The sequence below is a fragment of the Myxine glutinosa genome, chromosome 3 (assembly GCF_964187855.1).
Source record: "Myxine glutinosa chromosome 3, kmMyxGlut1.1, whole genome shotgun sequence".
NCBI classification, from domain to species: Eukaryota; Metazoa; Chordata; class Myxini; order Myxiniformes; family Myxinidae; genus Myxine; species Myxine glutinosa.
Window position 1 is genome coordinate 93,996,813 of NC_136263.1, and position 144,179 is coordinate 94,140,991.

At 45.5% G+C, this 144,179-nt stretch overlaps 2 protein-coding genes across 10 annotated transcripts; one reads left to right on the forward strand and one right to left on the reverse strand.

The window, feature by feature from the left end:
• Window positions 1-1,552: 1,552 nt before the first annotated feature.
• Window positions 1,553-86,642, reverse strand: LOC137423373 (phosphomannomutase 2). Of its 8 annotated transcripts, none has more exons than XM_078774293.1 (9): window positions 85,410-85,598; window positions 84,592-84,710; window positions 60,298-60,409; window positions 53,445-53,521; window positions 41,560-41,651; window positions 36,351-36,450; window positions 25,685-25,760; window positions 20,192-20,307; window positions 1,553-1,929 (listed from the first exon to the last, which is right to left on the reverse strand). In XM_078774293.1, exons 1-9 carry the CDS (start codon window positions 85,549-85,551, stop codon window positions 1,825-1,827), a joined length of 939 nt encoding a protein of 312 aa, XP_078630419.1. In that variant the 5' UTR covers window positions 85,552-85,598; the 3' UTR covers window positions 1,553-1,824. The 8 variants fall into 8 exon arrangements, with proteins under 8 accessions (XP_078630419.1, XP_067966559.1, XP_067966560.1 ...); XM_068110458.2 differs by lacking the exon at window positions 85,410-85,598 and adding an exon at window positions 85,208-85,347; XM_068110459.2 differs by lacking the exon at window positions 85,410-85,598 and adding an exon at window positions 85,183-85,311.
• TMEM186 (transmembrane protein 186) lies at window positions 85,399-99,168 on the forward strand. 2 transcript variants are annotated; one of them, XM_068110465.2, is made up of 7 exons: window positions 85,399-85,537; window positions 86,967-87,065; window positions 87,231-87,332; window positions 96,518-96,946; window positions 97,160-97,282; window positions 98,169-98,264; window positions 98,369-99,168. In XM_068110465.2, exons 6-7 carry the CDS (start codon window positions 98,215-98,217, stop codon window positions 99,033-99,035), a joined length of 717 nt encoding a protein of 238 aa, XP_067966566.1. In that variant the 5' UTR covers window positions 85,399-85,537; window positions 86,967-87,065; window positions 87,231-87,332; window positions 96,518-96,946; window positions 97,160-97,282; window positions 98,169-98,214; the 3' UTR covers window positions 99,036-99,168. The 2 variants fall into 2 exon arrangements, with proteins under 2 accessions (XP_067966566.1, XP_067966563.1); XM_068110462.2 differs by lacking the exons at window positions 96,518-96,946; window positions 97,160-97,282.
• Window positions 99,169-144,179: the final 45,011 nt, after the last annotated feature.

The following is a 144,179-nucleotide window of genomic DNA, read 5'->3' on the forward strand; positions in this document are numbered from 1 at the left end:
TATACATATACAAGCATATACATATACACATACATATATATATATACATACATATACATATAAACATACATATATATAGATATACACATACATACATATATATACATATACACACACATATACATATTGTTACGGTTTTTAGAACCTTCACTGTGTAAATTTTAGTAAATGTTCCCTTATAAATGATCCCCTGTAAATATCCCCATTATTTGGCTTTATTAAAGATCGCACCCTAGTTAGTCCATGTACAACACGTAGAGCACCAAAGGACCTCTCTGTAGTTATCTCATTATTATGTGTTTCAGTTAAGGATCTGTTCCCAATAGTTGAATCTGCGTTGCATCAATCAAATAAGATAGGCCCTTTCAATTATCCCCAATCGTCTCCCGCTCTTCAAAGTGCAGTAGTGGTAGGGCGGCATTTGCTGCCGTTTGCCTTGGGGGAAACGTTACGCACGCGGTCTCAAGCCGAGGAAAAAGGGGGCGGGACACCAGAACAAGGTGTGGCACGTCAACTCACCATCAGAGGTGGAGCCAGCGAGCCCTTGCCGGCCAACCAGCGCCGAGGTGAGCCGACCGGTAGGCGTGTCATCGGAGCTGGCGGCTTGATACGACAACAGACAATAAAAGCGGTTGCGAGGGACTGCTTCGGGAGATGAGTGAGAGAGATGAGGTGAGAAGGAGATCAGAGGAGAGGAGAGATAAGTGCGAAGGATCGTGAGGCAGAAGAGTGGGTCCGCTGACATTACGCCATCTATTCACGTTGTCAGCCCGCGTGAACATATACGTGCAGCTGCCGCTGGGTTTTTCACCTCAAGCCCGGAGCGTGGACCGGAGCGTGGACTGGAGCCAACCTCAACGCTGTGCATTTGCCCGGACCTTCCTGCCCTGCCAGCCTGCCTGGGCCTTCTCCTCCTTCCAGCCATTCCTTCCTGCCAACCCCTATTTGTGTGAGTCTGTTTGTTCTGTTGGGGTTATAATATAAGACTGTTTTAAGGCTTGCCCTGTGTCCTTTTCCTCTTCTTCTTCTGTATATTCTTTGCCTTTCGTTTCCTCTTCATTTCGTGTAAATAATTAATAAATACCTGTTATTCCTTTACTTTGGTTTCTTCTTCCCCCGAACGCTTTTGTCCTTTCCCGATTGAGTACCTGTGGCGTGATTTGGCCAACCGCTATAGTCGGGTTTAGTCCTTTTGTTAACGGCCTGAGTCGCGGCTCGCTTCGCTCTGCGTGTCCATCACAGCCGCGGGTCGGGCGGGGCTCATTTCCTCGCTTACCGGAAGGCGCTGGTAATTAGGTCGTAGGAATAATTGGCCTACTACCCTATTCAGCGCCGACCGGAAGTGACGTCATAGCTCCAGGACTCGGACGGCCACTGTGAAATACGAGGGGATTAAACCCCCCTCGGTAAGGGGAGTGCCGAAACCGAGATCCGCAACAATATATATATATATATATATATATATATATATATATATATATATATATATATATATATATATATATATATATATATATAACATAACATATATATCACTTGATTTAGGTTCACATATATCACAAAAAACAAAAGTACTTCATTAGTGCTTGACCAATCATCACTAATCAAAATCAATCTCGCATACACAACATTTAACTCGAGTGGCCATAAGAAACAATGAATGCCACGGTAAAGTCTCCTCATACCATAAAACATTATTATATAACTTCAAGCATGATTATTTCACCAACCCATTACATTTTCAAGCATATTTCCCTCTCCCACAATCCACACCACTCGTTTTCAAATAAAGAAGAAATGGGTTTTAAGTACATGAGTTAGTTTTCAACTCAAGAACAACTTTTTCAGCTGCCTCCTGGTGTCTTCTGGTGAAGTCACCGTATGGCCAGTTGTACGCTCATCTTCAAATATCTCGTAATCATTTCCTCCCTAGATACACACACAGACCGAAGAAAATGAGATGTCTGGTGCAAACTACAGACCTTCTTCAGTATATTTTATTCTTAAGCTTCATTATTTACAATGACCAATATTCTTGCAATCTCATGAAAATTTTTAAAAGCAAAGAGTGTTTTTTCCCCCTTTAGAAATATCTTTTTATCGTCACTTCTATTTAAACCCTGCTTTGATGTCACCTGGAAAGCAAAGCCATACATTGATAATCTCATGAATTTGTGTACAGCACGTGATTGCTGGTTTGCATCATCGCTGGGAGTGTGGCTAAGTTGCTGATGCACAAAAAAGCTCGGTTGGAGTTGGGATTTTAAAAATCTTTTTCAGAATACCGGCGATAACTCACCTGCACTCTCTGCAAAATACACCGTGAGATCTTTAACATCCACCATCTAATGCTGGCAAATGGGACATGCATTTTAACGTCCATCGGAGGAATGTCACACACATTTATGCCTCGCTCTGCCTGGGAATCATGAGATTGACAGTGTATAGCTAGGCCAAGATTTGAACCCAGGCTAGACAGAGACGAATGGCCATACCTTTCGGCTGTCATTGACTCTCACATATATACTGGTAAAAGTCCTCCCACTCCTGACTCCCATGGCTGCATGCAATGGCTTATGATCAATTACTGTGACCTTGTCACAGTCTGCACTTGGTGACATTCTCCCCAAAAACTTTTACAAATGGCAGTTTAGCAGCTTAAGTGAAGGCTTGAGGGAAATCTTCATGGATTTTGGGAGGATTAAAGGCTCCACAGAAAGATGCTGCAGGGACAGTAATCGATTAGCATCATGAATAAAAAAACTCCCTGCAGAGAGAAACAGAACCAGGAATCTTACAGAGAACAAAAAGGTGGCCCATGAGGAAATGTCAATTTAAGAAACGCAGCAATGGAATCTGCCCCCAATGTGATGACGAAATACGTACTTTTTATCCCCGAATACAACATAATTCATAATGTGTGATAAATGTTGGTAAAACCTAGGTACACACAAGGGTCATCCCAAACAATCTGTCATCCCACCTACATAAGTGACATAATACCATTGACAAACGTTATTCATGTCACATTATTCTACGCATCCTCGATCCTCTTCAATGCACTTGATGCAGAGCAGTCAGCCAAAGTTTTGATCCCAGCAGGAGCACGTGTCTGTGTCTGTGTCTGTGTTAACCCCTTAATCAGATGCAAAACATATTGTCCTAAGCTCAATTTTAATTTTGAAGAAGTGTAATAAAAATCCCCCCCCCCCTCCCCATGCCTCCTCCCCCCAAGCCCTCTCCCTCCCACAGATCTCCCGATGTCCCTGCTCTCCATCTTGTCTCCCGCTCCCTTTATCATATGTTTTTATGTTGTATGTGTCAGTTTGTCTTGTTGTGATCAATGTAAGCTTTTTCACGAGGCTCGATCTTGTATACAATAAAAAAAAAAAGAAAAAAAAAAAGGTACTAAAAATGGACTTAAATCCCTGAGTTTGTGGGTGAGGCAAAACTTACCACAGCCAGAACTCTTTGACTTGTTCACAATCACTCAGAAGAGGAATCAAAAGGGCAAAAGAGCACAGTGGATGCAAATTAACTGTTTAAATTATTGTTGTTACGTTGGAGGGGGTACGTATTAGATACAGTAGATGATAATTAGGTAGATCGTGTGCTTGAGTAGCATTGAAAATTCTTCTGTAACAGGGACCTGTCAGAAGAAGTTGCCTTGTTATTACGTCTGTTGTGAGAGGGGCAGTGTTGAAATATGCATTATGTAGAAAAGCGTAATTTGTTTTGTCTTCTCTGTAAACCAGGCGAGGAGCCAGGTGAGGAAAGAAGAACAAGCGTTACGCCTAGGTCCCCCGTCGGTGAAGTGATGTGAGTTGACAAAGTGGAAGACGCAAGGCGGCCATCTTGAATTTTGACATGGCGACCCAATTTTCAATAGCGTTCTTCCTTATGCCTAGATACACCCACACACCAAATTAAAAGTTGGTACCTCGCTTATTTTTCAAGATATTTCGCTCACAAGGTTCAGATATATATATGGTGGCGGCCATCTTGGATTTTGACATGGTGACCCAATTTTCAATAGCGTTCTTCCTTATGCCTAGATACACCCACACACCAAATTAAAAGTTGGTACCTCACTTATTTTTCAAGATATTTCGCTCACAAGGTTCAGACATACATGGTGGCGGCCATCTTGGATTTTGACGTAGCGACCCAATTTTCAATAGCGTTCTTCCTTATGCGTAGATACACCCACACACCAGATTAGAAGTTAGTAGTTCGTTTATTTTTCAAGATATTTCGCTCACAAGGTTCAGACATATATATTTTTATATATATATATATATATATATATATATATGGTGGCGGCCATCTTGGATTTTGACGTGGCGACCTAATTTTCAATAGGGTTCTTCCATATAAGTGAAGTCACGAAAAATGGAACACTTATGTAAAAATCAGCAGTGGAAAATTTTCTACCTTTAAACAGTTTGTCTGTTGCTTTATTTTAGAGTATGAGGGTCCACGTGTACAAAAATAATGATTAGAGGATAACGGCTTGCCTTGCTTTTAAAATGGAGGCTTGTGAATTAGACAATTCAATATCTTATGTCACGTCCATCACACTGATAAGATCATGTGCCTCGCAATGTTTACCTCTAATTAATTTTTCCTCTGGCAAATTGTAGGGGTCATGAGTACAAAGTACTCTCAAAATCTATTGTATGCCTCATGTCTTTATACGATATACCCCTCTTAGTTCACCAAGTACAGTGTATTTTAACATTAAAGGCAATATCACCTCAGTGTGATGGACGTGACATAAGCGACAATGTATGGAAATCATAAGATACTTGTTACTTTTCCATAATAAATGATAGTTTGCCATGACAGAAATTCTTTACATGATACCAGTCTTTCTAAAATCGATGAAAGCTGAGAACAAATAACAGAAACACATCAAACATGTCAGTTGTAAACTGTGACAACCTGACAACATGAAATTACATCAAGGTAAGTGAAAATCTAATTTTGACACTCAACAAGGATCGTGTATCAACAATAAATGGCTATTTACCACATTACTTGCATTATGCACCACCATGTCAAGCCAATTACAGGCCTATGTATCAAAGACATGAAAGATAAGTGAGCATGACCAGGAGGAATAATTTGCAACTTTCTGCTGAAAACTCAACAGACAGTGTGATCAACTCCTGATTTGGAGCAAGTCTGTTAGATGGTAGGCACAATCCTGTAGCAGTTCATTTCATCTTTCCAAATTCAGTTTTGATCCTGTTGAGGGCTGGGACTTCCAGTGGGTCAACTCCAGTGAGGTCTAGCGGGCCACAGAAAATTGCAAATGGGTGGACACAATCGATGTCATAATTTCTTGGCCACTGGAAGACTGTATTCTCATTTCTGGTGAGCTGAAATGAAAAGTGAAAATGCTAAACAAAGTGAGACATACATACTAATAGTATGACTAAATTGAATTTAGTGTGACGGATGTGACACCTCAGGGGACGGAATCATTATTTTCCCCTTCTACAAATTAACATGAAGGCACAAATTAATCATTTGATGTTTGAGAATAGCTAATGGTTGAAGCTGCCTCAGGCATATTTTTTCATATTTTTGTAACTCTTACTTTTTGAATAAATTAGGGTGTGACGGACGTGACATAAGGGGACGGAAATTTTTTGATGATTTTCTCATACAAAAATTTTATGATGTGATATGTTTATTGAATTTTACTTATAGACTTTTATAGACTTCAACAGAGAATGGTATCTACAACAGAAAAATGCAAAAGATATAGTTATTCTGTTACCATTTGTAAAGGAGTAGAGTGATAATTAGTACCACTCAAATTGAGCTCACTTTGAAAATAGCGCCATCTTCCCATCTCAATTACTCCGCAATGAAGAGGGGTAGAACGATAATTTTTTCACTGAAATAAACAATAGCATTTAAATGTTACATAAAAAAATAAGGAGACACCTCAAAACCTTTCTGCTAATAATAGTTGATCAAAGAAATGTCATAGTCTAACTACTTTACATTTTAATGCCAAAAATACCCCCTTTTTTGGCCTTTAACCTGTCACGCAAAAACCAAAAATTGTTATATTGCACTGAAGTTGTCTCTGCAGGTAGGGGAGACCCCATTACACATCATACAAGTGTAAAATAGTGGATATTTTATTTGTAATAAGAAAATATCAAGCCCTGTATTGAGAAAAATGAAAGTGTTCCATTTTTCGTGACTTCACTCATATACCTAGTTGCACCCACACACCAAATTAGAATTCGGTCCTTTGCTTACGCACGCACGTCCGCACGCACGGACGCACACACGGACTGAGGGGAAAACCATAGTCCCCCTTTCGCTCCGCGGTGCGACGGGGGACAATAAGGAGTGAATTCATAGTCGACAGACATTTGTGTTGGTGCTGATAAACCACAGTACGTGGTCTGAGCTCTTGGTAATAGGTATTTGACGCAGCACCGGTATTACAAGAGGGCATGTCACCAAGAGCAAATTGGAAGGTATCACATGAATGGCACGGGCAGCGCTGGTGACGACACCTCCGTATGCGTGGCGTCACCATGTAGGCAGTGCCGTGCTCCCTCACTGGAAGAAGCTGGGATGTTACTAAAGAATGTTGAAGAGGCGCAGGGCATGGCCACAGGGAGAGGGGGGGGGGGGGGGGGGGGAAATAAAAGATCCTGTATCCAGGCTGCTCATTCTCTTGCATCTGTCGGTTTCCACATAATTTGGGCTCAGTGTTCTCCCCTCACTACTTACGGCATACAAGATCTCCCCGTCCACCCCAACTTGAGTTCCTCGTGTGATTGGTCCCATTCTGTGAGAGCTTAATTATAAACCTACTGCCAAAGGGTCAGCATAAGAAGACCCATAGACAATATTATTATTATTTTATTATTATTATTACTTATTTTATTATTATTATTATTATTATTATTATTACCTCCAACACAGGTGGGCGGAGGTTATGTTTTCAATCCTGTCTGTTTGTGAACAGGATATTTCAAAACGTTGTGGACGGATTTGGACCAAATTTGGTGGAGAGGTTGGGTATTCGACAAAGAAGAATTGATTCAATTTTGTTGGAGATTCGGATCCGGATCAGAGAATTTTAAAAGCGATTCTTCACCATTGAATAATATGGATAAAACGACATCTCAAGGTTTTGGATGGATTCGGACGAAACTTGATTGACTTGTTGTGTTTGTGACAAGGACTAATAAATTTGATTTTGATGAAAATCCGAATATGGATCCAGATTTGAAAGTTTTTAAAAACTATTCTTCACGATTGAGTTATATGGCCAAAAACGATATATAGCATGATCGATCTTTCAAAAAGAAAGCACAAATTATGACAAAACAGATGAGTTATGACAAAACAGGTGGATGAGTTTGGGTAGGTGACAAGAACAAGCCGATTAGATTTTGGTTCAGGTCCGAATCCAGATCCAGCCTATCAGTGGGATACAAAACGTAAAATGTTGAACCTGGTGGAGGTATGCGCTCTACCGAGTGCAGTTCGTCGCCGGAGGCATTACGTTTTCAGGTTGTCCGTCCGGTTGTCCGTCTGTCCGGCTGTCCGTCCGTCCGTCTGTCTGTGATAGGTTTTCGCTACCGCGATAACTTGAGAACGGCTTAAGGGATCTCAGACAAACTTGGTGCAGGTATGTAAAATGAGGTAAAGATGAACTGATTAGATTTTCGTGTCATGAGGTCAAAGGCTAAAGGTCAGAGGTCATGTTAGGTAAAAATCCTGTTACCACGATAACTTGTGAACCAGTGATGGGATTCTGACCAAATTTGGTACACTTATGTAGAATGATGTAAAGATGAACTGATTACATTTTAGGGTCAAGCGGTCAAATTCTGTAATATGTCTATAACTTGAGAACGGCTGAAGTGATCTAATTGAAACTTGGTACAGGTATATATAATGATGTAAAGATGAACTGATTATATTTTGGGGCCAAGAGGTCAAAGGTCAAAGTCTGTTATCTATATATATAAAACACAGTTTGTGTGTGTGTGTGTGTGTGTGTGTGTGTGTGTGTGTGTGTGTGTGTGTAATGTTACCGATAGACTCCTAAACGGAGAGGCTCACGTACTTGATATTTGGCACAAACATGGCCATTGAGCCTGGGAAGAACATGGCCGACCTAAAAATTTATTTAATAATATTTGTTTACCATATTTTTACCTCAGCGCATTTCAGCGAGGAATATTATGACCGGAATGGCAGAGCAGCGCGCTGATTCGCTCAGAGCGATCACGTGATGTTCCTTGCCGCCATTAACTCAGTTACGCGTTCGCACGTATTTCAGAGCGAAAAGCGATTGCGTGTTTTCACATTTGAGCGAGGAACATTGCCATTCACACCACATAGGTTTTTTTTTCTTTCATCTTGAGATCCATATTTTTTGCCATAACGTAGCGCATTATGGCTCTCTCGAGCTCGAGTTAGCCAATCACCTGGGAGCATGAGGCCACGTTGGCCACGCCCACGACACGACGCAGAGTTGCAATCGATCGCTCAGAGTGATCACGTGATGTTCCTTGCCGCGCGATTGCGTTTTTTCACATTTCAGCGAGGAACATTGCCATTCACACCACATAGGTTTTTTTTTCTTTCATCTTTAGATCCAGATTTTTTTTCAGCGAGGAATATTATACATGGAATCTGAATCGGTGGGGAGTGGGACCGGCATTTGCCCCCTCCCCTCCCCCTCCCCCCCCCCCCTCTCCTCTCCCATCCCTCCCCCCTCTCCCCTTCCCCCCCTCTCCTCCCCCCTCCCTCTCCCTTCCCCACTCTCCCTCCCCTCCTCCCCCTCCTCCCCTCCCCCCTCCCCCCCCTCTCCTCCCCTCCCCCCTCCCCCCCCTCGCCCTCCCCTCCCCCTCCCCCCTCTCCTCCTACTCCCCCTCTTCTCCCTCACGTTTATACACGGAATGCCGGGTACTTCCCCCCCCTCTTCTCCCCTCCCCCCCCGTTCCCCTCCCCTCCTCTATCCCCTCCCCTCCCCCACCCGGCAATGCTGGGTACTTCCCCCCCCCCCTCTTCTCCCCTCCACCCCCTCCCCGTTTCCCCTCCCCTCCTCTTCCCCCTCCCCCCCCCCATCACCCTCCCCCTCCCCCTCTCCCCATAACCCTCCCCCATACCCCTCCCCCTCCCCCTCTCCCCCACCACCCTCCCCCCCCTCTTCTCCCCCTCCCCCCCCCTCTTCTCCCCTCCCTCCCCCCCACCTCCCCTCCCCCACCCGTTCCCCTCCCCTCTCCTTCCCCCCTCCCCTACCCTCCCCCGCCCGGCAATGCCGGGTACTTCTGCTAGTAGGTCTATAACTTGAGAACGACTGAAGTGGTCTGAATGAAACTTGGTACAGGTATGGATAATGATGTAAAGGTTAACAGATTATAATTTGGAGTCAAGAGGTTAAAGGTCAAAGCTAGTAATAGGTCTATAACTTGAGAACAGCTAAAGGGATATAATTCAAACTTGGTACAGATATGTATAATGATGGAAAGATTAACTGATTAAATGTTTGGGTCAAGAGGTCAAAGGTCAGAGGTCATGTCAGGTAAAGATGTGACAACTTGAGAACAGCTGAATATATTTAAAGCAAACTTGGTACAAGTATTGTTATGAATTAGGGGTAGAGGAATATCTAGATCCAGGTAGATCTGCATAGGTAGGTGCTCGACTGTCGTGATAGGGAATCTAGATGTAATAGGTTCTGCAGCCCGAATGTCGGATTAAGATTGTATCTTTGTCCCTTGCCACGAGGGGGGTGGGGCATGCTAATTAGTACAGGGATTATGGGTAAAATTCCCTTGTGTATCGTTCCGAGGAGAGCATCCCAGTGTCCCTTATGGCAATACATCCTATAGATATAAGATAGGCCCATTATAGTCAGGTTCACTTTGTCAATAAATTATATCTCGTTCAAAATCATGGTAGATTAGCAAACCTATACATTTTTGGAAAGGTTATAGCATAAGGAAACTAAAAATCAATGTTTACATTTGGAGAGATACCTGTATGGCGGCCATTTTGGATTTTCAAAATGGCCACTGTAAAATACATATTTTGTTCTATTTCTGCCTCTAATTACCCTAAAAACCTTAAAATATATACTAAACCTATATTTTCAGGGACAAGGAATCCAATGAAAGTATCAAATTAGTGCTATGGGGAATGGTAAGACACGAATCAAAGGTTTTGAATTGCAAAATACTGTCTTTATATTCGCGATAAGTTGCATAATCAAATACATGTTATCATTTTGTACAGGCAGTTAATAACATCAAAATGTGTCACAATAATTAATATCACCAAACATACACAGGCAGTCAGCAAAATCATATATACACATGCAGTCAGTATAACTTCACATCTACACAGGCAGTCAATGACAAAATATACACAGGCAGTCAATGGCATCAAACATACACGATTACAGAATATGCCATTTAGAGTTCGTCATCACTGTCCTGTGTGTCGTATCCGACAATATAGTCCGCATCGTTTTCACAGTCCGTTCCACACAAGCAAAGGTCGGTCAAATTGATTGGCAAATCGAATTGGTTGAATGGTCGATCGAATCGAATTCGATGGATCGAATCGAATCGAATCGATCGAATTGGTCGAATGGAATTGGTCGTTTGGTCGAATCGAATTGGTCGGAATTGGCAAATGTAAATGTTGATTTTCAGATTTTCCATGAAATAACGTTTCCAAAAATGTATAGGTTGCTAATCTACCATGATTTTGAACGAAAAAACATAGTGAACCTGACTATTAGTGCACCACACATTAAATAATTTCCCCGCCACCACAATGACTTTGGAAGAACCAACAAGCAATAGCCACGCCCAGGAGAACGTGTGATTGGTTGGGGGTAAGAAGCAGGTTGCTGATTGGAGGCCAAGCGCCAGTGACGTCAGAAGGCGCGAAAGACCACAAAGAAACAAGGCACTGGTTGGGAGAGAGGAGGGCTGACGTCACACCGCGAGTGACAAAACTCGCTCGCCGGCATTTTGTCTCTTCGGTCGCGCTCTTCGCTGTCTCTTCGCTGGGTTATTCGCTCTCTCTTCCCTCGCTTCTCTTCCCTTGGCCTCTTGCTCCTGACTGTCCCTTCGCGCTGGGCATTCCCTTGCTTCGGATCTGGTGGAGGAACGAGCAGTTCGAAAGACGGTGGAGAGAAGGAACGCCGTCGATTCTCTGCCTTGCCTTGGTGTGTGAACAACGAACGACGAGCAGGGCCTGGGTTGGAGCGCTGACGAGTGGGCGCGCCGAGGGCCGCTCCGCGCCAAGGACCGGGCAGTTCGCGCCAACCGGAGCTGCGTTGGACGACGCGCTGGAACATCGACCCGACCCTACACTGCCAGACACAGATAAGCTCGCATTCACAAATACACGACAGGACATTAATTTTATTCATTCTCTCTTTGTCTCGTATTTGAAATCTGTGTGGGGACGTCCCAATTTAGAATTAGTTCTTCCGTCGCGTTTCTTTGTATCGGGTTCGGTAAAATAAACCTGTTTATTTTTGTACATTTTACCCCCATGTTCGTTTGAGTTCATTCCCTACAGGATCATAGCTGCCGGTGAGATCGCTACAGGTAAGAGCTTTCGTGCTTCTTCCTCTTCCTCCCATGCTGCCTAGTCAAATCCGTCATTGAATAAATGCCTCCATTAAAGTTCGTTTGGCCATCCGCGATCCCACGGTATTAACCGAGGGAATTCACGCGACAAGTGTTGTCAAGGAGTGGGATTTGAACCTTATTATAAACTGGTCTCAAGGAGTGTGTAGAATTTGGAGTAAAATTTTTCGCAGTTGGAGGCGATTAAAATTGTATCGTCGATTGGTGTGCGAGACGCGAACGGCGCGTCATTAAATTTAAATCGGTTCCTGAGGTAAAATCCGCGTGGGAAAGCGACCTTCTCTCGACCGAGGAGGGGGTGAGCGATATGCAAGAAAGAATGGAAGGTGCAGAGAGCCCTGGAAGCAAGCCAGAGATAGTTGGGGGGGTGGGGGGGGGACATAGTAATGGAGCTTCTTCCGCCGTAGGGACGGCCGCGATACCCGACCATGCCTTAATTAAATTTATGAGGGAATTAATAAACGATACGAGTGAGCAAATCAGAAGCAAGATAGAGGGAATTAAGGATGACATGAATGCTCAGAATGAGCGATTGAATAACAGCATTAAAGCTCAGAGTAAAGAATCGAAGGACGAAATGAGGGGAATGAAAAGGGAATTGAAGGGAGACATGAAGTGAATGATTAACAAAATGGATGCCCGGACGAATGAAGAATTGAAGGAAGAACGAAAGAATGGTGCCAATGGGGCAGAGGAGAAGCCAAGGGTGGCAGAAATTCAATCTGAACTGGGGGAGATAACTGGGACAATGGAAGAGTGTGCGGCCCATGCTGATGTGCATGGGGCTCAGGAGCCGGGAATGGCAATGGAGGTAAATGGGGAGTGCCAAGAGGTAAATGGGGAATGTTTGATACATGGTGGTGTGTGGGGTTTTAGGGGCCGGGTGGATGCCACAACACCCCAACCGGGGGATGGATTTGAATCCTTGCTGTGCCAGGGCGGTGGTTCAAAGCAAGAGGGGGTAACAATAGGGGGGGGGGGGGGGGGGGGTCCGAGTAATGGATTGGGGAAGGCCTGTCGGGGCCAGAACTGATTGGTGATGGGGATGAGCATGATGTGACCCAGCAGTTGGAGACCTGGGACAATACCAGCGAGGTAAAGGTTGACCAGTCCCAAATGAGTTTGGGGGATGAGGTGAGTCGGTTCGAGGAGGCGGTTGAGGTGACCGAAGGGACCCTCACTGTGCACAATGATTGGGTAATGGAGGCTCCGAAATTGAATACCCAGCAGGGGGAGTGCGTTGGCTATGATCTGGATTTGGACCTGGGAGAATCGGGACATCGAGCCTCAGACGATTTGGTCCCCGTAGGGAATTTGGAACAGCTGCAGGGAGGGGCAGAACAACCTGAGGGAGGAGTTGTTACCTGCAGCTGCGGTTTGGCAAGAAAGATAAAAATTGTTAAAAGAACATTTAAAATTAAATTGAAATGGGAATTGGATTTGGAACAGCCTTGGAGAGAGTTGGTCCCCGGGCTGTGGAATTTGGACCAGGAGAGGTTATTGGGGATGGCCTCTGGGAAAAGTTGCCCCTTTCGAAATTTGGTGATGCCAGCCAGCTGGGGGGCTATGCTGGTGAGATTTGGACGTGGGGTCCAGCCATGGGTGTCGTGGTGCGACCTGAGCCCCACGGGGGGTCTGGTGGAGTGAGGCGTCTTGTCCAGCGGTGCGCCGCCTGAGCTTGTGGCTCGGGCCGGCGGGGTCACCGGACCCTGGTGGGGGTTAAGACCTCCAGGGGGTCCGAGGTGGTTCCTCAGGTGCCTGGGATGGCATATATGAGGACCACTAGGGGGAGGTGTTGTGGGTCGCGCTTTGGTGGTGGCATCGCGGATGGCCAACATGGGCCTGATGTGGTGACCGCCTGGGCATGCGGCCTGACACCCTCACCCTGAGACTCTGGGACAGCCAGCATGTGGTGACCTGCCGTGCTGTGCTGGTCTATGTACGCGGGTCGAACCGAATGGACAGGGATGGACATAGCCTACTGGACAACCATGAGAACATCTGTGGAACTTGATGGTGTGAGGGTGATCTTCCACAGATGTCCCGTTACGATTTATGGACTCTCGGTTTGGGAAGAGAGCCATGGGAGTGTTGATTGGAATTGGTAACGTGACGAGCATATGGGCCATGCTCGGCTGGCATGTGTATGGAAAAGCATCCTTCGTCGGTGAAATTAGAAAGTTGTGAAAAATATTTGGCATGTGTAATCTGAGGGTTAGATGCAAATTTAAGGGTGAATTTTGTGTTGGAATGGTGGTCACTGACAGCAGTGACACCATTATTGATCCAGGGGTGTAAGACCAAAGTGTTGGAGGCTGTGATAACAATTGACAGGTTAGCAGGACACAGCTTTCAACTGGTTGCGGGGGCGACTGTGCCGATATTTGGGACGCGGGGTTATGGGGATATAGTCGGGTAGTTGCGGGTCAACGTGGTGCTATGGGTGTCCAAGGTGTGTGGACCATGTCTTCTGGGTGGGTCTCCTGGTGGAGCATGGCTGTCGACTGGACCTTGGTGTGGTCAAGTGTGGGTGGGCACTGGGGGCTGCAGTTGTGTGGACTGGGGGACGAGGTCGGCATAGGTGACGTGAGGGGAATGCCACGCACTGCGACCGTCTCCCCCAGGGCCGAGGTTGTGAGTGCAGTAGTGTTTGTTGGCAGCAGGTGCTCACCACATTGGCCAGCTGGGGCTGGTGCAGGCATGTTCCTTGCAGGGGGGCCAAAAGATGGATTGTGGGTTGCACCCTTATGGACGCTCATGGGCCTTGTTGGTGTTTCGACTGCTCAGCTTGTCCCGATGACCCTTGCACGGTGGAGGTGCGGAGCTGTCGTAGTCACATGTAGTTGTTTAGTACAGTTCACCGTTGGAGGCGGATCCACATACCTGCCAGTATAGTGGGGAGAAAAGTGAAATTTTGAGAAATTTGATTGGTCCAATGATAAATTTTGGGATTTTGAGAGTGGATGGCACTTTGGACCTGACCAACCAGCAATTACCTGCTCATCAAGGTAGAGGTAAGGCCTTGATGTTTACTGTCTCAGGCTTCAGGACTTGCTATGTAAATTGGGGACATGTAATTTGGAGTTGGGGGTGGGTGTGAGTGATGACCTGGCCGGTGAGGGGGATGGAATGTGTGCCACAGAGTCTTGTGGGTGGCGTTTGTTTTTGTGTTGTGGTTATGTGTTTTTATGTGGTCGTGGAGAATGGAAACTGAGAATGAATGATCGTTTTAAGGCCATTTTTCCCCGCTAGAGTGGGGGTTGGCCTTGCAGGCCCCATGACCTCATGGGGCCCTGTTTGAGGCAATGTTTTTATGGCCGGATGCCCTTCCTGACGCCAACCCTTAGTCGCCTCTTACGATGCGCAGGGATACGGTGTACCTATTCTAAATCGGGGTACACACCGGATCATTCACCCCAGCAAGCTGGTACTCAATTTTGCCGACCTCGGAAGGATGACAGGCTGAGTCAACCACCCTGGTGTTAATTCAGCGATCGACCGGGATTCGAACTCAGGATCCTAGGATCCCAAGCTAGCGCCCTAACCGCTAAGCCAACACCAGGCTTTTTTTTTTTTTTTTTTTGTATACAAGATCGAGGCTCGTGAAAGAGCTAACATTAATCACACAAAAAGTCAAACCGACACACAAAACACAAAAAATAAGGGGAGCGGCAGACAAGATGGGGAGAGAGGGAGAGAGGAGAGAGGGGAGAGAGGAGAGGGGGGAGGACACAAACACAACATTTGAGAGCAGGGACAACGGGAGAAATGTGGGAGGGGGAGGGCTTTGGGGGAGGTATAAAACATATGAACACTGCAAGGACTTCCAGGAAAGAGGTTGAAAAAAAAGAAAAAGAAAAAAAAAAGTATCTGGGGTTAATTAGCGGGGGTAGAAAAGATCAAGGTTTTGGATGGGGGAAGATAAGAGATGGTGGTGAACAGCTGTTTTAAAGACCTGGAGAGAGAGGAGTGGGATTGAAGGGAGTGGGGGAGTTTGTTCCAGAGGCGGGAGTAAAGGGGAATGAAGGAGTGAAGGTGAGCAGAGAGCCTAGATTTTGGCAGTTTAACCATAAGAGGGTTGCAGGCAGATCTTGTGCGACCTGAAGGAATATTGGGGGGGACAGAGCACAGAGAGAGCTGGGGGAGCAAGGCCGGAGAGGAGTCGGTAGAAGACAGAAAAACCACCAACCTGCCTGCGGTGAGTGAGTGAAAGGCCCTCGGAGTTAACTTCATCGCAGGAGATTCCAATGATTCTGAAAGCTTTGGTTTCAACAGCGTGAAGCCAAGCTAGGTGTGAGGCAGGAGCACCAGCCCAGAGGGGGGGGGGGGAACAGTATTCCATTGAACTGCGGATGAAAGCCTTGTATGTGGTGAGGAGCTCAGGTGTGCCAAGAAAGGACTTTGCACGACGGAGGATGCCCAGTCGGCGACTGGCTTTGGAGGCCAGCTTGGAAATGTGGTTTTCCCAAGAAAGATCATCATGGCAGATAGTGAGACCCAAAAGCTTGAGCGACAGAACTTCTTGAAGAGGATTTTTGAGAATGTAGATGGGAGGGTTTTCCAGTCCGTCCTTTCAGAGAGTCAAAGTTCCAACTCAATCCATCGATTAGAATGGAAACTGAGAATGAGTGGTGATTATTGTGTTGGAAATGGAAATATGTGTTGGTTAAATGTGAATGGGATTTCACATGAGGCAGGCCATGGCAACTCTTTGTAACATCTTCTCTGGAAATGTGTTGGAAAATTGAATGGCAGCAGGGGAGGAAATGTGTTTTGGGGATTTTGTGGGTGGGGAAGGTGTGTGTGTCCGCAGGTACAGATCAAGCTCTGAGGAGCGATGCCTGCGGCCCCCCCTGGCAGCCAGTGGTATCTGGAAATTGGAGCTCATCGGTGGAGGGTCTGTTTGGGTGCCCTGGGGTGGAAGACTCCCGGCGACCCGTGTAGCTGTGCTGAAGCAGGTGGAGACCCCCACCGGCAGGGTAATGGTGGAAAGGGCTGCTTGACTGTCACGGGGCCAAGAGGTAAAGGGGGGCGGGGGGGGCAACAAACTTGTGAGTTAAGTGACTTATTTTTGGGACTATGGGCCTGAAGCGCCCCCACCATCTTACTAGTGTGGTACCTCCCCGCTGTCCAGTAGAGAAACACACACATGATATGACATCAATGTCATGGTCCTGCAGGGGGGGTGAAATAAGTATGTGTATCGATTTTTGTGCCTAATGTGTTGTGGACTGTGTATGTGTGGTTATGGGTTTGTGTTGCATGAATGTGGGTGAAATCCACTGAGCCATGTCACTCACCTGTAACACCAGGACAGGGCCCACGGAAATTTATGGGTGCATTGGGATGGCCCCACAGGTAAGGTTGCATCCGCCGGGGGGACGCGGTCTGTAGGAAGGGGTTGTACAAATGTTTTATTAGAAGTTTTGAGTTTTTGCAAGTTAAGGCTAAGTTTGTGGTGAAGTTAGGAGTTTTGCGTGTTGTCTGCTTCCCTTCCTCCGCAGGAGCGACCAGTTATAATCGTTGTAAATATTTGACTGCATTACTGTTTAAAGGGATTAGCATGTTAAGGAGAACAGGTAGGTAGCTCCGGCTCACTTCCCACAGCCCTCCTGCTTTATTTCATAGGCTAATTAAGTGTGAGACAGTAAGTATTAAGGCTGGAATGGTAGCACCTGCAGTGAACCTTGCAGGGGCTACGGTTCCGGGGGGGGGGGGGGGGAGGGGGCTGTGTTATGAATTAGGGGTAGAGGAATATCTAGATCAAGGTAGATCTGCATAGGTAGGTGCTCGACTGTCGTCATAGGGAATCTAGATGTAATAAGTTCTGTAGCCCAAATGTCGGATTAAGCTTGTATCTTTGCCCCCGCCACGAGGGGGTAGGGCATGCTAATTAGTACAGGGATTATGGGTAAAATTCCCTTGTGTATCGTTCCCTTGGTGAGCATCCCAGTGTCCCTTATGGCAATACATCCCGTAGATATTAGATGGGCCCATTAGCGCACCACACATTAAATAATTTCCCCACCGCCACAATGACTTTGGAAGAACCAACAAGCAATAGCCACACCCAGGAGAACGTGTGATTGGTTGGGGTAAGAAGCAGGTCGCTGATTGGAGGACAAGCGTCGGTGACTTCAGAAGGTGCAAAAGATCACAAAGAAACGAGACACTGGTTAGGAGAGAGGAGGGCTGACGTCACAGCGCAAGTGACAAAACTCGCTCGCTTGCCGGCATTTTGTCTCTTCGGTCGCGCTCTTCGCTGTCTCTTCGCTGGGTTCTTCGCTGTCTCTTCCCTCGCTTCTCTTCCCTTGGCCTCTTGCTCCTGAGTGTCCCTTCGCGCTGGGCTTTCCCTTGCTTCGGACCTGGTGGAGGAACGAGCAGTTCGAAAGACGGTGGAGAGAAGGAACGCCGTCGATTCTCTGCTTTGCGTTGGTGTGTGAACGACGAATGACGAGCGGGGCCTGCGCTGGAGCGCTGACGAGCGGGCGCGCCGAGGGCCGCTCCGCGCCAAGGACCGGGCAGTTCGCGCCAACCGGAACTGCATCGGCTGACGCACTAGAACATCGACCCGACGCTACACTGCCAGACAGATAAGCTCGCATTCACAAATACACGATGGGACATTTATTTTATTCATTCTTCCTTTGTCTCGTATTTGAAATCTGTGTGGGGACGTCCCAATTTAGAATTAGTTCTTCTGTCGCATTTCTTTGTATCGGGTTCCGTAAAATAAACCTGTTTATTTTTGTACATTTTACCCCTGTGTTCGTTTGAGTTCATTCCCGACAGGATCGGAGCTGCTGGTGAGATCGCTACAGGTAAGAGGTTTCACGCTTCTTCCTCTTCCTCCCGTGCTGCCTAGTCAAATCCGTCATTGAATAAAAGCCTCCATTAAAGTTCGTTTAGCCATCCGCGATCCCATGGTATTAACTGAGGGAATTCGCGCGACAGTATGATAATGATGTAATAATGTGGCTGAGGCATATTGGTCGACGTAGTGACATCGAAGAATGTCGTTCTAATTATATGCAACAATATACATTGGTTAGTGACTCCATAACTACAAGCCAAAACCATAGTCATTAGCAGTTTACTGCTATTAACCTGGTGCTAGAGTTATTTAGCATACATAATTTTGCAGATATTGTGCATAGTGCCAAGGATAACGTAGTATATTTTGCAGTTTGGATAGTCTAATAGTGTCAGCGATGTTATTAACTCCTTTCTGTAGGTTCTTCTTCACCAAACATATTGCACCGATAACCAATGCTATAATGACAGGATGTTACACATCCTTATACTGGGACAGCCGTTTAGTGCCTTTCGCTGTAACATTGTTTCGCTCTGATGGGACAGACACATCAATCACACAGCACTGTTTATTCTTCCTTTCCTTAATAATGACGATAGTGTTGTCGGGCTTGATTGTTTTGTATATGGATCATCATGCCGTGCAAGATTGATGCTTCTTCATCGAATTACCTTTCATGGTTGATGTTGGCATCATCTTTCATCATCGTTCTAATACAGCAATGTTATAATCCTTACAAATGTGCCAATGTATATGCTGCACAACTCTATTATGTCAATTAATGTACTTGATTGCCACAGAGCTATACACACTGCCATAATGTGATCAATATGACAATCATGCTCGTGGAAAGCCCCATAGGTACTGTTGCCACACATTTTTAGGATATTCCCCAGGATGGGTTTAGAGCTTCACGTCCGATCTTACAAATCACAAATTTTCAACCATCAGAATGACGCTGATTGGTCTATGAAAGCATGCTGTGAGTTCCATCGGAATTACCCGTGAAATGTTTCCTTCTTCCTACGAGGCTCTACAGTTCTTTGTGGTCTTCCTTCTCATTGCCATTTTGTTCCTCTTCACTTCTTCTACTACTGATCCGTCATAAGTATGTACCTGCTCTCGTCCCACTTTCATTGTGCAATGGTTGACCAGTCATAGGAAAGAATAGGCAAATGGTCTTACTAATCTTTTTGAATTGGACGCATCAAATTTACCAACTTCTTTCCTGGAAGTCCTTGCAGTGTCCTTGTGTTTTATACTTCTCCACACCCCCCCTCCCCCCCTTCCCACGCCTCCTCCCCCCAAGCCCTCTCCCTCCCACAGATCTCCCGATGTCCTGCTTCCCCATCTCTCTCCATCTTGTCGACCGCTCCCCTTATTATATGTTTATGTGTCATTTTGATTTTTTGTATGATCAATGTTAGCTCTTTCACGAGCCTCGATCTTGTATCCCAAAAAAAAAAGGATCTTGCAAACATTGCAGATATGTGGCTAGGCCACTATCAAAATGTTGTTTTCATTATTTTTATTATTAACAATTAAACAATTAAAATTATTAATACAGGTATTCACAAACTACAGCATTTGAAACTTCTGTATTTAATTTGCTCAAACTAGATTTCAGAAGTTGCTACAGTTATCTGTAAAGAGTCATTTTTAAAAGCAGGAAAAAGGTTAAAATCTAAACCACAGACAGAATTGATGTTCCTACCGGAGATGTTCTGTCGCCAAAGAAGTGGATGCAGGTAAGGCCCTCCTTGGCTAGAATGTCCAAGCAAAAGCGCTTGTCCCAGCCATCCGGGAACACATCAAAACTAATCTGCCCCCCTGGAAAAACCAACAAGAACATGCAACTCACTTTCACCATAGTCAAAAGTTCAGTTTGCATATTTCAGCCCGATTTTAAATTAACTAACCTCCAAATATGGTCTAAATCTAGACAACTTATGGCAGACTTCATCCATCACCAGCAAGAAAACAGCACAACACAAACGCCCGACCTGGCGCCCAGTGGTAAAAAGCGTGACTTTTATAAGAATTGCTGGTGAGACCTTGAAAGTGCATCAAGAAGTGTAAAGAGTCATCAATGATGGCAAGATCACTCAGTTGGTAACCTGTTCACCATATCGTTGTTTAATAAGGATTCAAACCCCAATGGGTCAGATGAACCAAAAACATCCATTATGAACTGTGGGACCTTAGCATAGAACCTGAATAAGCAGTTGCTTATGAGCATACTACTTACTCTCCTGTAAACTTGGATTTTTATCTTATACTTCAGTCTTCATCTATACTATAAGAGAGCTCTGTGTGTGTGTGTGTGTGTGTGTGTGCATGTGTGTGTGTGTGTGTGTGTGTGTGTACGCGCATATCACCATTTTTCTCGGAGATGGCCGAACAGATCTTTGGCAAATTTTCAGAGGTTCAACAGTGATTGCAGAGGAGTGTTTCAAGCAAACAAAGTTTTGAAATTTTGGAAAAAAAAAAAAGTTGGATTTTTAAATTAATTAATTCATTGTTAACCCTTTGCGTATGGATGACGTCCAGTGCCGCAACCCGCAAAAAAGTTTTGTGTACGGATGACGTTACTACACGTCATCGACTATACCTATAAATAAATCGTCAGTACGTGGTTGCATTCCCGTAATGCCAAATTAATCCCGTACCGGGGGTATTTTTATCAAAAAAAATTCCCGTACTCAAAGGGTTAAATCACTCTATAGTGTTTAAACTTTTGTAGCTATGTCAAAGCTATGTATGCTATATATTTTTTTTCTTCCAAATGCCAACAGAATTAGAACAGCACCAGGCAATTATTATAATATTCTGCTGGTACCCCTGCTACAACAAACAACAACAACATGCATTTTAAAGGCCATTTTCCCTACTAGAGCGGGGGTTAGCCTTGCGGTCCCCATGACAATTTTCTCCATTTTGCCCTATTTTCTAGTTATCTATAATTATTATATTTACTCTCGCTAGAGGAGAGGGTATTGCATTTGGGTCCGTTTATTTGTTTGTCTGTCTGTTTGTCCGCACAGAATAAATATGCTTTTCTCTGCAACCGTTGGTCCGATTGACAGGAAATTTTCACCATCGGCGTGCCTCCTCCTGTAGAATTTTGTATTGATAATTATGATGTCATAGGTCACATGGTACAAGCACCCTCTTGGAAAAACCGAAAAACTTTGCACCTCTATATCTTCCAAAGCGCTGCATAGAAAAAACTGAGACATGGCTCAATGTAAAGAACTCTCCATGGGGAATAACATTTGTTAGTGATGATGTCATCGGTGCCTTCATTATGACGTCATAATTGGACGAATTGAATGGTTGATCCGATCAGTTTGAAATTTATTGAGCATTATCTACACAAAAATGATATGGGAGAACTAAATTGACAACGTCATTGGTCGGGTGTTTTGGCAGCCATATTGGGTTGAACATAAATCGACATCATCAATGAACCGCAAAAACACAGCAGCTAATAAACACCCCACAAAATACACCACACAAACATGTCCTGGTGAGGGTTTGCAATGTATGATTGCTCTTTCATGTCTTAATTGTTTATTCTATAAATATTGTTGCGCAACTCCGATTAACACCAGAGTTGCGGATGCCGATCACGAAGGCTTTAACTCCCGAGGCGAAAACTCAATGGCGGATTCCAAAACCAAAAGCCCCAAGCGCGCAGGATGGAGGGGAACGACGAGAGCCCTGCAGCCTTAACTGTGAAAATCAACCACCCGGAAAACTGCATTCAGGAATATGTACAGCAAATAATATAAGGGTTTATTGGGAAAAGCAAGGACAGGAAAAAGCACGCGCCGGTAATAAAATATCCTACTTCGGGATCCCGCACACCAGATATCAAATACAAACAGGGGATGAATTAACAAAAAGAACACGTCATGTATCGTGTAACCGCGGAGCTCGGTCTTATCTGCTCTCGTTGTCTTGTCCGTCCAACGCGGTTCCAAACTCTGGCGTGGAGGAATCCTCCGTCCGCCTCGCACGCCCCGCTTGGCCCAGGCCAACGCCCTCGCCGCTGCACACGAGGTCCGTGCACCAAGCTCCAAAGCACCACGAGGTCCCACAGCAGGACAGAGAGCTCCACTCGGGCTACACCTCAGCCCAACTCGGGTTGGGATCTCTGAACTGCGCTGCCAGGAATCCAACTGCGATCGACCATGGATCAACCGCGCTGAACTGCGAAACCAACTCGGGCTCTGAACTGCACCGCACTGCTCAACTCCTGCGCACCTCAAACGACCTCGGGATCAGATCTCTCTCTCGAACTCCGCACTGCCCACTCGTGCACACAAACTCTTAACTCTCCTCTCTCCACTCAACTGAACTTCCTTCCGTTCCACGCGCTCTTGTTTTTAGCCTCGGCCGGTGACGTCAGCCCTGGCGCGCTGCCAACCAATCAGAGCCTCTACCGACTCGCCCAGGCACACGCCCACTGCGTCACTTCCACTCCCGCCCCTGCTCCTTGTGTTATAGCACATGCTATGCGAGGTGGATAGGCCTCTCGGAGGTGTAAATGGTGGCGGCCATTATCGGCAGTGTCCTGGCCTGATTTCTTCCTAAGTCCTGTCAGGGGGGAGGGCGTTATTAATGTTGTACTAAGGGATCCTCACTAAGTGTTTAAGTGGTGTGCAGTGCCAAAATGGACAGAGGTTTGGCTAACCAGGTGAGGACACACAGGGGCTTATTCTTAATCCCTACACTACCTATCACCCGAATCTCCTGGTAGATTCACAATTATACACCTTAACCGACAAAACGCCTATACATGAACTTATTACAGGTATTTGTCCTTACCGCGACATCTCGAAGCATGGTACCTACTCAGATCTATTCTGCTCTATGTATCACTACCCAAATTCATAACAATATCATCACTTATAGCACATCTTAACTGACGTTTCCAATAATAAAGATAATAAAGTGTCTTGAAGAGGTTTCATGGACAAATCATTTAGCTAATAGTTCACAGTTGCTTGCAAAAGGAGTGCTAAGTTAAGGTAAGAATTTGACATTTAGCCAGGGTGTTGGAAATAACTTGCCTATGCTTAATCAAAAGACATCATTGGATTAAACTGATGTTGAGGTCCATCTGAGGGACAGCACACTTCATAATCTAACACTCTGTCTGCAAAGCACAAATCTGAGGTTTATTGGAGGGTCGAGAATCAAACCCAGATTAGGCAGCTCAAAGGTGAGGACAATACCTCTGTACTACTCAGTTAAACTCCATAAATATGTTGTTTATTCTTTTTAAATTTTCTATTTAATATTTTGGATATTACATTTAAATTTGAACATTTTATCACATTATTAAGACCTAAACCAAATTAAGGGTCGGACTCTTAATGCCATGAGGGATGCCACCAAGTCTTGGAAGGTGTTTTTCTAGAAGTTAATCAATACAATAAATCATGTAATTTGGCAGTTGAAGATAATAATCAACGTTACATCATTACAATTTATCCAAAAAATGCTCATTTGTATCAAATGCATCAAGATTTAACTTATGTAGATATGGATGATGTGTGAAATTTATCGTGTTCCTACGAGCTCTTTTGGCAGAAAAGTGGCAAGGTAGATGGATGCACTACCATTTTGAAACCAGACATAACTATCAGAATATAAATGCAACATTGTTAGGAGATTCACCCTTAATGATTCAGACAAAATAGGTTATTTAGGTTGTGATATCACAACCAAAATAGGTTGTGATAGCATACACTGCAGCCACAGATTACCAGTGAGACAGGGAAACATGTTCAAGTCTTAATAAACGATGGCTGTGGCCCAATTGTGCATCAAATTTGGGAAGCATACAACATCTCATCATATTTTTAAAATCTTCTTAACTATCTTTCAAAGCAAGGGACTTGATTGTTTTCAAAGGGACAATCCTACAATGACTGAAAGCAAAGGTGACAATATCATATAACCACAGGACATAGCAGCAGGAATTCCTCAAAGCAGTGTCCTTGGCCCAGCATCTTCAGTTATTTAATTAGCACAAACTTAATTAGTTTTATTAATAACCTTCCCGCCATAATAAGATCTAGTGGCTTTCTCACATTATGTTGAGAATATGGTGGCGGGCCTTCTCTTTAAACTGCTCAAGTACCTGTGGGATTGGTTTGCCTGTGATAGTACATCCTGGGGTTTTTTCACACCTATGATGAAGTGGTGATATATGTCCAAATCAGAATGTTATATGACTTTAAGTAAAGTGGAAGTTGGAAGGTTGTTCCAATCATGATGCCTCTCTTGTTGTTCCTGATAATATAGGTTGTGATAGCATACACTGCAGCCACAGATTACCAGTGAGACAGGGAAGCCAACAAAGTAAGCACAGCTCTGTCCTAGATGGAGCTGAATTTCCTACATGTTGTTTCAGATGATCCCACCCCCAAAGAAAGCAGTGTGCGTTCCTTCACACTCCTGATCTGGCTCTTATATGATGGAGAGGTGTTGAGGAGGTCAGGAGATGAGTCACACATTGCAGAGTGCCCAGCCTCTGTCCTACTGTTGGGATTATGGTGTTTATGTGGCTGGCCTAGTGAGTTTCTGGCAATTTCATGACTTACATGATGTTGACATTGGAGAATTCTGGGATGGTGGTGCCCTGAAAGTCTGGGATGTCGGGCTAAGGTCTTTCCTGTTATTACGTGTCAAGGTGTTGTTGCAGGCTGCCATGTACTGCTTCACTATCAGAGGAATTACGAATGACGATGACCACTGTGAGATACATATTAGCAAACAGGGCCCATCACTTGATCTTGCTCGAAAGAAGTGCTGCCTACATCCAATACAAGAATAGTGGCAATAAATGCGAAAGAGATACCATCAGAGATGGTAAAGTCCTCAAAGCAGGAGTAGTTACAAGGTTGTAACCCATCAGAGATGGTTTACAAATCATAAAGATAAATTAAATGAATACACAAGAGGTGACACATAGACCACCAGATGAAAACCAAACTACAGATATCATTATTTAGCAATGTCAAATTGAGTGTGGACGGAAGATCACTGCAAAAACAAAGGCACCCTAAAGGAGGAAATAATGCAAGTCCAGAGAAAGACTTGCTGCAATGGTTGCTGTAAGACAATGGTGCTGGCTAGTTTTGCCTGCCATCTAGTGATCAGTGAGGGTTGATGAATACAGGTGAGGACATACCGATGCTGAACTGCAGGCCTTTACCAGCGAACTCCCTCTGCAGATCCTCCACAAATTGTTTCCGAATGCCCTCTTTCTGTGGATAATGAAGGAAGAAAGGAAATACATACTGTACATGTGATAACACAGCTCTCCAATCTTTTTTTTTTTTTTCTTTTTTTTTACCTTCGCCACTGAAGGTGGACAGAGGTTGTGTTTTCACCCCTGTTTGTTTGACTGTCGGTGAGCAGGATATATCAAAAAGTTATGAACGAACTCGGACGAAATTCGGTGAACAGGTTGGGCGTGTGACAAAGACGAATTGGGTCGATTTTGAAGATCCAAAATCGGATACGAGAATTTTTTAAAGTGATTCTTCACCACTGAGAGATCAGGCCAAAAAAGATATCTAAGCACGATATTTCCAAAAGTTATGGACGGATTATGAAAAAAAACTTGGTGGCTGAGTTGGTTAGTTGACAAGAACAAGCCGATTCGATTTTGGTTCAAGTCTGAATCCAGATCCTGCCTATCAGTGGGATACAAAACGTAAACTGCTCAGCCTGGCAGAGGTATGCTCTCTACCGAGTGTCGTTCTAGTTTTCACCACTCAGCCCAAATTGGACTAAGGGGTATTGTCGTCACAGGCGTTGTCCGGGCGTCCGTCAAGTTTTGGTTTCCGTCAATTTCAAGGAGAACGGCTTGTCCGATTAAATCCATTTTTGCAGTGTGTGTTGGGGTTGAGTAGAGGAAGGTTCCTTTCGAAAATGGGTGTGCTGCGATTTTCAATATGGCCGCCACGGTAGCCATCTTGAAATTGGTTTCCGTCAATTTCGAGCAGAATGGCTTGTCCGATTAAATCCATTTTTGCAGTGTGTGTTGGGGTTGAGTAGAGGAAGGTTCCTTTCGAAAATGGGTGTGCTGCGATTTTCAATATGGCCGCCACGGTAGCCATCTTGAAATTGGTTTCCGTCAATTTCGAGCAGAACGGCTTGTCCGATTAAATCCATTTTTGCAGTGTGTGTTGGGGTTGAGTAGAGGAAGGTTCCTTTCGAAAATGGGTGTGCTGCGATTTTCAATATGGCCGCCACGGTAGCCATCTTGAAATTGGTTTCCGTCAATTTCGAGCAGAATGGCTTGTCCGATTAAATCCATGTTTGCAGTGTGTATTGGGGCTGAGTAGAGGAAGGTGCCTTTCGAAAATGGGTGCGCTGCGATTTTCAATATAGACGCCACGGCAGCCATCTTGAAATTGGTTTCCGTCAATTTCGAGCAGAACGGCTTGTCTGATTAAATCCATTTTTTCAGTGTGTGTTGGGGTTGAGTAGAGGAAGGTGCCTTTCGAAAATGGGTGTGCTGCGATTTTCAATATGGCCGCCACGGTAGCCATCTTGAAATTGGTTTCCGTCAATTTCGAGCAGAACGGCTTGTCCGATTAAATCTATTTTTGCAGTGTGTGTTGGGGTTGAGTAGAGGAAGGTTCATGGGCGCGCTGCAATTTTCAATATGGCCACCATGGCAGCCATCTTGAAATTGGTTTCCATCAATTTCAAGGAGAACGGCTTGTCCAATTAAATCAATTTTTGCAGTGTGTGTTGGGGTTGAGTAGTGGAAGGTTCCTTTCGAAAATGGGTGCGCTGCGATTTTCAATATGGCCGCCATGGCAGCCATCCGGGCATCCATCAACTTTTGGTTTCCATCAATCTCGAGGAGAACGGCTTGTCCGATTAAATCTATTTTTGCAGTGTGTGTTGGGGTTGAGTAGAGGAAGGTTCCTTTCGAAAATGGGTGTGCTGCGATTTTCAATATGGCCGCCACGGCAGCCATCTTGAAATTGGTTTCCCTCAATTTCGAGCAGAATGGCTTGTCCGATTAAATTCATTTTTGCAGTGTGTGTTGGGGTTGGGTAGAGGAAGGTTCCTTTCTAAAATGGGCACGCTGTGATTTTCAATATGGCCGCCACGGTAGCCATCCTGCACGATGCATGCTGCAATAGATATATTAAATGGTTCATTGACATTAATTCAAAGTTAAAGGTATCCTTTTCTATGGTCTTCTTTGGCCACTCACTATAAATTTATACCCACTCCTATATTCAATCATGCTGTTATATGCTCCCACATGCAGCTGCTATATCTTTTTGAATCGTTCTATTCAATAATTATATCCACACATCGCCATTATCATGAAATTTCTTTACTGCAAAATCCTACTCGGTATACAACTTCGCTTCAAATAACAAATTATCATCAATGCTTCCTTTCACCATGCATGGGCTGAGGGGTTATGCCCGCTTTGCGGTGCTATTTATTCTATGTTGTGTACAAAACGTTTTGGCAATCTGAGCAAAAATGTGCACCTCTATTTAAATGCAAGCATTAAAAAAGGCAATGCAAAGGTTTAAATTTCACTGCATGGAACATGAGGAAGTTATAAACAATGTCATCTGATGCCCTTGCGGAAACACAATTTAAATGGATGCATTGAGCAATCAACAATTGCATTATTAAAGACTAGGAGCACTCAGCACACAGCCCTTTTTAAGGCCATTTTTCCCTGCTAGAGCGGGGGTTAGCCTTGCGGGCCCCATGACAATCATCATGGTTCCCTTTTTACTCCCGCCAGGGAGTCATGCATTCGATCGTGTCCGTGTGTGCGTGTGTGTGTGCGTGTGTGTTCGGGTGTTTGTGAACAAGATATCTGGAAAAATTCTGAACGGATTTGGATGAAAGTTGGTGGGTGGATTGCCCTTCGGATAAGGAAGAATTGATTAGTTTTTGGTGAAGCTCAGGATATTATTCTGGATCCAGGAATTTTTTGAAGGATTGTTTACCATTGGAAGATAGGGCTCATTTTTTTTTAACATTATCTTCTATATATTCTATATTTAACATTGTGATATGAAAATAGTTTTCATATTTGTTGTAAATGTAGTTTAAACTCGTGGTTATGCGTTAGAGCGGTGTATTTTGTTAGCAGCGTCGTCTTCAAGGTTTTTTTTTTTTTCTAATTAGACAACTCTTGTATGGTGCTGTTCTCTATTGCGTTCTCATCTTGTGTAATACTGCGCATTGTTATTTGCATATTCTGTATCTATTATCTTATTCTAATATCTACCATCGCTTTCTTTGTCTTGCAGATTGATTGTTCATCGTTGTTGCTAATAAACCTGCATTCAATTGATACATTCTTGTTTATGAACAATCAATCTCTTTCTTTATGCCTAGACTCTACGGTTTCCAGATTCACCCGACAGCTCACGAGTTGCAGCTCCAGGCAGCTGCCAATTCCAAGAGTCCAGTTTAAACCTCTGTGCTAGGCCGCACGAACCAAAACAGGTTATCTGCTGTCTCTCCTGGACAGAGCGTGTCCTGCACTTCCCCAGTGACAAACTTCTTCCTCATAATAGAATAACATAGGTCGCCAAAGCAGCAAAGGATGAGGAAAACAACGCCCAGAGAAAGGGCCATATGCTGAGATCCCGAAAATACTGCGGGAAAGCTCCACCAGCGGGACATTGACTGCCGTCTCTGAGGCAGTGCACACCAAAAGCGGTGCACACCCCAGTGCCTGTCCCCTTACACTGGCAGGCAGAAGTCAAGGCTGGTATCGATCGCGACATCAAGTTAGGGGTTCTGGAACCGGTGCCAATTGGTGAACCAGTGACATGGTGCAGCAGAATGGTCGTCTGTCCAAAGAAGGATGGGACCCCACGGAGGACAGTTGATCTGCAACCACTGAATGCGCACTGCACACGTGAGACCCACCACACCCAGTCACCCTTCCATCAAGCAATGGCGGTGCCACATAACACCAAAAAGACGGTAACAGACGCCTGGAATGGCTATCACAGCGTTCCAATCAGAGAATGTGACCGCCATCTGACAACGTTCATCACACCATGGGGCCGATACCGTTACTCCACCACTCCCCAAGGTTACATCGCTTCAGGTGATGGATACTCCAGACGATTTGACGAAATTGTATCGGACTTCAAAAACAAGTCCAAATGTATTGATGATACCATCATGTGGAGCGACACATTGGAAGAGAGCTTTTTTCAGACATGCAACTGGCTCGACCTGTGCGGCCGTAATGGGATTACGCAAAACCCGACGAAATTCCATTTTGGTCAGGACACGGTCGAATTCGCTGGATTCGAGATCACCATGGACAGTGTACGACCATGCCAAAGGTATCTCCAAGCGATACAGGACTTCCCCACACCAAAAACAATTACTGACATCCGCTCCTGGTTTGGGCTAGTCAATCAGGTAACATACTGCTTCAGCATGACCGAGAAGATGCGACCTTTTCGGGACCTCCTAAAACCATCCACCCCCTTCTACTGGGATGCAACACTACAATCCCTATTCGAAGAATCAAAACGACTCATCATATCTGAAGTCGCAAATGGGGTCCGGATCTTTGACAAGGAACGGACAACATGTCTCGCAACTGACTGGTCGAAGGATGGGATTGGCTTCTGGCTCCTCCAAAAACACTGCAGATGCCCTGGTGAAACCCCACAGTGCTGCCCCGATGGCTGGAAAATCACCCTTGCTGGAGGCCGCTTCACCCATGCAGCGGAGTCGCGCTATACTCTGATAGAGGGTGAAGCTCTAGCAGTGGCGGACAGCCTGGAAAAAGTAAAGTATTTTGTGTTGGGATGCAAGAACCTGATTATTGCCGTCGATCACAAGCCCTTAATCAAGCTTCTTGGCGACAGACAATTAGAGGACATCCATAACACGCGGCTTGCCAACTTGAAAGAAAGTACTCTAGCATATCGTTTCCGAATTATCCACATCCCGGGAAAACGACACTGCGTACCAGATGCGATTTCACGACATCCGTCGGGTGCCAGACCATCGGAACGACTGCCACTGGTGGATGACATTTCCTCCATTATGGATGTGGCCACATCGACTACACTACGACAGCACACCTTGACTGGGCTGTGGACCACAGATGACGACACTGGCATGGAAATGGCTATTTCTATGGCAGCCATCAAGACGCTCGATTCTGTGCGGTCCGTCATTTGGGACGATGTTCGGGACGAAACAGCAAGTGACACTCAGATGCTGCAGTTACTCAATTCTATTGAGCAGGGTCTACCTGTCAGTCGGGACGATTTCCCCGTGTCCATTTTGGAATACTTTCCCTTCCGTGAACACCTCTACACTATTGATGGCATAGTGGTCTACAAGGGGAGGATTATCATCCCACCGAAGCTACGGAAGCTTGTCCTTGAGAATCTTCATGCTGCTCACCAAGAAGTCACGGCTATGACCACCCGGGCCAGCAGCTCGATCTTTTGGCCTGGAATCACTCCCCAGATTCATGAGATGCGCAATCGCTGCTCACACTGCAATCGGATGGCCCCATCGCAACCAAGCGCTCCACCTACAGCCTCAGCTGAAGCTGCCTACCCTTTCCAGTACGTTTGTTCAGATTACTTTCATCACAAGGGTCGGAGTTATTTGGTCACCGTTGATCGTTACTCTAATTGGCCAATCATTCAGCTAACAACTGGCGGGGCACAAGGCCTAGTGAAATGTCTGCGGTCGAACTTCGCCACTTATGGTATCCCCGACGAATTGGCATCTGACGGTGGGCCAGAATTCACGGCACATGACACCCAAGACTTCTTGCGTCGGTGGGGCGTTAACCATCGATTGTCATCCACTGCCTTCCCACACAGCAACTGTCGTGCCGAGATCGCAGTCAAAACATCGAAAAGAATGATCACCGATAACACTGGTTCCAATGGTGAACTAGACACTGATCGGTTCCAACGTGCAATACTCCAGTACCGGAATGCACCGGATCAGGACACTAGGTTGTCTCCAGCCATGATCATCTTCAAGAGGCCAGTCAAGGACTTCATACCCATCATCCCAGGCAGATACTTGCCATCGGACACCTGGCTGGAAACACGCAACAATCGTGAGGAAGCTTTGCGCATTCGGCATGCCAGGGAGATCGAAAGACTCTCTGAACACACGACAAAACTACCTCCACTGGCCGTTGGGGACCATGTCCGGATCCAGAACCAGACCGGCCTGGAACCACGAAAATGGGACCGGCCCGGAACCGTGATTGAGGTAAAACAATTCGATCAATACGTTGTCAAGGTGGATGGCTCCGGAAGAATCACTCTCCGGAATCGTAAGTTCCTGCGACGTTTTACGCCTTTCAGCATGACAACTCCCACTATGACTGGCAAAAGTGGCATGTTGCCAAGCGTTATGCCAATCGTACCGAAATACTTAATGTCTGGTACCCAACCCATCGCCGCTCCAAGAGTCTGTCTCAATCCTATTACCACTCCCCAGAAGGGTGAACCCCAACATGTCATTGCGCCGGGCTTACCATCACAGACATTCCGCTCCACTACCGCGATGACACCACCCGCGAGAGTCGCTAACCAACCACATGTGCAGACCACCGCCACACCTCCACAGTCACTGCCTATTTCTGCCCCCTTGACGGTTCGGGTGATGATGGACCAGCTGGAGGGGACTCCGGCGTCGGACAGGGCGATAGTGAACCACCCACCGGAGACTCCCACAATGGACCAGGAAATTACGAACTGCCCTCAGAGGACTCCGCCGATTGATCGGGTGGTGACGGGCCGCCCGAAGCGAATTATCAAACCACCAGCCCGATTCAATTCAGAAGAGTATAAATTATAAACTCATGTGATCCTTTTTCTTGGTCTCCAGTTTTCGTTCTATTCTGTGTCACAATTGAACATTTTTGGGAAAGGGAGATAGACAACTCTTGTATGGTGCTGTTCTCTATTGCGTTCTCATCTTGTGTAATACTGCGCATTGTTATTTGCATATTCTGTATCTATTATCTTATTCTAATATCTACCATCGCTTTCTTTGTCTTGCAGATTGATTGTTCATCGTTGTTGCTAATAAATCTGCATTCAATTGATACATTCTTGTTTACTAATAAAGACGTATTCTGTCATTTTAAAACCACCAAAGTGTGTATTAGGTTTCCCCATTTCATAAAATGTATCGTTTGATATGTATAATGCTTTCAAACTGTTTTTTTGTTTTTGTTTTTTTTTTACCTCAGAAGAGATATCAATATTTACCTCAGCGAATGTCAATCGCGGTGTCAGTATTTGATGAACTTATAAAGACTTAGGCGACTTATAAGTGTGACCAGCATATGCATGGGATTCTTCCCAGAAGAATGAGTGGTCGCATTAGCTTGTACGACTTAAAATGAGCGAGTTTTGTTTTGACGTTTGGGCCAGTTTTACATGTTGTATCCCTCAAACTTCTGTGAAATCGTACTATTCCAACTTGACCCACGGCGGGAGTATGCGCTCTACTGAGTGGCGTTCTAGTTGAGGCAATGTTTTTTTATGGCCGGATGCCCTTCCTGATGCCAACCCTTTAGTCGCCTCTTACAGCATGCAGGGATATGGTGCACCTATTCTAAACCGGGCACACACCAGCATATTAAAGACCAGGAGCAGACAATGAAATAAATACCAGAATATTTTTGTCAGTAAATGCAGAAAGTGCATCAAATCGATTTGAGAAAGTACATCTTCAGATATGATGCCTGGTGTTGGCTTAGCGCTTAGGGTGCCGGCTTGGGATCCCAGGATCCTGGTTTCGAATCCGGGTAGATCGCTGAATTAACGCCAGGGGGGGTTGACTCAGCCTGTCATCCTTCCGAGGTCGGCAAATTGAGTACCAGTTCACTGTTAATTCCCTGTGTGTCGCAAGAGGCGACTAACAGGGTTGGCGGCAGGAAGGGCATCCGGCCGTAAAACATTGCTTCAAAAAGGGGACCACAGTTCCCAAAAAAGGCCAACCCCTGCTCTACGGGGGAAAATGGCCTCTAAAGGTGGTTCAGTAAATGCAGAAAGTAACTCTGCAATTCACATAGGAATAATAAGAGGAATAATTTTGCTTACAATTAGAAATCAAGCTTTATGACCTGCAGATGATAGGATTTTATTATTAACCATTCTTCTGAATAGGAATGGTACTGGCTGTCTTTCAAAGAGCCAGAAGGCAGCTGAAGGTGAAGGACAGGTTGAATAAAGCACACAGAAGAGAAGCAAAAGCACCAGAGCAGGATTTGAAAACACAGATATTGATGGTATCTGGGCCCATTGTGATGCAGGGTCAAGACTAAGATACTTTCCCTACCTTCTAGGATGCTAAAGACACGAGTTCAGTAGGGTTGAATATATGAGAAGTAAAGCCAACACTGATTGTCACACTTTGTCTTGCCTTGTGAGTAGTCTGTGGTGAGGCTATTTGAAGTGTTGGAGGGGAAGGAGAGGAAGCATACACCAGAGACAAACTTGACAAGGCACCACCAGGACTTTGAGGAAAGAGACTGATTGGAGAGTACAGCCTTGACATTAGTAAGATGGTGTCTTCTGCTTCCCTAAGGATGGGCACACACTAGTTATGAGCTTTGTGCAGTAACAAAGTCGTCTTCAGTCAGGTTGGCCTTCCATTTTGAGAAAATCAAGATGCTTGACCACAGCTGCATTGCTACAGGATTCAGTGTATCATGACCAAGATGATGGATTGGACAGCTGCAGACGAGAGTGATGATGAGAGATGAGCATGAGAGACTTTTGTGAATGTATTCCCTTGTGGAATGAATATAAGATGCGATGGAGATGGAAGCCCAATCCTTTTATGAGGGAAAATTACATCGCCTGCCAGGTGGCCTGTACAAATAGCCAGCTTCTGCAGTTTTGAGCTTGCTCTCCAACAATACCTAGAGATACTTGCGCTTTGACAAGAATATGGTCAGAAGTGGCAAGAGGGGCAGAGGAGGAATTGGAGTGGTGGCCTGGAAGATTAATCATTTACAGGTCTGGAAGGATATACTATTACCAGAAATTCAGGTTGGAAAATTCAGATTGGGTTTGACCCATAGAATTGATAAAGGCCATTGTAGCAATGTAGCGGCTGTTGATGCATTAACAATTCCAAGCCAACCGATATGGTGGCAGTTGAATTCCCAACATATGAGCAAGAGTCTGTTAGGATAGTTGGTTACTAATGGATCCATGTTAGAAAAAATATGGCACAATAGCAAAAATATGGTAGAATATAGTCGTCATTATTTGGTGTAGGGTGCACCCTTGGCCAGATGTAGGGTGCACATATTTGGTGTAGGGTGCACATAGGCCAGCTAGGCCTGGGCCCAGGTCCCAAACTTCAGTGGGCCCCCAAAATTATGGGGAAAAAAATTCTAGATATATATTGAATTTTTTTTTTACATTTCATTACATATTTGCACACTTACACACAAACTAAATATATGTTTATCAATCGGGGAATATTAACAGTCAGATATCCCTACATCTGCCCATGAGATGTTGAAGAAGATGAGGGATCTCAGCTTGTCGAATTCGTTCCCCAACATTAACATTTGTCTGAGAATGTACCTGTACATCCCTGTGTCGAACTGCTCGGGGGAAAGATCTTTTTCAGTTCTGAAACGGGTGAATAATCTTCTGCGATCAACAATGTGCCAGAAAAGACTGAATGGCATTAGTTTACTCACAATAGAGAACACATTCATGACATCCCTATCATTTGATGACATTGTCGAGGAATTCTCCATCAACAAGAAACGACGGAGGCTTCTGTGATCTATAGTATACCGTCAAGCAGGTAAGAAATGATTATTAATTACCGACAATTAATTATGTACTGATTACTTATTTATGTATTATAATTATTTAAACAGTTTATAGTCACTCTATGTGTGCTCCGTCCCGCTAGCCGTCTGGGTTGTATAGCGTTTAGAATAGGAATGATAGGTTTCTTATCTGTGCATGTGTGCGCGTGGTGTATGCGGTAGTTAGGTGGAGGGGGCCTGAAAGGATTGTGGGCCGATATCCCATGGACTGTTTCATCCGGCCCTGGGTACACCATACAGATAGACATTAGGTTGTTGCAGAAAGGAATGCACCACCAGAAGTATTCTAGTGGGCTTGGAGAAGTTAGTATGTCAATGTATAGTGAAGAATGGAGTTCTCAACAAAGCAAAACAACCACTATGATGGTGCAAGGTCTTATCAAAATAGAACAGAGAATAGTTCAGCAAAAAGAAAGGAGCATTCTCGCAGACATCCTGTACGAAGAACGTTTGTGCTGAACAAACAATATCCAGAGCTGCAGTGTAAGCTACATGGAGATCAGTGACATTAGAATGCAGATCTCAAATATTTCAGGACAATACGGTTGAGGAGGGGGATGGGGTGGGGGGGGAGGTACGTATGAGCTGAGGGGGCGAGAGGATGAGTTTTTGGTGAAGATCTGGATTCGCAAGTGGATACTACAATTTTTTAAAAGTGATTCTTCACCATTGAGAGATGGGGCCAAAAACGATATATATTATGACATTTCAAAAAGTTGTGGACAGTTTATGACAAAACTCGGTGCATGAGTTGGTTCGGTGACAAGAACAAGCCAATTAGATTTTGGTTCAGGTCCGAATCCAGATCCGGCCTATTGGTGGGATATAAAATGGAAACTGTTGAGCCTGGTGGAGGTACAGCACAATATCTGAAAAGGTTTTTATAATAAATAAATAAATATATATATATATTTGCACCTTCGATATGCAGATCAAACATTGCAAAGAAGAAGAAATATCAGTGTAGCAATCTGACCTGATCCAGTTGATAAAACTCCATCCTCTCATCTTGGCTGCAACTTCGACCCACTGGAGACACGTTGAGCATTCCATTCCTGAACTCGATAAAGGTTCCTCTGAAGCACAGGCCAGGTATGTTGTCATAGCACTGATTCATTCATAGTGTGTTACCTCAAAAATTAATTTGTGCATCCTTGGAAATCAGATTTTTTTTTTAAAAGAAACACTTTCTTGGAAATGTAACGTACTTTGAAAGATGGTCAACCAACGATGAATAAATGTATTCTTGTTTTTCAATGCCATGCCATGAATTTCAACCATACCTCAAGGGAGAAGCAACGTCGAGGACATGCTGCGTTGCCTATAAAAATTATTGTGTTGATTCCAGATGCCATCAGTTTCACACGATACAGATCATCTATTACTAAAAATATAAGTGTACGCGTGTGTGTGTGTGTGCGCTATGAGGCATCTCCTGCTGTCCCGCTTTATTCTAAAGGGTCCCTGTTGCCATAGTATAATAACAATGGTACCGCTGGAAAGCGAATAATCGATTTTCTTGAAACAATAATTTCGAAGTTGTATCACCAGCTTGTGTTGGTTTAATCATAATTCCACTAATAGTCCAGCGGATAGGTGAATAATCGTGCATTTTATGATTAAAGCATGAAACTTGGTACACTAATACTAGACATTATGGGGAACATTTTAAAGATTGGAGGCATTCTGGATCTGTCCTGTGTCACCCGTGGCGGCCATTTTAAAAATGGCCGCTAGTCAGAATCATTATTTAGCTAGAATAAATTTATATTACATCAGAAAATATCAAATTGTTATTTTAATATCATCTGCACACTAAAGTATCACCAAGGATTATATATGATAACATAAATATTCATTTTTGATTGTTTTGGGGACCTCTATGTGTCACTTTAAGGGCATTTGGAGGGGAAAAATGCAAAATTCCAGGAATAAAGTAACACAAACTGGTTTCGATAAACTAGTTTATTTGTACAAAGTGTTATTTTCCTTTCATTTAGGAAAACACTTCAGAAAATTACACTGTCGTAGTACAAAAGTTTTTTGGTGTGCATGAGATAGAACAATAACGTCCAAGAACACTCATGTTTCAATGTCAACCGTTCTCTTGTCACCCTTCTCGCTCACAACCACCGCACTTGCAGAGTAATGCACAGGGTAGATTTTCTTCCGCACATTTACATCTTCCTCTGCAGCCTTTAATACAGCCACACTTAATAACAGCACGGCATGCTGCACCAGCAGGGGGCAGGTTCCTCCACATCACTTCCCATTCGGCCAAATTGTTCTTTCGCATCCATCCAAACTCTGCTGGGCTGGGCAGGTGAGGTGCTTTTAACAGGGCCTGACCCCATACATGGCCAGCCTGATAACCAACTCGAAGTAGATGCTGATAGAGAACATCTTGAGTCGGAGGTATGTTTTCAATGCTCCTGCCTTTCTGTGTGAACAGAGTCTTCCATGCCATGTTCACATTATCATCAGAGCTTCCACGGTCGTACATAAGCACAATGTACCTCTCGATGTTTGGGAGAAGCTGGGTTATGCTAGCTGTTGTTGGAGTCTGTGCAAGTCTGCACAAGTCTGGCGTGACATCAACAAACGCATTCCATTATGACCAGGCTGTTCTTTTTCCTATGCCGGTGAAACTGGATGTGGTGTCACACCCTGTCAGTGCATGAAAAGCAAGTATTGCATTGCACTTATCATTTCCCAGCGTCTGTGCCATGTGAGTTGCGTCTTGGTAACGGAACGATTTTCCCATTCCAAATGCTACAGTTAGCTGTGCACTGTCAAGCTTGTGAGCAAGACTGATGGCTAGTACAACTACATCTGTGTCAACAGTTCTAAGCAAGATGTTCTTGCAACCTTGCCTGGCCTCATCTGCTGCATGCAGCAGCATTCTTGTGTCTCCTTCCTCCTGTGCAGAAGGGGACAACCAGTCTGAGTCAATTGTCTCTGAACAACGCAGCTCTTCTCTGTGAGTCATGACCACTATACCAGGAAATGTTTCATTTGTCACTCGTTGACTCAGGAGATTAAAAAGTTCTGTCTTGTTACCATCTTCCCGTAGGAATTGTGACCAGTTTCCAGGCAGCTTCTTGTTTCCTTCCACTCTTATCCGTATGCCCTTCCCTCTCTTCTTTCTTGTGGCGGCCTTCAGACTATCTTCTCTGTATACATCAAATACCACATCAACATGGCAAACAGAGCCTGTGAATTGCCTCCATACATAGTTCATGACCTTCTTGCCAGATTTTGTGAAAGGTATGCGCATTTGCTCAGTCCCACAATTTTCAGTGTCAGGGTGCTGAAACAAGGAGATGCCCGTTCCATGGAAAGATCCATGCGCACTTGTTGCTGTCGGGTCATGGTCAATGTTGTCGACTGCTGATGTTGTGAATACTCCAATTTGGAGTGCAGGTGGGCACACTGTTCCAATACTTTCAAAGTGGCTAATGGCAGAGTTTCCTAGATCTGCAGACATGCCTAGCACACGGTCGTATGAAACTGACAATCCAAGCCTATAAAGTGTATCAACTAGATCGCGAGATCTTGTCCTTGAGTGGATCAATGATCCGAGAAATAGTGGAAGTGGTGTCTCACGCTGTTCAGTATGTCTTGTTTCCAATGATGGTTGTTGTCGTCGACGCACACAGCTGTTATATGTCATCAATTGTGATACAGACAAAGCTGGCTGTGACAAGTAGTTTTCTTGGTTTTGGATATCTGTCCCATACATGATCATTGTGACCAGCATCAGCAGTGAGTGAGGCACAGAATTTTCTTGACAATCCTCTTTGAATGAACCACTGAATGGTAAGCATTTCATTCTTAACATGTCTCTACGAACAATGTTTGCAGCACGAGAGATGAACACTGCTTCACTGTCACCGTCGAGCTGGCACGAACTTCTTAGCGATTTACCAATATTTGCATTGGCGACAAGAAGCACAACGCGACCTTCATTGTGCGCTTCTAACTCAGGAAAGTAGCTTAGAACTTTATTTTTGAATCGTGTAGAGTGAACGACAGAGGAGCCCTCTCCCAGCCGGTTAACTCTATCAGTATATAGTTTTTTCAATACAGATAGTTTGAAAACAGGGGCAATGCTGTCATCCTCAAGAGCAGTTTGCATGTATGAAATAAGTTCAGCAAATGCAGTGTTATGAGCAATATTTGTGTTGCATTCGTCATGTGATGTTGTTGGTCTATCTCGATCTCTGTTATACAATGACACTAAGCATTGGCTGTGGTACTCAGCCTCTGTAGCGATTAAGTCTCCTTCACTGAGCTTTGCCAACAGACACTCATCTTGTAGATTAATTGCACACTGTCGCACTCGAGTGTCAAGGCCAAACGTTGAGGCTCTATGGAGAGGTAGGGCATCAGATGCGGGTTTCTCACAGATGAAACAATGGCTAACAGCATCACCAGTCCTGGAGACCTTTTGACGTTTGAATTTTTCCTTTTCACCAGAAGAGGAACTCTTGTCCGTTACACATATCTTCCGCTTAGCTGCACGTTTGAGTTCATTTTGGTTGAATTTAAGTCTGCATGTTTTATGAAATTTTGCTTTCCTATTTGAAAAAGTTTTCTCCAGTCCATTACCATCGTCCATTCGAGTCAACTTAAGCTTTGGTGGCAAGCAACCGAGTTCGTTGAATGCTGATAAAGTTTGAACAATAGACGTATACCCAGCTCCTTGGAACCTTTCTGCAAAGTCTGCTGGGCACGTGAGTTTCTCACTGGTGCTTTCCTGGCAGATGAGACACTTATTCCAGTCCATCGGTGTATCGTCCTCATTCACAGACATGGTGATATCACTGCTAGATTGAACTTGAAAGTTTGAAGACTTTCTTCATGATGATGAGCAGTAGATTAGATTAACACTCACAACAATCTGAAAGACAGAAGCAATGATTATTAGAAACACAACCACACCAATTCAATAAATTATAGAAAATTATATTTCTTAAATATTGCAAGAATTCTGGATCTGATCTGCAAAAAAAACACCTTAATTAATCTACTTAATTATTTAAAACATGGTTTACTTATAACATATAATGATTAATAACAAATATAACAACTTATATCTAATAATGACTACTAACAATTTCTACTTCTAAACTTATAACTAATAATATAATATGATCCTTATCTTTAAAAAAAAAAAAAGTGATATTAAGGAATTTGTTCATTTTCTTTAATATTTTGACCATCAAAATACCTATATTGGTCCATATATCCATTAAATATATATTCTTAGGGCATATTTATAATTCTTGTGTTTGAGTAAGTTACTATATATATAGCATGAACATATATATTTTATGTTAATAGAGGTATTTTTGTCATTCACTTATCGGCAAAATCTCCTCGATGGCAGCCATTTTGGAAAATGGCCGCTACGGTGGACACAGGACAGATACAGAATGCCTCCAATCTTTAAAATGATCCCCATAATGTCTAGTATTAGTGTACCAAGTTTCATGCTTCAATCATAAAGTGCACAATTTGTTCATTTTTTAGCACCTATCCGCTGGACTATAAAAGCAGGACTTGGAGCTTAATGTAGTGGTTGTAATAGTACAATATATTTTTTTATTACTCTACGACAGCAGGAACCCTTTTGAATAAAACATGACGGACACGGAAGGAGCACACACAATTATATATAGGAATGCTTCTCCAAGTAATAGAAAAATATATAAAAGTACACAGAAGGACCACACAAACAACAACAACAACAACAACCACCACAACCACCATGGCAGAGGCAACAACAACAATTACTACTCCCACTACTACATGTTGTAAAATATCTTTTTTTCACACGTTTCACTCATTGTACATCTTCAATTGGGACTAACAGATAGGTTTGTTAAGTGCAACATGGTGTTTTTTGATGAAATACGTCAGCGAAGCGATGAGCTAGTTCCTCATTCCAAAAGAGCAAGGAACACATCCACACAAGCTATAAGAACTGTATTTGTTTTAATGTGTGAAGCCATTGTTTCAGGCTGACTATGTCCTCAGATCATTGTCCAGCATTTTATTATTCAAATCCAAAAGATTTGGCCAACCAGATAATGCATATACACTATACAGTACAGTACATGACCATCTTGGCATCTCTCAAACCTGTGGAACAAAGTCGTTTTACAAATTGAAAACCAAACCTTTTGCGAGGCAGTCGGATTTGGGAGATGTATTTCAAACAGTAGTTAATAAAGTCCTGCAGCAGATCTTCACCCAGGTGATCTTGAATGCTCTATCAATGACAAAAGGAGGCCTTCAAGCAAAACCACTGTCAGTTAATTGACGTAAATAATAAATAAGACATTGACAGCATCAATATGCTTTAAAATCTGTTATTCTATAACTACCTCTCTTTAGAGTGGCTGATAAAAGGAAGTGACAAAAGAAAGTAACACACCAACTGTGGGATCAAATCAGTCAACCTCTGTGCTGAAAGCCTTCTCAGGCGGTCGTGGACATTCTTGTAATTCTTAGGCCTTAAGCGGAGGAAATCGGAACAAATTTTGAGTTTATTTCTGTTCATTCTTTCAACTTTAGATTATGTATCAATACTTCTAAATCTGTTAAATAGGCAAGGCAGTTGGGCTAGCAGGATGGTCTAGAGCAGGGGTGGCGAACCCGCGGCTCGCGAGCCGCATGCGGCTCTAAGCCATCTCTTGTGCGGCTCGCGAGGGGCTGCTCTATCGGTGTATGTTTTTACATTTTAAAATGTATTTATACTATAAAATCAAAATGCATTTGAATATTTGACTATACTGCCAACAAATTTGCCTATATTTTAAAAATAAAAGATAATTTTGTGGTAATGTGTTTGACAGAAATCTCCCACTAGTCATGCATGAGCCCAAACATGAAACACACTTGCGCGCGCAGACCCAGAAGTTTGTTAGCTAGGCTAGCACTAGCCCAGCAGCAGTGACCGAATCGCCATGGCAGAGTCAGGAAAACGTAAAGCGAAGCGCAAATATGAAGAGGAGCACAGGGCATTTTTGCCTGAATGGGAGGAATTGTATTTTTTTTACGGAGCGAAATGGGAAACCCTTGTGCTTGATTTGCCAGACTGCACTGTCGCATTTTAAAGCTTCAAACCTGGAGCGCCATTTCACCTCACTCCATGATAACGTGGCCCGGGATTTTCCCAAAGGCAGTGAACTTCGCAAGCACAAGGTAAATGCATTGAAACGTCAGTCAGAGAAGCAGACTCAGTTTTTTTGGAAATTAACGAAGCACTCAGAGATGGTCACATTAGCATCATATCAGTTAGCATGGAACATTGCTCGAGCTAAGAAGCCATACAGTGAAGGGGAATTCGTGAAAACGTGTCTCAGAGATGTTGCCATCCTCACTCCTGAAAATGACAGTTTGAAGCGTTCTGTGTCAGACCTGCAGCTGTCACGGCACACCGTTGAACAGAGAATATCAGATATTAACAACTCCATTGAAACACAGTTGCATACGGATCTTGAAAAATGTCGGTATTTCAGCATTGCTTTGGATGAGTCTTGCGACATTCAAGATAAGCCACAGTTGGCAATATTTGTACGGGGTGTGTCAGAAGACTGCACAATTAAGGAAGAGCTGCTTGACATTGTGCCGTTAAAAGATAGGACCCGCAGCATCGACCTGAACAAGACACTCACGACTGTTGTTGAGAAGGCAAATTTGCATTTACCAAAACTAACAGCAACAGCCACAGACGGTGCACCAGCTATGTTGGGATCTGCAAATGGCCTTGTAGGGCTGTGTAAAGCTGCCGACCGTTTCCCTGATTTTTGTACATTTCATTGCATCATCCATCAAGAGAACCTGGTGTCGAAGAAGCTGAACTTGAACCATGTCATGAAACCTGTGCGAGAAATTGTGAATTTTATTCGCACTCATGCTCTCAAGCACAGACAGTTCAAAAACCTCATAGCTGAACTGGACGAAGACCTTCCCAATGATCTGCTTCTCCACTGCACTGTGAGATGGCTTTCAAGAGGTAACATGCTTTCCCGTTTTTTTGAACTTTTGGACCCAGTGAAGCTGTTTCTGGCAGTGAAGCATAAGGACTATTCTGAGCTACATGACCCCCAGTGGATGTCAGACTTGGGGTTTCTGGTCGACATGCTGCATCATCTGAACAAACTGAATCTAGATCTGCAAGGGAAGTTAAAAATGTTGCTTGACCTGGTGCAAAGTGTTTTCAGATTTGTGAACAAACTCAAGCTCTTCCAGACCCATCTTCAAAATGGAGAGCTCACACATTTTCCCTCCTTGTTGAAGGCAAATGGAGAAGCAGCTGAGGTCACAAAAAGGAGCACTGCACGGTATGCAACACTGGTTGAAAGTCTGCAGCAGAATTTTGAGGACAGATTCTGCAACCTGAAGAAACAACGGCCACAGATCACATTCCTCATCAACCCTTTCACTGCTGAATCGGATTGTTTAAAAGCCCCCTTAGTGGCAGATGAAGCAGCATCCCAGTTGGAGATGATTGAACTTTCTGAGGATGACAGACTTAAATGTGTCTTTAGAGAAGGAACCACAGGCACAGAGTTTTGGAAAATTGTGCCCACAGACAGATACCCCAGTGTCAAACAGGCTGCACTCAAGCTAATGTGAATGTTTGGATCAACTTACGTCTGTGAATCAGTTTTTTCTACACTGAAACAAGTGAAGTCAAGACATCGCTCTGTTCTTATGGACACACATGTGAAAGAGTTGCTCCGAGTGGCCACAACTGAGTACAAGCCAGACCTGAAAATGATTGTGGAAAACAAAGACTGCCAGCTGTCCCACTGAGGTAATAAACGACCTATGAAAACTGTTAAGCTTTGTATTATGATAATTATGACATAACCATAATACATATAATTATTAATTATGTCATTAGGCCTATAAGTTGCTGTTGTAGTGTGAGCATGCAGGTGTTGTGCGGCTCTTTACAATGGTGTGAGGGTTTTTTTTGGCTCTTTATACTGGACTGGTTAGCCACCCCTGGTCGAGAGGTACAGACAGTCGATTTTAAGCTACCTAACCTGGGTTGTTAGTTTGTGAACAAGTGAACAAGTCATCCTGGTGTTTACAGGTGTAGTACTGAATTTTTAATTGGAGAATTTATTTCGCCCATGAGAAATATGGCAAATTGTATCCAGTATAAATAAATAAATAATAAAGCTGGCAAGTGTTACAATTTTCTGTAATGGAGCCTTACCATGCTGTTAATCTGATCTATTAAAATATGTATCACCTAAAGCACTTTTTAAGCAATAAAATGCATTTAATTTGAATAGATGAACTATTAAATAGTAGCAAAATAACTTGTATCAGATATATATACACTCTTCAAATAGTATAGGATGCCATGTAATGGGCAGACTTAATAATTAATGACTTATTAAGCCTTCACTCCAGTTAAGCATGCTTTGTCTCACATCTGGCTTTGATTATACACTCTGCTTGGCATTGAGGTTTCTCTTTCACACACAACATACTCCCAATAAACTTTTGATCCATGAAAGCCTTTCAATATGTTTATAGTGAACGACTGAGAACCCTCTTTTGTTATTGTCCACACGGATCGCTAAAGTCTTCTGATTAGCTGAAGTCCTCCAAACACAAGACTTGATGGCGTCACTCCCCAATTCATCCCACCAGGCCCACATTCCCCTTTTCTAGACCCCTCCCCCTTACCTGCATAGCCAAGAATGTACATAAACTCATGTATTGAAATATTTGGAGAGAGATTGTCAGAATTTTATGTTGAATGTTTTGTACAGGGAATCTCTCCCATGCATGCATGTATGATTAAAATGATTTGAGCTCATGGAATTCGGGAGAATTAATTATTTCCACTGTAATTTATGTTGACCCAATTTAATTCTTCAACACAGGCAAGGTGATTCAAAAATGCATGTGACGTCTCAGGTGGACGTTCAACTGGGCGTCCCATCTGCTGGCATTAGTTAGTGGATGTTAAAGATTGGCAAAAGGTTGGCAAAATGAGTACCAGCTTGATGGGAAAAGTGAGGTAGTCGAGTGCCCTGTATCGGAGTGGTGACCCTTTCAGGAAACTGCCTCGGTAGCCTTATGTGCCTAACATGCAATAACTCCATGACAACCCTAAGAGTGATTTGCTAGGGTGGGCCAGTGATGTTCTCCCACCACCATATTCTGCCACAGAGTGTCGGTTCTGTCAAAGCAGTCTCAAAGGAATGAATACGCTAGACATTTGCTGACCATCCAAGCAGCCGTGGCAATCAAACCCACACTGGCAAGGGCAATGCAACAAGCCCATACACACAACTACTCTGATGCTTGCCAGTGATGCTACTTCCGACTAAATACACGAACTGAGAAGATTGACAAGTAGATTGTGAGAACTAAAAATAGATCCTGCATTCATACACTTTTCTAGCCTGGTGTTGGCTTAGCGGTTAGGGTGCCAGCTTTGGATCCAAGGATCCTGGGTTTGAATCCCGGTTGGTCGCTGAATTAACGCCAGGGGGGTTGACTCAGCCTGTCATCCTTCCGAGGCCGGCAAATTGAGTACCAGCTCACTGGTAATTCCCTGTGTGTCGCAAGAAGTGACCAACAGGGTTGGCGGCAGGAAGGGTATCCGGCCATAAAACATTGCTTCAAAAATGGGACCATGGTGCCCGTGGGGAAAAATGGCCTCCAAAGGTGGTTCTATTCATACACTTTTCTCTGAGCTTGAGAGACAAGGAAGATGTTTCTGAAAACGACATTGGAACAACAGTTGGGAAAAAATTACATAGATTCGCTCTCAACATACATTACCTATTCTGATGTACTACTCTGAGCACAAACAGGGGAAGTACACAAGTGATTTTGTTGCAACAAACAACATTTTTGAGTTATTTTCAGAGGGGGTGGTGTGTGTGTGTGGTATTGGGAGTTACATGAATATTAATGAATGCATGATGAACCGGAAAGGATGAGGCGTAACCGGTAGTGACTGTATACGAGCTGTGGTGAGGAGTGGGGAAGGAGACGCGTGGTGTTCATATTTAAGTCCCGGCCCAAAAATCCGACTTGTTTGAGAAAGTATCAATTTTTAAAAAATCCGTATGTGAAAATTAGGGATAGGAAATATATGGAGTACATGGGAGAAAAACATTGAAGTCAAAGTCATTATTACCATTGTTTAACCAGCAATGTTGGCATCTTTGCCTCTCAAGGAAAATACATTTCAGGCAAACTTTGCAGAGGGAAAGAGTGCACTGCGCTGTACAAGGAAAATCAGACAGGAAGAGGCTACTTGGCTGATAATGCCTGTCCCCTACTGTTACATATTTATGTGAATGTATGTGAATTACTATTCAGGGCTTTGCTTATCAATGTGTAGTCGATTAAAGGTTGTTGTGATTAAAGGGTCAGGAGCCCTTCTGAGAAAAAGGAGACCGGAAACGGAGGAAGAAAAGACACGAGGTCCTGGAGACGCGAGGATTCTTCTTCTTCCTCGCCGAGCTCGGACGCGAGCGGTATCGCGATGGAGCAACGCAACAGAATCGGCGTTTAAAAGCCCGTCTGGCGAGAGGAGTTACCGGGACGTGTAACTACCCTTTGACACGTCAAGTCACCGTGGGTTCGGGCACGGAACCAAGCAGCTGGCACAGTTCGCCTCACCGTCTACAAGGCCGCGTACGGGTCGCACCTTGGGCCGCGCGCGCTGGGCAAGCCGCGTGTTGCTTTGCCTGCTTTGCTGTACCCGCTTTGCTTGGCCAGGAGGTGCGCGCTGCAGCCGTGGTTCCCGGTACGGGACGTGCCCGGTGAAAGCACGTCAGGAAGGGTCCGTTCAACTGCCCACGTGCGGAGATCGAACTACAGGAGTACGGAGACATTGAGAGAGACATTGACCATGGAGGGAGTCGGGAGTGGGGCTCACGTGAGGAATGTATAAGATGGCCATCTTAGAGTTATTATAGATGAGTTTACCTCTTTGTACTATTGATTGCTGATTGTGGATGGTTGTTGATTGCTCGGGGAATATATCATTGATTATTCCGGATCCTTGGTGTGGGGTTTCTGATTGATTGGAATTCATATTGATTGCGTTACGAAAGCGCCTAAATAATTATAGATCTTTCTGGCGGAGTTCCTCTCACGGTCCGGGGGTCACCGAGACCAGGTAGTCACCGGGAGGACCACGTAACAGAATTGGGGGCTCGTCCAAATTACGATTTGCGGATTCGCAATTGGGTCTACGTCCGGGATCTAAAATTGTATAAAATAATAAAATAATATTTTTATGAATTAAAATTTATTATTTAATTGGTAAATTTTTGGGGAAATTGGGGATAAAGTCTTGGGTGAAGGTTAACAGGTGTTAACGATAGGCACCATGGCGTTTGTGGCACAGAACTTTGCGGTAACCCCGAGTGAGGCACAGTTCCGAGCGTTACTAAAGTCGGACCTCTTGAAATTGGCCAAACATTTTAACTTGGAGGTCCGAACTAATTTGAGGAAGGCAAGTTGCAGACCACGGTGATACAATCTATGGTGGGATTAGGAACATGGGACGAGTTAGCCTGGGAGTGGCTACCCGAAGAACCAGAAGACGTTGAGCTCCGGAAACTGGAGTTGCAATTACGGAGCCAGGAACGGATCAAAGAAGAAGAAAGGAAAGCAGAAAAGGAAAGAGCAGAAGAAGAAAGGAAAGCAGAAGAGAGGAGAGAAGAGAAACAAGCAGAGGAAAGGAGAGTGGAACGAGAACTCCAGGAAAGGTTAGCAGAAGAAGAAAGGAAAGCAGAAAAGGAAAGAGCAGAAGAAGAAAGGAAAGCAGAAGAGAGGAGAGAAGAGAAACAAGCAGAGGAAAGGAGAGTGGAACGAGAACTCCAGGAAAGGTTAGAAGGGAGAAAAGCAGAGGAGAGGAGAGCTGCAAGGGACCTCGAAGCAGAGGAGAGAAAAGCGGAAAGGGAATTAAAGGAACATGACATGGAGCTTCAGCAAGAAATTAAATTCAAGGAGCTGGAGTTAATGAGAGAACGGGGAGAGGTACCACCCTTGCGGACGGGGTCGACACCTAGCCAGAACACCTGGGAGGTGGGCAGACATGTGAGGCTGGTTCCACCCTTCAGTGAAAAGGAAGTCACTCAATTTTTTCCACACTTTGAGAAAGTGGCTCGACAGTTAAACTGGCCGGAGGAGGCCTGGACCATACTAGTGCAAAGTGTGCTAGTGGGTAAAGCTCAAGAGATTTATTCGGCACGACCAATGGACCAATGTGCAGATTATGAGGTATTGAAGAAGCACATCCTCAAAGCCTATGAGTTGGTTCCGGAAGCTTACCGGCAAAAATTCAGGAATGCCAGGAAGAGGGAGAGTGAGACCCATGTGGAGTTTGCTAGAGTGAAAGAAAATATGTTTGATCGGTGGTGTGAGTCAAAAGGAGTCGGGAACGACTTCGAAGCATTGCGTGACCTGATGCTGGTGGAGGAATTTAAACAGTGTGTCCACGAGGACATCAAAGTGTACCTGCAGGAAAAGAAAGTACCAAAGTTGTGGGACGCAGCCACCATGGCAGATGATTATGCCTTAACACACCGGATAGGGGTCCACGAACCTAACTCCTCGCCTAGATCTCCGCAGGGGAGGTGTGGAACAGCAGGTGCGGAGAACGACAATACATGGCGGCGGCCTCGAGATGTTTATGGGGACAACGCTGATACCCGAACTGTTCGAAATCAGGGGGCTACGGGCCGAAGACAAACTTATTTTTCGGGGGGCCCGAGGCAGACCACGAGTTTTTCCTCCGGGCCTACTTGCGCTTTTTGCAAGAAACCTGGACACTTGATGTCCAGTTGTTACCTCATGAAAAGGGAAGACCCAGAGCGGAGTCCGACTATTACCACTCCGAATGCGATGGCAAGCGTAAGAAATCGCCCACAGAAGAGTTAACAACCATTTATTTATGAGGGGTTGGTCTCACTCAAGGGAGACTTGACTAACCCAAGACCGGTTAGGGTTTTGAGGGACACAGGAGCCCATCAATCCTTAATGCTTGAAGGCATTTTGCCATTGTCAAAGAGTACCGCAACTGGTGATAGTGTTCGGTTACAAGGGATCGGTGGCTGTGTTAGTGCCCCACTTCATGTCATCCATTTGGAATCCGATTTGGTGTCAGGACCGGTCACCGTCGGTTTACAAGCCACGCTTCCTGTAGAGGGAGTATCTGTGATTATTGGGAATGATTTGGCCGGGGGGCAAATTTATGGTAACCCGAGGGTTGGTAAAGAGCACAGCAGGGAAAATAACACCCCACCAGCTCGGGATGGCGACAAAAGTTGCAAGCTATTTGTAGGGGGACTGAACTTCAATACAGAGGAAGAAGTTCTGACCTCTGTCTTCAACAGATATGGGCCGCTGGTGGAAGTACGGGTGGTAAAAGACAGGGAAACGCAACGGTCAAGAGGGTTCGGCTTTGTCACGCTTGCAAGCACAAGAGACGCCAGAGAGGCAGAGAAGAATTTGAATGGTAAGGATTTGGAGGGTCGGACCATAACAGTAGGGAAGGCATTTCGTAGGCGTCGAGCGGTCTACAGAAGAGGACCACTTGGCAGGAGTTTTGGGGTTGGCAGCAGCCGATATTCCTATGGAGGCTCCCAGAGTTACGGCACCTCCCGAAAGAATGAATGTCAGAGCACTGGCCGAGAAGGAGACCGCCAGTCAGGTAACGGCTGGGACAAGGGGTCCCACCGTAACTGTTATGCGTCTGGAGAAGTTGAAGCACTATATACGGGGGAGCCGCCGAGCCGAGGCTCCTACACGGACTAACCGTGAACGCCACGTTCTTAAAGGCGTCCAGGTAGTGAACTTTCCTGCACGGACTAACCGTGAACTCCACGTTCTTAAAGGCGTCCATGTAATGAACTTTCCTCCCCGGACTAACCGTGAACTCCACATTCCTTAAGGCGTCCATGTAGGAATACTCCGCTGGGCCTCCCGAAAAAGTGCTATAGAGAGGTTTAAATTTGGGGGCTTTGGGTCACCACCTCTTAACCGTCATTGAAGAGAAACTAGAAGTGGTTGACGCTTGGTCCAGAGGGAATTAATCTAGGGGATTGTGTGAAATTTTGTTGCTTTATTTTTAAGTGATGACTGTGCCTGGGGGGAACTGATGAGTTGGGGGGGGGGGGGGGGTGAGTTATCTGGTTTGTTTATCCAAGTTGGCCGGCAAAGAAAGTTTTCGCTGGGTTCAAACTTTCTTTCTTGAAGGGGGGGAGTGTTACATATTTATGTGAATATGTGAATTACTATTCAGGGCTTTGCTTATCAATGTGTAGTCGATTAAAGGTTGTTGTGATTAAAGGGTCAGGAGGCCTTCTGAGAAAAAGGCGACCGGAAACGGAGGAAGAAAAGACACGAGGTCCTGGAGACGCGAGGATTCTTCTTCTTCCTCGCCGAGCTCGGACGCGAGCGGTATCGCGATGGAGCAACGCAACAGAATCGGCGTTTAAAAGCCCGTCTGGCGAGAGGAGTTACCGGGACGTGTAACTACCCTTTGACACGTCAAGTCACCGTGGGTTCGGGCACGGAACCAAGCAGCTGGCACAGTTCGCCTCACCGTCTACAAGGCCGCGTACGGGTCGCACCTTGGGCCGCGCGCGCTGGGCAAGCCGCGTGTTGCTTTGCCTGCTTTGCTGTACCCGCTTTGCTTGGCCAGGAGGTGCGCGCTGCAGCCGTGGTTCCCGGTACGGGACGTGCCCGGTGAAAGCACGTCAGGAAGGGTCCGTTCAACCGCCCACGTGCGGAGATCGAACTACAGGAGTACGGAGACATTGAGAGAGACATTGACCATGGAGGGAGTCGGGAGTGGGGCTCACGTGAGGAATGTATAAGATGGCCATCTTAGAGTTATTATAGACTAGGGCATTGCCCGTACTATATCTATATCTAAAATTATATCCCCCCCCCTCTATTTACATGAAATGGTTTGGTCCAAAGCGAACGGCTTGCGAGTACGGTGACAATCCCCCCCCTCTATTTACATGCAATGGTTTGGTCCAAAGCGAACGGCTTCCGGAGTTTGGTAAAGAAATCGCCATCGCGTGCACAAACGCGCAGGAAAGCGAATGAATCGCAAATTCGGTTTTATTAGTTTTAAAACATAGTTTAACGCCAACATAGTTTGCAAACGTGAAATAAATGAATACGCTCTCAAATGTGCCATCCGAGGCAGAGTGTGTCCTCCACGTTCGGCACACGCGATCGTTCGCTGCTCTCTGATTGGTTGAATCGTTTTTTGGACATAGCTCGGTAAGTAATTGTCCGATTAATATGAAACCTTGAAAAGGCACATCCTCGGGTCCCCAGCAATATACCTGGCAAGTTAAAAGTATATCGGACCCGTGGTTGTCGAGAAACAGCGGTCACAGACAAACAAACGTACAGACGTACAAACGTACAGAGATTACTGGAATTATAGATAGATGAGTTTACCTCTTTGTACTATTGATTGCTGATTGTGGATGGTTGTTGATTGCTCGGGGAATATATCATTGATTATTCCGGATCCTTGGTGTGGGGTTTCTGATTGATTGGAATTCATATTGATTGCGTTACGAAAGCGCCTAAATAATAGATCTTTCTGGCGGAGTTCCTCTCACGGTCCGGGGGTCACCGAGACCAGGTAGTCACCGGGAGGACCACGTAACACTACCCACACCCCATTAAGGTAATCTTTTAATGTACTTCTCTTCATTTCCTAAAACTATGATAGAACTCTTTCATTCAAAACATCTATGTGAGTACACAAATACTTTATTGAGAGTTTACATCATTGTGCAATGGTGCAAGGTTAAGTTGAACATAGTAATTTCCTTCGCCACTGAAGATGTTTTCATCCCTGTCTATCTGTTTGCTCGTCTGTCTGTTTGTCTGTGAGCAGGATATCCCAAAACATTGCGGACATACTCGGACGAAATTTGGCAGACAAGTTGGGTATGTACAAAGAATAATTGATTCAATTTTAGTGAAGATCTGAATCTGGATCTGGATATGATAATTATTTAACTTTCAAGTGATTCCTCAGCATTGAGAGGTGGGGCCAACACCGATATATAGCACGATATTTCAAAAAGGTGTGGACAGGTTATGACAAAACGAGGTGCATTAGTAGGGTAGGTGACAGGAACAAGCCGATTCGATTTTGGTTCAGGTCTGAATTCAGATCTGGCCTATCAGTGGGAAACATAAACTGTTCAGCCTGGCAGAGGTATGCGCTCTACTGAGTGTCATTCTAGTTAAATCCTGTAATTTTGTAAAATTTTAAGGGACAGTAAATAGAAAAAAGTTTCAAATCACAGTCCCTTTCATATAGCCATATTATATATGAATAGCAATGTAATGTAATCTTACTATAATTCACCAAATGTCCGTCTGTCTGTCCGTTCCCAGGTACCGCAAAAACGGCTGAACCGATCGTAACGAAATTTTGGGTGGGTAATCCTGGGATCCCTGGAATAAAATAGGCTATATTGTTTTTCCAATTTTTTTTTCCCAATTTTTCAGTTTTTCCAAACACGATGGAATTATATTTACCAATATGAACAGTGATTTAGCTTTTATTGAAATTCTACAAATACTGTTTAGATTTTGATGATTTGCGTGTGATATGATTTAACGGATGTTTATATAAATCGTTAAAATTTTAAAAAGGCGTCAATTTCTGATATTTTGCCTTTTCATTTGGGCCTTCCAATTGAAGCCTCGCCCATAGGGCAGGTACCGTTGATAGTAAACCTAAATGCACCCATGGAAGAGTAAAAAAAAGACAAGAGTGAAATGTCCAAAAACAAGAGTTTTTTTGATAAAGGCTCAAATTGGATGTAAACCCAGTTTGGATGAGAAGTTTTAGAGATGTCTCATTTGGTATGCTGTTGGAAAGTCGAACAAAGGAGTAAAATTACCTTTGTAAAAGGCAAAAGATGAAATGCTTGCTGAAGTTCTATGAAAAAGTCCATGGAAATCTATACAATGTCATTGGCTAAAATTGATAGCTTTGTTAGTTCTTGCATCTCACCTTTTTTGCAAAGAGTTGACCATATTTATAGGCCACGAGACCATTCTCCACAAACACGTATTGGTACTTTGTCAGCACTGCAAGACAACGATGTAAGTTGCATTCAGTCTTTATTAGTCGCATTTCCATTCTCACAATTGTACCTACTTCCTGCCATACAACTTCAAACACAGAAAACTTAGTTATACCGAGAAAGCATTTAAAAACCAAAAAGAAAAGACTTTGTCCCATAAAAAAAGGCCTTCTTAGATGGAAATCTTACTCCACAGGAAATGACATTATCACACACGTAAAGGGGTTTTTCTGTCTCTCTGTCCCAGTGTCCCATGCTTAACCCTTTGAGTACAGGATTTTTTTTTTGATAAAAATACCGCCGTTACAGGATTAATTTTACATTACGGGAATGCAACCACGTACTGACGATCTATTTATAGGTACAGTCGATGACGTGTAGTAACGTCATCCATACACAAAACTTTTTCGCGGGTTGCGGCATTGGACGTCATCCGTACTCAAAGGGTTAAGTAGCACCCCTCTATACAAGGACCAACCCACCAACATCGAGTTAATAAAATGGTAATAATGTATCACTCAACAAGTGATGTGTCGCTCTTTTCCTGTATTAAGCATCATTATTGAAATGACGTAGGTGATGACGTGTTGTCTTCTCCCATTCCTCCACCGCAGAGAGACAAGGTGCACGTCCATCTGTCTCTCTGTCTGTCTCTCTCGCTCTCTTTCTTTCTTTCTTTCTCTGCGCCTCTCACTCTCTCTCTGTGTCTCTCTATGTCTCTCTATATCTCTCTATATCTCTCTATATCTCCATATGTCTCTCTATGTCTCATCTCTCTATGTCTCTGTCTCTCTCTCTGTCTCTGTCTCTCTGTCTCTGTCTCTCTGTCTCTCTCCCTGTCTGTCTATCTCTGTCTGTCTCTGTCTTGATCTGTCTCTCACCCTCTAATCCCTCGTCTCTCGACTCATCTCTCAACTTTACTTTCGATTTTGATGTGCACCAAAATAAAACGTCTCATTTGGTTGCGCCTTAGAATTGTGTAAGTATGGTGATAAGATTTATCAACTAAAGATTGACAATGATGTGATAACTACCATGGGAAGCAGGTAAAGCCGACGTTTCAGTCATTACCATTAGCAATTCTTAGTTAACCTTCAGATGATAAATCCGATTATTATCCCCACGCTTTTTGAAAAAGCACTGGAATATTGTAATCGGCTCTGTCTGTCTGTCTGTCTGTCCATCCATCCATCTGTCTGTGAACCAAGCAGGTTCAGCCTGCTCCCAATTATCAGCAAAGTCATGGAATCCATCATTGCTTCGGATATGAAATCTTTCCTCTTCTCCAACGGCTTGATCTCTGATCATCAATTTGGTTTCAGACCAGGTCACTCTACTCTGGACATGCTGCTTCTGCTGTCTCAACAATGGATGGAGGTCCTCAATGCCAAACAGGAAATCAGAGCTGTCTCCCTCGACATATCACGTGCCTTCGATACGGTCTGGCACCCAGCTCTGCTCACCAAACTCTCCTCCTATGGTATCCATGGAAATCTCCATGCATGGCTTGCGGACTTCCTCTCTGGTCGTAGTCAACGTGTGGCCCTGAATGGATTTCTCTCAACTCCCCTTCCTGTTCAGGCTGGAGTTCCCCAAGGCAGTGTTCTGGGCCCTGTGCTTTTTCTGGTCTTTATCAATGATCTCTCCGACTCTCTGGAAAATCCTCTCTATCTCTTTGCTGATGACTCCACTCTCTGCCGCTCCATTCCTCTGCCCTCAGATCGGCAGTCTGCAGCCTCCTCACTCTCTGAAGACTTGGACAAAATCATAGACTGGTCAAACAAGTGGAACATGTCTTTCAATCCTGACAAATCTCACACTCTTACTATGTCTCTCCGAAAAGATCGCCTGGACAACCCTCCCATCTACTTTCTCAACAATCCTCTCCAAGAAGTTCTGTCGCTCAAGCTTTTGGGTCTCACTATCTGCCATGATCTTTCTTGGGAAAACCACATTTCCAAGCTGGCCTCCAAAGCCAGTCGCCGACTGGGCATCCTCCGTCGTGCGAAGTCCTTCCTCGGCACACCTGAGCTCCTCACCACATACAAGGCTTTCATCCGCAGCTCAATGGAATACTGTTCTCCCCTATGGGCCGGTGCTCCTGCCTCACACCTAGCTCGGCTTCACGCTGTCGAAACCAAAGCTTTCAGAATTATTGGAATCTCCCGCGATGAAGCTATCTCTGAGGGCCTTTCACTCACTCACCGCTGGCAGGTGGGTGGTCTTTCTGTCTTCTACCGACTCCTCTCCGGCCTTGCACCCCCAGCTCTCTCTGTGCTCTGTCCCCCAAATATTCCTACAGGTCGCACAAGATCTGCCAGCAACCCTCTGATGGTTAAACTGCCGAAATCTCGGCTCTATGCTCACCTTCACTCTTTCATTCTTCTTTTCTCCCGCCTCTGGAACAAACTCCCTCACTCCCTTCAATCCCACTCATCCCTCCAGGTCTTTAAAACAGCTGTTCACCACCATCTCTTATCTTCCCCCATCCAAAACCTTGATCTTTTCTACCCCTGCTAATTCACCCCAGATCCACCTTGTTTGAAATTCCAACTTCTTTCCTGGAAGTCCTGGCAGTGTCCATATGTTTTATACCTCTCCCACCTACCCCCTTCCCATGCCCCCCCCCCCAATGCCCTCTCCCTCTCACAGATCTCTCGATGTCTCCATGTCTCTCGGTCCCTGCTCTCAAAATAAAGTTGTGTTTGTGTCCTTCCTCCTCTCTCCCCATCTTGTCTACCGCTCCCGATGTTATATGTTTTATGTGTCGGTTTGTCTTTCTGTGTGATTAATGTTCGCTCTTTCACGAGCCTCAATCTTGTATACAAAAAAAAAGAAAAAAAAAAAAGAATTGGTCACGCTACTTCCTCCCAAACGGTTGTGCAGAAATTCACCAAACTTGGTAGTTATGATCATCACATGGCAAAAAGGTGCGAGAGCAGTATAATTTTTATCCCCGCCCGCTAAGGTGGGGTCAAAAGGTCAAATACAAAGAAAATGCCATTTCAGACACTTTTAAAACACTTTTTAAATGAAACTGTATATGCAGTCTTGCAATCTCCCGGTGTGTACCCCGGTTTAGAATAGGTACACCGTATCCCTGCGTGTCGTAGGAGGCGACTAAAAGGGTTGGCGTCAGGAAGGGCATCCGGCCATAAAAACATTGCCTCAAAAAGAGAACCATGACAATTACAACTACATATGGGCAGGGTACAGCCCGAAGTACCCCGTGGGGGACCCCACTCCCTCTCGTCAAAACTCGAGGTGGGGAACCCGATCGAAGCAAGGGTGGAAATCATTCCATTTATGACGACAAAACGTCTGATGCCCGACGTGGAGATTGGTTTCTGAGGTTTGGGACATGGAATGTAGGGACAATGACAGGGAGATCAGGAGAAGTGGTGAAAGTATTGGTCAGAAGAAGAGTGGACATATGTTGTGTGCAGGAGACGAGATGGAAGGGAAGTGGTGTGAGAATGGTGAAGGGTATGCAGGGACAGAAATACAAGTTTGTGTGGCAAGGGTGCCCAGAAGGTGTGAATGGTGTTGGTGTCCTGTTTTATGAGGAGTTTGTAGACAGTGTGGTGAGTGTCACTACAGTGAGTGATAGGTTGATGATGGTGAAAATGATGATTGGAAAGCTCTTGGTGAACGTCATCTCGGGATATGCTCCGCAGGTTGGTCGGAGCGATGAAGAGAAGGACAAGTTCTGGTGTGCAATAGAGAAGCTGATGGAAAATGTGAAAGATGAGGAAGTTGTTGTGGTAAGAGGAGACCTAAATGGACATGTGGGAAGGAGTATGGCCAGTTTTGAGGGAGTTCATGGGGATATGGTGTGAGAAATGGAGAAGGTGAAAGGATTTTGGAGTTTGCTGATGGAGCTGATTTGTTGATTTGTAATACTCAGTTCCAGAAAGAGGATAATAAGCTTGTTACATATACGTCAGGTGGGTCGACGACAACCGTTGACTACCTGCTGGTGCGTAGGCGAGATAGGGGGCACCTCCGGGAAAACAAAGGTGATCCTGGGGGAGGAGGCTGTTTCACAGCACCACTTGGTTGTCTGCGACATTAGGGTGAAAGGTGCGAGGAGAGATCGGCGGGTGAAGTACCAACCGAGAATGAATGTGTGGAGGTTGAAAGAGGTGACAGTGAGGGAGGCATTAAAAGAGAGGCTGAATATGGTAGAGGATGATGTGGTTGAGCTTGAAAGTGGTTGGATGTCAATGAAAGATAGTCTGTTGGGAGCCGTTGGTGAGGTATGTGGATGGACAAAAGGACCACCGAGGCACTCGGAAACATGGTGGTGGGATGATGAAGTTGGAAAGAAGGTTGATGAGAAGAGGAAGAAGTTCAAGGAGTGGCAGAAGGCGAAGGGTATGGGGCAGAAAAGGCAGAGCATGAAAGTTATAAGGCAGCCAAGAAGGCTGCAAAGAAAGAGGTAGCAAAGGCACAGCAGGCATGTCGGAAAATGTTCGGAGAACGCTTGGATTTGGAAGAGGGTCAGAGAGCGGTATTCAGGATTGCAAAGCAGATAGTGAAAGAGAGGTGTGATGTGATGGGGGTGAGTTGCTTGAAGGATGAAGTGGGACAAATCGTTGTGGACCCAGATGGAATTAAAGGAAGATGGAAGAGATATATGGAAATACTGTTGAATGCAGAGAATGAATGGGATGGCAACATAGAGAGTAACCCAGTTTTAGGACCGGCAGAGAAGATAACCGAGAAGGAAGTTGAGGAAGCGATAAAGGCAATGAAGAGTAGAAAAGTGGGAGGGCCAACGGGAGTTGTGGGAGACATGTTGAAGGCAGCGGGAAATTGGGGTGTGAAGAGAATGACAGAGATCTGCAATCTGGTGGTGAAAGAAGGCCGCATTCCAGTAGATTGGGAACTGAGTACCCTCGTCCCTCTATACAAGGGGAAAGGTGACCCTCTTGACTGTGGCTCGTATCGGGCGACAAAGTTATTGGAGCATGGAATGAAGGTATTGGAAAGGGTGTTGGAGAGGAGGATAAGGAAGAAAGTGAAGATTGACGAAATGCAGTTTGGATTTATGCCAGGAAGAGGAATGACAGATGCGCTTTTTATTGTGAGGCAGTTGCAGGAGAAGTATATGGAGAAGAGGAAGAAGTTGTTTCTTGGGTTTGTTGATCTGGAGAAAGCCTTCGATAGGGTTCCACGTGAAGTAGTGACATGGGCATTGAGGAAGTTAGGAGTGGAGGAATGGTTGATCAGAGTAGTGACGGCAATGTACAAAGAGCGCGCACAGCTGTAAGGACGAAGGACGGGAACAGTGGTGAGTTTGAAGTGAAGGTGGGAGTGCATCAGGGGTCGGTACTAAGTCCACTACTATTTGTAGCTGTCATGGAGGTGCTGGCTCAGAACGTAAAGGAGGGTTTACCGTGGGAGTTGTTGTATGCAGATGAGCTGGTGTTGATTGCAGAAAGTATGGATGGACTGAAGGAGAAGATGAACAAGTGGAAGGAATGTATGGAGACAAAAGGTCTGAAGGTGAATATCGGAAAAACGAAGGTGATGGCAAGTGGTAAAGCATGTGGTGAGGTGTAAAGAACTGGGAAGTGGCCGTGTGCTGTGTGCAGGAAGGGTGTCGGAGTGAATTCCATTCAATGTCCAATGTGCGCTGAGTGGGTTCATCAAAAATGTAGTGGTTTGAGAGGGTCATTAACCAGTGTGGCAGCTACATTCAAGTGTAAGGTGTGCACAGAGGGAGCTGCAGATGGAGGAAATGTTGAGTTGGATCTTGGGGATGGCCTGAAGCTGGAAGGTGTGAAAACATTTTGTTACCTAGGAGACATGCTGAATGGAGAAGGTGGATCAGACTCGGCAACGGTTGCTGGAGTGAGATGTGCATGGAAGAAGTTTCGGGAACTGAGTGGCGTGCTGACGAGGAGGGGAGTGTCGTTGAAGCTGAAGGGAAAGGCGTATGCTGCATGTGTGAGAAGTGTTATGATTTATGGGAGCGAGACATGGGTAATGAACGTAGAGCAGCAACGAAGGCTGGAAAGGGTGGAAATGCGAATGGTTCGGTGGATGTGTGGAGTATCGTTGAGAGAGAGGAAGACAAATGATGAATTGCGAAAGATGATGGGAATAGAGCCTGTGATGGATGCTGTGAAGAGAAACAGGTTGAGATGGTTTGGTCATGTGTTGAGGAAGGATGAAAGTGACTGGTTGAGAAGAGTGATGGAAATGAATGTAGAAGGAAGTAGAGGACGGGGAAGACCGAGAAAGACTTGGCTAAAGATGGTCAAAGAAGAAATGCGGGCAAGGGGGTTAACAAGGGGAGATGCAGAAAATAGGGCAAAATGGAGAACATTGTCATGGGGACCGCAAGGCTAACCCCCGCTCTTGCAGGGAAAATGGCCTTAAAATGCATGTTGTTTGTTGTTGTTGTATATGCAATCAACATTGGGAGACGCATGAAATATGTAACGATTTTTTTGGATGTGAACCCCGGTTCATGCCCCAGGTGGTGGGACTGAGGGTCACAGGGGTCAAATCGGAAATTTGTTAACTCAAATTGGGAAGCGTGGGGATTTGCGATGGCACGCCATAGACTTTGCTCTAGTTAAACTTGTCTTCCGACACAGATCCACATCTGCTTTGACAAAGTCCAGCATTCCTCTAATTCTGGAAATATTTTGACTATTTGCAGCACTTGGCAGATATGCAAAAACAAATTACAATTAATAGACAGAAAAAAACGATTAAGCCAATCATGGCTGTGCCATTTCACCCCACAAGTTATATTACACTTACCATCCTTTCCCAGCTGCTCAGAAACTTTGCTGAAGTCTGAGCCACTGACGACCCCCAAGAGGACTTTGCCTTGCATTTCATGAAGGAAGGAGTCCATTTCAGGGGAAATCACCTGCAAGGTATCAGTACAGAGATTGGACCAGATGAGGATCTTTGAAATTTTGTTTTGCTATGTTTTACAACATTCACCATGGTTTCACCGGCATCTCTAATTTCCAGCATGTTTATTTCAACAATAATTGCCACCAAATGCTTTTGCCTGACACAGTAATCTCAGAAACAGCACCAGATTGGTATGTGGAGGCGTGAAAGAAATGTGCCACACTTTATGTGGACCTTTGACCTGCCCTTACATCTTCCTAAACCCACTTGTAACCAATTAAGGTGTTTCCATCTCCTTCAGAAATAATTTAAAAAAACAAGGCTCAACAAGCATATAGTAAACCACACACCAGGCTGCACTGACATTCATATGCAAACAACACCATCACGAGAACAAGCAAAATCTATTGATGAAACACAAAGTTGGCAAACTTTTACGAGTTGAACATTAACTAACAAATCGGCATCAACAAGCGTTGTCTGCATGTACAACAAACATTCCAGAGATTGATGGCGTCAAATGGACATGGAGAGATTGATAGCGTCACATGGACATGGAGAGATTGGTGGTGCTCACAGTAAAATGTAATGTAAAATCTAGCAACCTTTTACAACCTGTGGATCTGTTTTGAAAAAAATAAATAATCATAATAATAATAATAATAATAATAATAATAATAATAATAATAATCACCTGCTGGACAACTAATGGACGGAATCAAGCTCACGGTAACATGTTATCCAACGTTTTTGTTCCTCACTTTTCCGGTCTATGGAATCACCTTACAAAGGGGTGTGCTGTCTCAGTTTTCCCTTCCGGGCTTCAAGCAAGTAGTGCACAGTCATCTATTGTCATCCCCAACTTTGACTTATGATCTTCATTACCCCCATTAACCTTCCCGAACACGACCATCTTGCTTGCGAGGCTCAGTGTTTCTTCCCGTCCTCCTCCTTTTGCCATAGTTGTTCATTTTTATTTTTTTTGGCCATTTTCCTACCTTGATGTTTGTCCCACTATCAGGGCAGCTCACCTCTTGCTCTTCCATGACAACGGCTCTGGTAAAGAAACATAATTATACCCAGTTCTACATAATGTGTGTGATTTTTATAAAATGATGTGGAAAATATAACCATGTAGCGGTTGCCGCTGAGCATACACAATCGCCTTACACCTGCCGAAGACGCAACCAGGGAGCGATCACTGTACCGGGCTCGCCCAGACCGCCCGGAGACGCTCAGTCTCGCCTTTCCCGGGCATGTCCAGACTCGCCTTTCCCGGGCTCGCCCAGACCGCCCGGAGACGCCCAGTCTCGCCTTTCCCAGGCATGTCCAGACTTGCCTTTCCCGGGCTCGCCCAGACCGCCCGGAGACGCTCAGTCTCGCATTTCCCGGGCATGTCCAGACTTGCTTTTCCCGGGCTCGCCCAGGCCGCCCGGGCACGCCCACTCTTGCCGTGTTTGATTGCATATATATATTGCTGCCCGATAAACGGGCTTTTCAGAGTACCAGAGTTTGGTTTTGCTGAATAAAGAAACTCGGATGAATTCCAGTCTTTTGTCGCGTCAATCCTTTCAACTCGCGTAGGAGCACAGCTCCTTCATTGGTGACCCCCGACATGGACACGGCAGTTGCCCTTAAACTGCCTACCTTCTGGGAGGCTCACGCGGCGGTTTGGTTCGCCCAGGCGGACTCCCAGTTTGCCCTGCGAGGCATTACCGCCGACGACACCCGCTTCCACCATGTGGTAGCGGCACTCGGCTCCGCCACCGCGGCCCGCGCCCTGGGCCTCCTCCAGCACCCGCCAGCCGCTGACAAGTATGGCGCGATTAAGACGCTCCTCCTCGACGCATTCGCCCTCTCACCGGTGGAACGCGCACGACGCCTGCTCGACCTGCCCGAGCTCGGCGACACGCGCCCGTCCGAGCAAATGGACAACATGCTCTCGCTGCTCGGTGAGCACTCCCCGGATTTTCTTTTCCGAGAGCTGTTCCTCCGCCAGCTGCCTAGCCAGGTACGCTTTGCCCTGGCAGGCACGCAGATCACGGATCCCCGCGCCCTCGCCAGGGAAGCCGACAAGGTCTCCTCGGCAGGCCAGCACATCGGGGCGGCTACCTGGAGCCCGCCGCCGTCCGAGGCGATGCCCATGGCGCCCGAGCGCCCGGTGCGGTTGGAGGCCGAACTGCCGGTGCAACTGGCGGCCGCCACGCCGCGCCGACCGCTTCCAACACGACGGCCGGGGCCTCCACCTGACCAAGCGTGGTGTTATTACCACGCCAGGTTTGGACACAAGGCTCGGACATGCTGAGCACTTTCGGCAAGTCGGGAAACGGCTGGGCCGGCGTTCATTACCAGCCATGAGCGCCGGCCACTCGGGCAACTTGCTTTTCATCAAGGACAAAGCGTCCGGGCGGCGTTTCCTTTGTGACACCGGCGCCCAACTGAGCGTCATACCCGCCTCCGAGCAGGACAGGCAGACCGCCGTTTGTGGCCCCTCCTTGGTCGCTGCCAACGGATCGGCCATCCGCACCTTCGGCCCGCGCAACGTCACCCTCTGCTTCGGCAACCAGCGCTTTAATTGGACCTTTGTGACGGCGAGCGTGCCCATGGCTTTGCTAGGCGCCGACTTCCTCTGCACACACGGGCTGCTGGTCGACGTCAAACGGCGTCGCCTTGTCAACGCCGAGACTTTCAGCTCCCTGGCATGCACGATGAGCAGCTCCGCGCCGACCGAACTAGCATGCGCCCTCCCGGCGGCAAACGAGTTCGCTCGCCTGCTTGCAGAGTTCCCGGCCCTCACGCGGCCGACGTTTTCGGCCGTCGCAGTGAGACATGGTATCGAGCACCACATACCAACTACGGGCCCACCAGTCTATGCCAGAGCCCGCCGCCTCGACCCGGCCAAGCTCGCCGTGGCAAAAGCCGAGTTCGACGCGTTGGAGCACCTCGGCATCGTGCGGCGCTCCGATAGCGCGTGGGCCTCGCCACTGCACATCGTGCCGAAGCCGGGGGGCGGCTGGCGCCCATGTGGCGACTACCGCCGCCTCAACGACGTTACCACCCCCGACAGGTATCCGGTCCCGCACATCCAGGACTTTTCCGCCCATTTGGCGGGGCGGGTCATTTTCTCGAAAGTTGACCTAATACGGGGATACCACCAGGTACCTGTCAGGCCGGCCGACGTCCCAAAAACGGCCGTCATCATGCCGTTCGGCCTGTTCGAATTCCTGAGAATGCCGTTTGGCCTCAAGAACGCGGCCCAGGCGTTCCAACGCTTGATGGACGGCGTGCTGCGCGACCTGACGTTCCTCTTCATCTACCTGGACGACATCCTCGTCGCCAGCACGTCCGGGACCGAGCACCTCCTCCACCTCCGAACACTGTTCGGGCGCCTCAGCGAGCACGGCTTAATCGTCAACCCGGCCAAATGCCACTTCAGCACGGCGGCCGTTGACCTTTTGGGCCACCACATCACCAGAAACGGGGCCGTGCCGCTGCCAACCAAGGTCGAGGCCATCACCGAGTTCCCGCGTCCCCGCTCCATCAAGGCCCTGCAGGAGTTCCTCGGCATGGTGAATTTCTACCACCGTTTCGTGCCCCGCACTGCTCAGCTCATGCGGCCCCTTTACGAAGCCCTCCGGGGCAAGCCGGCAAAGCACGACGTCGTCTGGTCCGCAGCCATGGACGCGGCATTCACAGGCGCAAAGCTGGCCCTCGCCGACGCAACGCTGCTGGCTCACCTGGTGCTCGACGCTCCCATCGCCCTCACTACGGACGCCTCCGACTATGCGGTGGGCGCCGTACACGAACAATGGGTGAATGGGGTTTGGCAGCCACTCGCTTTTTTTTGCCGGCAACTCCGGCTGAACGAGCTAAAATATAGCACATTTGACCGCGAGCTCCTCGGTCTATACATGGCCGTTCGCCATTTCCGCCACCTCCTGGAGGGCCGCCCGTTCACGGTTTTCGTCGACCACAAGCCGTTGGTTTACGCGATGGCCAAAGTCACGGAGCCGTGGTCGGCCCACCAGCAGCGCCACCTCTCCGCCGTGTCGGAATTTACCACGGACATCCGGCACGTCGCCGGAAAAGACAACGCCGTGGCCGACTGTCTTTCTCGGGCCAGCGCGAACGCGGTCCACCTCGGCGTGGACTTCGCGCTTATGGCGGCCAACCAGACCACCGACACCATGGTGCAAGCCCTCCGGGCGGCGGACACGGGCCTCCGCCTGGCCGACGTCCCCTTCGCGGACACTGTCCTGCTCTGCGACGTCTCCCAAGGCCAGCCTCGCCCCGTCGTGCCCGTTACCTGGCAGCGCCGCGTTTTTGCCTCCCTCCACGGCCTTTCCCACCCGGGCCGGAAAGCTTCCCAGAAGCTGGTGTCGGCGCATTTCGTCTGGCACTGACTTCGACGGGACGTCCGCGATTGGGCCAACGCCTGCACGGCCTGCCAGCGGGCCAAGGTCCACCGCCACACCCAGGCCCCGCTGGCACCTTTCACCGTGCCCGAACGGCGTTTCGACCACGTCAACGTGGACCTGGTGGGCCCCCTTCCCCCATCACGAGGTTTCACACACCTGCTCACCATGGTGGACAGGACCACCAGGTGGCCGAAAGGCCGTTCCCCTCGCTTCCACCACCACCGCCGACGTGGCGCAGGCTTTCATCGCCACCTGGGTCACCCGCTTCGGCGCACCGGCGGACATCTCTTCGGACCGCGGTCCGCAGTTCACCTCCGAGCTGTGGGGCGTGGTCGCCCGCAACCTGGGGGTCAAGCTCCACCGTACCACGGCCTACCACCCCCAAGCCAATGGGTTGTGCGAGCGTTTTCACTGCTCCATGAAGGCCGCGCTCATGGCCGGCCTTCAGGACGGCGGTTGGGCCGACCGGATGCCGTGGGTCCTTTTGGGCCTCCGCACGGCCCCCAAGGAGGACCTCCAGGCGTCCACCGCCGAGCTCGTCTACGGCCAGCCGCTACGCGTCCCGGGCGAGTTCGTGCCCGACGCTACCAGTCCCTGGTCCGCAGCTCGCCAGCGCTCGGACCTCCAGGAGGCCGCCCGATGGTTTGCCCCCGTGCCAACGTCCCGCCACGGTGGCCCCCAGTCCTACGTCCCCCCAGCACTTCGCACAGCGGAGTACGTTTTTGTGCGTCATGACGCACACCGGGGGCCACTCCGGCCGCCGTACGACGGACCCTTCCGGGTCCTGCGACAGGACGACAAGTCTTTCGTCATCGACGTCGGCGGCAGGTCGGACCGGATTTCAGTGGACCGCCTCAAGCCGGCGCACGTGGACGTCGACCAACCACCACGGTTGGCCCTTCCTCCGCGGCGAGGCCGCCCCCCGTCCACGGTTCCCCCCCGCTCGACCACCCACCACCACACCGGACCCCCACCCCCCCCCCCCCACGACCCTCCAGGGGTCGCTTCGGCCGGGTCATCAGGACCCCCCTTAAATTGACCCTGCCGGTGCAAGTCGATTCTGGGGGGGCGCGTGTAGCGGTTGCCGCTGAGCATACACAATCGCCTTACACCTGCCGAAGACGCAACCAGGGAGCGATCACTGTACCGGGCTCACCCAGACCGCCCCGAGACGCTCAGTCTCGCCTTTCCCGGGCATGTCCAGACTCGCCTTTCCCGGGCTCGCCCAGACCGCCCGGAGACGCCCAGTCTCGCCTTTCCCGGGCATGTCCAGACTTGCCTTTCCCGGGCTCGCCCAGGCCGCCCGGGCACGCCCACTCTCGCAGTGTTTGATTGCATATATATATTGCTGCCCGATAAACGGGCTTTTCAGAGTACCCGAGTTTGGTTTTGCTGAATAAAGAAACTCGGATGAATTCCCGTCTTTTGTCGCATCAATCCTTTCAACTCGCGTAGGAGCACAGCTCCTTCAACCATAAGTCTGGTAAAGCATGTTAATGTGGTGGCAAATGAACTGCACAAAAATAAAACGGGGCTCGTTAAAAAGTCAAAAATCCCAATTTTGTTTGCAATTTTGGTTATTACACTTCCTGTCCATGCGCAACCAGGTGAACTGGAAAAGGGGATGTATATTTTCAATCAGCTGGATATAATAAGGAATGTGAACACATAAGCCACACAATACAGTACCCTGACAGTTTTGTGGACTTAATTGTGTGCCATATAATAACAACAACAAGAACAACAACAATGGATGCCCATACTGTTTCCTAGCGCTTCACAGCATTCAACACGACAACTCGAGAAAAGTTCCAAGGCTTTCACCAATCCTGGTCAGATCACCACTCCATCGCAGGATACTTCAATGAAAGCGGCACGAATTCCTAATTTCGTCTCGGGTGCCGGTGATAACTTGCCTACGCTTCAGGAAAGACTGAAGGATCTTTAACCTCCACCATGAACCGGAAATATTAGACAGGTCCTCCAGCTTAATGTGTCCTTTTGACATTTTGTTTTGATGGACGGGGACACATTGATCACCTGTATTCAAAACACCAGGATATGACAGTTTATTGCTGGGTCACGATTTACAACAAGGCTAGAAAGCAAATTGAAGCTATTGTCCTGGCCCTGTGGCATTTTAGCAAAATAAATAAGATTCAACAATTCCCCTACAATCTATCATGCCAAGATTATCAACATGTTATAAATCGAGTAAATGTGAGGAATGTTGATGATAAAAGGGGCATTTGATTTATTTTCCAAATCAGATAAACTTACTCACAACATGGCACTTTCGAAAAAAAAACCAAAAAAAAAAAACCACCTTTAGAGGCCATTTTTCCCCGCAAAGCGGGGGTTGGCCTTTTTCGGGCACCGTGGTTGTTGTTGTTTTTTGTTGGTCCCCTTTTTGAAGCAATGTTTTACGGCCGGATGCCCTTCCTGCCGCCAACCCTTTTTGTCGAAAGTTTGTGTTTGTGTTTTTTTTGTTTGTGTTTGTGTGTGTTTGTTTGTGTTTGTGTGTTTGTGAAAGTTTGTGTTTTGGTTAAAGAACCTTTTTTTTCTTTTTCGAAATGACTATTTTTTCTTTATTTTTGAATAAAGGCTCGTGGAAGAGAAAATACAGCGGATGGATCAAGATGTAACAGGATGCAAAATGAACAGTAGATAGAAGGGGAGAAGCACCAACAGCAGAGCTAAAGCCAAGATAGAGGGAAACTTGGATAACAATGGGTGTTGGAGAGGAATGGGGGGCGGGAGAGGATGCATGAGGTGCACATGATGGATACAGAAACTCCAAGGGAGGACAACTGCAAATTTGGACGGAGGAGGTAATGGTGTGGGGAGGGGGGGGGGAGGGTAGAAAAGATCATGATTTTGGAGTGGGGACGATCAAAGATGGTGGTGATCAGCTCGCTTGAAGAATGAGATACAAAAGAATGTCGAAGTAGTTTCCACATGTCGGAAAAAAACGATTGAGTGTAGGTGAACAATGAGCCTGGATTTAGGTAGTTTCACCAGAAGGGGCTTGTTGGTGGACCATGTAAGCAACGTAGAAACATGGGGAGGGGGTAGGGGAAACAAAGCACGGAAAGAGCAGAGGGAGCAAGACCAAAGAGGAGGTGGGTGAAGACAGAGAGACCACCGACCTGTCTGTGATGGCGAAGTGATAGGCCCATACACTCAGCTTCATCGCGGGAGATTCCAATGATCTTGAAGATCTTGGTTTTCACAGCGTCAAGCTGAGCAAGATGTGAGGTAGGGGAGCCAGGCCAGAGGGGAAAGCAGTATTCCATGAAGCTGCGGATGAAGGCCTTGTAGGTGGGATAGGAGTTCAGGTGTGCCAAGGAAGGACTTGGTATGACTGAGGATGCTCAGTCAGCAGCTGGATTTGGAGGCCATCTTTGAAATGGGGTTTGCCCAAGAAAGATCATGGCTGGTAGTGAAACTCAGAAGTTTGAATAACAACTTCCTCAAGATGATTGCTACGAAAGTAGATTGGAGGGTTTGTCATTTGGTCCTTTGTGAGATTTGTCAGGATTGAATGACATATTCCAAGTGTTTGACCATCTTGTGATTTTTTTTCAAGGTCTGAAGAGAGGGAAGAGGCTGCTGCCTGCCTGTCTGAAGGATGTGGATGGCATGGCAGAGGGTGGAGTCATCAGAAAATATATAAAGAGGATTTTCCAGAGAGTCAGGGAGATCATTAATGAAGATTAGAAATGGGACTGGACACAGAACACTGCCTTGGGGAACTCCAACCTTGACGGGGAGAGGAGATGAAAGAATTCCATTGAGAGCCACACGTCGGCTACGAGAGTATAGGAAGTCAGTATCAGTATGCCATGTGTGGAATTGGTCTGTGATGCCATAGGCAGAGAGTTGGGTTCGTACTATTTCCTGTTAATGCAATTAGTTAGCGAGGGCCATGGTAATAACACGCATATACTAACACATGCTCATAGAGAAGTATACTTTGAGACTTGGTTGGTCTCTGTTCCACCTTCTGAAACCCACATACGGAGATAACAACCAACAACACACAAACAAACAAACACAAACAAACAAACACAAACACACACACACACCGTGGTTTTTCTGGGGACAAACGTTATTCATGGGAAGATGTAAGGATGGTTTCACATGATCATTTCTTGTGATCATCCCTACCTTGTTTACATACTTTTTGGAGTGACATCCCTACATCTCTTTACATTCTCTTAAATGTTTTTTTATTACTTGTTAGTATAGATATAGGTAGCTATAATTATTACCTATACAAATGTATTTGTCCTATATCTATCTATAATTCCAGTAATCTCTGTGTGTCTGTGTGTCTGTGTGTCTGTGTGTCTGTGTGTCTGTGTGTTTGTCTGTGACCGCTGTTTCTCGACAACCACGGGTCCGATATACTTGAAACTTGCCAGGTATATTGCTGGGGACCCGAGGATGTGCCTTTTCAAGGTTTCATATTAATCGGACAAGTAGTTACCGAGCAATGGCGATTTCTTAACCAAACTCCGCAAGCCGTTCGCTTTGGACCAAACCATTGCATGTAAATAGAGGGGGGGGATTGTCACCGTACTCGCAAGCCGTTCGCTTTGGACCAAACCATTTCATGTAAATAGAGGGGGGGGATTGTCACCGTACTCGCAAGCCGTTCGCTTTGGACCAAACCATTTCATGTAAATAGAGGGGGGGGATTGTCACCGTACTCGCAGGCCGTTCGCTTTGGACCAAACCATTTCATGTAAATAGAGGGGGGGGATATAATTTTAGATATACTAGGGCATTGCCCGTACGTGGGTGCCCGTTCCGTGGCCAAAAAAAATAAAAAACGCTACCCGTACGCTCTACCCCGCCCGTACGCCCGTAAACAAAAAAAGCAACGCTCTTCGCTTCCGCCCTTCGCTCTGACTGAATTGGGAGAAATAATGCGCATAAGAAATCGAATTACGTACCGTAATGGCGGTCAGCTCGTAACGCGCTCAGCTCCGCTCGTCTCACATCGGCCACGCCTACGCAACAGAGCGTTCTGTGATTGGCTGCCGGAAGATAAGTCGTCACTGTCCGGAAGTTCGCAAATCGCAGTTAGGATGAATCGTTTTAATTTAATCGCAGTTTGAATTCGTTTTAAAACATAGTTTAACGGCAACATAGTTGAAAAGCCTTGCCTTGCTGCAAACAGCTGCTGCAAACAACAACAACATGGAAGGCTGCACTGTCCGGAAGTTGGCATATCGCAGTTACGATTATTTTAGTGTTAATGGCCAATTATTCAATTAGCGCCAACGTATTTTGGCTGTTTGCAATTTAATCGCAAGGAAAAGTAGAAAGAGAAGAGGGAAAAAAAGAAAAGCCTTGCATTAACGCATTAACGCTTGCATTGCATTAACGGTTCGGCACACGTGATAGCTCGCTGCTCTCTGATTGGTTGAAGCGTTTTTTGGACATAGCTCGGTAGGTACTTGTCCGATTAATTACAAACCTTGAAAAGGCACATCCTCGGGTCCCCAGCAATATACCTGGCAAGTTTCAAGTATATCGGACCCGTGGTTGTCGAGAAACAGCGGTCACAGACACACAGACAGACACACAGAGATTGCTGGAATTATAGATAGATATATAGTACGGGCATGCCCTAGTACATACAACGAGAGTACCCACCCTCCAGGCAATCATGTTCCAAGCATGCAACATGTTCTTCTGACACATACGGTACCTTGATTTAAGCTGTGTACAGGCAACTGACAGCTGCCTCAATTGCTCCGAAAAAAACCTATGTTACATGCATGACGCAAAAACATGCCTGCAGTACTGCTTATACTGTACTTCAAAACTTCTCAATGCCCTGGAAACAGGAATACTGTCCGGTGAAAGGTGGGGACTTGTAATGCCCTATCCCACATGGAGGTGGTGCTACATGATACACATTTACATAGAGAATTGGTGTAGTCGTACCCCTTCCCCGTCCCCCAAGACCACAGGCAAAGACAAAATCAACCCTATACACTAAATGGGGTCATGCTGATCCCATGTAGCATGTCTGGATGTAATTGGCAAGGAACTGTAGGAGGAGTAGCATGACAAAAACACACACACACACACACACACACACACACACACACACACACACACACACACACACACACACACACACACACACACACACACACACACACATGAATTATGTTAAGGATTCTATGAACTAGCAACAGTACTCGCCCTGTGGGCGGGGCTTCAATTGGGAGGCCCAAATGAAAAGGCAAAATATCAGAAATTGAAAGCTTTTAAATTTTAAACGATTCATATAAACATCCGTTAAATCATATCACACGCAAATCATCAAAATCTAAACAGTACATGGTGCCCATTTTGAAAAAAGATTGAATTCTGCAAAACGGAAGCGGCCGCTACACGTCTTTCTCAGTCACATGTTCATGTGTGAAGAGTGCGCGCCGAATCTGTAACACGGAAGTGGCCGCTACACCTGTTTCTCAGTCACTTTGCACACGCTGCCTTGTTACTTCGGAGCCGCACGTTTATATAGGAAGAGTTCGTCAGGAGTCGATCTACTCTCTCCTGGTACGTAGAATTTCAATAAAAGCCACATCACTGTTCATATCGATAAATATTATTCCATCGTGTTTGGAAAAACTGGAAAATTGGAAAACTTGGAAAACAATATAGCCTATTTTACTCCCAGGGGTCCCAGGAATACCCACCCAAAATATCGTTGCGATCGATTGAGCCGTTTTTGCGGTACATTTGAACGGACAGACGGACATTTGGTGAATTATAGTAAGATGACACTATCATTACTTCTCAGGAAATATTAACTTGCATTTCTAAAACCTCCTCTGTGCCAGCTACATTACTACATGGTGACATTGCTGCCTATCGCACAATGTGCTTATGCTTCATAACGCTGTGACTCCATGTTGAAATCCCATGTAATGTGTCGATTTGTCATCGTGATTAATGCTTAATGTGTGCAATCAGTCACCTTCAAATATTAGATAATAAAACAATAGCACAAGAGCTTGTTATTGTTGAAGATGTTATGTGTGTACAGATTAAGGATCACGATAAACAAGGCTTGGATAATAAACAACAAGAATGCAGTTTATTCCTGCAAGAATGCAAGAATGCAGGACCAGCCTCATCTCCATCGCCTCTGCTCCATCCTTTGAACACCTGGCTTTTAAACTCTCTGGTCACACACAGTCAGTCATGGCTGTTGTCTACCGCCCTCCCAAACCACACCCATCATTCCTGTCTGACTTCTCCTACTTTCTGACCCAGCTATGTTCCCTCTCCCCCTCAATCCTCCTCCTTGGTGATTTCAATATCCACATGGACTCCACTGACTCCACGATAACCACTGACTTCACTGATTTACTCACCTGCTTTAACCTCACTCAACATGTCAACTTTCCTACCCATAACCATGGTCACATTTTGGACCTTGTCTGCTCTACTGGACTAATTTTGCACCATCTCTCTGGCTCCGACCTCACCCTCTCTGACCAACTAGCCATCACTCTGACCATCAACATCCCCACCCCAGCACCAAGGCATTATCGCACTATCAACTTCCGTAAGCTAAACGCTCTTTCACCTACCTCATTCTCATCCACCCTCTCTGAAAAAATGTCCACTTCTCCCTTCGTTGACCTCCACACCCCTTCTGACCTCACTGACTACTACATCCACACTCTCTCCTCCTGCCTTGACCAGCTTGCGCCTATGAAAACCAAAACAGTTTCTTTCACCCATTCTGCTCCCTGGTTTACCCCTGAACTCCGCCTGATGAAAACTCATGCTCGCCAACTTGAAAGACTCCGCAATAAAACAGGTCTCACAGTTCACTCCCAGGCCTACAAGGACCACCTACAACACAATAAAGATGCCCTCTCCCGCGCCCGCTCCGCCTACTACTCTCAAATTATCCACTCTGGCTCCGGAAACCCAAAAGCACTCTTCTCTACAATAAATAAACTCCTCAGCCCCCTGAACACCACCACCCAGTCATTCACAGTAGACAACTGCATCTCCTTCCTTTCATTCTTCCAACGCAAAATTGAAAACATCTACAACAGCTTGACCACCGCCGCACCCGCTCCCCCTCAAAGCCACCTGCCCCCCCCTTATCCTGCCATCCCCTGTCTCAATTCTCCCCAGTCTCCCCTACTGACCTCTCTGAACTCCTCATAGGAATGAAAATGCCACCTGCACTCTTGACCCCATCCCCTCCAGCTTTGTCAAGGCCTCCCTTCCTGCTCTCTCTCCACTTATCATTGCAACAATAAACTCCTCCCTGTCTACAAGCATCGTCAAACCATCCCTCAAAATTGCTGCTGTTACCCCCATTCTGAAAAAACCTGGACTAAACCCTGACACCCTAAATAACTTCAGACCCATCTCCAACCTACCCTTTCTGTCAAAAGTTTTGGAACGCGCTGTAGTCACTCAACTCAAACATCACCTCTCTGCCAATAACCTGTATGAAACATTCCAATCCGGATTCCGCTCCAACCACAGTACTGAAACTGCTCTCCTCAAAATCACCAATGACCTTCTCCTCTCCTCTGACGCTGGCAACCTCAACATTCTCATCCTCCTCGACCTCAGCGCCGCCTTTGACACCATCGATCACACCATCCTCCTCACCCGACTTGAAACCACCTTTAACATTACCGGCACTGCCCTCTCTTGGATTAAAACATACCTCTCTGACAGACGCCAGTTCATCTCCATCAATAACTGCAAATCCCCCACTGCTCCCCTCCCCCAAGGTGTCCCCCAAGGTTCAGTTCTTGGCCCCCTCCTCTTCATCCTTTACCTGTCCCCCCTCGGTCACTTAATCCACCGTCATGGTCTCCAATTCCACTGCTTTGCCGATGACATCCAGCTTTTCATCTCCACCAAGTCCATCTCCACGGCCACCCACTCTATCCTGACAAACTGCATCACTGAAATAAAATCCTGGCTTCAAATCAACTTCCTCAAACTTAACTATGCTAAATCTGAAATAATCATCATTGGCCCAAAAACTCTCACCAAATCCACCCATTACTTTGCCCTCAACATCGACGGTATCCCAGTATCCACCTCCCCTCACATCCGGAATCTTGGCATCATCTTTGACCAAACACTCTCCTTCGACAAATACACGAAACAGATCACAAAGACAGCCTTCTTTCACCTGTAAAACATCGCCCGTCTCCGTCCATCCCTCTCCTCCGTGGCTGCAGAAACCCTCATCCACGCCTTCATCACTTCCCGTCTGGACTACTGCAATAGCCTCCTTTATGGTTCACCCTCAACAATCACCAATAAACTCCAATACATTCAGAACTCCGCTGCCCGTCTACTCACCCATTCCCGGACCCGTGACCACATCACCCCCGTCCTTTACAAGCTTCACTGGCTCCCCATCTCCCAGAGAATCCAGTACAAAATCCTCCTCTTGACCTACAAAGCCCTCCATAACCTGGCCCCATCCTACCTGGCTGACCTCCTCTCCAGACACACTCCCACCCGGAACCTCCGGTCTGCTGGTACCAACCTCCTCCCCCCACCCCCCCCCCCCCCATCCGGACCAAATTCAGATCCTGGGGGGACAGGGCCTTCTCCATCGCTGCTCCCACCCTCTGGAACTCACTACCTCTCACCATCAGAGACTCCTCCTCACTCACCACATTCAAAACATCACTCAAGACCCACCTGTTCAACACTGCATTCAACATTTAACCCACAGCATCTAACCCCTGACTATCTCCTCTCCTTCTCCCTCCTTTGTGCTTTGAATATTTCCCTATTGATTCTTCTTTTTTTGCAATTGTTTTTATGTTTTGCTATGCATTATGTTTTGCTATGACAGAGATCTGTAATCTGGTGGTGAAAGAAGGCTGCATTCCAGTGGATTGGGAACTGAGTACCCTCGACCCTCTATACAAGGGGAAAGGTGACCCTCTGGAGTGTGGCTCGTACCGAGCGATAAAGTTATTGGAGCATGGAATGAAGGTATTGGAAAGGGTGTTGGAGAGGAGGATAAGGAAGAAAGTGAAGATCGACGAAATGCAGTTTGGATTCATGCCAGGAAGAGGAACGACAGACGTGCTTTTCATTGTGAGACAGTTGCAGGAGAAGTACATGGAGAAGAGGACGAAGTTGTTTCTTGGGTTTGTTGATCTGGAGAAAGCATTCGATCGGGTTCCACGCAAAGTATTGACATGGGCATTGAGGAAGTTAGGAGTGGAGGAATGGTTGATCAGAGTAGTGATGGCAATGTACAAAAGAGCACGCACAGCTGTAAGGACGAAGGACGGAAACAGTGGTGAGTTTGAGGTGAAAGTGGGAGTGCATCAGGGGTCGGTACTAAGTCCACTACTATTTGTAGCTGTGATGGAGGTGCTGGCTCAGAACGTAAAGGAGGGTTTACCGTGGGAGTTGTTGTATGCAGATGATCTGGTGTTGATTGCGGAAAGTATGGATGGACTGAAGGAAAAGATGAACACGTGGAAGGAATGTATGGAGACAAAAGGTCTGAAGGTGAATATCGGAAAGACGAAGGTGATGGCAAGTGGTAAAGCATGTGGTGAGGTGGAAAGAACTGGGAAGTGGCCCTGTGCTGTGTGTAGGAAGGGTGTTGGAGTGAACTCCATTCAGTGTACAATGTGCGCTGAGTGGGTTCATCAAAAATGTAGTGGTCTGAGAGAGTCATTAACCAGTGTGGCAGCTACATTCAAATGTAAGGTGTGCACAGAGGGAGCTGCAGATGGAGGAAATGTTGAGTTGGATCTTGGAGATGGCGTGAAGCTGGAAGGTGTGAAAACATTTTGCTACCTCGGAGACGTGCTGAATGGAGAAGGTGGATCAGACTCGGCAACGGTTGCTCGAGTGAGATGTGCATGGAAGAAGTTTCGGGAACTGAGTAGCGTGCTGATGATGAGGGGAGTGTCGTTGAAACTGAAGGGAAAGGTGTATGCTGCATGTGTGAGAAGTGTTATGATTTATGGGAGCGAGACATGGGTAATGAACGTAGAGCAGCAACGAAGGTTGGAAAGGGTGGAAATGCGAATGGTTCGACGGATGTGCGGAGTATCGTTGAGAGAGAGGAAGACAAATGATGAATTGCGAAAGATGATGGGAATAGAGCCTGTGATTGATGCCGTGAAGAGGAACAGGTTGAGATGGTTTGGTCATGTGTTGAGGAAGGATGAAATTGACTGGTTGAGAAGAGTGATGGAAATGAATGTAGAAGGAAGTAGAAGACGGGGAAGACCGAGAAAGACTTGGCTAAAGATGGTGGAAGAAGAAATGCGGGCAAGGGGATTAACAAGGAGAGATGCAGAAAATAGGGCAAAATGGAGAAGATTGTCATGGGGACCGCAAGGCTAACCCCCGCTCTAGCAGGGAAAATGGCCTTTAAAATGCATGTTGTGGTTGTTGTATGCATTATGTTTTGCACTCTGTCAAAGCGTCTTTGGGCTTCCTGAAAAGCGCGATATAAAATAAATGCATTATTATTATTATTATTATTATTATTATTATTATTATTATTCCGCCAAGGAAAGCAACATCAGAACACGCTAAACCGCTTGATAAAGCAAATAGCTAAGCTTGGGGCATTGAAAACTAGAATACGAAATTCAACATGGACAATATTACAGATTGGAGTATGAGAAATGAGTACAAGATTACAAACAGATACAAATGGACATTTGTCGAGAAAACTCACAATAAAAACTAGCAAGTGCACTTCTTCTACCATCATTATTAGCTCCCTTGGGCTTTGTCCGAAAGGGGGGCTTATGGATTGGGTCTCGCCCATCCGTCCGTGCGTCAGCAACCATATCTCGGAGATGTATGGAACAATTTTGTTCATACTTGGTAAAAAGACAATACATGACGGTATACATATACACATCATTTGGTTCCACGATGTAATCAAAGGTGGCCGACTGGCGGCCATTTCAGTTGTAGAAAAAAAGTTAGTGACCACGGCCTCAACCATTTCTCGGATATGTGTTTACCAATGTTGTTCAAACTTTGCACACAGATAACGCAGGATGTCTTACATATGCATGTCATTTTCTTTCAAGATCAGATCCAAGATGGCCGCCTGGCGGCCATTTTGTTACTTAAACGTGTCCAACCATTTCTTGAACATGCATGGTCCCATTTTGTTCAAACTTGGCACAAGCATGATACATGATGGCATACATGTGCACCTCACTTTATTTTGTGATCTGATCAAAAATGGCAGACTGGTAGACTGGCGGCAATTTTAGTTTTAAAAACCCCGATATTGAAAACGTCCTCAACCATTTCCCGCACATTCATTTACCGATCTTGTTCAAACTTGGCACACAGATAATGAATGACGGGTTACATATGCACGTCATTTTGTCTCGAGATCAGATCCAAGATGGCCGACTGGCGGCCATTTTGTACTTATACGTGTCCCCAACCATTTCTTGTACATGCATGGACGGATTTTGTTCAAACTTGGCACAAAGACAATACATGAGAGTATACATATGAAAAATACCCGGTGTGTACCCCGGACCCGGTGTGTACCCCGGTTTAAAATAGGTACACCGTATCCCTGCGTGTCGTAAGAGGCGACTAAAAGGGTTGGCGTCAGGAAGGGCATCCGGCCATAAAAACATTGCCTCAAAAAGAGAACCATGACAATTACGTCTACATATGGGCAGGGTACAGCCCGAAGTACCCCGTGGGGGACCCCACTCCCTCTCGACAAAACTCAAGGTGGGGAACCCGATCGAAGCAAGGGTGGAAATCATTCCATTTATGACGACGAAACGTCTGATGCCCGAAGTGGAGATCGGTTTCTGAGATTTGGGACATGGAATGTAGGGACAATGACAGGGAGATCAGGAGAAGTGGTGGAAAGTATTGGTCAGAAGAAGAATGGATATATGCTGTGTGCAGGAGACGAGATGGAAGGGAAGTGGTGTGAGAATGGTGAAGGGTAGGCAGGGACAGAAATACAAGTTTGTGTGGCATGGGTGCCCGGAGGGCATGAATGGTGTTGGTGTGCTGTTTTCTGAGGCGTTTGTAGACAGTGTGGTGAGTGTGACTAGAGTGAGTGAAAGGTTGATTGTGAAAATGATGATTGGAAAGCTCTTGGTGAACATCAACTCGGGATATGCTCCGCAGGTTGGTCGGAGCGATGAAGAGAAGGACAAGTTCTGGTGTGCTATAGAGAAGCTGATGGAAAACGTGAAAGATGAGGAAGTTGTTGTGGTAGGAAGAGACCTAAATGGACATGTGGGAAAGAGTATGGACGGTTTTGAGGGAGTTCATGGGGGTTACGGATATGGTGTGAGAAATGGAGAAGGTGAAAGGATTTTTGCGTTTGCTGATGGAGCTGATTTGTTGATTTGTAATACTCAGTTCCAGAAAGAGGATAATAAGCTTGTTACATACACGTCAGGTGGGTCGACGACAACCGTCGACTACCTGCTGGTGCGTAGGCGAGATAGGGGGCACCTCCGGGATACAAAGGTGATCCCGGGGGACGAGGCTGTTTCACAGCACCACTTGGTTGTCTGCGACATAAGGGTGAAAGGTGCGAGGAGAGCTCGGCGGGTGAAGTACCAACCGAGAATGAAGGTGTGGAGGTTGAAAGAGGTGACAGTGAGGGAGGCATTAAAAGAGAGGCTGAGTATGGTGGAGGATTATGTGGTTGAGCTTGAAAGTGGTTGGATGTCAATGAAAGATAGTCTGTTGGGAGCTGTTGGTGAGGTATGTGGATGGACAAAAGGACCACCGAGGCACTCAGAAACATGGTGGTGGGATGATGAAGTTGGAAAGAAGATTGACGAGAAGAGGAAGAAGTTCAAGGAGTGGCAGAAGGCAAAAGGTATGGGGGCAGAAAAGGCAGAGCATGAAAGTTATAAGGCAGCCAAGAAGGCTGCAAAGAAAGAGGTAGCAAAGGCACAGGAGGCATGTAGGAACATGTTCGGAGAACGCTTGGATTCGAAAGAGGGTCAGAGAGCTGCATTCAGGATTGCAAAGCAGATAGCGAAAGAGAGGTGTGATGTGATAGGGGTGAGTTGCTTGAAGGATGAAGTGGGACAAATCGTTGTGGACCCAGATGGAATTAAAGGAAGATGGAAGAGATATATGGAAATACTGTTGAATGCAGAGAATGAATGGGATGGCAACATAGAGAGTAACCCAGTTTTAGGACTGGCAGAGAAGATAACCGAGAAGGAAGTTGAGGAAGCGATAAAAGCAATGAAGAGTAGAAAAGCGGGAGGGCCGACGGGAGTTGTGGGAGATATGTTGAAGGCAGCGGGAAATTGGGGTGTGAAGAGAATGACGGAGATCTGCAATCTGGTGGTGAAAGAAGGCCGCATTCCAGTGGCTTGGGAACTGAGTACCCTCGTCCCTCCATACAAGGGGAAAGGTGACCCTCTGGACTGTGGCTCGTATCGAGCGATAAAGTTATTGGAGCATGGAATGAAGGTATTGGAAAGGGTGTTGGAGAGGAGGATAAGGAAGAAAGTGAAGATTGACGAAATGCAGTTTGGATTTATGCCAGGAAGAGGAACGACAGACGCGCTTTTTATTGTGAGGCAGTTGCAGGAGAAGTATATGGAGAAGAGGAAGAAGTTGTTTCTTGGGTTTGTTGATCTGGAGAAAGCATTCGATAGGGTTCCACGTGAAGTAGTGACATGGGCATTGGGCATTGAGGAAGTTAGGAGTGGAGGAATGGTTGATCAGAGTAGTGATGGCAATGTACAAAAGAGCGCGCACAGCTGAAAGGACGAAGGGCGGGAACAGTGGTGAGTTTGAGGTGAAGGTGGGAGTGCATCAGGGGTCGGTACTAAGTCCACTACTATTTGTAGCTGTGATGGAGGTGCTGGCTCAGAACGTAAAGGAGGGTTTACCGTGGGAGTTGTTGTATGCAGATGATCTGGTGTTGATTGCGGAAAGTATGGATGGACTGAAGGAGAAGATGAACAAGTGGAAGGAATGTATGGAGACAAAAAGTCTGAAGGTGAATATAGGAAAGACGAAGGTGATGGCAAGTGGTAAAGCATGTGGTGAGGTGGAAAGAACTGGGAAGTGGCCGTGTGCTGTGTGCAGTAAGGGTGTCGGAGTGAATTCCATTCAATGTACAATGTGCGCTGAGTGGATTCATCAAAAATGTAGTGGTATGAGAGGGTCATTAACCAGTGTGGCAGCTACATTCAAGTGTAAGGTGTGCACAGAGGGAGCTGCAGATGGAGGAAATGTTGAGTTGGATCTTGGAGATGGCGTGAAACTGGAAGGTGTGAAAACATTTTGTTACCTTGGAGACATGCTGAATGGATAAGGTGGATCAGACTCGGCAACGGTTGCTCGAGTGAGATGTGCATGGAAGAAGTTTCGGGAACTGAGTGGCGTGCTGACGAGGAGGGGAGTGTCATTGAAGCTGAAGGGAAAGGTGTATGCTGCATGTGTGAGAAGTGTTTTGATTTATGGGAGTGAGACATGGGTAATGAACGTAGAGCAGCAACGAAGGCTGGAAAGGGTGGAAATGTGAATGGTTCGGTGGATGTGCGGAGTATCGTTGAGAGAGAGGAAGACAAATGATGAATTGCCAAAGATGATGGGAATAGAGCCTGTGATTGATGCTGTGAAGAGGAACAGGTTGAGATGGTTTGGTCATGTGTTGAGGAAGGATGAAATTGACTGGTTGAAAAGAGTGATGGAAATGAATGTAGAAGGAACTAGAGGACGGGGAAGACCGAGAAAGACTTGGCTGAAGATGGTCGAAGAAGAAATGCGGGCAAGGGGGTTAACAAGGGGAGATGCAGAAAATAGGGCAAAATGGAGAACATTGTCATGGGGACCGCAAGGCTAACCCCCGCTCTAGCAGGGAAAATGGCCTTAAAATGCCTGCTGTTGTTGTTGTATACATATGAAAAATATTTTGTTTTTCAAACCCTGGTGTTGGGCTAGTGGCTAGGGTGCCGGCTTAGGATCCTAGGATCCTGGGTTCGAATCCCGGTCGATCGCTGAATTAACGCCAGGGGAGTTGACTCAGCCTGTCATCCTTCCGAGGTCGGCTAATTGAGTACCAGTTCACTGGTAATTCCCTGTTTGTCGATAAAGGCGGCAAAAAGGGTTGGCGTCAGGAAGGGCATCCGGCCGTAAAACATTGCTTCAAAAAGGGGACCGAAAAACAACAACAACCACGGTTCCCGAAAAAGGCCAACCCCCGCTTTGCGGGGAAAAATGGCCTCTAAAGGTGGGGTTTTTTTTGTTTTTTTTTATCCGACCAAAGATGACCAACTGATAGGCCTTTAACTCCATGCAGCAAAATTCTTAAAAACACGGGAGCTATGATATTTTATGGCTTTTTATTCTTGTTAACCCTAATCCTCACGTATTGCTTGCAGGTTGTTGTGCTTCCTCCCCCCTCATCTCATCTCCCCTTCTCTCCTGTCAGTTCATTCTCACACTTGTTACATCCAAATGTTGCCCCCATTTCCCCAATGTCAATTCGTCATATGTTGTCCTTTTACCTTCTCTCAGGATGCTATTCCATGGTTGAAAAGTAGATTTGATGGATGTTAAAGTGACCTTTTTGTGGTTTCAAAGCAAGTTTTGTGTTCGTAAATCGGAAAATGAAAGCATTTCTGGAATGGAATGGTGAGCAGACAGATTTCAAGGTTGGTGTCACATTGTATGTAATCCGATAGTTTGAATCGTACAAGCGCTAATCGTGACCTGACCTGCAGTGATGCTGTCAGCGTGCCTACAAGCATTAATCGGGTACGTACCTGCCACGGTGGTGTGAGCGTGCTTACAAGCATTAATCGTCACTGTACCTGCCACGGTGGTGTGAGCGTGCTTACTAGCATTAATCGTGACCGTACCTGCCGCAGTGGTGTGAGTGTGCTTACAAGCATTAATCGGGACCGTACCTGCCGTGGTGCTGAGAGTGTGCTTACAAGCGTTAATCGGGACCGTACCTGCCACGGGGCTGAGAGTGTGCTTACAAGCATTAATCGGGACCGTACCTGCCGTGGTGCTGTGAGCGTGCCTACAAGTGTTAATCATCACCGTACCTGCCGCGGCGCGCGGTGGTGTGAGCGTGCTTACAAGCATTAATTGTGACTATACCTGCCGTGATGCTGTGAGTATGCTTACAAGCATTAATCGTGACCGTACCTGCTGCGGTGGTGTGAGCGTGCTTACAAGCGCTAATCATGACCGTACATGACGTGGAGCTGAGAGTGTGCTTACAGGCATTAATCGGGACTGTACCTGCCGCGGTGGTGTGAGCATGCTTACAAGCATTAATCGGGACCGTACCTGCCGCGGTGGTGTGAGCATGCTTGCAAGCGCTAATCATGACCGTACCTGCCGTGGTGCTGAGAGTGTGCTTACAAGCATTAATAGGGACCGTACCTGCCATGGTGCTGAGAGTGTGCTTACAAGCATTAATCGGGACCGTACCTGCCGCGGAGGTGTGAGCATGCTTGCAAGCGCTAATCATGACCGTACCTGCCGTGGTGCTGAGAGTGTGCTTACAAGCATTAATAGGGACCGTACCTGCCATGGTGCTGAGAGTGTGCTTACAAGCATTAATCGGGACCGTACCTGCCGCGGAGGTGTGAGCATGCTTGCAAGCGCTAATCATGACCGTACCTGCCGTGGAGCTGAGAGTGTGCTTACAAGCATTAATCGGGACCGTACCTGCCGCGGTGGTGTGAGCATGCTTGCAAGCGCTAATCATGACCGTACCTGCCGTGGTGCTGAGAGTGTGCTTACAAGCATTAATAGGGACCGTACCTGCCGCGGTGGTGTGAGCATGCTTGCAAGCGCTAATCATGACCGTACCTGCCGTGGTGCTGAGAGTGTGCTTACAAGCATTAATAGGGACCGTACCTGCCATGGTGCTGAGAGTGTGCTTACAAGCATTAATTGGGACCGTACGTGCCGGGGTGGTGTGAGCGTGCTTGCAAGCGCTATTCATGACCATACCTGCCGTGGTGCTGAGAGTGTGCTTACAAGCATTAATCGGGACCGTACCTGCTGCGGTGGTGTGAGCGTGCTTACAAGCATTAATCTGGACCGATTGTGCTTCCAAGCTTACATTCATGCCGTAGTGCTGAGTGTGCTTACAAACGCTAATCATGAGCGTACCTGCCATGGTGCTGAGTGTGCTTACAAGCATTAATCGGGACCGTACCTGCCATGGTGGTGTGAGTGTGCTTACAAGCATTAATCGGGACCGTACCTGCCGCGGTGGTGTGAGCGTGCTTGCAAGCGCTAATCATGACCGTACCTGCCGTGGAGCTGAGAGTGTGCTTCCAAGCATTAATCGGGACCGTACCTGCCGCGGTGGTGTGAGCGTGCATGCAAGCGCTATTCATGACCGTACCTGCCGTGGAGCTGAGAGTGTGCTTACAAGCATTAATCGGGACCTAACCTGCCGTGGTGCTGAGTGTGCTTACAAGCATTAATCGGGACCGTACCTGCCGTGGTGCTGAGAGTGTGCCTCCAAGCATTAATCGTGACCGTACCTGCCATGGTGCCGAGTGTGCTCACAAGCATTAATTGTGACCATACCTGCCGTGATGCTGTGAGTATGCTTACAAGCATTAATCGTGACCGTACCTGCCGCGGTGGCGTGAGCGTGCTTACAAGCACTAATCATGACCGTACCTGCCATGGAGCTGAGTGTGCTTACAAGCATTAATCGGGACTGTACCTGCCGCGGTGGTGTGAGCGTGCTTGCAAGCGTTAATCGGGACCGTACCTGACGTGGAGCTGAGAGTGTGCTTGCAAGCATTAATTGTGACCATACCTGCCGTGATGCTGTGAGTATGCTTACAAGCATTTTTTTTTTTTTTTTTGTATACTGAATCGAGGCTCGTGAAAGAGCTAAGAATTAATCGGGAACGTACCTGCCGCGGTGGCGTGAGCGTGCTTACAAGCGCTAATCATGACCGTACCTGACGTGGAGCTGAGTGTGCTTACAAGCATTAATCGGGACCGTACCTGCCGAGGTGGTGTGAGCGCGCTTACCAGCGCTAATCATGACCGTACCTGACGTGGAGCTGAGAGTGTGCTTACAAGCATTAATCGGGACCGTACCTGCCGCGTGGTGTGAGCATGCTTACAAGCGCTAATCATTACCGTACCTGCCGTGGAGCTGAGAGTGTGCTTACAAGCATTAATCGGGACCGTACCTGCCGCGGTGGTGTGAGCGTGCTTGCAAGCGCTAATCATGACCGTACCTGCCGTGGAGCTGAGAGTGTGCTTACAAGCATTAATCGGGACCGTACCTGCCGCGGTGGTGTGAGCGTGCTTGCAAGCGCTAATCATGACCGTACCTGCCGTGGTGCTGAGAGTGTCTTACAAGCATTAATCGGGACCGTACCTGCTGCGGTGGTGTGAGCGTGCTTACAAGCATTAATCTGGACCGATTGTGCTTACAAGTTTACATTCACGCCGTAGTGCTGAGAGTGTGCTTACAAACGCTAATCATGACCGTACCTGACGTGGAGCTGAGAGTGTGCTTACAAGCATTAATCGGGACCGTACCTGCCGTGGTGCTGTGAGCGTGCTTACTAGCATTAATCGTGAGCGTACCTGCCGTGGTGCTGAGTGTGCTTACAAGCATTAATCGTGACCGTACCTGCCGTGGTGCTGTGAGCGTGCTTACTAGCATTAATCGTGACCGTACCTGCCGTGGTGCTGTGAGCGTGCTTACTAACATTAATCGTGACCGTACCTGCCGTGGTGCTGTGAGCGTGCCGTCCACATCGAACAGGCAGAGGGTGCGCGTGTCTGCCATGGTGGCCGCGTGACGCGTGTGCGCTGCGGAGTCGTCGAGGATCGTTTGGGCCGAACCTACGAAACAAGGTAGTATTTAAACCTGGAGGGGAAGGTAACTTTAAGACAATGGGGAAAATGATAAGGAGATAAAACAATGGAAATGAAGCCGCAATGACCACCTCGATAAGCAGATGTTAATAATCAATCAATCAATCAATCATTCATTTGTCTATATCTCCAAATCATGGTCTTTCGCATCTCACATCTTCATTGGTTTTGTCTGTACAGACATTGGTTTTGTCTGTACAGACATTGGTTTTGTCCGTACAGACATTGGTTTTGTCCGTACAGACATTGGTTTTGTCTGTACAAACATTCGTTTTGTCTGATACAGTATGAAGAATGCCTTGAGGATGTGATGGTGATGAAATTGTACAACGGGACTTCACATGGACAACAGAATCACCAAAGTCGGTTTATGAAACACATCGCAGGTGGGAAGACTGTAACGATAACGAACAGGTGAAACCAGATCCCCGTTCTTCACCTTCGGATGAACGCTCCCGCAGTACCTTTGGAAGGTCGTGGGTCCGAGTTCTATGAAGTCAACCGAACTTCGTGAACCTTCTTCCGAACCGGTTGACCGGATTTCCGCCCAAACGTTTCCGCATTCATGGCCACATTTTAGGCCTCGGTGTTGAACCTTCACCTTTCCCTCTTCCTCCCTCAAGTGGTTCGTTCATCAGATGCGGAAACGCTGCGGCGAAGACCCACCTGTCAGAGCTGCTCTTTGTGCTTTCAACGTGCGATGAACTCCCGAGGGCTGATTGAAAACGGCGCACCTGTCAAGTCTTGGTTCGATTCCCGACCCGACTGCAAAGTGCCGCACAGGTGTCTCACAGGTAGGGTGTTGCATCACAACGCACTCCGTTTATTGGATACGAGCAGAGGTACCCGGCGTTGCCGGGCGGGGGAGGGGGGAAGGAGAGAGGAGGAGGATGGAATGGAGAGGGAGAGGGGAGGGGAGGGAGGGAAGGGGGTACATATATATATATATGCTGGTGGGTGAATGTGGCGTTCATTACGTTTCTGAATTAACTGTGATGCCGAGCAGGAAGAAGAAGAAGCCGTACACACAAATTCGTACACTTCCTGAATTGTTTGCTTTATTTGTATTCAAATGTATGGTGATTGGTTGGTATTTATTTATGCGAATGTGTACTTGTATATAACTGTCATTAATTTTAAAAGGCTTCGGCACTATCGAGCGATTTTTTTTTTTTAACTCCAAAAAAACGATCTTTTTTTTCGCCGAAAACACTCCCAGGCACTCACTGATGAACCTCTGAAAGTTTGACGAAGATCCGTTCAGCCATCTCTGAGAAAAATGGCGACACAGACAGACAGACATCTCTCTTATATAGTAGATTAAGCTGCCAGCATTAGATGGTGGACCTTAAGGATTCCAGTGTATTTCTTGAAGAGTAGGCGAGTTCTCGCCGGCACCCTGAACGAATTTGAAAATATTGCGCTGAACTAGCCGAACCTGCGAAACCTGCAAGAAAAGAAAGGGCAAACCACATACGACAAGCCCCCTACAGGTTCACGTGGTCCTCCTGTAGTTCCACCCAAAAGTGTTCCCGCCCGGTTTCGACCCGGAGACCTTTCGCGTGTCAGGCGAATGTGATAACCGCTACACTATGGAAACCTTAGTGATAGACACTACACTACGGAAACCTTACCGATTACACCTTACCATGTACTATATATTAAACATTTACCTGTTCTTATATTGCACGACAATCCCAAGGAATCGTCACTGTAGATGTACGAATAGTATAACTGCCCCCCGGGCACGCAGGGCTCCCCGGGCACGGATGGGCCATCTATTTATTACGTACTTACAACGGTCGACATCGACAGCAGTCGAATTGAGAAAATGAATGAAACTCATTCGAGGGCCAGGAATTCCAAATTTACATCATGACACCTCTGGTGTAGGTATGCGCTCCACCGACTCACCGAGTGCCTTTTTCGTTCTATATATGGTTGTTGTTGTTGTTGTTGGTAGTAAATATTAATATGTTGGTGTTTCTTTTTAATCTACGTCTTTTCACAATTATTTATTCTTCAGCAATATTTTCTTCGAAATATTCTTTGTAAGTGTTTTCATAATTCGAGATTTGTGGTAATTGCCAACCTATGGCATTTGGAGATGTATCGCTTGAATGAACTTGTAATTTCTCCCACTCCGTTTTACGTCCACTCTCTGAGAAGATACATTTGATGTTATTGGGTTTTTCTTTTATTGTTATTGTTTTTTTCTTATAGGAGAAGCACAATTTATTTATTTACTTCAATACACGACCACCACGTATCATCTGGAGGGTATCGTGCCTTGAATGGTGTATTGGTGAAGCTCGTTGTCTGGTATGTATGCCAACGTCGCATTCTCGCATTAAGAATTTTATATACGGTACAGCTTCGGCAGGTTTAATAAACAACGCGAGGTTTTTAGTTGTTTTCAGTTACATTCATCGAATTATAAATACTTCTCGTGTTTACATCTCGTGTTTCTGAATTTGGGATGGACAGATCAAAACTCGAGAGTATCAACTATCATGGACCATCGTTGACTCTCATTGTATTCTGTGATTGCGGTTTGGTGTCTACACTGAGAGGGGAAAAGAAAGTAAGGTGAGACATGCTGTTTTTAGTCCTCCACAAGGATACACGAGGAACTTCGGCGCAGGAAGAGGTCATTCGGCCCATCCTGCCCGTGCTGCACCAACCCCATCCACACACAAACAAATAAAATATCCCCAGAGCATACCAAGCCTGGTGGTGGCTTAACGGTCAAGGTGGCTGGCTTGGGGTCTTAGGTTCCTGAGTTCGAGCCCCTTTCACGACGTTGAATTAACACCGGGTGGGTTGACTCAGCCTGTCATCCTTTTGTGGTTGGCAAAATGAGTACCAGCTGACTGGCAATGGGGGGGGGGGGGGGGGGGGCACTGTATCATTGACCTTGACACTGCCACTTCCCCAGAATATGATGCAGCCAATCGGCCACAGTCTGCACACGAACCACCACCATCCCCATACCCCAGGGGATCCAAGTACCGATATCTAAATCCCATTTAAACTTATCCACCCCCTCCGTGCTGCCACTACCTTTCTGGTGAGACCATTCCATGCAGCAACCACTCTCCGATTGAAAGAACTGTCCAGTCTCATCTTTACCCTCAACCTATGGTCCTTCGTCCTAACACTATCAACTCTGCTTATTGGCAATAAGTTGGCAATTGGCAATAATATTGCTGAAGAATACCGCACACTAGTCGCAGTATTCTTTCGGAATGAACTACGGTGACGTTATAAAACGTTTAGGCCCCATTGTTCCCCCAAATTAACCTCTTCCCGCGTTGGTAGTCGTTCTGAACTGGGCCCGTTACACTTCAGTTGCTTTTCAGTACATTTTCTCCACGTGGCATTGAAAATGAAATCCTTCATTTACTCGTTGGATGCTCCTCCGCAAAACTTCAGCTGCACAGATTCTGTCATTGTTTGCTTTGGATTATGAAGGTTAAATATCTTGCAGCATCTCTTGAAAGGAGTTGGAAATTGTTTACCAGCGCATACTGTGTCCAATGATGTTGATGTTTGTTGTTGTTGCTATATTTCCTGAGACAAGATCAAGTTTCAAGGACAGAGGGTAAAACAAGCCAATGAGCAGACGTGCCACATTTGGATACAAGCAAGGGAATGAATGGACAGAAAAGGTGGCAGGAAGGAAATGCAGCCACATGCAAGTTAGAGCTTTGGGTTTTTTTGGCTACACAGAGTCGAGGCTTGTGGAAGAGCCTGAACACTGAACAGATTAGGGCGCAACAACGAACACTAGATAGAGGGAGGAAACACCAATGACAGGGATGAAGGACAAAATAGAGGGAGACTTGGGAAAACATTTGATGTGGGAATGAATGAGGGGTAGGGGAGGACACGTGGGGTGGACAAAATGGATACAGAAGGAAACTCTCAGGAAGTAAAAACATAAATTTGAAAGGAGGTGGGCTTGGGGAAGGTTAACACGGGTATAAAAGATCATGGTTTTGGATTGGGGATGATCCAATATGGTGGTCAATCTGTTATCTTGATGACCAGCAGAGTTATTTTGATGACCAGCAGGGAAGAACGAGATTGAAGAGAATGTGGAAGTGGATTCCACAGGCAGGAAAAAGAGGAACGAATGAGTGAAGGTGAACAGTGATTCTGGGTATTATGATTCTGGATTGGTTAGATTAGTTAGGGTGAATGGGATAGAAAAGATTGCAGATGGGGATGGGTGATGATGTGTGATTGTGATGCACCACCTCCTTAAAGCCATGCAGGGAATAATGGGATTTCAGGTGGGCAGTTCCAAAAACAAGAGAACCAGAAACAGAATGCAAGTGTGTGTGCATTGACTCTCATTTTTGGAAGTTTAACGAGGTGGGGTTTCTGGAAGAATGTTTGCCTTCTGGAGGAGCTGGGAAGGGTCATTTTGTTTCGAGAGAAGAGGGAGCATAGTTGGGAAAATCAGAGAGACCAATAACTTTGCACTGTGCAAGAAACGGGCCTTGTGCTTTGTCATCATTGTGGGAAATGCCAATCATGTTGAGCATGAGATTTCTTGATTTTATTTTTATTTGTTTATTCAATACAGGCATCCAACTTGAGAGAGTTGTAGAAGAACAAGAAGAACAGACAAAGTGGGGCGGAGAGGAATTGGGAGAACATGTATGCACCAAAGCATGAGGAGGCATTGCAAATGAAGGATAGGTCCAAGGTCTTAGCAGATGTGGCAAAGCTGAGAAGTGGGAATTGGAGAGACCAATAACTGTCGCTGGACAGCAGGTTTGAACAAGTCTTGGAAAAGCGTGTGATGGCCGACTCAGGAAGACTGTTCCACATGTGAAAGAGGGGGCATGGTATGGATGAATAGAGCAATCATGAAGTTTGGATCTGGGAAGTGTAACTCAGTGAGGTGTTCTGGTGGAATCGTTGTGACTTGGAGGGGCAGGAGTTGTGCAAAGAGGTGAGGGCAGGAGTAGCAAGGCAAATGGAACTGGGAAAACACTGGAAGGGCAACAAAACATTGTCCTGCCGTGAACAAGAAACAGATCCTGAAATGGTCTCCTGTCACAAAATGCCAATGACATGGAAGGCCTTAGACTTTACAGCCTCAAGGGGGGCCAAGATAGTTCCAATTCCTGGTTCCTTCACGATCAGATGCAAATCGTCTGTTATGCAGATAAATTCTTCAAACGCAAAGAATGCTTGTTCCAGAATTACACTACTCACAATAAGTTAGGGATATTGTGGGAGTGAGTTGATTTTTTTTATCGGGGTGTGTTTCACTTCACTTCACTTTTGGGATAGGCAGACCATTGTATGTGGGCTGTTAGTGTTAGAACCTAACAGGTTAGTTGTTAGGGTTAGAAATACACAAAATCAACCACACCGAAGAACCTGCCAATATTCCTAACTTATTGTGAGTAGTGTATCTTGCTTAATATTTTTTGGTAATATTAATTCGTTCATGTAATGCATTTATGAATCTTGTTGAGTACCTTCACTTGCTCTTTTGTAACGGGTGTGTGTCCTTGCTCTTGTCTTGTCTGTGTGTGTCCTACACCATACTTTGGTGTGCGTGTGTGTCCTTGCTCGTGTGTGGCCATTTGCTCTTGTCTGCCTCATTATCCCGTTCATGTGAAGCGAAAAGCAGGGTAAAGCAATTGGATCACTTCTGTCAGTATGTCTGTCTAGAAATGGCAGTTTATGATGGAGGAAGAGCTTAATTGCAATTGAATTTTATATTTTGAACACAAATCGGAACATGAATAGGAAAACAAACCTGTCGTTTAGCAGAACTTTGGCTCTGAATTTGTACCATTCGCACATGCGCAGAGAGGAGTGAGATTAAAAAACAAATTCCTGTGTCTGCCTGTCTGACAGTCGAGCAAAATTGAAAATCATTCCAAACAGGAAACATACTGTTTTTAAGAATGTCATGGAGGACACACCAATCACAGAGATCTTATATAACATGTTAAATAAGGTGGTGTAAGAGGCGCTGCACAACGGCGTTAAACTTCTGAATTTCTTTTTCTACAACCTTTAAAATCTTTATTTTACTTCAATTGAATTATATACATGAACACTACAGAACACAAATCACCTTTTTATCATTTTCAAAAACTTTCCATTTTAGTCAGGTTCACTATGTCAATAAATTATATTTCGTTCAAAATCATGGTAGATTAGCAAACCTATACATTTTTGGAAAGGTTATAGCATAAGGAAACTAAAAATCAATGTTTACATTTGGAGAGATACCTGTATGGCGGCCATTTTGGATTTTCAAAATGGCCACTGTAAAATACACATTTTGTTCTATTTCTGCCTCTAATTACCCTAAAAACTTTTTAAAATATACTAAACCTATATTTTCAGGGACAAGGAATCCAATGAAAGTATCAAATTAGTGCTATGGGGAATGGTAAGACACGAATCAAAGGTTTTGAATTGCAAAATACTGTCTTTATATTCGCGATAAGTTGCATAATCAAATACATGTTATCATTTTGTACAGGCAGTTAATAACATCAAAATGTGTCACAATAATTCATATCACCAAACATACACAGGCAGTCAGCAAAATCATATATACACATGCAGTCAGTATAACTTCACATCTACACAGGCAGTCAATGACAAAATATACACAGGCAGTCAATGGCATCAAACATACACGATTACAGAATATGCCATTTAGAGTTCGTCATCACTGTCCTGTGTGTCGTATCCGACAATATAGTCCGCATCGTTTTCACAGTCCGTTCCACACAAGCAAAGGTCGGTCAAATTGATTGGCAAATCTAATTGGTCGAATGGTCGATCGAATCGAATCGAATCGATCGAATTGGTCGAATGGTCGAATGGTCGATCGAAGCGATTGGTCGAATGGTCAAATGGTCGAATTGGTCGAATGGAATTGGTCGATTGGTCGAATTGGTCGAATCGAATTGGTCGGAATTGGCAAATGTAAACATTGATTTTCAGATTTTTATGGGTGTTCGTGTGGAGTGTGGAGTGTGGAGTAAGGTGTTCTATGAACTCTCTAGCTCACATCTCACATCTGTTACTGTTTCCTCCCCTTCCTCTTCTGTTTGTTCATCCCCTTAGCTTGTTGCCCCAATGTTGATGTGTTGCCCTCTTTCACCTTGCTCTATCAAAGCCTAAATTTTATAGAAAAAAATTAGGATGTAGCAGCATCACGCCACAGGGAGGAGCCATATTCCATTATACGTATATATGAAGGCCATATACGCCGACGTAAGCTGATGAAGGACTCTAGGGAGATTTTCGAGGTTGCAGTTTTGAAGATGGATTGGAGCTGATGGTGAGGCTCAGGCATTTTAAAGACCGTGCTTCTCCCTGAGGATGAACACAAACAATTTTGGGGATTTATCAGCTGATCCGATTTTTCTTGAGGGACAAAGTGAGAGTGTGGGCCTTTCCTGCATTAAAAAGACACTTTGCTGGTAGATGACCAATTTCTTATATTCTCAAGTATTGCAGCGAGGTATGTTGCATCATCCTGTTTGAAGGAGAGGTGAGGAACTACCCTGCAGAGAGTGAAGTCATAAGTCTGAAAATAATCATAATAAGAAAAAATAATAAGTAAAATTGTTCCGTAATAATAATAATAATAAAAATAATAATAATAAGATGAGAACTAATACATAAAACGTAGAACGTAATACGTAGAACATAATAGTAAAAATAATAACAAGAAGACGTCATGCGGAGCACAATACTGGCAAAATTCACCCCCAAGAAAAAAACTTCCATTGATACAGCAAATTGTCCATTTCATCAAGATTAAATTTGACAATCTTGATCAAAGCTCGGGTCAACAGGAAGAAAAGTGACGATTTTTCAGATGAAAAATGATGATTTTGTAAGGTTGGCCTTCAGTTGACCTTTGACCTTTTGACCTCAAAAAATATTTAGTTTCCCTATTTAGTGACTCAATGTGCAAATGATGTTCAATTTTCAAGTCAATCGGATGAAAATTGAGGATTTAAAAAACTTGGCCTATGTTGACCTCAAAAATAGTTGGTGGTTGAATTCAGTGACCATATATGTAAATCCTCTTAGAATTTCAAGTCAATCAAATGAAAATTGGTGATTTTAGAAATTCGGCCTATGTTGACCTTTTGGCCTATGTTCACCGAAAATATAATTTGTGGTTGAATTCAGTGACCAGATATGCAAGTCATCTTCAAATTTCAAGTCAATTGGATGAAAATTGAGGATTTTAGAAATTTGGCCTATGTTGACCTTTTGGCCTATGTTGACCTTTTGGCCTATGTTGACCTTTTGGCCTCTGTTGGCCTCAAAAATACTTGGTGGTTGATTTCAGTGACCAGATATGCAAGTCCTCTTCAAATTTGAAGTCAATCGGATGAAAATTGAGGATTTTAGAAATTTGGCCTATGCTGACCTTTTGGCTGATGTTGACCTCAAATATACTTGGTGGTTGAATTCAGTGATCAGATATGCAAGTCCTCTTCAAATTTCAAGTCAATCGGATGAAAATTGAGGATTTTAGAAATTTGGCCTATGTTGACCTTTTGGCCTATGTTGACCTTTTGGCCTATGTTGACCTTTTGGCCTCTGTTGGCCTCAAAAATACTTGGTGGTTGATTTCAGTGACCAGATATGCAAGTCCTCTTCAAATTTGAAGTCAATCGGATGAAAATTGAGGATTTTAGAAATTTGGCCTATGCTGACCTTTTGGCTGATGTTGACCTCAAATATACTTGGTGGTTGAATTCAGTGATCAGATATGCAAGTCCTCTTCAAATTTCAAGTCAATCGGATGAAAATTGAGGATTTTAGAAATTTGGCCTATGTTGACCTTTTGGCCTATGTTGACCTTTTGGCCTATGTTGACCTTTTGGCCTCTGTTGGCCTCAAAAATACTTGGTGGTTGATTTCAGTGACCAGATATGCAAGTCCTCTTCAAATTTCAAGTCAATCGGATGAAAATTGAGGATTTTAGAAATTTGGCCTATGTTGACCTTTTGGCTTATGTTGACCTCAAATATACTTGGTGGTTGAATTCAGTGACCAGATATGCAAGTCCTCTTAAAATTTCAAGTCAATCGGATGAAAATTGAGGATTTTAGAAATTTGGCCTATGTTGACCTTTTGACCTTTTGACCCCAAAAACAATAGACTTCTCAACTGGGACGACCTATACAACTTGGTGAAGTTTCGTGACGATCGGTTTCGAATTTTGACCTGTAGGCCGGTGACAAACAAACAAACAGACAAACAGACCCACAGACAGAACCACAAACGCAGCTGACCAATATACTTGAAAAATCTTCGATTTTGCAAGTAATAAGAAAAAGTAATAATGAAATGTTGATGTACCGGTCGACAAAGAATAGGATTGATCCCAGTATACTGCTTTGACAGTTGCTGGCCTCTAGACGTAGGTAACACATCCAATAGGATGGTTCTCCAAAATGAAAGTTAGATAAGTCATGCTCCTAACACTTAAAAAATTTTGTATGTATGAAAAAACCCTTGTGGTGAAATTTTAAGCCATTTGGACTAAATTTAGGGGTTGCACACATCTATCTATAATTCCACTAATCTCTGTCTGTGTGACTGTGACCATTACAGTATGCGACCGCTGTTTCTCGACAACCACGGGTCCGATATACTTTAAACTTGCCAGGTATATTGCTGGGGACCCGAGGATGTGCCTTTTCAAGGTTTCATATTAATCGGACAAGTACTTACCGAGCTATGTCCAAAAAACGATTCAACCAATCAGAGAGCAGCGAGCTATCGCGTGTGCCGAACGTGGCGAACACACTCTGCCTCGGATGGCACATTTGAGAGCGTATTCATTTATTTCACGTTGGCAAACTATGTTGCCGCTATGTTGGCGTTAAACTATGTTTTAAAACTAATTAAAACTAATTTGCGATTCTTTCGCTTTCCTGCGCGTTGGTGCACGCTATGGCGATTTCTTTACCAAACTCCGGAAGCCGTTCGCTTTGGACCAAACCATTTCATGTAAATAGAGGGGGGGGGATTGTCACCGTACTCGCAAGCCGTTCGTTTTGGACCAAACCATTTCATGTAAATAGAGGGGGGGGGATATAATTTTAGATATATATATAGTACGGGCATGCCCTAGTAGTTTGTAATTTCACATATTTGGCTCACATCAATGTTTGGAGTTGATTATTTATTCTCCACTGCTACACTTGTGATTTTGACCATTACAGTTGACCTATGACCTTGCCATGTACTGCACATTTTGAAGTTGTTTTTAGGTTCATTGAATACAGTACAGCTGTACTCTGGTGTATGTGTCGTGGATTCCCTAATCCCTCTTCTCTCAGGAAAAAGCATCTTTTCAACTCGGACACTGTACAAGAGGTTTATTGAGGGATAAGGATAACATGCACGGGAGAAAATTGGCACTTAAGGAAGTAGCACTATTTCGGTTCTCACACAGCCAGCCCCAGCATCTCAAGGAATCACAATTTGTATTCTGCTTCATATACTTTTCTTCAAAGGACAAGGACCTCACAACACTTCCCCAGTTTCACAGATTGTAGCAAGGAGAAAGACTCGGGAGGGTGGGGAGCTCATAAGGAAAGAATGTTTAACGCAAGGTCAAACAAAGATTTTGTCAACCGCTTCTCAAAACTAGACAATCAGACGCTAGTGAGCTAAGTGGGTCATATTGCTCCCCTCCCCTCCCCCTCCCCCCCCTCACCAATTAGCCTGAGATTCAAATGAAATCCCTTACGTATGCAGTTATTCTCATTGAAGAGTACAATAGTCTCCTGACAAGGGATGAACAGCAAACCCAGTATCTGCTTCAAGTTGTTACAGAACATCGCAAGAGGTTTCCCAATTGCAGGAAATCAACGCTTATCAGGCAACCATGAGTTACTGTGCAACCTCTAAAACTTGATGTATTCAAAAAATATTTCACAGGCAGAAGTTTTACCTCAATGCCCAAAAAAATTAAAGGTTGGGAGTAAAACAATTCAATGTTTTTTTTTTGCCTTATCTAGCTAAGAACCACCCTAACATCCAAAGCAATGTACTGTTTACCAGTGCGCCAGTCCAGGAGGGGACTTTAGATGCCATTAGTTGATGCTTTGGAAAACAGGATGCCAGTTGGAATCAGAGGAAATGGCACAGGAATTGGCCAGTGAGGCGGCCTTTAACTCTCGTTTGAGATTTATTACAGATCCTTTATTGATATGGAAGCATCAGCATATCCAGGGTAGAATAACCTTAAGCCAAACTGATGATTGGAGACAGAGTATAGACATGAGTCTTGAGGTCAGGAATGATCAATTCCATGACTTTGCAATGCTGACCGGTTTATATTTGAGTGAGTCACTTTTGTACCATACTAATTAATTGGGGTAACTTTAGTTATATTGCATTATGAATATTTTGATGATCGGTAGCCCTTGGAGAATGATGTTAAAAAAAAGAGGACATTGTGAAACCATTGATATCGTTAGGCCGAATAGCAGAGGAGTCAAAATTGGCTCGTGATTTTCCTGCCTTTGTTGGAGGGAAGCCAATTTGTTGGAAAGTTTTCATCGAGGTGGTGGTGGGATGGGTAGCAGAAGAGGCATACATATCTTCACCGTTTCTGCAACATCATATAGGGTTAACTCACTTGGCCTTAGCCTAAGCAATGTCCATTGTTACTCCGTCCTTCAAGAGTGATGGAGCGGATGACTTCGTCCTTTAAAAGTCTTCAATGTCATTCTTCCCGCCAGGTATTCAAGACAGCTGTTCACCACCATCTCAGATCAACCCCATCCAAAACAATGATCATTATTACCCCCCAACCCCACCTCCTTCCAAATTTCCAGTTTTTCCTTCCTGAGAGTCTGCCTCTGTATCCATCTTATCTTCCCCATGCATCCTTCCCTACCGCTCATTAATTCCACATCTCTTGTTTAACCAACCTATACTATAGGATAGGGGCCTTGTACCTGTCACACCTTGCCTTGTACCTGTTGAAGGGTTTGTTTCTACAATTAGTGCCCCCAATTTTTAATTCCACCTCAGAGTTATTTCGACCTCTAGGAATACTAAACCATCATTTAGATGTTTCTCCCTTTTTTCTGCCAATGACCGAGCTGCATCTCCGAACCCGCTGGGAATTTTGGAATGACATGTGGCATCAACAATGGAAATACAAAGTATGTGAGGTTGACTTTTTTTTTTTGACCTTGACCTAATGTTTAAGATCATGACCTAATTATAGCCATTTAAACATTTTCACCATAACTCGGCGAAGGTTTGTCCAGTCAGAATACAATTGCCCTCTCTTGATAGCCTAGCACAAGGTGTTTACATATAATACCCCTATGGGTTAAAGGTCAAGTTCAAATGGTGGTGTGTTTTGTCATCAGTTTGTGTAGCACATGCCTGACCACTCGGGCTTTGCAGCAGACCACATGGTCAGGGGGTTTGCACTAAGGCCAGCTGCCCGGTCGGCAACCTGAGAAAGTTCTCCGTCTTTCGTTGTCTCTCAGGTACTTGCCAAGTATTTTTGACTTGTTTTAGAACTTTGAAAGCCATTTGAGGTAAGAATACGTATCCAGGACACATGGTCTTACTTACATTTGCCCCGATCATGGCAATTTCCTGGGGTTTCTGCGCATGCGCACCAAGCATTCTGTGGTGGATTATGCCATTTCAAAAGTCGCATATTAACTGAAGTTACATTTGCTGCTGAAAATGGTGCAGGGTATGAAATTAAGATGGACAGCCAGCTTTGAATTTGGCTGAAACTTCACTTGAAGAAAGTAATTTATTAATTTGTAAAGGTTCCCTGAAAAAGTACTTTGTTTCTCATGTGGACAATGGGATTGGGTTGCCCTAAAATGTCTCTAGACTTGAAAGTTTTCCATTCGCTGTTGGGAGGGGAAAACAAAGCAACTCAATGTGCAGGGAATAAGGAAGCAAACACCATGTATATTTTGTTGCAACAAATGTTTCTTAAAAGTCCAGCTCTGTTGCCACATGAGGCTTAACGTTTCCGTTACTAATGACAACATCGGCAGGCTTGGGGCACTTGCAGCACCACATGCAGCAAATGCATGTCGCCACAACAATTTTCACAACTTGCTTTATCCGTTAGCCATTTGATAACATCGTTATTTTATACAGTACCATGCAAATTTCTTGGCAGGGTGGGTATTTGTGCTTTACCATCTCAGAACATTTTGTGCTTTTGAAACAAGTTTAGCACTTATACGTTTAGTATATGGGGAAAAAACCCGCTTGTAGTTGCTTGATGAATTTCCTTAAAGTATCAGAGTTAGATGGTTATTTTAATTGTTCAACTTTGGATGTAAAAGGGTGATTACGTTTTGCTTCCAGTTTATGTCTGCCTTATGTACGTGGAATGCTTAACAGGGTGGAATAAGCATCTGACCTGGAGTCTTTAAATCCAGTGCTGGACATGGTCGTACTATTCTGCCGGCTTGCCCGTGCACACACTCCCATCACTAGGTATGAGCTGCTACATGCTACACCCCGTCAAATGTATATTTTGCTGTCTGAAAGACAAATACAGTGCGTGGTGAGGAATGGAACGGCTTTTCATGTATTGGCAGGATAGGATACTGCATCAGGCCATGGAGAACTCTGACTGTGCTTGGCGGGCTCTCATTTCCCAACGTTTGCCAGCAGACCACAAGATTACCATCTCATCATTCTACGTGGTTTGCAATCTTTAGGAACAGGCAAAACTTCCCGTTTTACATCCGACGTTCTCATGGTGAAGGGCCTGCTGATGGTAATACGACAAATGGAGACTTTCACGTAATTTACCAGCTGCCATCCATTCGAGTGTTGCGACTCATCATGCGCCTGAAGATATTTCAAACGGCCATTGTAGTGCTGGCTGTGCCACCTGTGTGCTATATGTATAGTCAAGCACAGCTCAGCAGCACAAATGCCAGCCTCATAGTTGGCACGGCCATGTTTGCCATCTTCATGCTGTATGCAATGAGCTTCTGGCTGCGGAGGATGATTGGCCGGCTTAGCCTCAACACCACAGGTGACACTTTGTGTCTGGCACACATGTCATTCTGGGGCCGGCGTAAGGAAGTAATCCTGCCCGTGAGGAACCTGATGGCATTGTCGGAGAGGACTCGTCGTGGTGAACCTCTGGTCCAGATACGACGCTACGATTCACATGAAGCGTTCTACCTTTCACTGCGATTTGGGCGTATTGTAGACAAGGGGCGGTTTGAGCAGGTTTTTGGTTCAATTAAATGATGCAATTCATTACTTTAAAAATGTTTTTGGCAATTTGGAGAATAAGTACCATTTTTGATAAAGGTTTACAAGATGGAAATCAAACAGAGACATTGTGAAAATTGTTTTTAAATTAATAAAGGCTTCCAGGAAATCTTGTGTTGTCAGAGAGATTGCAGAGCATCACCATTGGCTCCTTAACCAAAGGGGGGCTGTGTACAATCGTCATGGGTTTGCATATGGTTTTGCTGGGGTTTTCGATTGAGAAATAACATGTGATACTGTTTTTATTTTATTTCACAAAGCCGAATAAGTGCATTTTAGTGTAAGTGGTCATACAAATACATGATAAAGCTTAAAGCAATACTCATGTACCTTATCCCAAAGACCAAATTGTATGATCATTCAAAGGACATACATATTCTCTCTGTTGAAAAATGGCTTCTATTTTTAAGGTACCGGTACAGGCATTTTAAGGCCATTTTCCCTGCTAGAGCGGGGGTTAGCCTTGCGGTCCCCATGACAATCTTCTCCATTTTGCCCTATTTTCTGCATCTCCCATTGTTAACCCCCTTGCCCGCATTTCATCTTCCACCATCTTTAGCCAAGTCTTTCTCGGTCTTCCCCGTCCTCTACTTCCTTCTACATTCATTTCCATCACTCTTCTCAACCAGTCACTTTCATCCTTCCTCAACACATGACCAAACCATCTCAACCTGTTTCTCTTCACAGCATCAATCACAGGCTCTATTCCCATCATCTTTCGCAATTCATCATTTGTCTTCCTCTCTCTCAACGATACTCCGCACATCCACCGAACCATTCGCATTTCCACCCTTTCCAGCCTTCGTTGCTGCTCTACGTTCATTACCCATGTCTCACTCCCATAAATCATAACACTTCTCACACATGCAGCATACACCTTTCCCTTCAGCTTCAACGACACTCCCCTCCTCACCAGCACGCCACTCAGTTCCCGAAACCTCTTCCATGCATATGCAGAATAAAGACAAGGTGGTAGAAGACAGAGAGATCACTGACCTGTCTACATTGTGAAAGTGATGTGCCCAGAGACTCAGCTTCATTGCGGGAGATTCCAATAATTTTGAAGGCCTTGGTTTCCATGGTGTCAAGCTGAGCAAGGTGTGAGGGAGGGTGCAACCTCGGAGTGGGGAGTAGTACTCCAGCAAGCTGCGGATGAAGGCCTTGTAAGTAGATAAAAATTCGGGTGTTCCAAGGAATGACTTTGCATCATGGATGTTTGGAGGGCAACTTAGACATGGGTTGCCCAAGAAAGATAATGGCTGATAGTGAAGGCCAAACGTTTTAGTGACTGAACTTGTTCAAGATGATTGGTAAGAAATTAGATGGGAGGGTTTGCCAGATGGACCTTTCAGAGAGATCGAGTGTATTGTGAGATTTGTCAGGATTGAAAGATGTATTCCAAGTGTTTGAACAGCTCATGATTCTACCAAGGTCGACAGAGAGATAAGATGCTGCTGCATGCCCATCTGAAAGATGAAAGATATTGCGGCAGAGGGTGCATGGAATCATCAGCGAAAAGATAAAGAGGAATTTCCAGAGAATCAGATCAAAATCAAATGAGAGGAATGATCACATCTCTCTATCTTGCTTTGAGGAAGACTAGACACCCAAAACGTCAGCATCTTTGTTTCACAAGTTTTATTACCTCCCCAAACTTTTTGACTTTCTCGAGTAAAAGTGCATGTCAGCCTTAAAACTACACATATGACATAATGTAGTACTCTGTGTGTACTCAATGCAGGGTGCTGCACAGGAAGTATCTTCAGCTGAACTCATTAGTCAAAAGGTTCATATACACTCGACCTTAATAGCCAATTTGACCAGGCAACCTGGCTTTGTTTAATATGGCCACTGGGGCCAGGCAGGTTGGCTATCAGTTTATATGACCAATGGGATCAGGCAGGCTGACTACAAGTGTCCAAATGGCCATGACCAGATCTTTTCAGTTGAAAAACACTCATGGCTGAGAGGGATTTCACCGAGCCGGGAGTCAGCCTACGTGCTCACGTCGCACACGAGACAATTTGGAAGAAGAGAATAGTGGATATGTATTGTTAATTTTATTTGATCTTCCAGAGAAAGTCACCAGGCTTCGGAGCAGTCTCAGGTACAGGCCCCAACTGTGATGTGGTCCAATGAGTCGGTGCATTGTCAGTTAGGTTTTAGCAAGTTCAATATTTAAAGCTGTTTATCTAAACCATTTGTACAAAATTGAAATTGCATTTGATTTTTCTTTTGTAAACAAGCCTGGTGTTGGCTTAGCGGTTAGGGTGCCAGCTTGGGATCGTAGGATCCTGGATTTGAATCCCGGTCGATCGCTGAATTAACGCCAGGGGGGTTGACTCAGCCTGTCATCCTTCCGAGGTTGGCAAATTGAGTACCAGCTTGCTGGGATGAATGATCACGGTGTGTACCCCGGTTTAGAATAGGTACACTGTATCCCTGCGCATCGTAAGAGCGTGACCAAGGGTTGGCGTCAGGGAGGGCATCCGGCCATAAAAACATTGCCTCAAACAGGGAACCATGATTGTCATGGGGCCCGCAAGGCTAATCCCCGCTCTAGCGGGGAAAATGGCCTGAAAACGATCATTCATTCATTCAAAGTGTTTCTGCAAATATTTCATGATGTAACGTATTGTCTTTCAATACAAATTCGCCCAGGTAAGTGGAACCATGCCTGAACATGTTACAGCCTTGGAGACATGGCCAGCTGTATGATTAGCTCTTGAGAGATTTGGAATGGGCTATAAAGGACTTCACACTCAGGATGATGTGGACAGAGGAAGCAGATCAAGGTGAACATTGGTGAAGTTGTTTCGCTGGGATTACATCGAGTCGTGCTCAGGTGGGTTTTCCCTTCGGCCTCAGCTTCAGTGGGGATCAAATCAGCTATTTGAAGCACCCATGCTTTGGGTCTACCATTCCTGTCAAGCCATACATAATGTTAGTGACTCACCAAAGCAGGCAGGGGTGACCGACATCAAATCCAAATGGTAGGCTTGCACAGACACAAAGTTGCTACAGCAGGCTAACTTTCTGACTGAGCGAAACCAGTACACCTTGCAATGACACTAAACAATACACCATTTATTTGCATCACTGTGCTACACACAACTTATAACATCTACTTCTGCGACTGCTTTGTCAGCTGATTCACAATTGCCTTCATTATATAAATTAGTTGCAACTGCCTCTCTTTTTCTTTCTTTTTTTTATGTTAAAGGCTCCTGTCACGGACATGGATTTCCTATCTCTATGTTTCTCTATGTAGTCCTCATCGAGGTCATGCAGGCCTTTAATAAAAGAGCTGCATTGATAGAAAAGTGAAGAAAAAGAGAAGAGTTTTTGAGGAAGTAAAAAATCTGCTTTTTGTAAAGGGGAAGGTCATAAGTGTTTGGAAATCCATGAGAAGGTAAATAGTTCCAGAATTTGACAGTGGAGGGGAAGAAACAAACGTCATAACAACCCACCCTTGAGTTGCCAATGGTCACACAATAATCATGAGATGTAGTGGTTTGTTGAGTATTCCGTGGTCTTACTAATGGTGGAGGTACACAGGCTGCAAGTTCTTGGGAGCAGAAACCGAAGTAATATCTGTAGAAAAGATTAAGAGAACCAACTTTGCAGTGTAATTTGTTTGGGTCGAGTTTGAGGTCAGATTGGGAGAGTTGATAAGTCGGATTACTTTGGATTCAATTCTGTCCAGTAAGTATGTGGAGCTAGACCCTCCCCAGATGTGAGAGCAGCACTCTATACAAGGATGAATCAATCCTTTATATAGTTGAAGCAACTGTTGAGAGGAGAATAATCTTCAACATCTGAACAGGACTCCTAGTTTCTTTGAGGCAGATATAGCTATTGGTGTAATGTGTAGATTCCAGGATAAATTTTAGGTTAGGGTAATACCTAGTAGGTTTATTGAATCACATTGTGTAGTTGTGGAACTGTCAAAGGAGATTGGAGAGTTTAGAGAAGTTTTAGAGAGATAGATGGGAAGAAATTGAGTTTTAGAAGCATTAAACTTCACCTGGTTACATTTTCCCCACTGGGAAATCTTGTTCAAATCCGAATTTAAAGAGGTGGCTGTGATCGAATGAGATGTAGATCGAGTGAGGAAAGATGGGGCAGATTGGAAGAACATCGAAGAATGTAACTGCTTACTCATCAAATCAATCATTCCATACTTGCTTAAATGTCCCAACATGCTACATGCTATTACTGCTGCACTGGTTTCAGAGTTTGGAGATTGTGCAGCCACATTTTGGTGAACTGTTATTTCTGTGTATCTGTTTAGTTTAGAGTCAGGTTAAGATAATCTGGGTTTTTGGGTAAAGTGCGGAAATTGGTTATAAACAGTTTATGTCACTGACATTGTGACACAAGTCCTGTTTCCTTGTTTTTTTGGTTAAACGACCTGTTTACTCTATCGACTCAAATGTGGACCAGCTGTGTGACCCGAGGTGTGATTTCCGGTTTTTAGGGCGTGGTTGGCTGAGTGCACCTGTAGGTTGTCACGAAGCCCTGATCATGCGACACTAAATAAAATGGCATTTAAATGCCTGTAGAAACCTAAAAACCTCAACTGCCACAATTTACAGAGTGAGTATGACATAAAGAAGAATGTTTTACCATTTTTACTACACGATTGATTCCATTTTGGGACCTATACCAGTGAAAACAGGAACTGGTTCTTTATATGTGGCCATTGGCATCTGGCGTTCATGGGTGTCCTGGCAACTACTGTAAGTCTGATGATGTGAAGAGAGGGCAAGGCTAAAAGTTATATTTTATGCTTCGTATATTGTATAGACGAAGCATACAATGTTAAGAACCTTTCTTAGAGAATGACGACGCTTCAAGTGAAATGGAATCTGAACATGACACTTTGCTTTAGGCAGGAAGGACCTTCATCCCTTTGAAGATGCACACCTTCATTACAGGCCAGGGCAAGTTATTAAATGATGGACCATTTACGTATTACACAGACGCGATGATACATTTACAGGATTTTAGACCCAACCCTCATCCACCCACCAACGCCCTACCAGGAAAGAGATGTGAATCCAATGTAAGAGAACATCTGGGGGATCGCAACAATGTTCAACTTTTTTGTTGGATTTCAGGATGGTAAGTTAAGGCTGTTATGTTTCAGCAAGGCAAATTTAGAAGATATGAGAAGGGAGTTAGGTGCTCCAGTTTGGGGAAAGCTAACGGGTGGGCAGACTGCATCAGAGAAATGAACAACTCCCAAGGAGCAATTGTGTTGGGGGCAGAGCAGGTATATTCCGGTGAGGTGGAAAGGTCGATGCGGAAAGAGACCAGGGTGGATTAGTAGGGAGGTAAGCAGTGTTATTAACGACAAGCATAAAAAATTAAGTACAAAATAACACAACAGCAAGGCTTTCTTTAAGTATTCTTATATAAAGGGAACAGAAAAGATTACAAGTGTGGGCTCCTTAAGGAATAGCACAGGAGGATTTGAGGATGATGATGGTGAGGGCAGGCTTATGAAATAGATTTTTTTTTGCTTCTACATTTACCCTAGAACAGTCAGGGGAACTCCTAATAGCTGAACGTAACGTATCTGTCTCCGAGGTGAGCAAGGGCATTTTAAAGGAGATCCAAGTAAGACTGGAGGAAGTAAATAAACAGCTAGGAAAAATAAGGGATGATAAAGCTCTTGGGTCAGATAATACGTATCCAAGAATATTGAGGAAGATAGCAGAGTGGATAGAGGATGATCATGGATATTTTGGGCTGGCAGGATGGTCTAGACTCTAGAGATACACACACTCCTCTCTAAGCTGATGCTGGAGATAATAAATAGTGTAGATAAAACAAGTGCAGAAGAACCTTTCAGCAGGATGGACACTTTCAGGACAAGGGGAACAGTTTAAGAGTAAAGAAGAGTCCAGTTACGGTGGGGGTAAGGCAGGGGTCTTTCACTCAGTGAGTGGTGTGTATACATGGATTGGTCTCCCTCTCCCTGCAAGGGTAGTGACAATAGAGTCAATGGATCTTTTTAAAATTGAGTTGGATAGGTATCAGGAAGCAGTAGGTTGTTGGCATGATTGCACAGGCTCCTGCGTTCGAGTTCTTTGTATATTCCCTTGTAATGCCACCATTTGTCACACAGTCAAATTGCCTCAGCCATTTTGCTTTGCAGGCAGGATGTGGATATTACATCCTCCCCCTCCCTTCCCCTTCCCCTCCCCCCCCCTCGCCTTCCCCCCCTTCCCCCCCTCCTCCCTTCCCCCTCCCCCCCTCCTCCCCTCCCCCCCCCCCTCTCCCACCCAGCAACACCAGGTATTTCTGCTAGTCTTCAACAAATGGATGAGTTGTGTGCTTGTGTGTGAGGCATACTTTTTGTGTCTATTACGTATGTATATTAATTCATTACATACTATTCAAATGTACCTTTTAACCCTTTAGACTGCTGAGACCCCTCAAACCTTGGAAGACCCTTTAACTATTGAGACCCAAAATACCCCAAGGACCCAAAAAGTCATTGATGATTCAAAAGTCCCAAAAGACCCCAAAGACACAACAGACCCAGATGACCCAAAAGTCCCCGAGGACTCAAAATACCCAGCCTGATTGCAGGCAGGATGAAGACAGGAGACACCACAAGTGAAAACGCTTGTTACATTTTATTGATGCCCCATAATTTCACAGTCGCCCCTGCCCATCTCAGCTTTGCCCGTCCTGTCCCTTTGGCCATTACGATATACCCCAAACACACCTAAGTGGGTCATTTTAAGCTCTATTGTTATCCTGATGTTGCAGGCCCAAATGGTTACTATTAAAATTCATTCTGGTCACTTTGGCTTTGTTACCGGTGATGCAGGGCTAGTGCCCAACAAACTATTCTGTACTTTGTGGCCACGACGTCTCTTGAGTAGTACTTTAGGCCGGAGTAGTCATTTTGGAGCGAATTCTCCATGATAGGATGTCAGTCATTATTCAAATGTTTCAGAAATTTGGCAAAAGTAGTCATCTACCAAGCACCAGCTAAATATTTTCTCCAGCAGCATATTTGTTTTTGATATTTTTTAAAGCTTTTTTTTTTTTTAGACTGGCATGTTCTCTAAGGAGCAGCTATTTCATTTGCTATTTGTTGGTCGTCTCACATGACCACATTTAATCCATGTACATTGTACATGCTTGGTTGGTGAAACTATCTGGCAATTATTTTTGTTATTTTAACCTTCCTCTTAGTTTGTTCAAGGAAAGGGCGTTTCTCGTTCTGGGTGTGCTTTGGAAACAGTTGCTGGGAATAGTATCCGCATGACAGGCACGCGATCACCACTCGGTAATGGGGAAGCTTATAAAATACGGATGAGGAAAGATTGTACAATTTTAAAACAAGGGTTTCATCGATCCATTTAAGGTTGTAATAGTATATGAGTTCTCTTGCAAGGAACGTTGATGCAGTAGGAGGCCACGAGGCCCACCATAGCCTGTGCTATTACTCCCAACTTAAAAAAAATATATTATTACCAACTTTTCTGAAATACCGACTTCTTTCCTGGAAGTCCGAGCAGTGTCCATGTGTTTTTTTTTACCTCTCCCCCCCCCCCCCCCGCCCCTTCCCACGCCTCCTCCCCCCAAGCCCTCTCCCTCCCACAGATCTCCCACTGTCCCTGCTCTCCATCTTGTCTCCCGTTCCCTTTATCATATGTTTTATGTTATATGTGTCAGTTTGTCTTTTTGTGATCAATGTTAGCTCTTACACGAGCCTCGATCTTGTATACAAAAAATAAAAAAAAACTTCAGTAACTGCCATGGGAAGTAAAGAGCAACATCATGTTTCAGGTGTTAGTCCATCATAGCAAGAGGAAGTGCTCTCATGTTAGTCTGGCCCAATCTGTAGCACATAACTCTGCATACATTCAAAATCTACCCAGGTACTAAAATACTAGTTTTTATTCCATTATGCAATAAGAGGTGTAACACTACCCTTACTCCTGTAGGCTGATCTACAAACCAGCTGGCTTACATGGCAATCCAAGACTAAATGTAGAAATTCCTCCACCTTGCCTCTTTCCTGTACTTGGACCCATTCTATACCTGCATGATTAAAATCTTCCATAAGCATCACTCTTTCCTTTCCACAATGCCTTTCTCGTTTCTTCTTTGAGGTTGTGTTTTTCCTCCTTCAGATCTAGGAGCCCTATATCTTCATTCTACGCAAGTACCTTACCATACCGACTGTCCCTAACCTCTCTACACACAGAATCCTCCACCTCAGATCTCTTGTATCATCCCATTATATTACCCTTTGCCCAGATTGCTATACTTCCTCCCAGTTTTTCCTTCTTGTCAAACCTATAGATCTTCTAACCTCAAAATTTTGTTTTATAATCCCTCGCCCCATTAAACCAAGTTGAACTTGCATAACAATCCCCATTTCCTACTTTGTTTCAAACTCCTACATCTTATTATTTCAACGATAGCCCCACTGCCCCACCATCGGTCGGTACGTTGCCCCTTTCCCCTCCGTTACTCCATTCTTCTACTGGTATAAGCCTATATTTTGTATACAGAAGTCAACATAAAATCAAATGGAAGACCAAATACTGCATTGGAGTCATAAAAAGGAACCTGAATACGTAAAGCACAAAGATGGAGGCATCACCTGGATAGGATTCGGGTTTCAGCTGCAGCTCTGCCACCCTCAAACCCATCCAAGGCACAGCCAAGTGAGTCTTACAGAAAACTTTCTGCAAGAATTCACTTCTCCGAGACAGATGGATAAAGAAAGAGAAATAAAGAGTAAAAAAGATAAATGAAAAGAGAAAGTGTAAAGTTACACAAAGGGGCACCTAAAACGATCTTGTTCAATTTTAGTTGATGATTTTACTTTAAACATTTTATCAATGTTGCCTCATGCCATCACACATCACTTGGTGTGATGTTCCAAAAATATGTTGCCTTGGGACAATTTATTTTTAGTTTTAATAACAACTTGCAATTTTATCCCACTGTGTGCTAGGGGATGAAAAAGGCCTCACATGCTATCGCCTCCCTTTTATAACCATAGTTGCATCATCAGTATAGATGTCACTGGAAAATCTTATAATAATCATCTGCCCTCGAGCGGTCTGCACGTGGCCCTTGATGGATTTTTTCATTTCATACTTACCTGCCAATTGAGATTTCCCAGCCATGGAGCTTGGTGCTCCCTCGTAATTGGGGCTTTTATGGGGAACACGTGCAGGTACAAGGTCATTTATTATGTATACTAGCAACGGTACCCGCCCTATGGGGCTTCCATTGGGAGGGGCTTATGAGATAAGACCCTATGGGCCTTATGAGATAATATAGGACCCTATGGGCGGGGCTTCAATTTGGAGGCCCAAATGAAAAGGCAAAATATCAGAAATTGAAGGCTTTTTAAATTTATTTTAAACGGTTTATATAAACATCCGTTAAATCATATCACACGCAAATCATCAAAATCTAAACAGTATTTGTAGAATTTCAATAAAAGCCACATCACTGTTCATATCGGTAAATATTATTCCATCGTGTTTGGAAAAACTGGAAAATTGGAAAAACAATGTTGCCTATTTTACTCCAGGAGGTCCCAGGATTACCCACCCAAAATATCGTTGCGATTGGTTCAGCCGTTTTTGGGGTACCTGGGAACAGACGGACGGACAGACAGACAGACATTTGGTTAATTATAGTAAGATAATATGCTGTTTATGTGCTGTAGCATAACTTGAAGGTTGTTGAGCTATTATAATCTACTAGAATATAAGACCCGTCGCTTCGCTGACGGAAATACCATTTCTTTGCTGCGATGGCTAATCTATGGGAGAAAAAAAAAAAAAGGATTCCTGGGAAATCCTGCTCTCCGTGCAGAGATAACCAACGTCACGTGTTGGCATTTGCAGTTTTGACACGAGTGCCCATGTACCCATGGGGGGTGGGGGAGGGAGTGGGTCACACATGTGGAGATGGGGAATACACACACATACATGGGGAAGGGGGGGAGTGGGTCACACACACACGGGGGGGGGGGGGGGGGGGGGTGGGGGGGGGGGGAGTGCATCACACACACACGGGGTGGGGGGGATGGGTCACGCACACACACACATGGGGGAGTGGGTCTCACACACACACACGAGGGAGTGGGGTCACACAGACACACGGAAACTTGTGCGAGAACAAAAAAAAAAATTATTAAAGATTTCACGATTTTATTTCCTATAGCTATGACACGCATTTTCTTTGGGTGGTGTATAATCGCTCCAAACGAAACAGGTCTTAAAATGCACAAACAAAAAATTTTTTATTAAAGATTTCACGATTTTATTTCCTTTCGCTTTGAAACGCATCTTGTTTGGGCAGTGTATAATCACTCCAAACGAAACAGGCATTGCCTGCTTTCCTTTGCTTGAGTTGTAATCAAAATGTACCTTTGTTTTCTTCAAAAAGTATTCTATGATCAAAGACGTGTTGATTCAGTATTAAAATGCACATCACAGGCCGATCGTAGGCCGATGGAGCCATGATTCTTCTTCATTTTGAAACTTGAATGTATGGAAAACTTTTCGCTTTACAAAGTAAAAATAGATTAAAACCAAACGTTATTAATAAATATTGTATTCCATAGTTAGTTTACATTATTATGTACATTTTTGAAGTACTGTATTGTTTCATTCCATGGTTGGAAAAGAGTTGACTCTTTAAACAAACACTGTGTAATGTGTATACATCCCCTGGAACATGGAAAAATATAATTAGACTTCGGTTCGATCCCGAAATTCAGTATTCAGTCGCTGTACTTTTACGAAGTAATAATATAAATAACGAAGTCCTGGGAACGTTCTCTCCTCTCTCCTCTCTCCGCTCTTCATTCTCCTCTCGCCTCTCGTGTCTCGCCTCTCTCATTCCCCTCTTTCATTCTCCTCTCTCCTTCCCCGTGCCGACATAACAGTCAACACATTCAAAACGGCTGTTGGAATACATTTTGCCGATTTTCGCAACTTTAGCTGAAACTGAGACTTTAACCACCCAGCGACAGTGATGGTGAATTAGAGTGGAGATAAAGCCGTGAGGGAGACTCAATGAACTTTATGTTACAGGCCTTTGAGAATTCATTTCGTTCTATAAACGGTAACTTTCATCAATTTTCTTCCCGTTTTTTTTTCAACCGAGTCTAAAACCATGTTAGCGACTGTGAAAAATGAAATGAGATATCGAATTAGAGTTGAAATAAAACTGTGAGAGAGCAAGACACCATGGGCCTAACAAAAGTGGCTTCAAAGCTATGCGAGTAAACAAAATGGTGGATATTTGTTTTTGAAGCCTTTTCCAGAATGGGTGGAGATACTCCCTCAACAGAGGAGGCCACACCCCCGGGCAGACTCACAGACAGACTCCCAGACAGACAGAATCACCTACGGAGAATATATATATATTGTTGCGGAAATGGAGTACGGCTCTTCCCCTTAGCAAGAGGGGGGGTTAATCCCCCTTTTATTTTCACTGGCTGTCTCCGCTCCTGAAGCCACCCCGCTCCCTCCAGAGAGGCAGGGCGGCAACCCCGTTCGAGACCGCGGACAAGATGTTATTTGCCGAGCGGGTTAGCAGCCCGCGGTTCGAACCATTAACAAAAACTAGACCCGATTCTAAACGTTGGCCAAATCGTGCCACAGGTGTTCAATGATGGAAATCACAAAGACGAACGGATGTGAAGAAACAAAAGGGGTAAATAAAGAACACAGGGATTTATTAATTATTTACACAAACCAAAATCAAGAAGAGAAGCAATCAAAGTAATATACAGTAAATGGAAGGAGCAGAAGGACACAGAGCAATTTCTAGCTTATACAAGCTTAACTTATTCCCAGGGACAAGACACACAAAACAAACTCACGTACACAAAAGGATGGAATGGCAGGAATGGGTGGAGGGATGAGAAGGTTCAGGTCTGTGCAAACGGCAGGGCTGGAGGTGACAGCTCTGACTCCTCGCACTCTGCTTCACAGAACGGGCGACAGGGAGATCCGAAGACCGCGGCACGTCGAGGTTCGCGTGCCCGCACTGGTTGTTCTTCAGAGTGCTGGTTGGGATCGCGAGCAGGGCGTGCCGATTCTAATTCGCTTTCCTCTCCAGAACTCACTCTCTCCTCCTCAACTGAACTCTCTCAACTGGGCTCCGGTGGACTGCGGTGGGAGGCTCTGGGCGACGGGTTATATAACCACGCCCATGGAACTTTCGCGAACCTCCTCGAATGCTCTCTCTCCGCCCTCTCAGGCCAAATCCCTCATCCTTGGTTGGTTGATCGGGGGCTGGCTCACTCCTCCTTCTCATGACGAGGTGGAGACATGCCTTTCTTCTCCGAGCTGACCGCGTGCGTAAAGGAGTTTGGGGTGAAGAAAACCGCCCAATGCACTGGCACTTCGAAGAGATGATTGGGGGAAACTTGAAAAGGGACCTATCTTATGTCATTTGGTGCAATGCAGAGTCAACTAGTGGGAAACAGAGCCTTAAACTAACATAGAATAAGAAATAACTATTTAGAAGGGTATATGATTTTCTACGTGCATGCGATGGATTAACTAAGGGGACGACCTTTGACCTTTACAATTAACGGAGGTATTTACAAGGATCATTACATTTACACAGGGTGATATTTACAAACAAAGGATTCTCAAATCCGCAACAATATACAGACTTGGCATTGAAAATGGAATATTTTTTTTTTCTTGACTTGGGTTTACTTTCTTAACTCAGTATATCAATCTGGTGAGTTTCTTTTACACTTTTGTGATTTATCTATCTATAATTCCAGTAATCTCTGTGTGTGTGTCTGTGTGTGTGTATGTGTGTCTGTGACCGCTGTTTCTCGACAACCACGGGTCCGATATACTTGAAACTTGCTAGGTATATTGCTGGGGACCTGAGGATGTGCCTTTTCAAGGTTTCATATTAATCGGAGAAGTAGTTACCGAGCTATGTCCAAAAAACGATTCAACCAATCAGAGAGCAGCGAGCTATCACGTGTGCCGAACGTGGCGAACAGACTCTGCCTCGGACGGCACATTTGAGAGCGTATTCATTTATTTCACGTTGGCAAACTATGTTGGCGCTATGTTGGCGTTTAACTATGTTTTAAAACTAATTAAAACTAATTTGCGATTCATCGTAACTGCGATATGCGACCTTCCGGACAGTCAAATGAGGACGTCACTTCCGGACTTACGGATAGTCATAGTGACGACGTACTGATGCTGAACGTGGCGAGCAGACGCTGTAAGGTACGATCGATTGTAGTACACGTTTATAATAACTCTGCCGATACAGGCCCGATTAACTGCAGCGCCATCCGAGCTGCGGCGTCGGGACGATACATTCATTGTACGGTCACATCACGCACTTACGGGCACGCCCATGGGCCCATGGGCACGCCCATGCATGCATGGGCGAAGACATTTTTTTTTTTTTTTTTGGCAAGGAACGGGCACCCACGTACGGGCACGTCCTAGTTTGTTAAAAGAACCATGTCACTGATTGTTTGTCGCAGCAAGAAGTCAACAACAGAATTATATCACAGGTGGCGTGGGAAAATGTACGGACAGGTGCATTTGATGATTGGCTTCACAGTCGGTTATACAAGGGTTGTTGCGTTCTGTATTAGTGGAAAACAACTGCTGCACGTCTCCAAAAGTTATTGCCGCTTCCTCTGGAGATGGTCCGTCAACTCGACAATGCTGTTTGTCATGGAGTGGTGGCTTTACGAAATTACGGCATGAAACAGCGTGCTATTGCTCGGCAGTATGGCATCACTCAAGGTCAGGGGTCAAAGATCCTGAAACGAAATGCTCAGAGGGGTGTCCCTTCTCCAATACCGAGGCCAGGACGTCCCCGCAGAACCACAAGGAGGGATGATCGCCAGCTGCACCGCTTAGTCCGCAATGGCCGTACCAAGTCAGCGAATCGGCTTAGGGCTGAGTGGCAGCAACTGACAAATGTGCCTGTATCCAGAAGGCTAGTCAACCAACGACTGGTTCAAGCAGGCTATCATGCCAGGCATCCCCTGAGAAAGCCAAGCCTGACCAGACAACACGGCCAGCGCCAATTACAGTGGGCCAGAGAGCACCGTCAATGGCAGCCAGGACACTGGAATCACGTGATCTTCAGTGACGAGTCTAGATTTCTGGTCTATCGTCAAGATGGCCACGTCCGAGTGCGCAGACAAGTGCATGAAGCCTACAATGAAGATTGTATAGTGCCAAGAGTCCAAGCGGAGGTGGTGGGGTGACCGTTTGGGCTGCTTTTCATGCAGGGGGCAAAACTGACCTGGTTGTTCTGAATGGAAACCTGAACCAGTTCAAGTACAGGGCCTTTCTGGAAGAAACATTGCTTCCATTTGCTCGTGCAGCCTTTCGAGGAAACTTTGTCTTCCAAGATGACAATGCACGGCCTCATTGTGCTCGCATGATCCAACACTTTCTTGCTGACCGTGGTGTAGAGCATATGGAATGGCCTGCCATGTCCCCGGATATGAATCCGATAGAGAACTTGTGGGCAGAATTAACGCGTCAAATTGACCACTTGGACCAGCAGCCTACCTCTGTGCGTGAATTGCAGCAGGCTATTGTCACTGCATGGCAAGCGATGCCTGTCCAAACCTTGGCAAATCTCGTGAACAGCATGCCTTAACGTGTACGTGCTCTCCTGAATGCTCATGGGGGTTACATGAAGTACTGAACTGTAATTTTACTGTCCGTAATCCCAGTCGTAATTGTACACCGCTCCTTTCCTATGCCATCTCCAGGCATTGCAAATCGTCATTGCTGGGCACCGAAGGGGGCTCGGCAGTGACGCACGCTGAAAGAGAGTACTCAGTTTTCACTCTGGTTGTTTGTTTTCTTGCTTTCTTGTTTGTTTGTTTGTTTGTTTGTTTGTTTGTCCGGGCGATATCTCAGCCATCCTTTGAGATAGGAAGCTGAAATTTCGGGACAACAGTGAGCAAGTCCTTTGTCAAAAACGATATTTTTTGTTTTTTGATTAATCAATTAATTGAGGAGTTATTTAATTATTAGCGATTAATTAAGTACTTATTTAATTAATCAAATTTCCTTTCTCTTCTGACCATTAACTCAGGCACCTTTTGAGTTAGGAAGCTGATATTTGGACATGCCAATGACCAGGTGATTTGGCTGCAAACGCTATTTTTGATTTATTAATTAATCAATTAATCGATTAATTATTTAATTATTCGATTAATGACAAAAAATTTTTTTTTTTTAAAGTTACAGATTCTGATGAAATGGTGGTGGTTTATGTGTTCTCTGACCGAATTGATTAATAATTTAATTTTTTATGATTATTATTTATTTATTTTCATTATTAATCATTTATTTATTTTCTTTCTCATTTGGCCAATATCTCAGGCACCTTTTGAGCTGGGAAGCTAATATTTGGACATGACAGTGACCAAGTGATGTGGCTATCAAGGATATTTTTGATTTATTGATAAATCATTTAATCGATTAATTATTTATTGATTAATCGATTAATTATTTATTGATTAATCAATTGATTATTTCATTTTTTATTAATGAGTTATTTAATAAAATTTCTAAAAGATACATCTTCGGATGAAGCACTAGTGGTTTAGTTATGCTATTAGCCAATTGATTAAGAAAATATTTTGTGATAATCTTTTATGGATTTTAATTTTACAATGAATCAATCAATTAGTGTACACCTCTCCCTCCCAATGCAGCCTCAATGAGCTGCACTGCGGTATTGCCGGGCGCCGGAGGCGTCCCGGCAATGCCGCGCTGTAGGATATTTAATTATTTGGCATGGGGGCGGTGTACTTTGAATGTATCTTTACTTGTTGTACACCGCTCCTTTCCTATGCCATCTCCAGGCATTGCAAATCGTCATTGCCGGGCACCAAAGGGGGCTCGGCAGTGAAGCACGCTGAAAGAGAGTACTCAGTTTTCACTCTGGTTTCTTGTTTTCTTGTTTGTTTTCTTTCTTGTTTTCTTGTTTGTTTTCTTTCTTGTTTTCTTTCTTGGTTGTCCGGACGATATCTCAGCCATCCTTTGAGCTAGGAAGCTGAAATTTCGGCACAAGAGTGAGCAAGTCCTTTCTCAAAAACGGTATTTTTTTTTTTGATTAATCAATAAATTGAGGAGTTATGTAATTATTAGCGATTAATTAAGTACTTATTTAATTAATCAAATTTCCTTTCTCTTCTGACCATTAACTCAGGCACCTTTTGAGTTAGGAAGCTGATATTTGGACATGCCAATGACCAGGTGATTTGGCTGCAAAGGATATTTTTGATTTATTAATTAATCAATTAATCGATTAATTATTTAATTATTCGATTAATGACCAAAAATTGTTTTTTTTTTTAAGTTACAGATTCTGATGAAATAGTGGTAGTTTATGTGTTCTCTGACCAAATTGATTAATAATTTAATTTTTTTATGATTATTATTTATTTATTTTCATTATTAATCATTTATTTATTTTCTTTCTCATTTGGCCAATATCTCAGGCACCTTTTGAGCTGGGAAGCTAATATTTGGACATGAGTGACCAAGTGATGTGGCTATCAAGGATATTTTAGATTTATTGATTAATCATTTCATCTATTAATTATTTATTGATTAATCGATTAATTATTTATTGAGTAATCAATTAATTATTTAATTTTTTATAAATGACTTATTTAATAAAATTTCTAAAAGATACATCTTCGGATGAAGCACTAGTGGTTTAGTTATGCGATTAGCCAATTGATTATGAAAATATTTTGTGATAATCTTTTATTGATTTTAATTATACAATTAATCAATCAATTAGTGTACACCTCTCCCTCCCAATGCAGCCTCAATGAGCCGCGCTGCAGCGTATTTAATTATTTGGCATGGGGCGGTGTACTTTGAATGTTTGTTTTCTTGTTTAACTTTTTTTTTGTTAAAATTTTTTTTGGCTGATGTGCAAAATAAAGAGATACTTCTGGAAAACGTACAGAAGTTTAAAACAGTACTGTCCATGAATTGAGTTCGATATCAGTTTACATCACTTTCAAGGATCAATTTATTTGTTTCGAAATGTCAAATGTGGTTTTTGTTTCTTTTAAAGGTCACATTAACAAAATCTAGAATAATTTCAACATAATTCCAATGAACTTTTGGTTCTAAGACATCTTGACAAGTAAGTTCACCCCCACAAAAAAAATAATCCATATTAAATGCCAAGTCTGTATATATATATATATATATATATATATATATATATATATATATATATATATATATACATATATATATACATATATATATATATATATATATATATATATATATATATATATATATAGATATATATATATATATATATATATGTATATATATATATATATATATATAGATATATATATATATATATATATATATATGTATATATATAAATATATATATATATATATATATATATATATATAGATATATATATATATATATATATATATATATATATATATATATATATGTATATATATATATATATATTATATATATAAATATATATATATATATATATGGCTCCGATCGTAAGTTTGTTTATTTACAATCAGGTCACTCCATCCCCGTCCTCTGGTCGGCTCAGCGCACTCCCACTCATCGTCCCAGCGCACCTGGTCACAGCAACGCACGCAATCGCACCTCCTGTCTGCGAACCCTGTCCAAATCACCTGGGTTCATCCCCGCCGTACAAAACAACATCAAGCTCACCCTGTTCAATACCCGGTCCCTCAACAACAAATGCCTCATCCTGAACGACTACATCCTGGAAAATAAACTGGACTTTCTCTGTCTCACCGAAACCTGGCAACAACCTCTGGACTACTTCGCACTCAACCTCACCACACCAAATGGATATTCTTACATCAATAAACCACGCTCGGAGGGCCGAGGTGGTGGAATTGCCGTTATCCACTGACAAGACATCAGGACCAGCCTCATCTCCATCGCATCTGCTCCATCCTTTGAACACCTGGCTTTTAAACTCTCTGATCACACACAGTCAGTCATGGCTGTCGTCTACCGCCCTCCCAAACCACACCCATCATTCCTGTCTGACTTCTCCTACTTTCTGACCCAGCTATGTTCCCTCTCCCCCTCAATCCTCCTCCTCGGTGATTTCAATATCCACATGGACTCCACTGATTCCACGATAACCACTGACTTCACTGATTTACTCACCTGCTTTAACCTCACTCAACATGTCAACTTTCCTACCCATAACCGTGGTCGCATTCTGGACCTTGTCTGCTCTACTGGATTAATTTTGCACCATCTCTCTGGCTCCGACCTCACCCTCTCTGACCACTTAGCCATCACTATGACCATCAACATCCCCACCCCAGCACCAAGGCATTATCGCACTATCAACTTCCGTAAGCTAAACGCTCTTTCACCTACCTCATTCTCATCCACCCTCTCTGAAAAAATGTCCACTTCTCCCTTCGTTGACCTCCACACCCCTTCTGACCTCACTGACTACTACAACTACACTCTCTCCTCCTGCCTTGACCAACTTGCGCCTATAAAAACCAAAACAGTTTCTTTCACCCATTCTGCTCCCTGGTTTACCCCTGAACTCCGCCTCATGAAAACTCGTGCTCGCCAACTTGAAAGACTCCGCAATAAAACAGGTCTCACAGTTCACTCCCAAGCCTACAAGGACCACCTGCAACACTACAAAGATGCCCTCTCCCGCGCCCGCTCCGCCTACTACTCTCAAATTATCCACTCTGGCTCCGGAAACCCAAAAGCACTCTTCTCTACAATAAACAAACTCCTCAGCCCCCTGAACACCACCACCCAGTCATTCACAGTAGACAACTGCATCTCCTTCCTTTCATTCGTCCAACGCAAAATTGAAAACATCTACAACAGTTTGACCACCGCCGCACCCGCTCCCCCTCAAACCACCTGCCCCCCCTTATCCTGCCATCGCCTGTCTCAATTCTCCCCAGTCTCCCCTACTGACCTCTCTGAACTCCTCATAGGAATGAAAACTGCCACCTGCACTCTTGACCCCATCCCCTCCAGCTTTGTCAAGGCCTCCCTTCCTGCTCTCTCTCCACTTATCATTGCAACAATAAACTCCTCCCTGTCTACAGGCATCGTCCCACCATCCCTCAAAATTGCTGCTGTTACCCCCATTCTGAAAAAACCTGGACTAAACCCTGGCACCCTGAACAACTTCAGACCCATCTCCAACCTACCCTTTCTGTCGAAAGCTTTGGAACGCGCTGTAGCCACTCAACTCAAACATCACCTCTCTGCCAATAACCTGTATGAAACATTCCAATCCGGATTTCCGCTCCAACCACAGTCCTGAAACGGCTCTCCTCAAAATCACCAACGACCTTCTCCTCTCCTCTGACGCTGGCAACCTCAACATTCTCATCCTCCTCGACCTCAGCGCCACCTTTGACACCATCGATCACACCATCCTCCTCACCCGACTTGAAACCACCTTTAACATTACCAGCACTGCCTTCTCTTGGATCAAATCTTACCTCTCTGACAGAAGCCAGTTCATCTCCATCAATAACTGCAAATCCCCCACTGCTCCCCTCCCCCAAGGTGTCCCCCAAGGTTCAGTTCTTGGCCCCCTCCTCTTCATCCTTTACCTGTCCCCCCTCGGTCACTTAATCCGCCGTCATGGTCTCCAATTCCACTGCTTCGCTGATGACATCCAGCTTTTCATCTCCACCAAGTCCATCTCCACCGCCACCCACTCTATCCTGACAAACTGCATCACTGAAATAAAATCCTGGCTTCAAATCAACTTCCTCAAACTTAACTGTGATAAATCTGAAATAATCATCATTGGCCCAAAAACGCTCATAAAATCCACCCATAACTTTGCCCTCAACATCGACGGTATCCCAGTGTCCACCTCCCCTCACATCCGGAATCTTGGCATCATCTTTGACCAAACACTCTCCTTTGACAAATACACGAAACAGATCACAAAGACAGCCTTCTTTCACCTGAAAAACATCGCCCGTCTCCGTCCATCCCTCTCCTCCATGCCTGCAGAAACCCTCATCCACGCCTTCATCACCTCCCGTCTGGACTACTGCAATAGCCTCCTCTATGGTTCACCCTCAACAATCACCAATAAACTCCAATACATTCAGAACTCCGCTGCCCGTCTACTCACCCATTCCCGGACCCGTGACCACATCACCCCCGTCCTTTACAAGCTTCACTGGCTCCCCATCTCCCAGAGAATCCAGTACAAAATCCTCCTCTTGACCTACAAAGCCCTCCATAACCTGACCCCATCCTACCTGGCTGACCTCCTCTCCAGGCACACTCCCAACCGTAACCTCCGCTCTGCTGGTACCAACCTTCTGACTCCCCCCCCCCCCCCCATCCAGACCAAATTCAGATCCTGGGGGGACAGGGCCTTCTCCATCGCTGCTCCCACCCTCTGGAACTCACTACCTCACACCATCAGAGACTCCTCCTCACTCACCACATTCAAAACATCACTCAAGACCCACCTGTTCAACACTGCATTCAACATTTAACCCACAGCATTTAACCCCTGACTATCTCTTCTCCTTCTCCCTCCTTTTTGCTTTAAATATTTCCCTATTGATTCTTGTCTTTTGCAATTGTTTTTATGTTTTGCTATGCATTATGTTTTGCACTCTTCAAAGCGTCTTTGGGCTTCCTGAAAAGCGCTATAGAAAATAAATGCATTAATATATATATATATATATATATATATGTATATATATATATATATATATATATATATATATATATAATATATATATATATATATATAATATATATATATATTGTTACGGAACCCAACGTCGGCCTCTTTCCCCCTTATCGAGGGGGGATTAATCCCCTCGTCTATGACTGACCGACGTGGTCCTGGGGGTATGACATCACGCCCGGTCAACGCTGGGTAGGGTATTAGGCCCACACGTCCTATGACCTAAATACCAGCGCCTCTCGGTACACAAGGAAATACTCCCGCTCATGGCCGCAGCGTAATGGATTAGTTGCGCCGAGCGAAGCGAACTGCGGCGTGAGCCGTTTATCGAAGGGGCTAAACCCGATTCATATGCGTTGGCCGAATCGCGCCACGTACACTCAATTTGGAAATCGCTAAAGCAACCGAATGAGAAAGAAGGAAGGCAAAGGTACAGAAGAACAGATATTTATTAATTATTTACACAACCCAAAGAAAAGAGAGCAATCTAGGTAATATACAGGGAAAAGGAAGGAGCAGAAGACACAGTGCAATTATTAGCTTTTACTATACAGGCTTAACTTAAGACCCCAAGACAACACAGAGGACGGACAACGAGCAGACTCACACGACTGGGGGGATGAAACGGATGGCAGATTCTAATCCTGGCAGGGTGGGGCACGGCCCAAAGAGATCGCGGCAGGAAGGTCCGGGGCCAATGGCTCGATGTGGTTTCCCCGCTCGAGCGTCCACGCGCCGATTCCGCAGAGAAGGCTCAAGAGTAAGTTCAAGAGCAAGGCAGCACAGCGAGGCAGTGAGCGGGCTCAAGCGCAGACGAGGTACCGCAACGAGCAGGGCGCACGAACCATCTCCATCATCTGTCGGTCAAAGGCTTCCGCCCACGCTTTTATATCGCGCTGTTAGATCAAGCCGCGGGTTAAGAGGGCACGCCTACCGGGTCGCTCTTTGCAGTGCCGATTGGTGGGCACGGGCTCCTCCTCCCGGTGACGATGGCCGAGCCCCGCCCTTCTTCCCCGGGTCGACCGCATGGAACAATGGCGTCTTGTGGAGGGATAATGCCAACAACCACCCGCACCCTTTCGAAGGGAGAATGGGCCTACGCTTCTTTAATTGATGCAACGCAATGAACTAGTGGAAACGAAGCCTTATGCTGACATTTACTAAGGACATAACTACTGAGGGAAACTTATGATTTGCTACGTGTGTGCGATGGCCTAACTAAGGACGACCTTTGACCTTTACACTTGGAGGTATTTACAAGGAATATTTACAGCACACAAAAGGGTATATTTTACAACAAATTACACACAGGATTCTCAAATCCTCAACACTGCACCCTCATCGTCACGGGACCTCCCGGCCCGAAAACCTTAATTTTAGTGTGACACGCAGGTGTAGTAACCCTCTACAATTAACCTGACCCTGAGTGCGACAATTTTAAAACATGAATAAATATGTCCCGCTAATTGCGTTGCACCCTGCCTAACAGTTTCACACCCACAGCTAACCGAATTGCGGAATTATTTTCAAACTAAACATGAACGGTGGGGGAGCACTATTTACAGTGACATTATTTTGACTATTTACAAAACGCAACCCAGGACCTGTGATTTTTCTTTTAGGGAAACGTAAAGAAATTCCTGTTGGGAGGGAGGAGACAGCATGCATTGCATCGATGCACCAGCACCAATAAACTCCAAAGCACCAATCACCAAAACCGCACCAAAAGCACCATTCGGTGCAACAGTCACCATTTCATAATAATAACACAAAAAAACAACTGGTGGTGGTCTTCTTCTTCTCTGCTGGGCTGATGTACCTCCTGATGCTTTCTCTACTTGCGGCATATTTGGAAATAAAAGGGCACCAACGCGTCCACTTTTTATTTAGGGCCACAGGGGCCAACTAAGGGTGGTCCACCTGTTTGGCATCGGTGCATCCTTTACCCTGGGCCGCAAGTGAGATTACCTGGCCACCATGGCCGGTACCCAGCAGAGGTGCCAGGCCCCAAAACGTGGGGTCCATAAAGTGGTGCTTGGCCGCAGAACGGCGGTCCATAAGTGGTGCATCAATGCAAGCATGCTGGTTGCGGGGGTTCGGGCTCACAGACGCGACCTCCCCGCACGCTCCTCTCAGTGCCCAGAGAGCACAGTCCTCGGGTGGGAGACAGGGGAACAGAAGACAGGTGAGTAATGGGTCAGGGCGCAAGGGTACACATCAAACAAGGTAATGCAGAACGAGGTGCGCACGGAGAGCGAAGTGAGAAAGCTCGTCCCTACCGTATGCCCCCCACATGTGACCTACACAACCCCCTCTTGCCCCTCCCCGTATTTACAAAAACCTACACATTTACAAATTCGTCACTACCGTCACGTCTTCCCCATATCTCCCATATACCAAATTCGTCATCACAATCCCTCTAACCAAATTTGCCTTCACCAATTCATCATCAACCCTCATAAGGAGGGAGAGATGGATCATCAAAGCACAATGTCTCACCCACGTCATGATGCATCTCACAATCCAAACATTTGCACAGAAAATAATAAAAACAACATGGCATGGTGTGGAGTTCTGTCACCTCAGGTGAGTGGATGTAGATGGTGCAAGGAGATTTCATTCCTAACTACTTCCTAAATGACATTAACACACTTTTAGGCTATGAGCCAGACCCCCCAAATTGACCGGTCGGTACCATACAGATGGAGTAAGGCTCATTGTGATTTTTAGCAAGATATATGTCCCTAGATATGAAAAAAAAGTGATAGCAGTGTATAACTCTCGGCCATCTCTGTGTTATCACCCGAAATATTATTATACGCCCGCTTCGCTTCGCCAAAAAATGTGATATTTGCTAAAATTGGAATAAATATGTTTTTAAGGACCACAGAGTGCCAATAATTTGCATACTGGATGCCAACTAATATAGTAATAGAAATATAGAACATTTGTGGGGGTTATTTATCAAATTTTTGATATAATGACAAAAAATATGTTAAATTTAGTGAAAAAGTGGTCGAAATCACTTCGAGTTCAGAATTCACATTGTACATTTTTGTCAATATTTCAAAAATGAAAACTCCCAGAGTAACATTTGACCCCTCAAAATCTTCGCAAGGAACCTTCAGTCAAGATGGTTGAACAGTTGGTTGAACGGTTAGGGGGTATGGTTGAACATATTTTGAACTTTGCCAAAATATGTGCCCCAAACAACCACCATATTACAAAGTAATGATATATTCCAATGCAGTGGTTCCTTGCGAAGATTTTGAGGGGTCAAATGTTACTCTGGGAGTTTTCATTTTTGAAATATTGACAAAAATGTACAATGTGAATTCTGAACTCGAAGCGATTTCGACCACTTTTTCACTAAATTTAACATATTTTTTGTCATTATATCAAAAATTTGATAAATAAGCCCCACAAATGTTCTATATTTCTATTACTATATTAGTTGGCATCCAGTATGCAAATTATTGGCACTCTGTGGTCCTTAAAAACATATTTATTCCAATTTTAGCAAATATCACATTTTTTGGCGAAGCAAAGCGGGCGTATAATAATATTTCGGGTGATAACACAGAGATGGCCGAGAGTTATCCACTGCTATCACTTTTTTTTCATATCTAGGGACATATATCTTGCTAAAAATCACAATGAGCCTTACTCCATCTGTATGGTACCGACCAACCCCCTTGGCTCATAGCCTATAATAATATTTCGGGTGATAACACAGAGATGGCCGAGAGTTATACACTGCTATCACTTTTTTTTCATATCTAGGGACATATATCTTGCTAAAAATCACAATGAGCCTTACTCCATCTGTATGGTACCGACCAACCCCCTTGGCTCATAGCCTATTTACACTACCCGGGGTCTTTCCCTGCCAATCCATTGGCAATCTTACTCTATGCGGTTTTAAGAACCAAATTCCCATTGACCAAACTGTGGTGCTTCATCAATTTGGGGTCTCCCTCCCCCGATTCAACTCCCTGTGCCTTTGCACAATTTCAGGACTGGGTCGTGTGGCTCTCCCAGCAGGTCTACCCACCTGCACACCTCCACCACTGCAGTTGCCTCCGAGCTTACCTGCTCCTTACCCTAACCTATCAACCTGGGGAAGGCCCTCTGGCGCTCTCCCCACTCGGTGCCCTCTCTGGCACTGGGCTACCAGGGTCCGTCCTCTGGATCCTCGGGCCCCATCCACAACTCTAACGGCTCCCAGAGCCCACCTGCGGCCTCACCTGGCCGACATCCTCACAGTGGTGGAGTGCCCATTTAACTACACACACTAACAGGCCACACGCCCAGCCATTTCCACGTCACTAATGCACCCATCCAAACACCATTCTTCCACCACGCACCACAGATGCCAATATCCAACCACCATTTCCCTACTCCCTCTACCTAACTCTTAAACTACCCTCCCCGGGTATTCGTGATGGGGGTCCACTTTTCCCCCATTCACACCTTCGCACCATCCACTCCACTCCACAGTTTCCACCATACTCACTCCATACCACCCATTCCATACTCCATATATTCCAGACCATTTATTCCATACAATCATTCTCCATACACCTGTATTTGCACACCTGTGCCATCACTCCTACACCTGGTGCTTCCTGCACCCTCCTTCCTCCAGGACCATTTGGTCAACACAACACACAATCACCATTACTCACTCATACACTGCTCCATACACCTGTTCACTTGCACACCTGTGCAATCACACCTGGTGCCACCGGCACCCTCCTTCCTCCCAGGCTTCCTCAATCATTCAATACAATCCACAATCACAATTATTCCTCATACGCTGCTTCATACACTTTTACACACACACACAGCATCATCTGATCTAACTACTCCCCTCTGAAACTCGCGCTTCCCAGTAGCCCCTTTAAAGTAAGCACATCCCATGTCGTTATCATCCATTCTAACCTCTCTATGTCCCCGACTACCTGTCCAATGTCGCTACTTACCTCTACCATTACCTATGGTCATCTCTAGGTCCCTATACATTATCCTAACCCTACCGGGCTAGTTTTCACTGCCAAACCCCATAAAACTATTGCTCATGTGCCCCGTATGTGTGAGGGACGGTGGATTTGCCATCCCACCACATCGGGCATCTTCCACTATAAATTTTGCTCATCAAATTCCAGCCAATCAAAAATTTTCCAATCACAAATTCCCTATCCCTACCAAATGTCCTTTCACTGGAGCCTCGGTGCGTCTTTACCTCATTAAAACTCGGCTTCGCAAAGCCGAGCAATGAATGCTGGTGGTTTGTTGCCGGCGGTTGGGTCCGTCCGGCATTCGGTGCAGGGAAGGAGGTTTACTCGGGCTGATATTCCACGCACCATCTCGGCACGGAACCGTCTGATGCCCCAATCTCGGCCGGCCGGAGCGCTGCAACCACAAGGGGTCGCCGTGTCGACCCTTCCTAGGTGTTCTCGAACCGGTTTGCCCGCTCCGCTTAGCGGAGCACGGACGCGACCGTTCAGAGCGAGGCCCGGCGGGGATCCCGCACGGCGGCTCTTTCGAAACCGCCGTGGTTCGATCCCCGCTGGTTCCCGCTGCACACAAAGCCCGGCACGAACCGAGGGCTCGCTTCGGCTAAAAGTCGATCTAACCGCTATCCCGTTTAGCGTCGATGCTTCACTTGCATGCTCACACCCCGCGTTCCGTTCCCTGCTCACACATCCAGCTGTCTCCATACTCTTCGTCATTGCACCTTCTCTTACACACCCCCCAGGTACACTCATAGACTTCGTCACACACCTGACCACTGCACACCTTGGCACACACTCGTCGTTCGTACACCTCACCAACACACCTCTTCGCGCCCACTCCTCGGTCACATCCTCTGTGACAACCATGGGTGTGCACTCACCTGCACACCGAATCACGTGCTTCACTACCAACTCAAGCGTGCATTCCCACACTCGCTCGACCATTCCAGGTGTGCATCCTTCCATTCCAGGTGTACATTCTCTCTCACCTGCTACAACCAACTCGTGCTCCGTGTCACTCTCACTACTCTCACCACCACACTCGGTCGCGCATTCACCCTTACTCTTGACAGCGCACTCTGTAATCATGCACCCGTCCGTTACACCCCTTTCTCGTGCATCCTCTTGTGCACACTCTCCCGTTACGTCCTCCGTAACACTCACCACAGGTGTGCACTCTTTCGTTACATCCCCTGTAACACTCCCCATCACGCGCTTCCATGTGCCCCCCCCCCCCCCGCACCTGCGCCACGACCAACTCATTCTCGACAGCACACTCACTCCTCGGCACGCACTTTTTCCTCACACACCCCATAGTCGGACATCCTCGCACACCTCCTCCTTCACACTCGGTACCTGTCGCACACTTCACCAGCGGCCTCTCACGAACACCCGGGTCTAAATCAACACCCAAGCCGACTGAATCTCCTCTCACACCATATACATTTCCGAGTATATCGCCACTCACCTTGGCACCTTGTCGTCGCTCCTCTTCCACCACCTGCAAACTCTTTATTTGGTTAGTAAGCACATATTCATGATTTGAGCACAGACCTTGGACATATTCCATCACCTCCTCCTTTATCTCCCTCTTAGTTTCCCTCCGTCTCTTCTTAATTTCACTCACCCCCTCTTCGACATCCTCTAATTTTTGCTTCACCTCTTTCATTTCCCGGTGCGCCCCCTCAATTTCTTCCTCCAATGCCACCTTGGTCGTTTCTATGTGCGTCCTCACCTCCTGTTCTTTTGTCTCCATTGCCTCCGTTACCTCGTCCAACCTCTTTGTCAACCCCTCATGCACCATCTGACATTCCGTCTTTGTCGCTATAAGTCCCTCTTTTATCTCCTTCTGAGTCGCCTTTAACCCTCCGATTACCGCAGTGTTCTTTTCCACTTGCTCCACTAATTCCTTTTGTCCCACCGTCAGCTGCTCTACTCCCCTCGTCAGATTTTCTATGCCCCCCTGTAACCTAGCCGTCCTATTTCTCACCTCTTTCTCCATACGCTCCTCATCTCGCTTCACCGCCTCGCGTATCCCCGCGACCTCCTCGCCCACACCTCGTCTGATCTCCTCCCCCATTTCTCCCATCTCTTTGGTCGATGCTGCCCTCATCTGTTCCAAATCATTCCTCTGGGCATCCAATTTAGTTTCTAACCGGATTTTCACCTCCTCTATCTGATCTCCCATTTGTTTAATTTCCCGGGCGGATTGCTCCCCTATTTGATGAACGAACGTAGAGCAGCAACGAAGGCTGGAAAGGGTGGAAATGCGAATGGTTCGATGGATGTGCGGAGTATCGTTGAGAGAGAGGAAGACAAATGATGAATTGCGAAAGATGATGGGAACATTGCCTGTGATTGATGCTGTGAAGAGGAACAGGTTGAGATGGTTTGGTCATGTATTGAGGAAGGATGAAAGTGACTGGTTGAGAAGAGTGATGGAAGTTAATGTAGAAGGAAGTAGAGGACGGGGAAGACCGAGAAAGACTTGGCTAAAGATGGTGGAAGAAGAAATGCGGGCAAGGGGGTTAACAAGGAGAGATGCAGAAAATGGGGCAAAATGGAGAAGATTGTCATGGGGACCGCAAGGCTAACCCCCGCTCTAGCAGGGAACATGGCCTTAAAATGCATGTTGTGTTGTTGTTGTATTGCTCCCCTATTTCCCTCAATTTGCCTTCCATAGTGTTTTCTAACCCCCCTAACCCATTTTTCACCCCTTCCATCTGATTCTCCTGGGCAGCCATTCTATTTTCCAAACCCGTTAACCCCTCCTTCATTTCCCAAATTTGATTACCCATGTCCTCTAGTTGGCCCCCCAATTTACCTTCGAGCCCCCCGATTTGACTTCCCATATCATTCCTCAATTCCCCTATTTGATTTTCTAATCCCCCAAGTTTACTGTCCAACTTCCCAATTTGGGCGCTGGTACCCCGCGCTTCGTCCCTCATTGCCCCCAATTGCTCACTGGTACCCCTCGCTTCGTCCCTCATTCTGTTTTCCAATCCTACCATTTGGTTTCCCAATCCTATATTCCCCATTTGGATGATTGCCTGTAGCTGCGCCATGAGGCCCTGCGTGTCAAAGCCCGCTGGTAGAGCGGGCTCGGCTACCGCACCCACGTGCGAGGCACCATTTTGCGCGCCTGAAAACTTGTGCGTGCTGCCATTTTGTGTCTCTACAACCACGTGCGCGAGGGCGCCATCTTGTGCACCTGATACCCCCGCACCCACATCTTCATTGCTCTCCTCCTCCATTTCCCCCCTGTGGTCCTGGATTACCCCTAACCCCGCTTCTAATTCCCCCACCGGCATCCGGTCGCCTTGATCATCCATGGCGCGATTTCGAATTTGGATGTTTTAAATAGAATTTTGGCCACTCGTAATTTTGAGTGCGCTAATCGCACTTCAGGTCCGAATCTCGCTCCTGACACCAATTGTTACGGAACCCAACGTCGGCCTCTTTCCCCCTTTTCGAGGGGGGATTAATCCCCTCGTCTATGACTGACCGACGTGGTCGTGGGGGTATGACGTCACGCCCGGTCAACGCTGGGTAGGGTATTAGGCCCACCCGTCCTATGACCTAAATACCAGCGCCTCTCGGTACGCAAGGAAATACTCCCGCTCACGGCCGCAGCGTAATGGATTGGTTGCGCCGAGCGAAGCGAACTGCGGCGTGAGCCGTTTATCGAAGGGGCTAAACCCGATTCATATCCGTTGGCCGAATCGCGCCACGTACACTCAATTTGGAAATCGCTAAAGCAACCGAATGAGAAAGAAGGAAGGCAAAGGTACAGAAGAACAGATATTTATTAATTATTTACACAACCCAAAGAAAAGAGAGCAATCTAGGTAATATGCAGGGAAATGGAAGGAGCAGAGAAGACACAGTGCAATTATTAGCTTATACTATACAGGCTTAACTTAAGACCCCAAGACAACACAGAGGACGGACAACGAGCAGACTCACACGACTGGGGGGATGAAAGGGATGGCAGATTCGAATCCTGGCAGGGTGGGGCATGGCCCAAAGAGATCGTGGCAGGAAGGTCGGGGCCAATGGCTCGATGTGGTTTCCCCGCTCGAGCGTCCACGCGCCGATTCCGCAGAGAAGGCTCAAGAGTAAGTTCAAGAGCAAGGCAGCACAGCGAGGCAGTGAGCGGGCTCAAGCGCAGACGAGGTACCGCAACGAGCAGGGCGCACGAACCATCTCCATCATCTGTCGGTCAAAGGCTTCCGCCCGCGCTGTTAGATCAAGCCGCGGGTTAAGAGGGCACGCCTACCGGATCGCTCTTTGCAGTGCCGATTGGTGGGCACGGGCTCCTCCTCCCGGTGACGATGGCCGAGCCCCGCCCTTCTTCCCCGGGTCGACCACATGGAACAATGGCGTCTTGTGGAGGGATAATGCCAACAACCACCTGCACCCTTTCGAAGGGAGAATGGGCCTACGCTTCTTTAATTGATGTAACGCAATGAACTAGTGGAAACGAAGCCTTATGCTGGCATTTACTAAGGACATAACTACTGAGGGAAACTTATGATTTGCTACGTGTGTGCGATGGCCTAAGGACGACCTTTGACCTTTACACTTGGAGCTATTTACAAGGAATATTTACAGCACACAAAAGGGTATATTTTACAACAAATTACACACAGGATTCTCAAATCCTCAACAATATAGAGTGAAACCTTGCCTTACGAGTGCACCAACTTACAAGTTTTCCGAGATACGAGCCGTCGCTCGGTCGATTTTTTGCTTTGTGATGCGAGCCGAGATCTGAGTTACGAGCGAGTGAGCTTACGCCACCCGCCACTAGGTGGCCCAGCGAGCGTTCAGGTCACGTGGTTATCTTGCCGTGCAAGCATCTCTGCCGTATCGCTGTTGCTTTGTTTTCGCATTTTGTTTATTTTGGAAAATTTCTTAGTTTTAACCATGGGTCCTAAGAAATTGAGTGCCAAGGGCAGTGCTGAGAAGAAGAAAAGGATGATGTGCTTGGATATAAAACACGTAATCATTGAAAAACATGAGCGAGGTGTGCGTGTTGTCGACTTGGCGAGGCAGTACGATCGTAGTACTTCTACGATATGTACGATTTTGAAGCAGAAGGAGTCGATAAAGGCTATAACGCCAGCCAAGGGCGTTAAGATTATTTCAAAGCTCCGGACCTCTGTCCATGAAGAGATGGAGAAGTTGTTGTTTGTGTGGTTGACAGTGTCAGTAAATACAGTGAGTAAATACAGTACAGTGAGGAGTGTGAGTAAATACACTTAATAAAACCAGTTTATTTCTTTACATTGTCTTTTATTATGTACAGTATATACGAGGTCGTGCTTGTTTATACATTATTTGTTGTTTATAAAGTACATTTTTCTTATTTAAAAACACGTAACAAAAAAAATTGGTGTGGTTTTTGGGGGGCTGGAACGGATTAATAGCATTTCAATTCATTTTAATGGGGAAATTTAATTTGAGAAACGAGCAAATTGAGTTACGAGCTCGGTCACAGAACGAATTAAACTCGTAAGTCAAGGTTTCACTGTATATATATATATACACATAAAAAAATGCAATAAATATTGGGGAAGGGGCGCCAAACATCTGGCAAATAAAATACTGTTACGGAATCGGGCGACGGCACTCCCCTTAGCAAGGGGGGTTAACCCCTTGTCTTGTTAAGCTGGCCGTCTCCGTTCCTGGGGGTATGACGTCACGCCCGGTTAGCGCTGAATAGGGTATTAGGCCACTCCTTCCTATGACCTAAGTACCAGCGCCTTCCGATACGCAAGGAAATACTCCCGAGGGAAACGGGAGTGCACACCCGTTGCGCAGCGTGATTAATGGATTACGCCGAGCGAAGCGGACTGCGGCACGGGCCGTTAACAATGACTAACCCGATTCATGAGCGTTGGCCAAATCGTGCCACAGGTATTCAATCAGGGAAAAAGACAAGGACGATCGGACGAGAATGAAAACCAAAAGAGTACGGAGGAACAGGTATTTATTACTAATTATTTAAACAACCCAAAGAAAGAGAAACGAACGTAATTTACAGAAAAAGACACAGTGCAATTCTTAAACAAGCTTACTTATTCCCACAGGACAATACAAACAGACTCACACGAATAGGGAATTGCAGGCAGGAACGAATGGCTGGAAGGAGAAGGTTCAGGTTGGACACAGGGCAGGAAGGTCCGGGCAAAATGCGCAGCAGAGAGGTCCGCTCCAGGTTCACAGTTCGGAAGCGAGCAGCCGGCGGCTCCACGTACTCGGCTTCACACGGCAGGGCTTCCTGCAGCAGCTCGTCTCTCCTTACTCGTCTGCCTCGTACCGACTCTCCCTTCCGTCTGCCTCAAAAGCTGCTTGCCAATCTGTTGTGTGGCGGGACGTATCTCTTCTCTCATCTGCGCGCGCGTCTCTGAAGCTCTCTCCTCTCTCTGGTGGGGGCCTCGCGCCCAGGGTTTTATAACCCCGACCTTGGAACCCTCGCGCCCAGGGTTTTATAACCCCGCCCTTGGAACCCTTGCGAACTTGCCAGATCTTTCCTGCCACGCCCTCTCAAGCCATGCCCACCGAGCTCTGGTTGGTTGTAAGGGCTTTGACTCCACCTTTGGTGATGAGGTGGGGCCACGCCTGTGATGTGGTAGCTCCTCCCCCTTCTTCTCCGAGATGACCTCGTGCGCAATGGAGTCTGGGGCGAAGAAAACAGCCCAATGCAACGGCGGCGAACGCCGCCTTACTGGCACTTTTAGGAGGCCACGGGGATATCGCAAGGGATCCTATCTTATTTGATGCAACGCAGAGTCAACTATTGGGAACAGGTCCTTAACTGAAACACATACTAATGATATAACTATTGAGAGGGGCCTATGATTTGCTACATGTTGCAATGTGGACTAACTAAGGTGCAATTATTTCATTTAATAGCCAATTAAAGGGAAATGTACACAGGGGTTATTTATAAGGGAATTTACTACTTAATTTACATGTGAAGGTTCTAAAAACCGCAACACAGCACCCTCATTCCTCACGGCACGTCTCGGGCTGACAAAACTTTAACTTAATGTGACACTCAGATGTAGTTTCCCTCTACGATTAACCTTACCCTGAGTGCGACAGTTTTAAAACACAATTAAATATGTCCCCCTATTACGTTGCATCCTACCTAACAGATTCACACCCACAGTTAACCGAATTGCGGAATTAATTCTCAAACTACACATGTACGGTGGGGAGCATTATTTACATGACACTATTTGTATTTACAAAACTGCAAACCCAGGACCTGTCATTTCTTTGGGAGACAAAAGAAAAAGTACCCTGTGGGAGGGAGGAAAGAGCATGCATTGCATCGATGCACCACCTCACATGAATGCAATGCATCCCCGAGCATGCAAGCACCAATCATAAGCACCAATCAAGCACCATTCGGTGCTACATTGCACATACAATAAAAACAACTGGTGGTCTTCTTTCTGCTCTGCTGCTCCCTCTGCTGGCCGTTGTCTCTTCCAGATGTTGTCGTTCTTGTGGCTTGCTGCCTATTTGCAATAATAACAATAAAAAGCACAAAACGTGTCCATTTTTATTTATGGCCCACAGGGGCCAACAATGGGTGGTCCACATGTAGGGCAAAAAGGGGCCACCTCTCTTTGGTCCGCAAGCCAACTTTCTTGGGCCATAGTGGCCGGTCTCAGCAGAGCGGTCATGCCACAAACGTGTGGTCCATAAGTGTGGTGCTCGGCCACAGAACCGTGGTCCATATGGTGGTGCATGGCCGCAAGATGTGCGGTCCATAAGTGGTGCATCGATCCAGGCAGCTGGCAGCGGGGGCTCGGGCACACAAATGCGGCTTCCGCATGCTCTCCCTCACTGCCCAGAGAGCACGGTCCATGGGGGAGGGGGGGGGAAGGAAGACAAAGCAGAGTCAGCGAGGGCAAGGGCGCAAGGGTACACATCAATAAAGGCAATACAGAGGTGAGGTGCACCTGGAGATCGAGCGGAGAAAGCTCGTCCCTAACGTACGTAACCCCCCCCCCCCCCCCCGTCACCTACTCTACCCTCGCCCCTTACCCCGTATTTACACAACAATTTACAAATTCGTCTCTATTGTCACGTCTCCCCATATCTCCCCTAATACCAAATTCGCTACCAATCCCTCTAACCAAATTTGCCATCGATTCAAATTCCTCATCAATTCCTCATAAGGAGGAAGAGATTAAACAACCAGCACAATGTGTCCCCCACGTCATGATGCATCTCACATTTCCAAAAACATTTGCACAAAAATATACCATGGCATGGCGTGGAGCACTGTCGTCACCTCAGGTGAGTGGATGTAGATGGTGCGATGAGATTTTTAATCCTAACTACTTTCTAAATGACATTAACACACTTTACACTACCCGGGGTCTTTCTCTGCAAAACCATTGGCCGCCTTACACTGTGCGGTTCTAAAAACCAAACTCCCATTGACCAAACTGTGGTGCTCACCAATTTGGGGTCTCACTCCCCCGATTCAACGCCCTGTGCCTTCGCACAATTTCTGGGCTGAGTCGTGTGGCTCTCCCAGCAGGTCTACTCACCTGCACATCTCCGCCACCGCAGTTGCCTCCGAGCTTACCTGTTCCTTTACCCTCACCTATCTAACTGGGGAAGGCCCTCCCTGGCACTTACCCCCTCAGTGCCCTCTCTGGCACTGGGCTACCCGGGTCCGTCCTCCGGATCCTCGGGCCCCATCCACAACAACTCTACCGGCTCCCAGAGCCCACCTGCGGCCTCACCTGGCCGACATCCTCACAGTGGTGGAGGGCCCAACCAACCACACACACTAACAGGCCACACGCCCAGCCATTTCCACGTCACTAATGCACCCATCCAAACACCATTCTACCACACGCACCACAGATGCCAATATCGACCACAATTTACCTATACCTCCTACCTAACTCTTAAACTACCCTCCCCGGGTATTCGTGATAGGGGTCCATCTTCCCCATCCACTCCGTTCGCACCAACCACTCCACTCCACGTTTTCCACACTACTCACTCCACACCATCCATTCCATACTCCATTTCAGTTATTTCATTCTACCATTCTCCATACACTTGTTCACTTGCACACCTGTGCTCACACACACCTGGTGGCTCTTGCACCCTCCTTTCCTCCTAGGCTTCTTCATTCACTACAATGACATTCACCCACACTCACAATACTCTGCTCAATACAACTCACAATTGTGCTTTTCACCATATGCTGCTCCATCACCTCCTTCACACACACACACATCTCTCATGAGCAATTCCTCATTTGAACATGCTCACCAGCAAAAAAACTTCCATACCAATTCCTCATTCAATAAACCACAAACACACTGCATCATCTGATCTACCTACTCCCTTCTGAAACTCGCGCTTCCCAGTCGCCCCTTATATTATTGTGCTCCCTCGTCGTTATAATCCAACTAATCTATTCTACGTCCCCTACTACAGGTACATGTCGCTACTTAACCCTACAGTTACCTATTGTCATTTCTAAGTCCCTATACATTTATCCAAACCCTCCCTGGCTTGGTTTACACCGCCATAACCCCATAACTAATGCTCATGTGCCCGGGGATAGGAGGGATGGTGGATTTGCCATCCCTCCACATCGGCTATCTCCCTATCAATTTTGCCCATCCAATTTTTCTGCCAATCAAATTTGCCAATCACTGCCAATCATTCTTGCCCATCAAATTTGCCAATCCCATTCCACTGCTAATCATATTCCCTATCCCTACTCGTCCATTATTCTGAGCCTCGGTACGGGAAATTACATCATTAAAACTTGGCTTCGCAAAGCCGAGCAATGAATTCGGGTGGTTTGGTCGCCTGCAGGTTGAGTCCGTCCGGCATTCGGTTCACGGGAGGCGGCATGCTCGGACCGAGATTCCACGCACCATCTCGGTGCGGGGCCTTTTGCTCCCAAGCGCGATGGGCCAACCTTGCCCGGGTGGAACGCCGCCACCACAAGGGGGCGCCGTTGTGACCCTTCCTACCTTCCCTCGCACCGGACCGGTCGCCTTGCCCGGAAAGGCCCGGACTCGACCGTGCGGGACGGGGCCAGGCCCAGATCGTGCACGACGCTCCGAAGAGGAGCGACGCAGCACCGATCCCCGCCGGCTCCCGCAATACCCACAGCCCGGCATGGACCGAGGGCTCGCGTCGGCTAAACGTCGGTCTAACCGCTGCTCCGTTTAACGTCGATGCCTTACTCGCATGCTCACACGCATACGCGACCCCTTTCACACTCTCCAAACCCGGCGCTCCAACGCCACTCGTATATCCCACACACTTTGTCACAGCACTCGCTCGTGCATTCTCCCCTCGCACAAACTCAGGTCTACTCAAAACGCTCACATACTCTTTTGTGCACTCATCCTCACTTTCGACAGCACACTCTGTTATCATGCACTCCTCTGTTACACACCTTTCTCACGCACCTGCTTGCGCATCCATTCCACCATTCGCACACCCAGTTACACATTCGTCGTTCGCACACTTCATCAACACACCTCCTCGCGCCCACTCCTCGGTCACATCCTCTGTGACAACCATAGGTGTGCACTCTTTTGCACACCCAATCACACGCTTCACCACCAACTCAGGTGTGCATTCCCGCACACTCTCTCCATCCATCTCACTCTCCTGGTCACACTCACTCCCACTTCCACACTCGGTGTCGCATTCATCACTCATACACTCCGTTCCACACCTCTCTTCCCCCGTTATGTCCTCTGTAACACTCACCACGGGTGTGCACTCTTCTGCACACCCAATCATCACCGCACACTCTTGCGCCAACTCTTGTGCACACTCTCCGGTTACATCCTCTGTAATGCTCCCATCACGCGCTCCGATGTGCCCTCCCGCACCCGCGCCACCACCAACTCACTCTCCGTGTCACACTCCGTACACTTACGCTCCGATGTGCATTCCCGCTCGCACTCGGTATCACTCCCACACTTTGTAACACACTCACTCTCCGATGCACACTTTTTTCTCACAAGCGTGCCATTTCCACTCACACCACTCACAAGGGACCCTGCACCAACGCCCGGATGCTTCCTCGATCCCAAGCGTGCGAAAATTCTTTTTGCGCCAAACATCCTTCTGCAAAATCTCCCCACACAATATACAGCACGACTCACCTGGGCGCTTCTTCTTCTTCGCTCCAACACCACCTGCAAATCTTTATTGGGGTTATTAAGCACAGCATCGTGATGTGAGCACGGACTTTGCACATTTTCCATCTTTTCCTCCCGCTGTTGCTCTACCAGGTCCGTCTCTCCAATCCCAATTTCCACTATAATTAATTAGTTGATTTCTTTCTCTTCGATGACCGCTGGCTTTATTAAAATTTTCTCTTCCACCTCAGCGGTCGTCGGCTTTCCCATACCCCGGGTCGCGATTTCTATGCCCGTCCACGTGACTTCGCTTTGCTCACCCTCGCTCAACCCGCGCTTCTCAACCCGCTTTACCTCTTCGCATACCGATGTGCCCTCTTCGCTCAACCTGCGGTCAACCTCCCTCTCGGCTTCCCTTACCTCATATGCGGCTTGCCCCCTCACCAACCCCTCATTAATTTATTTGGCTTGGGCAATTATGCCCCCCAGTTTGTCCCCTAATCGGCTTCCGAATCCCTCCAATTTGCTTCCTAACTTGTTTCCTACTCCTCCCAATTTGCTGTTTAATCCCTCACATTTGTTGTCTAAACCCTCAAATTGTTGTCTAAACCCTCAAATTGTTGTCTAAACCCTCAAATTTGTCTAACCCCTCAAATTTATTGTCTAACCCCTCAAATTTATTGTCTAACCCCTCACATTTATTGTCTAACCCCTCAAATTTATTGTCTAACCCTTCAAATTTATTGTCTAACCCCTTAAATTTATTGTCTAACCCCTCTATTTTGCTTCCTAGGTCATTTCTCAATTCTCCAATTTGGTTTCCCATTTGCTCCCCCACTTGTTTACTCTGAGCAGTCATCCTATGCTCTGACTCTATCATACAAGCCTTCATTTGTACCATAAAGGTGTCCATATACGATTGCAAATCTACCACCCCCATCTGTGCAGCGGGCGTGGCCCCCGCCGCCACGTGCGAGCCGCCGCCATTTTGTGCTGCCGCAACCTCATGCGAGGCGCCGCCATCTCGTGCGCCTGCCGCCCCCTCTACCACATCCTCATCGCGTTCCTCCTCCAATTCCTACCTGGGGTCCTGGGCTGCCTCTAACCCTTCTTCTTCCACCCCCACCGGCATCCGACCGCCTTGATCATCCATGGCACGACTCAATTTGGAATATTAAGTAAAATTTCGGCCGCTCCAAATTTTGACCAAATTTTTAGATGGATTACAAAATTTGGTTCGCTGCCAAATCCCACTCCCAGACACCAATTGTTACAGAATCGGGCGACGGCACTCCCCTAAGCAAGGGGGGGTTAACCCCTTGTCTTGTTAAGCTGGCCGTCTCTGTTCCTGGGGGTATGACGTCACGCCCGGTCAGCGCTGAATAGGGTATTAGGCCAATCCGTCCAATGACCTAAGTACCAGCGCCTTCCGGTATGCAAGGAAATACTCTAGCCCGGACCGCAGCGTGATTAATGGATTACGCCGAGCGAAGCGGACTGCGGCGCGGGCCATTAACAATGACTAACCCAATTCATGAGCGTTGGCCAAATCGTGCCACAGGTATTCAATCAGGGAAAAAGACAAGGACGATCGGACGAGAATGAAAACCAAAAGAGTACGGAGGAACAGGTATTTATTACTAATTATTTACACAACCCAAAGAAAGAGAAACGAATGTAATTTACAGAAAAAGACAGTGCAATTCTTAAACAAGCTTACTTATTCCCACAGGACAATACAAACAGACTCACACGAATAGGGAATTGCAGGCAGGAACGAATGGCTGAAATGAGAAGGTTCAGGTGGGACACAGGGCAGGAAGGTCCGGGCAAAATGCGCAGCAGAGAGGTCCGCTCCAGGTTCACAGTTCGGAAGCGAGCAGCCGGCGGCTCCACGTACTCGGCTTCACACGGCAGGGCTTCCTGCAGCAGCTCGTCTCTCCTTACTCGTCTGCCTCGTACCGACTCTCCCTTCCGTCTGCCTCAAAAGCTGCTTGCCAATCTGTTGTGTGGCGGGACGTATCTCTTCTCTCATCTGCGCGCACGTCTCTGAAGCTCTCTCCTCTCTCTGGTGGGGGCCTCGCGCCCAGGGTTTTATAACCCCGCCCTTGGAACCCTCGCAAACTTGCCAGATCTTTCCTGCCACGCCCTCTCAAGCCATGCCCACCGAGCTCTGGTTGGTTGTAAGGGCTTTGACTCCACCTTTTTTGATGAGGTGGGGCCACGCCTGTGATGTGGTTGCTCCTCCCCCTTCTTCTCCGAGATGACCTCGTGTGCAATGGAGTCTGGGGCGAAGAAAACAGCCCAATGCAACGGCGGCGAACGCCGCCTTACTGGCACTTTTAGGAGGCCACGGGGATATCGCAAGGGATCCTATCTTATTTGATTTGATGCAGCGCAGAGTCAACTATTGGGAACAGGTCCTTAACTGAAACACATACTAATGATATAACTATTGAGAGGGGCCTATGATTTGCTACGTGTTGCAATGTGGACTAACTAAGGTGCAATTATTTCATTTAACAGCCAATTAAGGGGAAATGTACACAGGGGTTATTTATAAGGGAAATTACTACTAAATTTACATGTGAAGGTTCGAAAAACCGCAACAATACATTTACATCTTCATGCAGCTGTATGAATCAAATTGGCACCCTTTAATATGAACTTCTCGATAGCATTACTTGGTTCCTCCTCAGAACACAAGGGTAGATCAGCATGCACACGAGATTTTTTGAATGCCCCTTATTTTCTATTGTTTGACATTTTCTACAAGCTATGGAATGTCCCTTCATTTCTATACTTTGCCACATGGCACATACACTTATATAAATGGGCCGTTTCTATGCCCCTGGCATTTTACTCAAGAATACCAAGAATACCATAGCACTACACCCATGAAAACATTCTGACCAATGTCATGTGTTTAAAAAGTTGTATTTTTCTTGGTTCCGTCACCATAAGAACAGTGTATGCCACCTACAAGAGAAGCGCTGCACCAACTATCAAGCCGCCATACACAGACGGGCCCTCTCCACCGTCATCAATGCTCCTTCACCAGTCGGTCATGGCTGGCGAGTTACAGGTGATGATTGTCAGTTCTGCGGATGACACAAGATCCAGCCCCTGAAATGATGTTGCAGGTAGTCAACTGCGCATGTAAAATGTCAAAATGCAAAACGATCCGCTACCCTGTCCTGCACGGATATTTGTAAGTGTCAGAATTGTGGGAATAGCTCTAAAACACCCACCGAGGGGTTATTTGAGGACAGGAATGTTCAGGATGATAATGATGATGAGAAAGACAAATCTCTTGATTTCATGCCATGCATTTCAATGCTGTAGCAGATAATTACTCCAACTGTTCCCCCTTAATTAGCTATTATGTGATACTATTTGAACAGGTGTCGTACTGACATGTGCATGTCCATTCTTTTTAATTCGCCAGGTGACCTAATTATACCAAACTAGCTGATTGCCATGCCTTAATTAGTCATTTTCTGAAGACAATTAAGCTGATTATCCTGCCTTAATTAGTCAATTTAGGAAGATGACTCTTTGAAAAGACTTCGACCTGTGGAAGGTGATGTATGGTAGTCACCAGTACCACCGTACCATTTCCGTACCTGATTGCACAGTATCAAAGTAGATGATCAAGTTTATCTGTCTTTTAATGATGTTGTTGTAGTGGGTCATTACTGTGGTTACTTACCCCAATTATTAGTATGAGTAGGATGATGGTTGATATTGCATTCATGTGAAGTCAACAGGGTCAACAGGTGATTGTATCATTGGGTGAAATTTCAAATATCAAGGTCTATTGATGTCGAAAATGAAGCTTTATCAAAGTCGAAATAATTAGTTGAGCACTTGAATAATTTGATCACACACATGAATGAATAATTTTATGAATAATTTATGAATTTTCTTATTATTTATGAATAATTTATATGAATTTAATAATAATGAAAGCAATAATTTATGAATTACATGAATAATTTGAATAATTTGATTTCAGCACGCAAGTGTATCCGTTGTAACATCCACACTGGTCAGTGCATGACCATGATATTTCCTTCAGTGTAAGAAAGCACTACGCCCTGCTGTCATGTGTAAGAAAGCACTATGCCCTGCTGTCATGTGTAGGAAAGCACTGTGCCCTGCTGTCATGTGTAAGATAGCACTACACTCTGCTATCATGTGTAAGAAAGCACTACGCCCTGCTGTCATGTGTAAGATAGCACGACACTCTGCTGTCATGTGGAAGAAAGCACTACACTCTGCTGTCATGTGTAAGAAAGCAATACACCCTGCTGTCATGTGTAAGAAAGCACTACACTCTGCTGTCAGGTGTAAGAAAGCACTATGCCCTGCTGTCATGTGTAAGATAGCACGACACCCTGCTGTTATGTGTAAGAAAGCACTACACTCTGCTGTCATGTGTATGAAAGCACTACACTCTGCTGTCATGTGTAAGAAAGCACTACACCATGCTGTCATGTGGAAGATAGCACTACACCCTGCTGTCATGTGTAAGAAAGCACTACACTCTGCTGTCATGTGTCAGAAAGCACTACACACTGCTGTCATGTGTAAGAAAGCACTGCACTCTGCTGGCATGTGCAAGAAAGCACTACACCCTGATGTCATGTGTAAGAAACCACTACACCATGCTGTCATGTGTAAGAAAGCACTACACCCTGCTGTCATGTGTAAGAAAGCACTACACCCTGCTGTCATGTGTAAGAAAGCACTATGCCCTGTTGTCATGTGTAAGATAGCACTACACCCTACTGTCATGTGTAAAAAACACTACACTCTGCTGTCATGTGTAAGAAAGCACTACACCATGCGGTCATGTTTAACATAGCACTACACCCTGCTGTCATGTGTAAAAAAGCACTACGCCCTGCTGTCATGTGTAAGAAAGCACTACACCCTGCTGTCATGTGTAAGAAAGCACTACACCCTGCTGTCATGTGTAAGAAAGCACTATGCCCTGCTGTCATGTGTAAGATAGCACTACACCCTGCTGTCATGTGTAAAATAGCACGACACCATGCTGTTATGTGTAAGAAAGCACTACACCCTGCTGTCATGTGTAAGAAAGCACTACACCCTGCTGTCATGTGTAAGAAAGCACTACACCCTGCTGTCATGTGTAAGAAAGCACTATGCCCTGCTGTCATGTGTAAGACAGCATGACACCCTGCTGTCCTGTGTAAGGAAGCACTACACTCTGCTGTCATGTGTAAGAAAGCACTACACCCTGCTGTCATGTTTAACATAGCAATACACCCTGCTGTCATGTTTAAGAAAGCACTACGCCCTGCTGTCATGTGCAAGAAAGCACTACACCCTGCTATCATGTATTAGAAAGCACTATGCCCTGTTGTCATGTATAAGATAGCACTACACCCTTCTATCATGTGTAAAAAAGCACTACACCCTGCTGTCATGTGTAAGAAAGCACTACACCCTGCTGTCATATTTAAGAAAGCACTACGCCCTGCTGTCATGTGTAAGATAGCACGATGCCCTGTTGTCATGTGTAAGACAGCACAACACCCTACTGTCATGTGTAAGGAAGCACTACACTCTGCTGTCATGTGTAAGAAAGCACTACACCCTGCTGTCATGTTTAACATAGCAATACACCCTGCTGTTATGTGTAAGAAAGCACTACACCCTGATATCATGTGTAAGAATGCACTATGCCCTGCTGTCATGTGTAAGAAAGCACTACACCCTGCTGTCATGTGTAAGAAAGCACTATGCCCTGCTGTCATGTGTAAGATAGCACTACACCCTGCTGTCATGTGTAAAATAGCACGACACTCTGCTGTCATGTGTAAGAAAGCACTACGCCCTGCTGTCATGTGTAAGACAGCACGACACCCTGCTGTTATGTGTAAGAAAGCACTACACCCTGATATCATGTGTAAGAATGCACTATGCCCTGCTGTCATGTGTAAGATAGCACTACACCCTGCTGTCATGTGTAAAATAGCACGACACTCTGCTGTCATGTGTAAGAAAGGACTATGCCCTGTTGTCATGTGTAAGATGGCACTACGCCCTACTGTCATGTGTAAGAAAGCACTCCACCCTGCTGTCATGTTTAACAAAGCACTACACCCTGCTGTCATATGTAAGAAAGCACTACACCCTGCTGTCATGTGTAAGAAACCACTATGCCCTGCTGTCATATGTAAGAAAGCACTACACCCTGCTGTCATGTGTAAGAAAGCACGATAGTAGATGATAAATGTTGTTCCTGGGACACCCCCAAATCTCCATTCACTTACATGTTAATTTTCCTCTCACCCTCCTTTCCCCTAAACACCTCTATTTCTCTCACCCTGGTCTTTACGAACCTTTTAGCCTTTTGACATACTAGCTATAGCACCTATCCTTCATGTTGTTCATTCGACCATTCAAACAATGACCCTACAAATATTTGTTTATGTGTGGGAAATAATTTAATTCTCTTACCACTCTCTTCACCATCTAATATATTAACAAAGTATATGTTTGAGTTTGGTTCTTTATCAAGATATTTTAACTGAGCTAAGATAAAATGGTAAACCTCCCTCAATGTTCTTGTTTGAGCGCCTCCAGTGCCACACACCATTTTAAAATTAAAGTATATATTTTCCTGACAACCATCAAAGTTTTCCATCCACTCAAAAATATTTCCATCTTTTTTGCCCAACTCACCGGTATTTAAATTAATTCTCTTATTTGTTTTGTGAACTTTTTTACCAGTTGTCTTTTCAATTATACCTATTTGATATTTGTCACATTCGTTATGTTTTCCATTTATATACCAAGGTTGATTACACCTCCACTCTTTAGTCTGGTTAATACTTGGTTCTATCATTTATATATTCATAAAAAAGGTGGCGGTAGCCCCTTAAAATTCCTAACCCCATTATCTTATCACTTATATATCTTCTCACTTATATATCTTATCACTTATATATATCTCGTCACTTATATCTTATCACTTATATATCTTATCACTTATATATATCTTATCACTTATATATCTTATCACTCATATATCTTATCACTTATATATCTTATCACTTATATATCTTATCACTTATATATATCTTGTCACTTATATCTTTTCACTTATATATCTTATCACTTATATATATTTTAACACTTATAACCATAAGGGAGAGTATCAATTCCATTTTCTAAAATAAACCTCTTATCATCATCAGCCCCCAATGCTTTCTTATTCACCTCTTCTGAATATAATTGATGTTTATAACTTCTTATTCCATTCATCTTTCTAAACTCTTCTTTCTTTGTTGTTAAACAATTATAATAATTTTCAAAGTTTATTGTTTCTTTAATAACATTTTTCTTTACACCCTTTAACTTCTTATCAGTCTTTTCAACGTTATTCACAATGTATTTATAAGCATATGCCTTTGACCTCAATCCCACAAATTCAGTCAAAACACTTCCTCCCAATTCATCTTTAAACTTTCCAATCACCTTTTTATTTTTAGAAGAGAACAACTCACTCTCTGGACTATAATTACTTGTGTCATAGATATTAATGTCCTTTTTCATGTCTGAATAAACATCGTCAGTATTAATTTTCAAAATAAAACTATCTGTATCCATATAAAGTAGATTAACATCATTTTGATATTTCTTCCTCAAGTTATTATAAAAGTAATCATACATTAATGACTTTGATAAATCAAGAATTGATGTTCCAATATAAATAGGTTTGTCCATGTCAATACTCTCTTTAATCAAATGGATCGCACAAAAGTTCTCAGTAAAGACCTCAGCTCTCGTAAAACTCGGTCTATTAATTAATTTTGATGCTTGTTCCCAAGATGTTGCTAGTCTGATATTTTGTCTTTTCCTCACATTCTCCATAGTCTTACCAAAGACCGCATTATTCATCAATTTATAAAAGTCTTTCTCAAAATCTGTTTTTGACTGTTCTTCTTTGTGTATTAAAATCAATGTACCCCTTTAACCAATGACTTTGATTGAACTTTAGAACCCTATGGATCTTCTCTACTCTTAGACCTTTTGATAAATATTGTCGCAAATTTCTTTGGTGTAGAACATAATTTTTCTTGTTATATAATGTAGTAAGTAATTTT

Bases quoted from the DNA above. Each gene is read 5' to 3' on its own strand.
- TMEM186 (XM_068110465.2), top strand. From the start codon at position 98,215: ATGGTCGTACTATTCTGCCGGCTTGCCCGTGCACACACTCCCATCACT. The intron at 98,265-98,368 runs GTATGAGCTGCT...ATGTATTGGCAG, and splicing joins GCACACACTCCCATCACTAG to GATAGGATACTGCATCAGGC.
- LOC137423373 (XM_078774288.1), bottom strand. From the start codon at position 85,551: ATGCAACACCCTACCTGTGAGACACCTGTGCGGCACTTTGCAGTCGGG. The intron at 53,522-60,297 runs GTAAGTGTAATA...GTTGTCTTGCAG, and splicing joins TGAGCAGCTGGGAAAGGATG to TGCTGACAAAGTACCAATAC. The intron at 11,376-20,191 runs GTAGGAACATCA...CTGGCAGTGTAG, and splicing joins TTGGCGACAGAACATCTCCG to GGTCGGGTCGATGTTCCAGC.